Here is a 144,179-nt window from a genome sequence, read left to right as displayed (position 1 = left end):
CATCAGCATTAAAGTAGCTTATATAAATGAGTTATATCTTTTAAGTCTTGCCAACTATGTGTATCAAATCTATTGTCTATAAACTTCCTCCTATAGATTGAAAGTTCTCCTTCAAAACTGTGTGCAGAAGAACTCCAGAATAATGAGGACTCAAATATAATGATTAAGGACAGATTGGCCCAGGCAATGCGCCACAGTGCCAAACACTTCGTTGACCCAATACGAAAATTTAATGGGCAGCCAATACCTTTTCAGCAACCAAGGCTCTTCACTGGAGGGATAATGAGGTGGTACCAAGTTGAAGGCATGGAATGGCTTAGGGTATGAATTTACACTTTACCCTACATAGAATCATAGAAGAGTAAAAGATAATGGTGTACGTGTTTCCAGTTGGTTGGCCATTGGTGCCATTGCCTATTGTTAGCAAGTACACATGACATTGATCTCAAACAGGACTACTTGAGCATATGGTGCAATATGGAAGAGTTTAGAAATCAGGAAGCTTAGCTAGGGTTTGGTGTGATGCCTGAATTGACAAACCATAGTTACAGTGCTTCCATTTCCAGTGGCCATTGCATCTAGAGATTTGAATATTGAGTAAATGGAAAATGAAAGCCGATAAACAGCTCTAATCCATGGTTTGCCTGTACATTTGGAAGCTCAAACCATTAATATTAATTAATTACTAGTATTAATATTAATCTAGTAATCTTGAAAATAACATAACTCTGTATTCACATAAACACTGTAGAACTGTTACGTGAAGAGTTGTATTATACCTATAAAAGCATTCAAATTTCAATGGGTATCCATTAAGTATGCATACACAAAGCATATTTTTCCTCTATGCAGATGCTGTGGGAGAATGGCATTAATGGCATTTTAGCTGATGAAATGGGTTTAGGAAAGACAATTCAATGTATTGCAACAATAGCCTTGATGGTGGAGAGAGGAGTTGCTGGGCCATTCCTGGTATGTGGGCCCCTGTCTACACTTCCTAACTGGGTGGCAGAATTCAAAAGATTTACTCCTGAGGTAAGATACCTTTTAAAAAAACACCAGACTCTTTTCAATGGGAGGATGATATTTTGTCACGATGGGTGATGCCTATCTTCTGTAACTTCTGTAAATCCCCAGGGAGCTTTGGTGATGGGGCACTACAGAAATGTAAATAATAATAATATTTGCCTTAGGAAGTACAGAAATTCCAGAGGCTTCTGGAACCGCTGCTGGGAGAACAATCCCTCTCAGCGTTTGTCCCTCCAGCTCCCACTACTGTCTTGAGATACAAGTATTTTCAGACAACCCCGCCCCCCTGCCCTGGAGTAACATAGTTAAATAACGGAAGGTGTTTTGCTTTAGAAACAAAATAGAGTTTATAATGCCAAGCTTTTAAGTGAGGCGAGAGAGAAAAGGTGTGTTTGTTTTAAGCAGCAGTAGCATGCAGCCATATTTCAAAGGCAATGCCTCATAGCCATTTCTTTTCAGGTTCTGGTGCCTAGGGATGCATAGTTCTCCTAAGCAGAAGCAATATCATTTGGCTGACTCAGGAGGGAAGACAGGCAATACATAGGGCAATGGAGTTCAGGTCACCTCAAGAAGTGCATCGTCTGCCAATTTTATATGGGGCCATGGAGGGAGCAGATCACACCCTACTCCCCTATCCAGCGTATGGGTCGAAGACTCCCTGTGGAAGTAAAACACATCTGTGTGATAAAGAGCTCTGAACAGCCAGCGCAAAGTGGAGGGCTGGGAAGACAGAGCTTTCCCAGCACTGCTGCAACCATATATGCAGCTTGAGTGGTGAGGGAGACATGTGGTGACCCCAATTATGCTGGTCTTAGCTCCTGTCAGAGCACTGCCGCTCCCATAAAAGTCAGGCTTAAGGTCAGTTGGAAGTAGAAAGTGGTAGGAGTGCCTCCCTGGAGCTCATTCCAAAACCATCTCACCAGCTGCCCCAACTCCTCATCCTGCAGTGCTGGCCTTCGCCACCACACAAACTGCTTAGACAATGCTGTCCATACTGGGTCATGTAAGGTGTGCATGGGGGCAATAGGGAAGCAAGAGGTGTGGGAGCATACTATGGGGGGTGGGGAAAAAATAAAAAAGTGCTCCTGATTAATTGGGCAACATGTTTCATAAAAAATACTTATTTTTAATATAGATACTTAAACTATAGGTGGCAGGTGGCATCTTAGAACAGGCATTGCCTCTAAGATAGCACTTACTGTGGTATATCCAAGCATCTGTAAACAAAGTAGGTTTTTTTCCTTCAAAAGATGTATACAAACTTCTGAAATTCATACAATCACTTGGGTGGCAGCTCTATTGCCTAGGAAGGAATTTTGGAGTTACTCCCTAAGTGCTGCTATGCTCACTGAGGTGAAAAAGCAGTAGAGCTTCCCGCTGGATTGCACCCAGCATTTTCTATTTTCATTTGTTACTGTTGCTAGTGCAAATGTAATGGCTAATCACAACAACTAATTGTTTGTCACCTTAACCCTGTCTAAGAACCCAAACATATAGTGAAAGCATGATTTAGCCTGCCTAGCTAAAATCTGCACCTGGAGGGAATATACGGGGAGGCACCCTAAGACTTGCTTGTCACATCGCAGGTTGGGGTGTGGGAACTGGCTTCAGTATGATTTGCTTGGTACAGATGCAAACCATGGTTAATGCAAATCTACCTTAAACCATGATTTCCCATCTTGATTTGGCCAGTTCTTAACCGTGGCTAAACATTAATGGTTAGTTAATGTTTAACAATTAATGGGATAATTAATTATATTTAATGCTTGATCATAGGTCTGTTTTAGATATGGACGTGATTTGTCTTACATTTTAAAATTTTTACAAATTATTTTAGGTTCCTATAATGTTGTACCATGGGACCCAGCAAGAACGGCGTGCATTGATTCATAAAATTCGAAGGAGAGAAGGTTCTCTGAATGTCCATCCTGTGGTCATTACATCTTTTGAAATAGCCATGAGAGATAGAAATTCCCTTCAGGTGTGTAAGGAAATGCTGTTCCATCAGTATGGCCACTCACAGTCGGTGATAAAATCCTAAGTGATGCTTTGTTCAAAATCATAGTGTGAATTCAGGGATGAAAAGTGCTGATGTTAAATGTATCAGTTGAACATAGACAGAATAAAATTGTGTCAAAAAGCCAGTCTGTATCAAAATTTGAAACGGGAAAGAAACCTTAGACTCACAATTGTGATGTTATACTCAGCAGAATCTGATTATTCTGAAAGTAGTGAGTTGTATTCTGCCTATGATAATCATGCAGTACTGCTTACATATGCACACACATTCTGCTGAGGACACATCATTTTTACTTTACCACTGTAAACAGTCACTGTAATTGTCAGCATTTTTTTACTTGCCCTAAAATGATTCCCAGAAATCTCCCATTCCTTGTCTGGAAGCAGTGCACTTCCAGAAAATAAAGTAAAAAAAACCCTTGAGTGCTATGGCAAAAAAACAATAGGTTCTACTTGATCAACACAACTAACTAATCCATATATTATGTCCCATACTTGGAAGGTTTGCCTTGGACCGGTTGGCACAAATGAAAGGTATTTTAACATTTGTTTTTTCTGGTTTGTTTATTTATTTTTTATATATATATGAATGAGATTTCAAACTACCCTTTCAATAGATGTAATGCTTCTCTAGCACAGAGGTGTACATCTTGTGGCTCCCTAAGGCCTAGGAAGCAGCCCCTGCCCCTGCCAAATCCACCCATCTCTCCCAACTCCCCATCACCACTGATGTTGCTCCTGAGATCACTCCACTAGCAGCGGCAGAGAAAATGGTAGCTGGGGGATGAGAGAGGCTCTCACCATCACGACCTGCCAGACATCTTGAAATCTCAACAGGCAGGGAGGGGAGAGAGTGCATATACAAGAGAGAGTATGTACATGCAGCCCTTGAGGCCACAAAGGTTGTGCAGCCCATCTCTAGCACAATGCACAGTTTAAGACATTCAGTTTTTGAATGTGGTATATTGTAAATTATGTTTACTGTTTCTATTGGCTTTGGAAGGACTGTGGGTTGTGAAAAAATTTTGTAACCAAGTACAGATGACAGAGCTGCATAAACACATATTTCTTGGAAATATTTTGTAGCCTATATCAGGGGTGGGCAACTTTTCCCCCCTGTTGGCTGCATTATCTCGCAGTTATTCTGTAGTGGGCTGCAGGTAATTGTCAGTGGGCAGGGCCAGAGCCAAAAGTGAGTAGGTCACCTCTTTCTGCCACCTTTTTTTCTTTCTTTCTCTCCCTCTTCCTTTTCTGCTTAGCAGGCTGCCAGGGAAGGGACAGATTGCCCTTGCCATGGGTCTAAACTGGCTGCACGCAGAGGACTTTGGAAGTAGGCTGAAGGCCATATAAAATTAGGTGCAAGGCCATAGGTTTCCCATCTCAGGTCTATAATAGCCTTAACTTTTTGAAGGTAGAGGTCTTCTGGATTTTCTGAACTACAAAATGCATAGAGCCACATCTGTTCTGACCTTTTCTGTTGCATTTTGAAAATGCAGGTAAAGAAAAGGCGCAGAGATGGTGCATATGATGTAAATGCAAACAGGCATGTCTAAACCTTACCAAAACACATGCCTGCAGCCATTTTCCACTGTTGTCCCAATGTGTGTATCTAGAATATTGGTGAAAAGAAAAAGTAGGAAAGGACCTCAAATGGAAAATATTGCAAGAGAGCATTATGGACTCTGTCTACAGATTCAGCAGGTCAAGGGGTTGTGCAGGTTTAAAAGAATATAGTGCCTTTTCCTACTGAAACATATAAAGAAAAACCTGCACTTAAGGGGAGCAATCTTATGGCTCCTAGACAGCGTCTGAGGGGCCATAGGATATTTTGGATTTCCTGATCTGAGGTCAGGGACAGCACCCTGACAGCCAGTGTGGGAAGAACTGTGCCAGCTGCTCTCTGAGCTTGGGAACTTGTCCTTGGGGAAGAAGAAGGGGGTGTTTCAGTGAGCGGAGCGGGGAGGAGGCTAGAGAGCCAAGATATGAGTTATCCTGAGGTCTCCCCAGCCTCCTTCCATCCCCCTCTGAAGCGCTCCAGCTAGATGGGCAGAAAAGCCTGTCTAGCGACTAACGTAGGGCAGGAGGACTAGGAGGCAAAGATCACCACCACTCCTCCCACCCTGCATTGTAAGCCTCTGAGTTTGGGGGCTTACAGTCATCAAGGGCACAACCCATAGGATTGCGCCCAAACTAAGGTTTTGTTTGTGCCGTCCAATGTTATTGGGGGGAAATGCCATTGCATGTATTCATTCTCCTGTTCGCACGCTTGGTGGAAATTTGGCCATTCTTCCCATGAATCTATATGGAAAATACGAATAGCATGTATCTTAATGTTTTTTCATTGTCCCACTTAAATGTAGCTTGCCTCGAAGTAAACATTATAGAGCTATCTTCTCCTATAGAAGCAGAGGCGCATTCTTAGTCCTTCAGATTTACCCCTCCCATGTGGATCAAGCTTACTGATTGAATTCTCCAGTGAGGAGAGGCTCCTGCCAGGGTAGCAGGGTCCAGGTTGAGCTCCTTTAAGCTCACCATTACTGCTTGCTTCTCTCCCCCTCCCACCCACCTGCTCCACCTTCTATCTGTGAATCCACTCTTTCCTCCTGACAGGCTGTATCCTAGACAGGAACAGGACTTCCACAGGCAAAGGAAGGAGAGTATAGCTAATGGGAAGTTATTTCATTGAGCAGTCCACCACGCCCTAACTTGTTTTCCCCATTTCCCAGCTGCACTTTTTCTCCTGGGCTGGGCCAGTCCAGTGGAGGGGGTAGTTGGCATTAACACATTTGCAGTGGCAGCAGTCCCAGTCACAAAAAGACACCAGGACCGCTCCTGCCCATGATCACACTCCCTGGAAGCCACATTTCACCTCTACCTTACTTGTGCCTCTTTGCATGTGTGTGGCCCGTGGGAGGGGAGGGTTGGGGGAGGGGAGTCAGGGGGCAAAAGGGGCTGAAGTTGCCCACCCCTGATCTACAGGGGAGACAGGAAGTCTAAGACACAAGAGTCATTTCTGACTTCAGGCCAGTGGAATTCAATATTTGTGAAATAGCTGCACTCCAAACCATCAGAATGAGGATTTGCACAAAACTCTCTGGTACTTCCTTATAAGCAAAGGAGGGAAAGAAGTAGTGTTCCAGCTATGCTAGACAGCCTCAAAACCTAGAAATTTCCTATACTTCATACGAACATATCACCATAGATATCTGGGTGGGGAGATGGTGTCATTAAGGTATTAAGCTCTAGAGATCTTTAGTGGCTCGAGCAGGTTTGTGTCGCACTAAGACCCAGAAAGATAAATGCCATCTCACTCTTAATGCCATTCAGCCTGGTAAACATAGTCACTGTCAAGCAGTTCAGTGAGGCCAGAGGCACTCTGGTGTTTTGTCAGTTTTTCTTCATTTACGGACAGAAGAAAAAAGGGATGTAAGGGTGGTCTTAGACCTCAAGCTGGACAACAGCAGGAGTCTAGTGAAGTGAGTCAATGCTCACCAGGATCATGATAAATATAGATGCTAGTCTGATGGGCTGGGAGGTGCACATGCTGGCCCAGGGAACTTGGCCTTGTTTAGAAAATCAAGAGGAATATCAGGTGACTGGAACTCTTAAGTCATTAGGCTGGCCCTTCTGGCCTTCCAAGACATGATTAAAGTGGAAAGTGGAACACTTGGCAAGCAATCCAACACCAAAAGTGGTGGACAGGCTGAGAATGGTCATTCAGAAATCAGAATGGGTCCTTCATTTCAAGATTATCCAGATGGTTACTCATCAACTTGGACTCTCATGGACCTGTTTGCAATGCTGATGAGCATGTTCAAAGATGTATGTTGAGATTCCAGTGCATAGTCACCAAAAGAATCATCTACTGCCAGGGAATTTCCACCCCACAGCATTCTAAAAGTTTTTCACAGGGTAAAGGAACAGAGGGTTGGAGAAATTTTGATATTACCACACTGGCCAAAGAGAGTTTGGTTTCCAGATTTGATCTCTCTGTCAATCAGGCTACATTAGTCCTTGCCACTGAGGAAGGACCTTCTGACTCATGGACTGATTCTGTATCCTGGTTTCCTGGAGGCTGAGCAGGAATGGCTGAACGAGTTTGAATAGATCCTCACCACTGTTCTGGCTTCTGCGTACTATTCTACCCATAAGGTGTATGGCAACACTTGGCTTGGTACAGGTGACTGAGGCAGAAGGCTATTAAGTCCATTTTGGAAATTCTGCAATAGGGGCTGTTCAAGAGTCTTGGCGGCGGCAGCCCTTAGTTATGTTTTGGAATGTACAACAAAGGGTTCCATGTCTTCTCACTCTCACTCCCCAGTCCATGCTTTTATTTGATAGACATCTCCCTAGTGATTATTTAAAATGCAAGAAGCTGCTTGAAAGGTGATATGGCCTACACTGGTCATTCTCAATCTAGTCCCCTCTAAGTGTTTTGGACTACATCTCCCATCCTCACCAGCCAACATGACCAATAGCCAGGGGTGATGGGGGTTGTAGTCTGAACTATTTGGACAGCACCAGGTTGAGAAAGGCTGGCCTTGCCAATGTGTAAAAACAATAATCAGTGATACAGCCTACACTGCATACAAGGAACCGTCTCTTCTTACAAATTCCAAGTACAATATGTTCACTTTTTCAGTCAGCTGAATAGAGACACTTGATAGAACTGAAGACCATATGTATTAATGGGTTTTTGTTTTTTGAAATAACTGGAGATTTCTCTTCTCTAGAACTTCTACTGGAAATACTTGATTGTGGATGAAGGACACAGGATTAAGAATATGAATTGTCGTCTTATTCGGGAGTTAAAACGGTTTAGCACTGACAATAAACTTCTATTAACTGGAACTCCGTTGCAAAACAACTTATCTGAGCTTTGGTCTCTGCTTAATTTCCTGCTTCCTGATGTGTTTGATGACTTGAAAAGGTAAGCCGTGATCAACTGTTGTTTTGTACCAGGCTCTGTCCTAAAATATGCTACAGACCAACATTCACATCCAAGTGTCAATCCCAAACTTTGAACATTTGAAAATAAAATATATAGCCTTCTTCAGCAGAGGGGGGTTATACTTACACGGGTTGTTTCTCCCCTTCCAGCAGGCAGGCTATGCCTCTTTTCCTGTGTGGGAAGTCCCGCCCAATTCTGCTCCTGCCCAGTTCCAAAGCATAGGGTTTTAATGGAGCTTTGTCACACAGGGCTAAGTAGCCTGACCTTTCCTTCCCACCCTTCTGTGGATTAGTTAATTTGGAGCGGAAGGAGAGTCAAAATATTTTTTTGCACAGTAGCCCCTGACAGATAATCACAAAGAGATGCTCAGCTGTTTATAGCCATGCTTCCTTCTCAACCATGAAGTTACAGCACACTTGATTCATGGGCTGTGGTGGCTATAGAGTTGGTTCATGGCCAGACCTAGCCCAAAGATGACAGCATCCCTTGGATGCCCCATACACAGGAAGCAAAATCTCCTGCTGTGGAGATGCCCTCCCTCAAATGGCCAGTGACCAGGCCATTCGGTGAAAAGACCCTGCCACACCATCCTGGGACTGTGCTTTACCAGCACCAAGCAGTGGCATGGAGCAAATGAGCCACCAGATGTGGGGATAGGTGCAAAAAGGACCCAGTCACACTCTTTCTCTCCTCACCATTGTAAAAGGAGGCTGCCTCCACCCAGAATTCTAACAACAGATCTGCAGGATTTCAATGAGAATTTAATCAGAAATAGGGACCTTCCTAACAACAGGATAGATCACCCGAGATGGAATCATCAGTCTTCTCTGACCCTCAAGTTATTTTGACCATACCTAGATCCAAGAGAGGGTGCCCCCAGATGTGGGGAGGCAAATTCCTTCTTACCAATTAAGAAAAAGGGCCCAATGTTCCTTTCACTGTTCCAGCCATTAGTCTTCAGATCAGGGACGGGGAGCATGTAGCTCTCCCAGATATTGTTGGACTACAGCTTGCATTATTCCCTGACCATTGGCCATGCTGGCTGGGGCTAATGGGAGCTTGAGTCAAAAAGCCTCTGGAGTGCCACACCTGCTTTAGATATACAGCCTCTGGCAATCAGTCTCTCTTAACAGCATCAGCTCCGCCAATTCTCACAGGTGTTCTCCCTCCCAAGGGCTGCTTATTGGGGACCCAGGCAGGGCCATGGGGCCCATCCCTGTACATACACTTAACCCAGAGCTTTTATTGCTCCCCTGATGCTGCAGGGGATATATATTCCTTTGTATACATCTGTGCATCCACCTCCTAGGGGCCCACCTGGCCATGTGGCAGTGTCTCATTTCCTGTTTCAGGAAAGGAGGGAGAATATAACCAAGCCCATCGGAGCAGTGATTTCTATGTAACAGACATCATGCACTTAAATCACCTGTCATCTGCAAGGGGCAGTGACAGCGTGCATCAACTCTGTCCCTTGGACCAGACTGCACTCCTACCCTCTCCAATCACTCCTACTTCCTTCTATTCACATAACTTTCCAGAGTCATGTCCGAGTCACACCCGAGCTCCAGTGATCACTCAGGTGGAGGCTGTTGAACTCTCTGTTAAGGAGCATGTCAATTCCAGAGCCTTTATCCAAATCATGTTAGATGTCAGCCTGACAGGATGGGAGTACACTGTAAAGAGTTTGTCGCAATGGCAGCCTATCAACTGCTGAAACCTGGAGCAATGCATCTTCTGTTCCAGGATCAAGGGATAGTACATAGCCATATGTATAGAGAACACAACTACAAAAGCTAGGTGGATTAGGGTCTGTGTACTCGTGTCTCGTGAGCTCTCAGGGTTCCTAAAGGCATCATGACTCCACCATATGCAGCAGCCCTCCATATCATGGCACCACTACTTGACACATGTACAACAGCCGCATGGGTGTTTGTCCACCACTGTGTTTGTCCAGACATCTGTGTTCGTCCACCGCTACAGTTTTATTACTATGCCTCTGTGGAGTCTGTTTCTGGGAGGCAGGTGCTCCAACAGATTGTCCATGGCTGAGTCAAGAACAGCAAGATGGCCCACCCTGGGATGAGCACTTCTAGTCTACATCCCATCCAAAGATACCCTGCTCTACCAAAGTAGAAAAGAATGTTGGACTTGCTGTGATAAGTTCATTTTTCTGTAGGGGAGGAGGACATCTTTAGATGGGTTGCCCCAGTTACTGTGATTGGCAGGAATATACAAATTAACTAATGTGCTCTCTCAGAGGAGGAGCACCCTCCAGCCAATTTCTTTCCTTTCTAGCTCCAGAACAGGAAGGAAACTTCCTGGAGGTTTGGCCTCCTGCCCAGGCCAAAAATGTTTATGGGCTGCCAGATCCCATAACGAAAAAATTGAAAGTGCCTTTAGTAGATGCCCCTGTTGTGGCTTTTCCCATGGGGTTATTGATTCCTAAAGATTGGGAAAAGGCCTGGCATACCCCTGAGGAGAGGAAAAAATGAGGTGGCTCTGAGGGAGATCTATGAAGCTTCCTCCTTGCCCATAAGAACCACCTCAGCAATCTCCATCACGGCCAGGGCTGCTTTTAGGTGGGACAAAAAATTGGCAAAAGATACACTCCCAAGGCAATCATAATCTAAAATGAGGGTTAAATAAATGGGGGAAAACAGCTGCATTTTTAGCAGATGCAGATTTAAACGTTCTCCAGTACTCTGCAAGAGCACAGGCAGCAGCAGTATCTACAGACAGTTGTGGATGAAAGCCTGGAATGCAGATTCATGTTCTAAAACAAGTCTGGCTACAGCATCCTTCTCTGGAGGACAGCATTTTGGGGAGCCCCCAGACGAGGTTCTTGTAGAAACTAGAGATTAAAAGAAGGCACTTCCCTCCACTTCAAGGAGGAATGAGGGGAAAAGATGCCGCCAAGATGGCACTTCCTTTTATTCCTTTTGCAATCAAAGAAGGGGGAAAGATAATAGGTCCCGAAGGATCTACTGGCCTGGGCAGGGATTCCCCCAAGGCATCAGCAGCCCCAGAACTTCAATAAAGACAACTATTCTGCAGCACAAACAGCAGCAGGCATGACACCAGCCGCCAAGGGGGGGGGGGGGCGAGGTCAGAGGTTTTTTCAACAATGGAAACAGATGATGATGTATCAGTGGGTGGGTGTTACACACCTTTAAAGAAGGTCATCTAATAGACTTCATTCAGACTCCTCACATTTTTTTCATTCTATCCCTAGGGTCTTAGCAGTAAGAGAAATGTCTGGGAGGGAAATTATGGCTAATACAGGAGGGAAATTATGACTTGATAGGTGTAACTGAGACTTGGTGGGATGACTCCCATGACTGGAATACAGCAATTGAAGGATATAACTTGTTCAAAAAGAACAGGAGGAACAGAAAGGGAGGTGGGGTTGCACTGTATGTGAAAAATACATATCTCTGCCCAGAAATACAGGAGGATGAGCTTGGTAGCCCCATCGAGAGCATCTGGGTTAAAATAAATGGAGCAAAGAATAAAAGAAACATGCTGGTCACAGTCTACTACCAGCCACCCAATCAAGGAGAAGACGAGGATGAAACTTTTGAAAAGCAAATAGCTGTCAAGGGCTCCTTGGAGGTCTCTCTCTGTCTAAACCAGTAGCCAAGTCCAGACACAGACAAAGGAATTCCTTTCAAAGCTTTATTCTTCTTTTACAACTTAACAACTATACCGATTGCAACTAGATCTGAGCAGCACAGTACCTATGCCCTAAGTTGGAACAGTTGGTCCCCGTTTGAAAGGGAATTACTGGCAGACTCCTGAACTTAAGGACTAGGGAGAGTCCCTCCCCTTTTCCCTTGGATCCTCTGGGCGCAGCCGTTGTTTGCGCGCCAACCTGGCACTTCGCCTCCTTTCCGCGCCCTCCATCTGGCGCCGCTCTCTGCGTCAGCGTCGTGCATCCACCAAGTCTGCTATCTGTGCTTGGTCACTCCCTGGACTGCTAACTAAACTAGGAATGCTGGTGGGAGGAATCTCCCTCAGCTCTTGGTCCTGGGAAAGAGGAGTGCGCTCCTCTCCCAGGAGCGACTGCTCTTCCTCAGATTCAGAACTACTCTGGAATTCTATGGGCTCAGTGTCCACCCTGACAATAGCCAGTGTTGCAAGGAAACATGATGTAGTAGTAATGGGGGACTTCAATTTCCCCGATGTTTGTGTTGCTGATAACTTCCTCCTACAGAAAGCAGAGGAAGGAACTAGAGGATTGGCTATCCTTGACTTGATCCTAAACAACAGATATGACTCAGTGGATAGAGTAGCAGTTACAGAAGCGACCATGTTACACTTGAGTTCTTGGTTCTAAATGAAGCAAAAGCTGAGTGTAGCCAAACCCATATCCTGGATTTTAGGAAAGCTGATTTTAATAAACTCAGAACGATGATCAATAAGGTCCCATGGCAAGCGAGTCTAACAAGAAAAGGAGTCCAAGATGGGTGGGAGTTTTTTAAAAAAGAAATCGTAAAGGCACAATTACAAACAATTCCAACAAGAAAAGAAGATGGAAGACAACAGAAGAAATCAATGTGGCTTGGAGACAACATGAAAACAAAAAAGCACACATATAGGAAGTGGAAGGAAGGACAAGCGACAAGGGAAGAGTACAGGCAGGTAGCACAGGATTTCAGGGATGGTTTCAGGAAGGCTGAAGTTGAGAACGAGCTGAGGTTAGCAAGGGATGCTAAAAGCAACAAAAAGACTTTCTTCAGATACGTGCATAGTAAACGACAGGAAAGCAGTGGTGGTTCAACTATTAAATAAGGATGGCAAAACTCGGCAAAGTGCAATTGAAAGCAATGAGTTACTTCTGGGTTGACATTCAGCCCTTTGCTTTCCCCACACCCTTAACCTCTCCCCACACAACTTTCCTTTCAACCAATCAGCACCACTTCCACCAGCCTGCGCCGAAGCCAGCTGAGGTCACACAGACCTCAGAAATGGTGATTCAGCTATTAAATAAGGATGGAAAAACGATAACAGATGACAAAGAAAAGGCAGAGGTGCTCAATTCCTACTTTGGCTCAGTCTTCTCCCAAAAGAGGGTCTATGACTGCCCTGGCAAAGGCGAAGTACAGGCTGAAGGGGCAGGATTGCAGCTTGAGATCGACAGGCATATGGTCATGGAACACCTAATTGCTTTGAATGAGTTCAAATCTCCAGGGCCAGATGAACTGCACCCTCGAGTAATAAAGGAACTGGCAGAAGAACTCTCAGAACCGCTGTCTGTTCTCTTTGAGAAATCATGGAGGACGGGTGAAGTGCCAGATGACTGGAGGGGGGCTAATGTTGTCCCTATCTTCAAAAAGGGTAAAAAGGAGGAACCTGGGAACTACAGACCAGTCAGTCTGACATCCATCCCTGGGAAAATTCTGGAGCAGATGATAAAGCAATCCATCTGTAAGCCCCTTGAAAACAATGCAGTGATTACTTGAAGCCAACATGGATTTGTCAAGAACAAATCCTGCCAGACAAATCTGATCTCATTTTTTGATCAAGTCACCTCCCTTGTGGACCGTGGGAATGCTGTGGACATCATATACCTCGACTTCAGCAAAGCTTTCGACAAAGTGCCCCATGATCTCCTGATGAGCAAACTAGCTCAAAGTGGGCTAGATGAGACAATGATCTGGTGGATCCACAGTTGGCTACAGAATCGGACTCAAAGAGTGCTTATCAATGGGATCTTCTCCAACTGGGGAGAGGTAACGCGTGGGGTACTGCAGGGCTCAGTCCTGGGCCCAGTGCTCTTCAGCATTTTGATTAATGACTTGGAGGAGGAGGTGCAGGGAATGCTTATGAAATTTGTAGATGACACCAAATTGGGTGGGATAGCTAATACTTTGGAAGACAGAAACAAAATTCAAAGTGATCTTGACAGACTGGAGTACTGGGCAGAAAACAACAGAATGAAATTTAATAGGGATAAATGCCAAGTTCTGCACCTAGGAAAAAGAAACCAAATGCACAGTCACAAGATGGAGGATACATGGCTCAACAACACTACAAGTGAGAAGGATCTTGGAATTGTTGTAGATCACTAGCTGAATATGAGCCAACAATGTGATGTGGCTGCAAAAAAGGCCAATGCTCTTTTGGGCTGCATTAATAGAAGCATAGCTTCCAAATCCCGGGAAGTACTAGTTCCCCTCTACTCAGCATTGGTTAGGCCTCATCTGGAGTACTGTGTCCTGTTCTGGGCACCACACTTTAAGATGGATGCAGACAAACTGTAAAAGGTTCAGAGGAGAGCAAAAGGTGATCAGAGGACTAGAAACAAAGCCCTATGAGGACAGACTGAAAGAACTGGGCATGTTTAGCCTTGAGAAGAGAAGACTGAGGGGAGACAGGATAGCACTCTTCAAGAACTTGAAAGGTTGTCACAGAGAGGAAGGCCAAGATCTCTTCTCGATCATCCCAGAGTGCAGGACACAGAATAATGGGCTCAAGTTACAGGAAGCCTGATTCTGGCTGAACATCAGGAAAAACATCCTGACTGTTAGAGCGATATGACAATGAAATCTATTGCCTGGGGAGGTGGTGGGCTCTCCCACATTGGAGGCATTCAAGACGAGGCTGGGCAGCCAACTGCCTCTTTAGGGCAAGGTGTGATTCTGTCTTGCTTAAAAGAGATGGTTTTAAGACTTTTGTAAAAAAAACCCAACAAAAAACCCTTCCTTGAACCCCACTGTATTCAATGATTGCCAGCCAGTCCCCAATATTCCATTCTTGGGCAAAGTTCTAGAGTGTGTGGTAGCTTCTCTGCTCCATCGGTTTCTGGATGAGGTGGATTATCTAGATCCATTTCACTCTGGCTTCGGGCCTGGTTATGAAACAAAAATTGCTTTCTTCACTTTGGACGATTTACGGCAGGAACTGGATGCGGCGTGTGTGCCCATGTTGGCTCTGCGGTGGTATCTCAGCGGTGATATCATTGACCATGGTATCCTTCTGACTGGAAGACATTGTTCTATGGTGGCTCCTGTCTGTCATGGAAGGGTGATTTCAGAAGGTGATGCTGGAGGATTCCTGTTCAATGCCAGGTTCCAACTTATCCCCTGTGCTATTTAACATATACCAGAAACTGCTGGGAGAGATTGTCTGAAGACCTAGGTTTTGGTGCTACCAGTATGCTGATGACACCCAGCTCTGTCTCTCCATCTAAATCTAAGGAAGTTCTAGTTCTTAATCAGTTTCTGATGGCAGTAATGGACTGGATGAAGGGGAACAAATTGAAGCTTAAACCAGACAAGACAGAGGTGCTCCTGGCTAGTCAAAAGGCATCTCAGGGAATAGGGTCTCAACCTGTGCTGGATGGAGTTGCACTCCAGCTATAGCCTCAGGCTCACAGTTTAGGTATACTCCTGGACTCAGCCCTGAACCTAGATGACTGGGTTTTGGCAGTGGCCAGGAGTGCATTTGTGCAGCTGAGGCTAATGCACCAACTTCACAACTTTCTAGAGATATCTGATATGGCCATGGTCATACATGCCTTAGTTACATCCCGTTTGGGCTACTGTAATGCACTCTACATGAAGTTTCCTTTGAAAACTGTTCAGAAACTTCAGCTGATCCAGAATGTTCCTGCCAGACTGTTGACCAAGGCCAGTTACAGGGAACACATGCCCTTTGTTAGAACAGCTTCACAGGCTACTGGTCTGTTTCTGGGCAGAATTCAAAGTGGTAAACCTATGGCTTGGGATCAGGCTACCTGAAAGACCACCTTCTCCCATATGAGCCTGCCTGGGTCTTAAGACCTTTGGGAGATATCCTTCTCTCAGTACCACTGCCTCCAGAGGCATGTTTGGTGGTGATACAAGAGAGGGCCTTCTCAGTGGCTGCTCCCAGGTATGGAACTCTCTGCGTGGGAGGCTAGGGTGGCTCCTTCTCTGCTGTGCTTCTACTGGCAAGAAAAGACATTTTTTATTCAAGCAGGCCTTTGTAGTGTGTAAACAGGTCTATTGGGTTGGGTTCTGTTTTATTGTTGTTTTTAGTTGTGTTTTGGGGTATTGTTTTAATAAAGTTTTATTTTTCTATGATTGTAAGCTGCCTTGAGTTCCATTTTCTAGGGAGAAAGGCAGGGGTATAAATCAAATAAATAAACAAATGCTGCTTTCTTCAGCAGAGAACTGAACTTGCATCTCATGAATTCTTAAGTTTCTTATCCTGTTCTGATTTTCCCCCCAGCTTTGAGTCCTGGTTTGACATTACTAGTATTTCTGAAATTGCTGAAGATATTGTTGCTCAGGAAAGAGAGCAGAACATCTTGCACATGCTGCACCAGGTCTCAGTTTTCTTTGTTTAAAATGTATTAGTAATTGTTGTCCTCTGCAGGTTCTACTTCTCATTAAAAGTATTTTAGTACATTGCATTATTAATGAGCCCATGTATATGCACTTGGACAGATGTGCACATGTACTCTGTTGATGCACAGATGCACGTCCCCTTCTTGACCCTGCATATCTACCTGCATATCCCTTGATGAGTAGCGTATTTGCTCAAAATGTGGGGTGGTACTATTTTGTTATTATTTAATCTGTTTTGCACCTAGTACATGAACATTTGTTGTTGTTTAGGTTAGGAATCAATCCTGTTTGCCTTGGGGTAGGGGTAAAAGCATCTTCCACAGCACAGGTAGTGCTGTTTGGATCCAAAAACAGAGAATAGCTCTTAGAGGGGTAGCTGAATTAGTTGGTTGCAGCAAAAACAACATAGAGTCTTGTGGCACCTCAGAGTAACAAATTTATTATGGCATAAGCTTTCATGGACACACTACTGAGTTGAAATGGGAAGGTCTTGTCTTGCACATGCACACATAGTTTTTAGCTGCGTCTGCATTGGGTGGTGCTGTAGCAGTGGGCTGTTGTGTCATGACAGTGAATACACAGTTTTTGGATTTAGTTTGACTTAGTGAATGATTAAACTTATATTCTGATCTATTTTCGCAAAACTTTTTCAGAACTGGAAATACTTGCCTTTTGAGGAAGATTTTTGAGTAGGGTGGGCTGTATCCAGTGTTAGTCCTACTTAGAGTAGACAAGTCCCATTCATTTCAATGGGTCTACTCTAAATAAGACTAACATTGGCTATAACCCATAGTGTCGTATATAAGGGATCTGCTGAAGGCCATCCTTGCTATCAAAATGTATCTACTACAGATAACTGGACACCCAGGGGAAAAATTATATGCAGAACCCCATGCAATAATCTTGGTATGCTAACATAGTTCCTTTGAGCTGAGCAGTATTCTCTCATTTGAGCTTGAGTTGTTAGAAATATATGATTTTTTAAAAAAAATTATTTTAACTCTAGATTTTGACTCCCTTCTTACTGAGAAGACTGAAATCAGATGTAGCTCTAGAGGTTCCTCCCAAGCGTGAAGTTGTGGTCTACGCACCTCTTGTAAAGAAACAAGAAACCTTCTACAGTGCCATTGTAAACAAGACAATTCAGAAGCTGCTGGGAAATAACCAGGTATTTGCTGTGGTGTTCTGACCCAGGGGATCTTTTAATCCTAAACTGTCTTCATTTTGGCTTTGAATTAGTGCATTGTTGTCTATACAGCTGTGAATTGGACACCTTTTTGTTTCTGTCTGTATCTATAAAAAATAGCATGTGTGTGTATGTGTGAAAATCATAGAGTTGGAAAGGGGCCATTTAGGCCATTGCATCCAACCCCATGCTCAGTGCAGGAATCCAGTTTAAAGCATCCTTGACAAATGGGTATCCAATCTTAGCTTGAATACTTCCAGCAACAGAGAGTCCACTATTTCCATAGGCAGTTGATTCCATTGTCTGACTGTCCTGACTGTTAGGAAGTTCAGAAGTTCAACAGAAATCTGCCTTCCTGAAACATAAGCCTGTTATTTCATGTCCTGCAGTCTTGGATGATGGAGAACAGGTTGCAGCCGTCTTCTGAGTGACAGTGCTTCTGAGTGCTATCATATCCCCCTTAGTTTTTTCTTCTCAAGGCTAAACATACCCACTTCTTTCAGTCTTTCCTCATAGGACTTCGTTCCCTGATCATCCAGTTTATCTGAATCCTTCTTAGAATGTGGCATCTGAAAAAGAACACAGTATTCAAGTGAGGTCTGACTACTGCAGAGTAGAGTGGAACTATTACTTCCTATGATTTTGAAACTTGATGCAACCTAAAATTGCATTTGCCTTTTTTGCACCCATATCACACTGCTTACTCATATTTAGCTTGTGATAGACTACAACTCCAGGATCTTTTTCACATGCACTGTTGCCAAGCCAGGTGCATTTGATTTCTTTTTCCTAAATGAAGAACTTCGTACTTGTTTCTTTTAAATTTTATTCTGTTATTTGCTGCCCGTTTTTTTAAACTGTCATTTTGAATTTTCTTTTTGTCTTCTAAGATATTAAGTGCCCCACCCAATTTCATGTCATTTGCAAATTTGATAAGCATTCCCCCCACCTCTTCCTCAAAGTCATTAATCAAAAATGTTAGAAGAGTACAGGGCCCAGGACCAAGCCCTGCAGCACCCCACTCGGTGCCTCCCTCCAATTTGATGAGAAACGATTGAGTACAGTTCTCCAGCCAGCTGTGGATCCACCTACTAGTAGTGCCATCCAGCCCACACTTAACTAGCTCGCTAATCAGAATATCATGGGGCACTTTGTCAAATGCCTTGCTGAAGTCAAGATAATATTATGTCCACAGCATTTCCATGATCCACTAAAGAAGCTACCTGATCAAAAAATGACATAAGATTAGGCTGGCAGTACTTGTTCTGGACAAATCCATGCTGACTTCCAGTGATCACTGCATTCATGTCAAGGTGTCTACAGGTCGAGCACTTAATAATCTGCTGTAGAATCTTCCTAGGTATTGATGTCAGACTTGACTGGTCTGTAATTTCCCAGATTTTCCTTTTTGCCCTTTATATGATAGGCACAGCATTTGCCCTCCTCCAGTCCTCAGATACTTCACCTGTTCTCTAGAATTTCTCAATGATAATAGATAGTGGTTCTGAGAGTCCATCCGCTAGCTCCTTCAGCGCCCTAGGATGCACTTCACCTGGACCTGGGGACTTGAACTCATTTAAGGTGCTTAGATATTCCCCGACCATCTCTCTGTCAACCTCAAGCTGAACTCCCAGCCCTTCAGCTTGTTTGACACATATGCCAGATAGGACACATCTTCTTTTGGGAGAAGATTGAGCCAAAATAGGAGTTGAGCAGCTGTCAACATTTGATATTGGTAATTGTTTTTGTCTGTCTCTGTTGAGCGTGGTTAAGGATAGAACCATTATTGGTGATTGTTGTACCTGTTAGCATTATGCCATCTTTGCTGAGCAGCTGGTCTCCCATAACTTTTGTCCTTCTTTTACTGTAAACATATTTGAAGAAGCCCTTTTTATTATTGTTAACATCTCTTGCCAACCTCAACTTATTCTGAGCTTTAGCTTTCCTGACACCATCTGTGCAATTCTGGGCTTTCTGCCTGTACACTTCCTTAGTGACCTGTCCCTCCTTCCACCACCTGTACCTGCCCTTTTTGATTTTCAGATAATTGCTAAGCTTTTTGTATAACCACATTGGCTTCTTCTGTATTATTCCATTTTTTTGTCATTGGGATTGTTTCTGATTGAGCCTTTAGTATCTCCATTTTTAGGAACTTCCATCTCTCTTGAACTCCTCTTCCTGTTAAGTTTTTCTGCCATGGGGCTGTATCCTATTGTACCTGTGTGCCAGCAAAAGCGACCACCTGCAATTCTACAAGCAACCCAAACTGAGCGGGAACACTCATTTCTAGAATGGGGCAGGTCAGCACAGCTCGCAGAAGGGAGCTCTTTTCCAGGGTTATTTTTTTAGAACTGCAAAAGCCCTGTTATACACCCACGGTAGCACCCGCGGGTGCAAAAGAAACAGCGGGAACGCTTAGGATACTGCCCATGGAATCCTACTTATCATTGCTCTATTTAAATCAGATTTCCTGAAGTCCAAGATACATGTTTGACTACACTCAGCTTTAATGTCCCTTAAAATCAAGAATTTGAACATTGCATGTTCACTTTCCCTGAAAGTTCCTGCTACTTTCACCTCATCTACTTGTTCTTCCCTATTGGTCAGAATCAAGTCAAGGTGGCTAATCCCCTCGTTCCTTCCTCTACCTTCTGAAGGAGAAAATTGTCAGCAAGGCAAGTCAGGAATTTCCTGGAGAGACTGCTTGGCAGAGTTTGTTTCCCAACAGATTTCAGGGTAATTAAAGTCCCCCATTACTATTACTTCATGTTTCCTTGAAATATCTGCAGTTTGCTTTTGGAGAAAGCATCATCCACATCTTCTCTTTGGTTATATTCTTCAGCTGCTATACTCCACTTGTGGGAGCCATCCCACAAAGTCTCAGTTATACCTAAAGTCAAATGTACCTTCTCGAAGCAGGAGTTCAAACTCATCGTGTTTATTTCCCATACTCTGAGCATTAGTATGAAGGCATTGAAAGCGATTAATTTTATGCTCTAATGACCTCCCTGCATTTATATTAAGAGGCTGAATAGGCCCCATTACAGCTGTTGTCCCAGTTCCTGCTACAGTGCATGAGCCCTTATGTGAGGTCCTTACCTCTGGGCTTTTGTCTCCATGCCCCACAGGATTCAGTTTAACGTCTTCCTGATGAAACTTGCCATTCTTCAGGCAAACACATTCTTCCCAGTCTTCATGAGGTGCAGTCCTTCAACCAAAAAGTGCAAACCATGGTCCCAGAAAGCAAATACCTTCCAGCGACCCTGTCTTCATATCCAGTTGCTCACCTGCAGAATTCTTCTTTCCTTTCATGGATTGGAAGGATGGATGAGAACACCACTTGAGCCCCAAAGGTTTTGAGCTTCCTTTCTAGTGCTTCATAGTCTGACACAACGTGGTTATAGCTGAGCTTGACAGTATCGATCATTCCCACGTGGATGAGCAGGAGGGGATAACTATCGGTGGATGTGATGAGCTTTGGAAGCCATTCCATCACATCTCCAATCCGTGCTCCTGGGAGACGACATACTTCTCAAGTTAGTGGGTCTGTCTGGCACACATTTCCTTCTATTCTGCGCAGTGGAGAGTCACCAACCATGATCCCCCTTCCTCTTGCTGCAAGGAGCAGCTCCATCCCCTCTGTTCTGTAGGGCTCCAGCATCTTGCTTCCTGTCCAGCAAGGTCTGCTGTAGATCTTCTCCTGAAGGCCACTCACTTCCACAAGAGCCTCAAAGCAGTTTCTTAGTTGCAGTGCCTTCTGAATCTCTTCCTCTGGAATGTCACTGTTGTCCATGCAGGTTGCTCCTCCTTTCATTCACTCTGCTCCTCTGAGTGGCCCGCCACAGTTGTTGCAGTGCCTCCTGTGTTCTGTCCCAAGAACTGTGCATCTTCTCCTATACATTGTAGCGGCCACTCACTGTTCCAGACTTCTTACCTTTTTTCTTTTAGTAATGCAACTAGCTTGCACTCACTGCAAATGTACACCATGTTTTCTTCAGGCAGGAAAACAAACATACCACATACTTTGCAGGTCACCACTGCTGAATTGCATCTGTCCATTTTATAATGTGATACTTCAGTAAGTAAAATGCTATAACTATGGTTCTCCGAAGTATAATAGAATCATAGAATAGTAGGGTTGGAAGGGGCCTATAAGACCATCACGTCCAACCCGCTGCTCAATGCAGGAATCCAAGTCAGAGAATCTTCCCTGTGGTGGAATCATTTTTATACAGGAGGTGTAAAGGTCGTCTGGTCCCCTTCCTTAGCTCGTTTTGTGCACATTTTTATTAAAGAAAAGTCAAAGTGATGCTGTCAAGAATGATGGCCTGTTTTCCACCATAAGATTAGGTCAGGCCGTCACATTGGATGTAACCACCTGGGATTGTGTGTTATCTAGAGGCTCCTTGGCCCCTTTGCTCAAGGCTGGGCGCAGCCCTTGCTAACTGGGAAGTGATAGCAGATGGAGTTGGTGGGGAGTTCCAGTCTCTTGGAGGCAAGGGCGGTCCACCCAGGGACTGAACCAGTGATTGGCTGAAGGAAAATCTTCCCTGGGTTGCCAGGGCTGGGCTTTAAAAGAGGGCTGAGGTCGAGGCATGGGGTTTCCCTTCATCCTGGTGTCTTGGACCTGCAGATGGCTGGTTGCTATCCGGGGAGATCCATACTTAGGTATGCAAGGATAGGCCAGGTAGATTTATTATTTTGTTTGGGTGTGTGTTCATGAAGCTCTCTGTTTATAGTTAAGTGATTTGGCTAGGTACCCTCTTGTGTAACTTGTTACTTCTATCCTTCCCTTCCCCTCTACCCTTTTATTTTGATCTTAATAAACCTTTATCCAACCTTTAGTTGGTGTGATCTCTCTGCATAATCTCAGTGCTAATTTCAGTGCCTCTTGGCTTAAGAGGGTGGCTACTGGGTATTTTGGAGGACTGAAAAGCCGGGTTTGGCCAGTCCTGTTTTTGGGAAGGGGATCCCGGGATTGGGTCCTGAGCGGTCCTCCCTCACAGGGAGGTTGGGGCTGATCCCGGTGGCTGGGATCCTCTTTCCCTTCCCTTCCCTTCCCTCCCCAGATGCATGCTCCATTTATTGTGTGGATTGTATGAGAGTTCCAGCATGCTTTTTGGTAACTGAACAGAGCAAGAAACAGGGCTGTTGGTTTCACTAGACTACCTGTAGTAAACATACACTCTTTTCATGATAGTTTTGCTTTTGTCGGGTCATGAGAAAGGCCTGCAGTCACAGCTATTATTCTGTTCTATAGGAAGAAGTTGCTGAGCTGAGTTCTGCAGGCCGACCAAAGCGACGCAGTCGGAAGGTGGTTAGCTATCGTGAACTCGACGAAGGCGACTTCCCTGATGAACTGGAAGAACTGATCAATAAAATGCAAGAGGAAGTTGAAAAAGAAAGGTAGTTATTTAAAGATTGCTTGTGTCTTTTGTGATGTGTCTTTCCAGATGTATCTGGAAATGGCTTCCTAGCAGAGGCTTTCAGGATAAATTATTTCTATAAAATCTTATCTTGTACAAATAAGTCACTCACAATATATGAACAATGCCTGTACTAAAACAGTAATTTTGGGAAGTGTGTCTTGAGATGTAACATTCAATTACATTATCTGGATCCTATCTGTACTAGAATTGTTGTTTGTTCTGTCACACTTACAAACCTACCTGTCATTTGCAAGGCCAGTGATAGAAATGAATGTGCCTTTGGATTCAGAAGTCAACCTGAAGTTGCAGAACATTATGATGTTACTAAGGAAGTGTTGCAATCACCCATATCTTATTGAATATCCACTGGACTCAACCACACAACAGTTTAAGGTAATTGCTTTAGGTTGCAACCCTATACACACTTATGTTGAAGTAAGCCCTATTGAACTCAATGAGACATCAGTGTAAACGTAGGATTGTGCTGTTAATCACTTAGAAGGTTTTTGTTAACTTCAGTGTTACTTGAAGGGCTGATTTTATTTGATCGCTCCAGGCAATCAAATAAAATCTGCAGAGAGCTTTGAAACCTATAGCACAGTTGAGGAGCAATTGAAGACATTTGCTCAGGATTTTAAGAGAAGCATGAAGAATGTACACCAAATCCTCTGAATGTTGAAGTTGCTTTTAGACTTTGGAAGAAATGTTAATATGTTATAGCTACCAAGCAAATTTTATGTTACAAACCAGAAATGTTTTGGTTTGTAATTTTATGTAAATCAACTAGGAAACTGTTAGTTGAAAGCTGTTCTAAAAATATAGTAAGCTTCTACAGCTGGCATTTAACGAATGTATTTCCTGATAATATTGTATAGTTCTTCCCTATTAGTAGAATGATGGGTATATTATACCTTCGGTAAAGGTATGTACCCATATGCCAAAATTATAGCTTCTTTCTAGAAAGATGTTTAATATAGTCAGTTATGTGGGGTGGAAACTTTTTACTGCTATATTTTTCTGTGGAAAAAAATCCATTTTTAGATGTGCATTGTTTCATAAAATCAGTAATATAATGAATGGATACAATACTAGTAAAATGGGGTAATTGGAATACTGTTCAGATGTTAAATTAAAGGTATAATTAACTTTTCCGAGATGACTATTACTAGGATGATGGGTATATACTGTATGTGTTCAATGCCCCCCCCCAAATCTAAACAATGTAAGAAAAATATGTGTTCCTGAGTTGCCATGTCTTAAATACTTGAAGGTATTCCAACAAAAAATAGTCTACACAGTAATCAAATTAAGCACTTAATTACCTTTTGGCAATTGGAAAAATGTAATTAATAATAATAGATAATAATAAATATAATATACTGCCAGTTATAGGTAGCTGGGTTTATAGCAAACAGTAATATCTAATAACCAGCCAGAATACACAAAAAGTGGCTCTGAGCACAGGTGCTTCTCTCTTTCCACTAACCAAGTGCAGCCTACCCTCTCCCGCCCCAGTGAAAGAAGGGCTGAGAAGACAAGTGGTATGGCTTCTCTACAGGCCTGAGTCCCTGCACTTCCCTTTTTTCGGCTCCTACAAGCAGCGATTGAGTCCGTTGCCTTCAGATACTGCCCCAGCTGGGATAGCATGCAGCATGCGAAGGAGGCATCTGACTCTTCCAAATGCCAGCTGAGTTTCTTTCTCTGTGCAGAGAGAGGCATGGAAGTCCCTGCTTCTGTCTGAAGAGACAGAGGAAAAATGGGTGGGGAGGGCTAGACGATGTCAAGGGAGGGGTTTGGAGGTGAGCCCCCCACCCCGTTGATATCTGGCCCACCAGACTGGTCCTGGGGGTGGGGGAGATCCAGCCCCGGGACCTAAAAAGGCGATGTGTGAAGGGAAGGGACTTGGCTGCAGCTTGGAGGAGCCAATCCTCCAAGCAGCAGCCAAGTCAAGCATCTCTTTTGTGCACTGTACTCTGTTGTGATTGGGGTGCCAGTCAAGTGCACAGTCGGCTTTGCTCCTGCTTCCCTTGCCCCATGTGGGGAACGAGAAACAGGAGTGAAGTGCACTCAGCTGATGCTTGCAAGAGCACCTACAAGCCCTAGCCAAGTATGCAGCACTTAGAGCACTGCTCCCTCTCCCAGTTGGGAGGGGGAGTGGCGTGCTAAGTAAGAGGAGTTCCCTTCTTATCTCTGATCACAGATGTGATAGCAAGGGGATTGCTCTACCCAGCTCCTCCTCAAGCCCCTGGTAACCTCTAGGCCAGGGGGTAGGCCTTTGGCAGGGAAGGAGGTAGGACCCGCAGAGGGAGCCCAGGCCGAATTAGGTCTTTCGGCCAGAGGTTCCCTATCCCTGGCTTAAGGGTTCTAAAATTAAATATGTGCGATTAACATTTCTAATAGGTAAGAGAGTCTTTCCCAGCTAAGTAAGCTCTCAGTAGCTTTACCTTCAGATCAGATTTCCTTAAATTCCACCCTAACCAATTCCTCACGAACAGGAACAGATGCTATACACCATTCTTTCTCTTCCTCCGGCTATTCCGGCTTCTTTTGGCTTTTAGAGTGATTCAGATGCTTCACTGACTACTTGCTGAAGTTTTCTCTGGTCCGACATAAAATAGGGAACCTAAAATGTATTATGTATAACTTGGTTTGCTCATAAAATTATCATGTTTGATATATTAAATTTAAAAGTATAGTTTATTCAGACAATAATTACAAATTTACTGAGTTTACTTTTGAATGTTTTTAATTTTAATGATAATATTCTAAGCAAACCAAGTTAATACAGACTACATTTTTTGTCTCTAAAGTTACAAAATAACTTTAGATATGTAAGGGAGCAATCCTAGGGCTGTTAGACGGCCATAGGATATCCTGTTTTCCGGGAACTGACCTCCCCGCACATCCGCGCTGCCTCTGAGGCAGCGTGGAACAGCCCCATTCTCCACACTCTCAAGAGGAGCACGAAGCGACCAAAAAGGGGCATGTCTGGGGGTGTTCCAGGGCAGGGAGGGTGGAAATGCCTGTATGACACATCCAATGTGTCGTACAGCAGCGTCCTCCCTTGCTCAGCCCTCCTGTTGCTAATTTTGTCTAGCCAAAAATGCAGGGCAGGAGAAGCGCAGAGGGAACAACCCCCTCTGTGCTTCTCCTGCCCTGATTTTGATAGGCTGTCACCTCCAAGTTTGGAGGCAGCTGCCTAAAAACCCCCAACTATTGGATATTTTTTAATTTCCCCCAAATTCCCAGTTTTTTCCCTCCCATCACCAGTTTTTTCCCATGGTTTCAAAATTTTTAGAAATCTTACATCTCAAGATCTGGGAGCAGATAATAATGGTAGTTTTACTGAAAAAGCTGCCTCAGTGTTAGAACCCTGGATGGACACAATCTAAACTGACTTCTAACAATCAAGAGTGCCTTTTAATCTAGTTTGTCCCTTAAGTAACATCTCTGTGTTCTTTTAAAGATAACGCAACTATATTTTCAAAAGTGGAGTTGTTTCATTATGTAGGTATTCTTGAATGTTTGATTATCCCAAAGAGTACTCTATGAAGTCTTTCACTCCCTAAAAGTATATTTTCCCTAAAGCTTATTCTGATGGAGCCAAACAATGACATTAACAATCAGACAATCACCTAAGCACTGAAATGCACACTTCGAAGTCGGACCCCTTTAAATATTCACCATTACTTTTCCCTGAAGTAATACCAGTGTATGGGTGGGAAATATGAATCATAACCTAAGTATAGGAAGACAGGCAGACCTAGGATTTGTCAAAGAAATTGAAACGTGAGACTGCTATTCTTCAGTGGTTCTGGGTTGAGGTAGTCTTTAGTTCAAGGAACTACCTTCTCTTAGTTGACAGGCAGGATCTTCCAACAAGAATGACACAAAATGGAGGAGTTTCCCCTCAGCTCCCATCTCAGCCCTGCCCTTCCTGGTTAGCAGGCAGCATGGTTCTGGGCACTGCTCATATTTGAATTTTACTTCAGCAACGTATTTGTTTTCCAGGAGAGAAGCATCACTTAGGGAGGGTCCTGGGTCCTGGTTTTGTTGCACCCATGGGTTTGTTGCATCTTCTGAGGTGATGGCCTTTCTTCCCCTGGCTTGGTTTTCCCCCCTCCCTCACTTGGGGTGGGAAGGCAGGTAGTGATATGAAGGCTAGTGAGCGCGCTTGCTCCATATCTTCCCTCACCACCCCACCTTCAGGCTGTGAGAGTAGCAAAAGGGCTGTTCAACCACAGTGACTCATCCTCCATATCACTCAGCCAGAACCCGTTTCACAGTGCCTCACAAGAAGTGGCCACCATATTCAGTGTCATAGAGGAGGCAAGCAACAGCAATTGCTCTTCTCAACCACAATTTGGGGGCCAGCACTTCACCACCAGTTCATTAGCTTCTGTGTCTCTTCAGCAGCCATAGAATGGCATCCAGCAGCAACAAAAGAGATTTGCCAAGAGATCTGTGAAGGTGTTGTAAGTAATACCTTAAAGGGTTCCGTGACTTCTTCCCTGCTTTCTGGGTTGTTGTTTTTTGCCTCATTCTCATCAATGGGAGAAGACCTGTGCACAGCAAAGCTACTTCCTGGTGGATGCACCAGTTGGATCATCCTCTCAGTGTGCCCGCTGGGGACCAAATGACATAAGGGAGCGTGGGCCAGCCTCACTGATGTCATTCAACCCCCAATTCTGGTTGCCTATCCCCATGCTAATGGCTTCCTGCTGGCAGAGACGCCCATGGTTTGCGCCCCAGTCACAATTAGGCTTCAGATCCTTCCATTTTTGCAACTGGCAGCCTGCCCAGACTTGCTCTGCCAGGGTCCCTTTCTCTACCCCAAACTGATCTTCTCCAGCTCTACACATGGAGGCTGGAACGATAAAGCTAGTGGGCTTGGAATATTCTAGTAGAATACTTGACACACTTTTCTCAGCTGAAAGGGACTCAACCAACAGGGTGTACCAAACTACATAGGCATGTTTCAGTCTGTGGTGTCAGAGCAGGAACCTTCAGCCTCTATTTGCATCAATCTCTATAGTCCTGGAACTCCTCTAGGATGGCCTTTAACTAGGTCTAAAACTCAGCACCCTATGTAGATAGCAGCCTTAGAGTCTGTATTGGCCATTATATATGGAGTCCCACCCACATATCAAAATCTTCCTAAAAGTGACTGTAAACCTTCCACTCGCCCCTCTGTGGTGCACATGTTCCTCTCTTAGCATCTTAGCGGGTTTTTTCAGGCATTGATCAAATCTGCATTTGAACCCCTTAGAACTATTTCCATGTTTTTCCTGGTTATTAAGACAGTCTTTTTAGTGTCCATCTTGGCATACAGGGTGTCTGAACTTGCTGCACTTTCTGCCCTCATAATCTTGTGCATTCTCCACAAGGATAGGGACTCCCTTCACCCCGGTCCCTCTTTTGATTTTGGGATGAAGAAGGGTGTTCAGCAGCAAACTATTTTGAGTCTGCCTACACCAAGGGGATATCATTCTTGTGAGAACTGTGCCTATGGTAAATGTACATGCAAGATGGAGTTTATTATTCATCAGCAGAATGGAAAAAGTTCACATTGACTTTTAATAGGAATGATGGTATTCCTTATAATAGAATATGTATGTGTGAATGTATTTAAATGGGCATTCAGTCAATTTTTGTGTTGTATATTGTGTGGTTAGTGAAATGTAGGTTTTTAAACTTGAATATGTTATGTTTCAGGTAGCACCTGAGGTTCTCTGAAATATTGGGCTTGTACAGAAATAAACAGGCATTTTTGTTTTTTTCACCTTTTTCATTTTGTTACTTTTTTTTTTGCATTTGTTGTATCTCCCTGCTATTGTTTTTGGTTGTCCTCAGCACGCAGATGAACAGGGTGTTACTGTCGACATCAGACCATAGTGTGTGGTGTAGTATCCTGCCTACAGCCAAAGAACAAGGCGTGATTTCAACAACTGGCCAGGCTGTTGGGGATGATGGTCTCTTGCGTCAACTTCATCCCACAGACCTGGACTTCCAGCTGAGATAATAAGCAACCTCAATTCAGTCATGCTTATCCCTTCTTGGGTATAGAGCTCACTATAGTGGTGGAACACACAGGCCCACCCTGCATCAGAGTGTCAGCAGACACCAGCTTTAGTGGTTGGGGAATGCTTTGCGAGGAAGTCTGGGAACCGGGCACATGGTCTGCAGAGGAATCTCAAAAAAGTATCAGCTTTCTGGAACTTTGAGGTCATCCACTTCCCCTTCCTCCACTTTCCCCCCTAGCTTCAGAATCAGCACATTCTAATTCAAATGGGCAACATGGCAGCCAAATATATATCAAGGGATAGGGGGGCATGAGACACCCCTCTAAAAGGAAGTCATCAGTCTGTTCTCCTGGGGAGAAAAACATCTACAATCCATAAAGACTGAAGGCTTCCGTCAAGTGATCCATGTCCAGGTGGACTGGCTCAGCCACCAGGATCTGGAGGAGTGGTCACATCACAGGGAGGCATTCCTCAACACACAGCTGGGAGGGATAGCTAACATCATAGAAAACTCAAAAGGATCTTGACAGTCTGGAATGCTGGGCAAGAACTAATGAGATTAAATTCAACAGAGATAAATACAAAGTTCTGCATTTAGGTGCACAAAAATCAAATGCATGAGTATAAGATGGTGGGAAATCTGGCTTGGGAGCAGTAAATGTGAACAGAATCTAGGTATCTTAGTGGATCACAAACTGAATATGAGACAGCAGTGTGATGCAGCTGCTTAAAATACTAATACAATCTCAGGCTGCATTAACAAGCATAGTATCCATCACAGGAAGTAATAGTTCCATTGTATTCTGTGCTGGTTAGGTACTGCATTTGAGTATTGTGTCCAGTTCTGGCACCACATTTTAAGAAGGACATTAACAAACTGGAGCATGTCCAGAGAAGAGTGACCAGGATGGTGATAAGGGGTCTGGAAATGAAGTCCTGTCAGGAACGGTTGAAAGAGCTGGCTATGTTTAGCCTGGAGAAGAGAAAGTTAAGAGAAGACATAGAAGTCTTCAAACATCTGAAAGGCTGTCATGCAGAAGATGAAGCAGAGCTATTTGCTGTTCTTCTAGAGGGCAAGACAAGAACCAGGCTGCCTTGGGAGGTGATGGGTTCTCCTTCACTGGAGGTTTTTAAGCAGAGGCTGGACAGCCATCTGTCAAGGAAGCTGTACCTGCATTCTGCATTGCAGATCATGCATTGAGCAGGGTTGGTGTATATGAGCATTAGGCAACCTGGTGCTCTCCAGATGTTTTGACTAAACTACCATCCACCCTAGCCAGCATAGCCAGTGGTCAGGAATGATGAGGTTCAAAACATCTGGAAGTTGCCCACCCCTGGACTAGATGATTTCCAAGGTCCCTTCTAACTCTAATTCTATGATTCTATAACCTGCCACTTCGGAACCCCGATCATGGACCTCTTTGCAGCTCCAACAAACAGTCATTTTCCAAGGGCCACTGCAAGATTTCAAAGAAGGAATGCCAAGATTGTAAATGCTCTACTCTTGGAGTGGCCAAGAGGTCTTCTGTATATGTTTCCCCCACTCTCCCTCATCCCAATAGTTATCAGAAGGATCAGAGACCAGTGAGCAGATGTTCTTTTGGTGGCACCAAAGTGGCCAAGAAGGCTGTGGTATGCAGCTCTCTTAAATGTATCATTAGAATAGCCATTGCCATTCATCTCAAGGTAGGATCTCCTACCTCAGGAACCTATTGCACCAGAATCCAGGGCTCCTAATGCTGCCTGCCTGGAGGTTGAGCAGGACATCTTAGATCACCAGGGCTACTCAGACAAGGTTATCTCCACTGTACTGTGCTCCAGGAAATCCTCAAACAACAGAACCTATCGGTGCCTGTGGAAGCCCTTTCTTTCCTGATGTCAGCGCTCCTGTAGGGGTCTAATGTCAGCAGGAATGACAGAGTGTAGAGTTCCCCCAAGAGGCCTGTCGGCTGGCTTAAGATGAAGCACATTAAGGAGGCAGGCCTCGGAGCTGTCAAGCATCATGAGTGAACTTGGAGCCCCTCACCCTCAGGGTCACAACAACACATCAAGAGATTCCTCATTCACCCTCCAACAGTCTGCAGGGTCACCACTTGAAGGCTGAATGTAATTCTAAAAGCTTTAACGAGGGGGGGCCCTTTGAATCTCTGGGAGCAGTTTCCCTTAAATGCTGACCTTAAAGTCTATCCTCCTAGTAGTAGTCACTTCAACCAGGGGAGTTTCTGCGCTGGGGACACCCTTCTAGGAGAGGGAGTGTATATTTTTCACCAGGACAAGATGATACTCAGGCCGGATCAGACTTTTATCCCCAAAGTCAACCCAAATTTCCATAGGGCTCAGGATCTGTTTCTTCTCTCCCACATCCAACCAGCCACCCCTCTAGGCATTCCCTAAATGTTTGCACAGCCATCAAACTACATTGATATAGCCACTGCTTCACTAGCACACTGGCTAGGGGAGTGCATCGCACTAGCATACTCCAGCAACCTTCCCGTTTCAGAGGGAATTGTAGTCTACTCAGTCAGAGTGGCACCAACCTTTTAGGAGAGGGACCCCTTGGAAGTGATCTGCTGGGTGGTCACTTGGTCCTTGGTTCATGCTTTCAGCATACATTACAAAATTGATACCTTTGCATCCTCTGAGGAAACCTTCAGCAGACAGGTCCTCCAGAGGGCTCTGTAGCAGAGTATACTGCTTTTTAACATCCCCACCCAACATGGCCTCCTTCACACAAGGAGAGAAATGGAAATTCTATACACACCACTGAATGTCTGCTTTTCTAGAATGAAGGAGGCCAGCTGGTCCCATTCTTCAGGCTGGCTCTTCCTCGGAAATGATATTTTGCTTGGCCTATATGTTCCGTAGGTTGTCTGTAGTTTCTCTCCTCCGCATTTTTCTTCAACAAAGCTCTCTCTCTTACTAAGATTAGGTTTTTAGGAAATCCAGATTTTAGGTTTGCATCTGTTAGACAATCTTCTTTGGGTTCCAGAGTTTCTATGGTGACCACTTTACTTGATATTGCATTCATCTAGTTCGTCAGGCCTGAGGTTGTTTCCCACCAGAAGGCATTACAGTTAAGTTCTTGAGAGTTCTGCTACAACTGCAATTTCTAGAGCTTTCCCTTTTGAGTCGGTGTGAGAAGGGCGGCAGTCTGGAAAACTGTCCACATGTTCACTTCACACTGTCACATTGATATATTTGTCTCCTCAGAGAAAAGTCTTTGGTTTACGTGTTCTCCAAAATGTTATTTCTAGCAAATAAGAGAATATAATCTCACCCTCAAGATCAACTAATTTCTTTTATGCCAGAAGGGAAAACGCCTCCCTGGAACCACTGGAGAAAGGAAAAGTCAAATTTCCCATAAGTTTCCATTCTTGGGAGTTTGTGTCGTAGTCTTTCCACGTGTTTTTAAAAATAGAAAACCTGAAAATCAATGGCAGAAGTAAGAGCCAGTAGATTTTGGTTTATTGTTTTTGGATGTCTGAATTTCTCAGCAGTGGTTTAAGCCTGGTGGGTTGTCCATCCGATTCTCTTCCTTCAATATTTCTTATAGTTATGTGCCTTTTAGTGCACTTATATAATTTAAAAAACATTCGTGTGTGGCTATATATAGTTTTCATTTGTAATCGCTAAGGAAGTTACTTCCTGGCTCCAAGCTTGGTCTGAGAGCTGAGAAGATGCCCCTCCCCCTTGGTGTCATTCTTGCTGGAATACCCTGCCTGTCAAGCGAAAAGAGATACTTATCATTATTAAATGTATCTTTATTAAATCCAAGGAGCCCAAGGCAGCATACATGATCTTCCTCCTCTCCCATTTTATCCTCCCAACAACCCTATGAGGTATGTTAGGCTGAGAGTCAACGATTTGTCCAAAGTCACCCAGTGAGCTTCACGACGGAGTAGGGACTAAAACCCCGGTCTCCCCAGCCTTAGTCCAACACTCACCAAACTGGGTCTAGTTTTACTTCCCAAATCTAAATACCCTGTAACACTTGAAAAAATGGTTTAATAAAATGATTTGGAAGAAATGAAGACATCTTTACAAACACGATTACCAGAAGGGCAGGAAAAACTAGCGTGTAAAACCAGACATTTCTAATGCAAATTTGATATAATCCGAGTGTCCTAAATTGTGTGTTTTCTCACATCAAGGTTGATGAGGAACTAGTGAAGAGTTCAGGCAAATTTCTACTCTTGGATCGCATGCTACCAGAACTAAAAAAGCGAGGACACAAGGTATTGTTTGTGGTGTCAAAAAAAACTACTTGAACACTTGGGTTAAGGTTACTGAGGAGTCTTTGCTCTATATAGGTGCTGCTGTTCTCACAAATGACACGAATGTTGGATATTTTGATGGACTACTGCTATCTGAGGAATTACCAGTTCAGTCGCCTGGATGGAACCATGTCCTATGCAGAAAGAGAAGAAAATGTAGGTGACACTTTCCTTAAAGGCATAAGCTTAGCTTTCTTGGTTCTTCTGAAGTTCTTTATAAACCACAGCAAACAATTTAGTCAATAATGTAGGAAAAGGGACAGAAGCTTAGCTGGAGATAGGTGAGTGCTTCTGTAGCATAGTGCCTTGGACCGAACTATTAATCAGGAAGTCCCTGTCTTCAGTGCTTCCTTTGTCGTGGACTCATTAGGAGGCAGCCTCAGCATCTTCCCCCTCCCATGGGGATCATATTGGTCAAATTTACAGATCTGGTGTAAGGACTGCAAGATAACATATTTAAAGCATTATATAAATGCTGCATATTATTATGTCTTAATAGTTTGTGTCGTGAGGTGTGTTGATAATAAGTTTAGGCAGAGTTTCTCCTGATTAATTGAGGATGAGAGGAGAGCTGTGGTTGCACCTAGTTTAAAAATGATGGACATCTTGAACTCCATATACTTTTGACTTCATCTGATGGATTTTCATTTGGGCAGGGTTCCATAGTCTATCGTATAGGTGTTTTTTGTTTTGTTTTCAGCTTGCTATTCACTAGGAAGAGAGGACACTTGCGCTGTTTCCAAGATTCCAGTGTTCTGAACCTTCTCAGCCCCACACTTTGGCTAAAGGTGCTCCTTCAGTATGGCACTCCCAACAAACACATAAAGGGGTGATCTGTGGAGAAAGATGTGCTGAGGAACAGTAGCAGAGTTCTTGGAGAAATATTCAAATAACAAATTGCCAGTGCTGGTAGAATATTCATACTTTCCTCTAATTGTAGTTAAAAACAGAGTCTAGGCTCTGTAATGTTAAACATAATAGCATACCAGAGCACAATTGACACATGACACTCAACCCCACTCCCCATAGTTTTATGTGGTTAAAGCAGGAAGGTGCCTCACTTTGGAGTGTTGTATGTTGATAGACGAACCAGCTAGCTTTCCTATTTTGTGTTTCTTACAGTTTGCTTAGGGAAAGCATCCCCTTATTCTACATCATATTTCTGTCTTTTACAGATGAATAACTTTAACGCAGATCCAGAAGTGTTTATCTTTCTGGTGAGCACGCGCGCTGGAGGTCTTGGCATTAATTTGACTGCAGCAGATACAGTAATCATTTATGATAGTGACTGGGTATGTTTTGCATATTGATACATTTAAATTGACATAGGTCCTGATCCCAAATGGCTATGTGCTGAGTACCACTCACAGAGAAGGAGTTCAGAGTCCTGTTGTAGTGGAAGCCATCAGCAGTGCCCCAACAAGTTATTCCTGAAATCTGGTGCAATTTTAGAAACATTTCTTCAATGCAACATGATGAGTGATTGCCTGAGGGGGGAAATTATAGTCATATTCTCCCCTCCCCCCCCCTTAAATTCAGGCTGAGGTCTGCCATGAAAAGCCTGTCTGGTTTTGCTTAAGCATGCCAGCTTCTCAGGCTAAATTGACTTTTTGGGCAATCCAGAAATCGGCAAGCAAGTGTTTTTGTGGCGGACTTTTATTTATTACATTTATATCCCGCCTTTTTTCCTCTTGCAAGGAACCCAAGGCAGCTTACATTATCCTTCTCTCCATTTTATCCTCACAACAGCAACCCTGTGAGGTAGGTTGGGCTGAGAGTCTGTGACTGGCCCAAAGTCACCCAGTGAGCTTCCATGGCCGAGTGGGGACTAGAACAAGTCCAATACTCTCCCCACTACACCACACTGGCTCTCGACATGGGCAGATAAGGTGACTTCTAGTTTGGAACAACTTGTAGGTGCCGATGATGAGTTGCTGTTGTTTTCTGTGTTTTATGCCAAATATATATGATGTGCCAACTATGGCTGAATGGCAATACTTGCAATTGCAGGATTGGTTAATATCTAGGTTTCTCCCAGCCACTTTTAGAGCATCAGAGCTTCTGTCATTATTGGAAGCACTTTGTCTGGTCAGGCAAAGTGAGTGACCCACAATCCATGTCTATAAATACTTGTTATTGGTGAATAAATATGATGTACAGGAATAGAATATGGTTCCTGGTTTTAAGCAGGAATAGAATATGGAATTGGATTGTCTCAATCTGCCTAATCAGTGGATTGCCGCTTTGGCATCTATACCCGTTGCGTCTACGAATCTTAGGCTGTGTCTTATTCAGAAAACTTTTGTTTCGTGTCTTTTGACACTGCAGTGTCTCTTTAATAAGGGATTGTCTAATTCAGCTAATTGCTGTCAGTACAATGCAGCTAATGCTTCTTTTAAACATGTGTTTTGGCAATGTCCAGTAGTTGCTTCTTTGGGGGAGGAGTTATTATATGGATACATTTTGTACTGAAACAATCTTTAATGTTCGCTGATGTACATGCTCTTTTAAATCATTTACCCCCTTCATGGAAATCAACGAATGGTCAGCGTAAATGGATTCTCCACGTCCTCTTGACAGCTAAAAGACTTATATTACAACATTGAAAGGATAAACCCTCACCTCTTTTAATAGTATACCTTATAATGCTTTCAAGATTTGAACAGGTGGCATATAGAAGCCACCTTCAAATGGATCCTTATTTGGATATCTGGTCCGCCTTTGTTGAAGCCTGTGTATAATTGCTAGAAGGTTGTATTTTCATATATATGCATTTCATAAGTATTCATTGCTATAGATATATACAGATTCATGTACTTTAAAAAAAAAAAAAACCTAAAAAAAATTAGGGAAAGCATGCCAGCTTCTATGGCTCACAGAAATACTGTGAAGCTTACAAGATTTTGTTTCAGAAATTCAAAGTTCATTTAAAGTATTTTATATTTCTTATCCCTATCCTAACTAAAAGCCTTAGATCAAGTTACAACGTTTAAAAAATCAGATGAAAATAACTTTGAAAAATACAATTTAATAAAAGCCTAGCTAAGCCAGATAGGATGGGAGAGCTTAGTGGCAGAGCACATACTTTGCATGTAGTAGGTCTCAAGTTCATTCCTCTGCACAGCAGGTAATCGCTACAAAGCATTAAGGAGAAGGTTCACTATTTCTCTTCCCACCCCCTGCCCCAGCCATTCAGTGCTGGGGCAGGTCTAGGGGAATGTAGAATGTCCCAGATTCAGTCCCTAGTATCTCCAGTTTTTAAGTATCTCAGAGCAGGGAAAGACCTCTGCCTTAGATGGCTACTGCTAATTAGAGTAGACAGAAATGGGCTAGATGGACCAGTGGTCCAAGAAGGCACCTTCGTATAATCATAGGATGCTTTTCCAAAACATCAGGCACTAAATAACCAGTACAGGGAAGAGAAATATTGAGCCTTCTCCATAATAATAGCTACAAGAGATCACCAACTTTGTTATTTTTCTGAATAGCTGGGTTTCTTTGTATCCCCCCACCCCACTTTACTTCTAAAACAAGTCTTTGAGAAGAGGCCAGAATGCTTTACTTGGGGGAAACTTGTATTGCCTGAAAAAAAAATGAAAACATTAGTCTGATACTACGTTAGTTATAGAATAGTACAACTTTGGTTATTGAATTCCTTTTCACATCTTTTCTTTCCTTAGAACCCTCAGTCTGACCTTCAGGCCCAAGACCGTTGTCATAGAATTGGCCAAACAAAGCCAGTGGTTGTATATCGCTTTGTAACTGCAAACACCATTGACCAGAAGATTGTAGAGAGAGCTGCAGCCAAAAGGAAATTAGAGAAGCTGGTTATCCATAAAAGTTAGTAATAATTCAATTTTCCTTATAAATCCATATTGAGTTTTTCTTTGTTGGACTAGTAACTGTGATAGTCACTTTTCTAAAATATATATGTTTTGCTGGTGAATTTGTAATACTCTCCCTGTTAATAGATTTCCATAGGACAGTCATTACTGATGGCAATTTCCACCTGGATGACATAGAAGACATGGTTTGGAATGAAAAAATAATAATTGGGTACACATCATGAACAGGTTGGCATCAGTTTGTGGAAGCAGTTATCCAGATCCATCAGTCTGTTAATCCGGATCCATTAATTGGCTCCCCACCTCTGCAGAGGCTCCAAGTCTTTACGGCAAAGTGTGATTCTGTCTTGCCTAAAGGTGGCAGTGATAAGACCTCTGTTAAAGAAGAAGAAACCTCCCTGAACCACATCATATTGGATAATTTCCAACCAATCTCCAATATTACATTCTTGGGCAAGGTGTTGGAGCATGTGATGGTTTCTCAGTTCCACAGGTTTCTGGATGAGACTGATTATTTAGATCCATTTCAGTCTGGCTTCAGGCCTGGTTGAAAGAGATTGCTTTGGTCATCTTGGTGAATGATCTATGTTGGGGGGAGTATGTACAGGGGGAGTGTGTTCATGTTGGTTCTGCTGGACCTCTTGGTGGTTTTTGATACCATCAACCATGGTATCCATCTGAGGCATCTGTCTGAGATGGGACTGGAAGGCACTGTTCTATGGTGGCTCCAGTTTCTTGGAAGGGTCATTTCAGAAGGTGATGTTGGGGATTCCTGTTCAACGCCAGGGCTATTGGCCTATGGTGTCCCTCAGGGTTCCATCTTATCCCCCATGCTATTTAACATATACATGAAACCACTCAGAAAAATTGTCTGGAGATTTAGGGTTTAGTGCCACCAGTATGCTGATGACACTCAACTTTATCTCTCCTTTCCATCTAATCCAAGGAAGCTGTTCTAGTTCTAACTTGGTGTTTGATGTTGGTAATGGATAGGATGAGGGAGAACTGAATCTAGGCAAGTCAGAGATGCTCTTGGTTAGTTGAAAGGCAGACCAGGGAATAGGGACTCAACCTGTGCTGGATGAGGTTACACTCCAGCTGAAGACTCAGGCTTGCAATTTGGGTGTACTGGCTTCAGCTCTGAACCTGGACGCCCAGGTTTTGGCGGTGTTCAGGAGTGCATTTGTGCAGCCGAGGCTAGTGTGCCAACTGTGCCTGTTCTAGAGATGTGTGATCTGGCCACTGTCGTGCATGCCTTAGTTACATCCCATTTGGACTATTGTAACATGCTCTATATGGGGCTGCCTTTGAAAACTGTTTGGAAATCTCAGCTTATGCAGAATGCTGCAGCCAGATGGTTGACCAGGGCCAACTACAGGGAGCATGTGACTGTTAGAACAGCTGCACTTTGTTATAACAGCTGTTTCCAGGCACAATTTAAAGTTTATATGACCTATAAAGCCCCATATGGCTTGGAGCCTAGCTACCTGAAAGTCGGCTTTCTCCGATACCAGTTTTAAGATATTCGGGGGATGCCCTTGTCTTGTGCCATCAGAGGCATATTTATTGAGGGACACAAAAGATGGCCTTCTCTGTGGAGGCTCCGGAACTCTCTGTTGTCCTTCAGCTGGCAGGTAAAAATATTTTATTTAGGAAGGCCTTTGGCATTTAGGCTGATTTGCAGCTGAAGGGGTTTTTAATTGTTTGGTGCTGTTTATTTCTTTCACTGGGTTGTGTGTCTGTGTGTGTGTGTACTTTGCTTTCCATGATGTAACCATCTAGGTGTCTCCACCTGAATCATGCACTGCCACTGTTCAAGGCAGGTCCTGTAGGTTGGTATCAGAATCATCATGCCAGAGCATCAGACCATTTGTCATGTGGCAATTTACCACCAAAGTTCAAGGCAGAGAATAATTTGCTTTCTCTCAAACATACAGAAAAGGCACACAGTCATAGTGAGTTTATGTTGAGTCTAGTGAAGGCAGGCTTCAACTCAAAGGATGATGACATCCTTTTACCCTTGTGGGCTGGATGTTGGGCAGTAATTTCATATGCCAGTGTACCAGTAATGCCTGTTGGATTCTTACCATATATTCCTCACTCTGTCACACAACCAGCCACAATGTTTACTATTATGCATAACGTCCTTCGTATTTTGTCATACTTCAGACAGTCTGCACTTCCCTTCTTCTGTGCTAATGCACAGAAGAACATAGTTGCCCATGTTGTTTTAAGTCGTCCAAATGAGTTTGATTGTCTGATTCCTGGGGTCATCCCATGAAGCTGAATGGAATGAGATTCAAGACAGATAAAAGGAAGTAGTTTTCACACAGTGAATAGTTAAACTATGGAATCTGCTACCACAAGATATAGTGGTGGCTCCCAACTTGAATGGCTTTAAAAGGACAAATTAATGGAGGATAAGGCTCTCGCTGGCTACTAGTAATGATGGCTGTAATTGAAGGCAGTATGCCTCTGCATACCAGTTGCCGAGAACATGAGCGGGAAGGTGCTGTTGCACTCCTGTCCTACTTGTGGGTTTCCTACAGGCAGCTGGTTGGCCACGGTGTGAACAGAATGCTGGACTAGATAGGCCTTTGGTCTGATTCAGCACAGCTCTTAGGTTCTTATGTACCTGTCCTGGATGGGGCTGCACTCCCATTACAGGGACGGGGCATAGCCTGGGGGTGCTCTTGGATTGCCCCTGGGGGGCCAAGTACCCTTGGTGGCAAAGAGCACCTATTACTAGCTTCAGCTAATATGGCAGCTACAGCCATTCCTGGACAGGGATAGCCTGGCCACAGTACTCCATGCATTGGTCACCTCAACACTGACTGTTGTAATGCGCTTTATATGGGGCTGCCCTTGACACTGGTTCTGAAGCTGCAGCTAGTGCAGAATGCAGTGGCTAGATTGCTCAGTGGAGCTTCCTGTCTCGCACATAGGACTTCTGTGCTGAAAGCTCTGCACTCGCTGCCAATGAGCTACCAAGCCATGTTCAAGGTGCTATTGCTGTTTATAAGACCCTAAACAACTCAGAAGCAGTTTATCTGCAGACTGCCTTCTCCTGTATAGGTCTCCTTGATCTTTATGTTCTTGGGGGGAGGCCTTGTTTACTATATCACAGCCTGCTCATGTGTCACTTGGCTGTGGTGCAGAGGAGGGCCTTCTCCATTGGGGCACCTGCAGTGTAGAATGATCTGCCCATTAAGATTAGGCGGGCTCCTTGTATGGTTTGTTTCCACTGACAGCTTAAGAGACATCTATTTGTCTGGGCATTTTCTTGGCCACTAGCACTGCTAGCTACCCTTGATTATTTTAATGAGATATGTTATTGTTTTATTACTGTTTCATTGATTGTTTTTATTTTATTTTATTTTATCATTTTATTTTGTGAACTGCGTTGGGATTTTTAAAAAAATGAAAAGTAGTATAAAAATTTCTGAAATACATAAAATGAATGAATAAAATAGCCCTGCAAGTTACATTGAATTCAGAAATGACATGCTGTTCAACAAAACAAGAAAACTGCTCAGTGACCCAGCCAAGAAAGAGAACATATTTGTTCTCTTGAGGACACATCCACATTCATGTCATATATTCCACCACTCGATGAGCCTCTTACAAAAATGTCAAGCAAAATGGATATGAAGGCCACCTCAATTGCTCAGAAAATAATTGATATCAGAACAGTGAGAGGAAGAATTATTGGAAGATGTTTTGAAGTCTGATCTATTGCCAATCAACAGTTCATTTGACTGTGATGGCTTCACAACAAAACCAGCTAAACATGTTCTATTATTGGAACTGGAGAAAACATTAGGCAGGGAACAGGTGGACGCCACATCAAGTTTGAAGACACATTTGAAAGTGTGTGGCAGTATCATTTTCACATTTCTGATTGCAGCCGATTAATTTTTTCTTCGATAGCTACATCAAGGAGTGTGAAAGGCTCTGCATCTAATCCCCTAGAATTGGTGGCCATTGACTGTAATGTAGCCATCGCTATCCAGCTTCAGGGACTTTTAGAAAGATGCTGCCTTGCGACAACTGTCTCAGTTTTAGCAATGCTAGAAGATTGTTCTGTGCTATATGCCCCTGAGGAAGGTTGATCTCAGTCAAAATGCTTTGGGCTGTTTGGTAGTTTGAAGAACATTAAATAATTTGTTTATAAAATATATTTTTACAGGTTTCGTCTCTTCCTTTGCTGCTTCTGTTTTTTGGTACCGCCCCCTTATTTTCCCCCCTTGCAATGAAGTCTAAGCCAGAAATACTACTTCAGCATTTTGCAGAAGATGCCAGTACTTAAGATGTACAAGTATTGCAATATAATACACAGACTTTTGATGAACTCAGTTCTTTTGGTACACAAGCAGAAAGGCGTAGCACTTTTTACAAAGGCAGAGGACTGCCTGTTTGTGTTATGACTGTATACGAACCTGCTGGATGAAACCTTTCAGCTATCTGACTCATGCATTTCTGGATGGTATGAATCTGATGGCATGCTACTACCCACAAAAAACCACTATATCTTCCCACTCAACAGCTTGCAGTTTGCAGCTGTCCACACAAAAAGATGTTGACGTCCATTGCACTATATTTTGCAAATGCGTCATTTGCAGACATCATGCATTGTGATACATGTATTTACAGTGATATATTCATCATTTATCATGCGTGTTTAGCTACTGGCAATGTAGTATTCTGTCAGCACACTGGGTTTTTGTTATTAAACAATTTCCAATTATAATGTTTTACAACTTGGAATTATTTAATTTTTTTCATAAATTTCTGTATATTTTCAGAAGGTTTTCTGACACAGCTTTAAGGGTGTTGCCACTGTCTTTCTTACACCAAAAAATCCCTATAGTTTTGACATAAATTTTATGGATGTACGTGCCATGGTTCATGAGAGACATGCTGCAGGAGGATGGCTGGCAGCCATTTTGGAAAATGTCTTCCACAAAGATATGCCAATCTGCTTATGATGTCTACACATTGTTTAAATTCAAAAGTATGTCTTCTATGTTACTGAAATGGAAATTGCCATCAGTAATGGCTTTTCTCCAGAAGTCTATAACAGGAACAGGACTACATAATATAATGCACAAATCTTAATTGTCTAAGACAGAGTTGTATATATGAGCCCTTTTCTGCACACTTAAAAGTTTTTGCCAACTAGTTTGCCAGAAGGTGTTTACATTCCCTTGGGTAGAAACAGAAGAAAAAGGAAGTTCAATTTTGGTAGGAGGAGATAAGGCACTGAACTGAATAGGTTCACAAAAATACATAAATGGATGGAAATATATAGATTAAAATGCATGCTGTTTCCAGTTTGTTAATTTGGTCCTGTTTCACTTCAGAACGTATACCAGTTGTTTTTGAGATACCCCATTGGATAACCAAGCCAAGTCCAAACAGGCAAACATTACTGCAGACTCAAAAGTAAACTGAAATGCAATAAACACTTTAATGTAAGAATCTAATAATTAGTGTGCTGGTTACATGAGCATAATTTGAAGCTTCTTTGTAATCACAATATCAGCACTGAAAGAGAAATTTGAGGTTAACTATAAAAGAATTGCAGTTGACAAAACTGGCACTGCAGATGTAATGAGTAAGACAGCTAATTGTGCTTTTAGCATTGCAGTGTGGATAATATGACTCCTCCGCAACACCCTCCTGGACTTAACTTGCATTTCAAAGCTAAACTAAAACATGCTACGTTTTCTAACTTCCCCTCAACTTCCTCCTGCATGAATGTCAAAAGCTAAGCTAAAGTATTAGTAAGTTCCTTTAGGCCTGTAAAGGGTTATATATAGGCACTAAAGCACCCCCCCAAAATTCCTAGTCTAAAATTGAAAATTAAGTGGTCTAATTAAAAAGATTTTGGAACTTAAGGGATTAACCCTAGAAGTGTTAGAACTGCTGCATCAATTCTCAGATCTTAAATCTAAACTGTAAATTCAGTTCTATAACCTAAATGTAATGGCACCTAAATGATTAGCCAAATCGGGGATTAAAAGGGTTAACCAAGTTTGGTTCTAAGACAGCTTTAAGTTTGGAAATGATTCCAAGTGAGACGCCTGGAGTTCAGAAAACATTCTAAGACCTATCTTCAGAAAGTAAAGGATTCAGTTATTTGCATGTTAAAGTATAAAATCTAAATGTCAAAGTGATACATAGTTACCCAGATCCTTTGGTTTGGTGAAGATCAGAAGCATTACCTTGATGACATGCTCCCCCCGGTGCATCCTCCTTGAACTCACTGTCACCTTCGGTCATCTACACCCCTTCCCAGCCATTGTTCATTCCATAATTATGGCTTACCAATCCAACAGGCACTGAGTAAGGACATCCTCGGTACCCCGTATCATCACAGATGCCCAACACGAGCTAGTCAGCAAAGGCTTTCACTCTTTGACTAGTGTCTGAGCGTGCGTCAGCGCTCAGCTCGTCTCTGCTGTTATGTCAGCAGCTGCAAAGCCTTAACCAAAGTACAGCTTGCTGTGACCTTGCCGTAGCTCTGCAGCAAGCAAGTTCATAGCATAGCAAAGCCTGCTGCACTTTTCCAGTGCAAATTTCAGTCAGTGGTGTTATAATAACATTAATTGTTACGAAGTCAAAAGTCCAGAGTTTCTTGTAGATGGGTCAGAGGTCCAGAACATAAGTCTGGGAGCTTCTTAAATAAGAGCCTCGCGTCCTTTAGAGGGCATTCTTGTAGGTTTTCCCAAACCCCTTAATCAGACTATCCAATCATTTCAGGACCAAATTAGCCATCTGTAGTTGAAACAGCCTCTTCAATCTTCTGCTAGCAATATTATTTAACAATTTCAGTGCTGGATTACCAGGTGATACATTTGCAAGATCTAATGCAACAGAAATCCATCATCTAAACCTGGGATGCACAACAATGTTGGTCTCAAGGGCCATAGTGGGAGTCTGTTGGTATACAGGGTCTGCACGCTCATACACACACACACACACACTTGTGGTAAAGTAGCGATGTTGGCTGCTTCAGGGTTGCCCTGAGACCCCAGCCTGATTGCAGCTTTACTGCTGCTGTTAGCAGTAAAGCAGTGATCCTGCCAGCACACTGCAGGGTGGGCTGCCAGACAGGGCTTTTTGCACCCCTGATCTAAATCTAGAATTCTTGTTTCTACATTAATAGCATGGACCATAGATTTGTGGGAGGAGTTCTTTTTTCCAGTAGTTGCCCCTGAAGAAGACATATGCTGAGTGTTTAAAATTCTAGTGGAATTAGTCAGGTTTGATTCATAAAGTGGGTAGGAGAAAGAGTTACTAAGACCAGGCAGGATGACTTACCACATGTCTTCTTGTAACAGTAATGTTGCTTACTTTGTTCCAAGTTGGGTAACAGTGTAAGTGGGATGCCCTTCAGGCTCAACCAGCTCAGTTTTGTTTTTGTTTTTTGCTTTAGTTCTACAGTAGCCAAAAATAACGGTGTTTTCATTATGTAAATGTGAATTCGTGTAATTTAAGTTTTCTTGTAGTAGATGTAGCACTGAAAGCCTGTTTGGACAAAAACATTCAGAAAACTCTCTCATCTTTAATTGTGTGTCTTCTGCATTGAGATGTCTGTAGGGCAGTGTGTTGATGAATGAGTACTGTTGAACTGGTGATGCGACCGCTGTACTTGCATTAAGAGAATCATTGACAAAGTGGTGATGCTGTAACTAAGGTGTCTTTTTCTCATTGGTCTTCAAGATCAGTTTAAAGGTGGAAAGTTTGGAGTAAACCAGTCAAAAAGCTGCTTGGACCCCAAGGAGTTAATGGAGTTGCTGCAATCCAGGGACTATGACAGGTGTGTTCTACTCATAAGGGTGAGCAAGTAGTTAATATAAGAAGAACATAATGATTAAATAAGCATGAGGCAGCTTTGCACAGAAAAATAAAACCTTGGATGGTGGAAATGTTTTGATGACTAAAGCTACAATCTGAAACACATTTACAATGGAATAAGGTCCACTGAACATGGTTGCACTTTCTGAGTTACCATACATAGTATTGAACTGTAATTTGCTTGTCTTTTTGAAAATAATCTTTCTTTCCTCTTATAGAGAGATTAAAGGATCAAGAGAAAAAGTAATAACTGACAAAGATTTAGAGTTACTGCTGGACAGAAGTGACCTTATCAGTAAGTACAGATGGTATTGATGTGTGTTATTTATTTGGTTGAGTCACATTCTCCAGCAGCTAATTTAAAATGTCAGCTCTCTGACATTGTAACGCATGTACAGTTATTAGAGGAAAAGTGAGCTCCTCCCTCATTGGGTTTTTATGTGTCTTGATTGGTCAAGGAGGCACAAACTAAGGCCTAATTAAAGACTAATATAGTAAAGATAAACAATTGTCCAGTTTGTGGCTATTGAATTAGGATGCAGGTAAAGGCTAAATCACTGAATGTTATATTAAAACTCTTAACACATACTAAAATACTCTGAAGAAAAAGATGTAAGCTTAAGAGGCTTAAAACAATATTTTACATACAATATAGAACAATAGCGATTGCACTACATGTAACCTAGATAGCAGGAAAAAATTAAAATGCTTAGTGTACATCAGGAAGCTATTCTGCTCAAATGGGAATCCATGTTAGACATCTTTCACAGTTTTGGGTGCATGCCAGTCCAGGGTGGCCTCTTGGGATCCATCAATCCCCTGTGCGGTGATCAGATGAAGAAACTCAGCTTCTGTTAAATCAAAAGCACATTTTTCCAATTTGGCATAGAGATGATACACTCACAGGCATTAGAACACATATGTGGACATCATGTTGGCTTATCATCCAGATAGATGATCACAAAACAGTTGAGCTTCATTCATAAGTACAGGAAGACAGATGGGACATTGGAAAGCCCGAACATAGTTATTTTGTTTAAGGCCTGGTAGTCATTGTATAATCGGAGCTCCCCACATTTCTTTTTAGTGAATAGAACTGGGGGCCCAGCTGGGGAGGTTGATGGGTGAATAAAGCCTAGTTTTAGGTTTTTCTAAATGAAGTCCCGTAGGGCAGCCAATTCAGGCTTAGTGGGGAGGGGAGCGGCATGCAATAAAATGCCTGCTGTAGAAGGACACCATGTGTAAGCTAAGTGCTGAAACATCCCCAGCTTCGCCCACGCTGCGCCTTCCCCATTGGGGAAGACGTGGCTTGGATGAAACCATTTCATGGCCAAAATGAAGCTGGGGATGGATCATGGGCATGGGAAGCCTCGGATGGTGATGGGGGCATGGCTATGCCCCTGATCTTATCCAGTCCCCCACTCCAAAAGTATTCCCCACCCCTGCTTTATATCCTCTGTTCTGTCAGCAGCATCTGCGAGGATTTGTGGTCTGCCTTGAGGGGGAAGGCTGTGCAGGGAGGAGTAGAGCACAGACTCCTGTTGCCAGGCAGATGGGCTAGTTTGATGAAAGTGCCAGTGAGAGTGACGCAGACTTTGGAGCGATTGCATTTACTGGCCATTCTTACCTGTTGCCTCTGTTTGCTAGAAGACAGATTGGGAAGATCACTGAAACAAACCAGGGATAAGCCATGGTTCTGGGTTCTGGTAATCACAACCCAGAGTTAGAACAAGCCAGTGTTTGTAACCCAACAAGAAACCTTGACTCCTAATTGTGGTTTGTTGCTGGAAAACAAATCACAGGTTGTTTTGCAAATGTGGGTTCGGACGTAATGACAAGCTGTAGTTGAACAAACTACAAGCATTATGTGTGAACACAGCCACTGGCTATTAAAAACATAGCTATTTATTTTCAGAGGGGTAACCATATCTCTTGGAGCAAAAACAACAAAGTCTTGTGGCACCTTAGAGGAATAAATGTATTATTGCATAATCTTTTCTGGACTATAGTCCACTTCATCAGATGCACAAAGTGTCATCCAGCGTTTCAGGCTATTTAGTCCTTTGAATTGTGTGATTTCCTTTTTTCTTCTAGAGCAAATGAAAATCTCTGAGGGACTTAAAGAAAAAAAAGGAATGCTCAAGATAGTAGAGAACACTGAAGATGCCAGCACAGAAAGTATGCTTTGAAATATGGCCAGCTTGTCCTCGTAACCTGAACATGAACACCCTTAGAGCAGTTACTAGATTGTTGATCTCAATTCTCAGAGTTCAAAAACTTGTTTCAAACTGTATTATTCTCAAGAAAGAAGGGTCTAAATGTAACATTGCTATACTTTTGGACTCTCTTTTTGATACCTGGTGGATTTTAGATAATTTTTCCAACTTTATATAGCAGCTAGCCTATCTGATTTGTACAGTTTTCTTTAGACATCTTGCTAAATTACTTTTTAAAACGATATTTTGACTTCTTGCCTTCATTGTGGTTTTACTTGGTTTTATTTGGACAGAGAGAAAGGCTTGGTGTACTTGTTTACAAACCTAAATTGTATTACATTAGTTACTGGTAAATTACTAAATAAATTCTGTATTAGGTTGAAAATGCGGGTTTTTGTTTAGCATCTACATCTGACAGGTATTGCCTGTTAGCCTAATGCAATCCTACAGGTTCAGCTGTTTCCTAGAACCACTACAGAGGATTGCATCACCCAGCTTGAAAGTGTGAACTAGGAGTTTTGAGTATCTCCTTGCCATGAACCTTGTTACTGTCAACATTTGGCATATGCCATTCTTTTGCCTACCACACCTCTACACCTTTTGAGTTCTTTACAAAAAAAAAGTATTTGTTTTGGGTTTTGTCAGCAATACTTTGGCCTGCAAGTATATCTGACAGGTGGTTACTAGTTTCTGCTCCATACATGTTTACTCTGAATCTGTTGAAAGAGCCAAGGAAATTCATTTAAAGGTGCAGTCCAATGCATTTTAGACAGAAAGGGTCATACGTGCCAGGTGGGGGATGCTGGCAGTTATAGGACTTTTTTCTGTCTAAACATGCATCAGATTGTGTTCTAAGGCAGGTAGAGAATTTAGGGTACTTCTTGAAGCTTTGCTTATTTTAATTTTGCAAATGAGAAGTCTGGATAAACCTGAGTAGCAGAGTTAGCCCCCTTGCTCCTCTAAATGAAGCCAATTACATTTTGGTTTGGTTATTATCAGACCACACAGAAACATCTGTTCTCAAAGCCATTAGGTATTATATTCCACTTGCTTGAAAAAGAAGGAATTGGTTGTGTACTAATGAGGTATCTCCAGTAAGAAGTCTGATTGGTTTTTTCCTTGTCAACTATCCCAAGAAAATTGTTGCATTTCTTGTATACCCTTATAAAAATGAATGTTACATCAAAAGAAGTTGTTGTTCAGTCGTTCAGTCATGTCCGACTCTTTGTGACCCCATGGACATGGCCTTCCTGTCCTGCGCTCTCTCCCGGAGCGTGCTCAAGTTCATATTCATTGCATCAGTGATGCTATCTAGCCATCTCATCCTCTGCCGTCCCCTTCTCCTTTTGCCTTCAGTCTTTCCCAGCATCAGGGTCTTTTCCAGGGAGTTTTCTCTTCGCATTAGGTGGCCAAAATATTGGAGCTTCAGCTTCAGTATCTGTCCTTCCAATGAGCAGTCAGGGTTGATTTCCTTTAGGATGGACTGATTTGACCTCCTTGCAGTCCAGGGGACTCGTAAGAGTCTTCTCCAGCACCACAGTTCGAAAGCATCAATTCTTCGGCGCTCAGCCTTCCTTATAGTCCAGCTCTCACAGCCATACATTACTACTGGGAAAACCATAGCTTTGATTAGACGGACCTTTGTCGGCAAGGTGATGTCTCTGCTTCTTACTATGCTGTCTAAGTACAAGTACTTTATTCTCAATTTTTCAACCTGTGTTGCAGAAATGACTAAACATTTTCCATCTCAAGAGATAACTGTTGGAGCAACAAAACTGAGAACAAGCTTTTGAGTTTTACTGAACTCTAAGAAGGCATTAAAGCAACAGTGAAGAAAAGGAAGTATATTAATCACTCAGATGGGTAAAAGGACTGTTATCTGGTAGAATAAGGAGAGCATTCAAAGATCTTTCGGGCTGCCTCTACCCTCTGCAGGAGGCAGGGCCTGCTTGCACCTTCTGACTCCTCTGCTGGCAGAGGAGCTCCCAACTTCCCAGACTGGCTCTGCCTTGTGATTGGGAAGCAGGGTCTGTGTGGGCTCTCTTCACCCATCACTCACTGGTTGTGGCATTTTTATTTTTTATTTTCTATTGTTATTTAGTCTACTTGTCCCCGCCACCGCCACCTTCAGCTTCACAATGCTCACACAATGGGATTGCTCATATCACCTCAAGGCAGCAACATGGATGATGTACTTAGTCATGAACTTGTCCCAGCGCTTACTGCTCTCTTCAAGTGAAGATGGTGGACACCTAAGAGTTTGCTCAAAGGAAAACTTTCATTCTCAGTTCAGTACTTTGCCTTTTGGTCTCAGCACAGCACCCAGGGTTTTCACCAAAGTGTTAGTAGCACTGGTGGCATCTGAGGTTGAAAGGAGTATTCCCTTATCCTTATTTGGATGATAGCCTCATTCGGTCCTGAATGACATCCAAACCACATTTCTCTGTCTACGTCAGCATGGGTTCATGGTGAACAAGGAAAAGAGGTCTCTGATCCCATCCCAACAGTTGGTACACCTGGGAGTCCAGGGGTGGACGAAAGTCACTTACCTGTTGTCGAAGGCCGTTTGCGGTGGGGGGGAGGCGCTTCGCTGGTCCCCCCGCGAAGTTCAGGCTGGGGGGGGAGGCTTCCCGCCTCGCCCGGCCGAAATTCAGGCCGGGGGGGAGGCTTCCCGCCTCGCCTGGCCGAAATTCAGGCCGGGGAGGAGGCGCCTCGCCTCGCCCACCCGCGAACGCGAAAGGGGAAAAAAAAAAAAACGCCCCCTGATAGGCTACGTGACGATTCACGTAGCCTATCACGGCTAGATCTGCAAAGTCAGCCGTGATAGGCTACGTGAATCGTCACGTAGCCTATCACGGGTGACTTTAAAAAAAAAAAACGCGTACGCGAATGGCGGCCCCCATAGGGAGCCGCCATTCGCGTTCCTTATTTAGTCGCTGTAGTCTACGTAAATGTTTACGTAGACTACGGCGAAAAGGGCAACGCAAATAGCGTTGCCCTTATTTTCGGCGTAGTCTACGTAAACATTTACGTAGACTACAGCGACCAAATAAGGAACGGGAATGGCGGCTCCCTATGGGGGCCGCCATTATCCGTTCACTCTTTTTTTTTTTTTAAAGTCACCCGTGATAGGCTACGTGACGATTCACGTAGCCTATCACGGCTGACTTTGCAAATCTAGCCGTGATAGGCTACGTGAATCGTCACGTAGCCTATCAGGGGAAGTTGGTTTTTTTTTTTCCTTTCATTGCAATGGCTGCGGCGGCAGACGGTCGAAAGACCGGCTGCCGCTCCCGCCTCGCTCGAACACCCGCCGAACCGCCGGCCGGACCAGCCACCGGGAGGGACATTTGGCGAAGGTAAGTCCCGTCCCGGGGGGGTGCGGAGGATTTCTCCCCGAAACTTGTTCGGGGGGCCGAACACGTTGGCGCTCGGCCCCCCGAAGTTTCGGGGAGAAATTCTCCGCCATCCCTACCAGCTAGTCAGTCTCCTTTTCAATGTTCCTGTCCGAAGAAAGAGTTCAAAAAGATTATGTAGTGCCTTTCCCCCCTGCTACTGTTATACCTTCAATATAACAGTTGTTTATTCGTTCAGTCACTTCCGACTCTTCGTGACTTCATGGACCAGACCACGCCAGAGCTTCCTGTCAGCTGTCGCCACCCCCAGCTCCCCCAAGGTCAAGTCTGTCACCTCCAGTATATCATCCATCCATCTTGCCCTTGGTCGGCCCTCTTCCTTTTGCCTTCCACTTTCCCTAGCATCAGCATCTTCTCCAGGGTATCCTGTCTTGTCGTTATGTGGCCAAAGTACTTCAGTTTTGCCTTTAATATCATTCCCTCAAGTGAGCAGTCTGGCTTTATTTCCTGCACTATGGACTGGTTGGATCTTCTTGCAGTCCAAGGCACTCTCAGAATTTTCCTCCAGCACCACAGTTCAAAAGCATCTATCTTCCTTCGCTCAGCCTTCCTTATGGTCCAGTGCTCGCAGCCATAGGTTAGTATGGGGACCTTTGTTGTCAGTGTGATGTCTCTGCTCTTCACTATTTTATCAAGATTTGTCATTGCTGTCCTCCCAAGAAGTAAAGGTCTTCTGATTTCCTGGCTGCAGTCAGCATCTGCAGTAATCTTTGCGCCTAGAAAGACAAAGTCTGTCACTGCCTCCACATTTTCTCCCTCTATTTGCCAGTTATCAATCAAGCTAGTTGCCATAATCTTGGGTTTTTTGAGGTTTAACTGCAACCCAGCTTTTGCACTTTCTTCTTTCACCTTCGTCATGAGGTTCCTCAGCTCCTCCTCGCTTTCAGCCATCAAAGTGGTATTATCTGCATATCGGAGATTGTTAATGTTTCTTCCAGCGATTTTAACTCCAGCCTTGGCTTCATCAAACCCAGCACGTCGCCTGATGTGTTCTGCGTACAGGTTGAATAGGTAGGGTGAGAGTATACAACCCTGCTGTACTCCTTTCCCAATCTTAAACCAGTCCGTTGTTCCATGGTCTGTTCTTACCGTTGCTACTTGGTCGTTATACAGATTCCTCAGGAGGCAGACAAGATGACTTGGTATCCCCATACCACCAAGAACTTGCCACAATTTGTTATGATCCATACAGTCAAAGGCTTTAGAATAGTCAATAAAACAAGGCACTTCTGCATTTGTAAGTTATTTCAAGCTGCTGCACAGTCCTTATGCACAGCACACATGTGGGTAATGGGCTCAGATCCAGTCGGCAATAGCTGCACAGATATGTCTGCCTTCCCGCCATGCCACTGTTTCAGAGGCTGAACTCAATGAAAGTGGTGGGGGATCATTTGACCGCCCATCAATGGCAGTGATGTTATTCTCAGCTCCTGGTCCTAAAAGCTTGGGGTTTTCCTGAAGTACTACATCTCCCCTTGACTTGCAGATGTGCAGGATGCACCAAGTGTCAATCACATCCGGTACAAGGTCTTCCACATCCAGAAGTGTGTCCAGTGAGTACCAGCATGCCCTTAAGTGGCCAAATACGTGCTCTATGGGGAGTCTAGCACAGTAGTGATAGTAGCTGAAGTTTTTCTGCTTGGCTGCCCTGAAGGAGCCCATTTAACATGCCAGGGTGGTGGTAGTGGTGGTGAAGAATCTGCCCATGGCTAGCTTATCTGCCAATGGCAAGTTCCAGAAGATAGTAATATCATGGCTTCTCCCTGAAATCCTGGCATAAACATCCATAAATCTCCACTTAGAGTCTACAAGTGCCTGGAGCACCATGCGGTAAAAACATTTACGGTTGTAGAACTCTTCACCCTTTCCTGGTGGAGCTAAAATGCAGACGTGTGGAATCTAGTGCCTCTGCTGCATGGGGGAATCCCAGTTCATCCCCCACCTTTATGATGTCAGACAGGTTCAGTGTGTTCAGCACCCACATCGTCTCTCTGAAGATTTTGTACGCAGATTTCCCTATTCCAAAAGTGGTGCTCAAAAGGAGATACCCAGGGTTGAAAAGGTTTGTACAGGGTCAGCCCCAACCTTTCTTTTAATGAAATGGATTTTTGCATTACCATGTCTGACTGCTGCACTACGTGACCAATTTCTGATGCTATGGTTTCAAAAATTGCCTTGGTCATGTGGAAAGTGGTGCAAAATCTGGCATCATCCAAGGATCTACATCCAGTATCAATGTCCAAATGGCTTCAGTGCACAGAAGTGTCTAGTAACAGACAACACATCTGTATGCGGTAAGCTGCTCTGCCAGAGTGGCAGCAATCATGGCGTTATGGTCTGTGTCCACCAAGGCAAATATTTGAAGCCACTTCCTGGATCAGGCTGGCACAGGTTTCCTCCGTAGCCCTATGCCTTTCCCTCACCTCCACTTGCAGTGTACAGCTGGAACAGAGCCAATAGAGAATTAGGTCCAAAGTTTGTGCTGGCCATTGCAGGGATCAGTAAGGGCTTTTAGAACAGTTTCCATCTCAGTAACTACCGCTTCTGCCGTAACTCACTTCAAAAGCCATCTGAAAGTACAGGGGAGGGGTGCTAGCCAGGAATTGTGATTTAGCTGTGGAGAAAGGCAGAGCTGAAGAAGAGTGGGATTGAGGCAGAAGTGTGGGAAGCCAACAATTTGGATTGAGTTAGTGCAGTCAGTAAAAGGAAGGGGTGGAGTAGCGAGGCTGCTGGGGGTGTGGCTGAATGGGTTATGGAGACCGTAGGTGGTGCAAAAGGGATGGTCATAGCAGCACCATTAGTATTGAAAGTTAGGTGGCTGGGAATGGGACGGGGGGCTACTGAGACCTGAAAACAGCACTCTCCAGCCGGTGCAGCCTATGGGCTGCGGCAACCAGGTCTTGGTTCATGGACTAAATTCGATGTTCATTTTGCTGGTTAACTGCAGAGCAGGCGGTACAGCTTCTCAAAAAATTGAATGGGGGGGGGGCGGGGGGTTAATAAATTGGATGAGGATCAGGGAAACAGCAACGAGAGTGATAAAGACCGAGGTTGAAGGATCAGAAATAAATGTATTAGACTGCGTGCTTGGCAATCACAATTCAACCCCCCCACACACACACACAACACAAATATCCTGCTGATATCACCGCAGGTGCTACCACACCTTTGCGTCTGAGTTAACAGATTCATTGGCGCTGGCGGGTAAGCCTAAGTCTTGAGCAAGCCATTACACTTCCCCTGGTATTACAGGCACCCATGGTTTCAGAAATGAAAGAGAACCATCCCAACCCCCTGCTCTTCAGTCCCCTCACACCAATGAAATGCTCAGTGCAGCTTCTCCCAGGTTCAGATGACATGACAACCCACCTTGGGGCTGAACAACCCTACAAGATGCCATGGGTCCTCAGCATGGCTTGTTCACAAAAAATAAGCCACCCCATGGGAAACAGACTGGATTCAGGTGACACAACAACCCACCATGGCTGGCTGCCCATAGTGGGTTGGCATGTTGTGCGAACCCAGCCAAGCTTGCATTTTTAATTGTGCCTCTCCCAGCATGGAGAAAGGCAAAATGGGTGGAGGGGGCGGGGCATTGATGTCAGCCATCTGTCCTGAGGTGGGGGGGAGTGAGGGGCAATTTGTCCACCCCCAAAAGAATGTTCTGAACATTCTAGGAGTGTTTAGCTCTAGGAGCTAAAGCTCTCCCTATTTTTTATCCTCACAAGCCTGTGGGGTGGGTTAGGCTAAGAGGCAGTGACTGGCCCAGCTCATCCAGTGAGGAATGAGCGGGCATTTGCTGGTCGGCCCAGCTCATCCAGTGAGGAATGAGCGGGCATTTGCTGGTCGGTGAGTTCAGTGCTGACGGCACAGTAGGGGGCCCACTACAGCCTCCTAGCCCCAGGGACCATCATCACCTTATCCAGCCCTGGTGGCTAAGATAAGCTGGTCTTGCTTCTTCCACCTGGAAGTTGAATTGAACTTCCAGCAGATACCAGGGTAGGTGAAGCCTCCTGGTACCACGGTCTCTCCCCCTCTTTTGACAATCTGGTCATCTGATCTAGGAAGGCAAAACGCAAGTCTTCTGCTGGGCAGCTTGGTGTGCGGCGCACTCCCACATTATTGCTTTAATTCCCTGTATTTTATTGCTACCCAGATGCTCTAACCGGATTTTCCCTGCTCAGATTCATGGCGTTCCTCGCATGTGTATACATTCTCCACTCCCCATTTCAATAAGCTCTAGCCCACTTTCTCTGCATTGTGCAAAGAACTGCAACGATTCTGAGCCAAACGTGATTACAGTTCTACTGCAGTCTTTACAAGCTCTCTAAAGTAACCATATAAGCATCTGGGGCTCCCCACTTAAGACTATATTGAACTTGTGTGGCACACAGTGATATTGAAGGGGAACGTGGCTGTGCAAAAATTTATGTTGCATGTGGAGGTGTCTTAAAAAATGCAGTGCTTTCGCTGGATAACATGGCCATGCACTCTCGCCTTTCTTTGGAATTCAATCTAGCCTCGAGACAGGAGTACCTCATGCACCGAATGAGATAATTTAAACACAAATAGGAAAACCTTCAGATAGCGATTTAAGTCAACCACTTTATTGAATAGGAACAGAAGAAAGGTATTGTGATTTGGCTTTGGTGTCTGATTTTCGCTGAGAATTCATTTTGAAGGGGGAAGCAGAGAGAAGAGGTGTATCAGCAAGAAGAGGGGCATTCCCTCAGATCTATAAAAATTGCAGTTGTTTCACTATTACTAATATTTAGTGGCAGCCAACAAAAAGGTCCACCGCAAAAGCCTTCTGAACCTTCATCACTGCAAGGAGAATTCAGAAGTGGAAGACAATGGCTCTTTGTAGAACATCAGCACTGAAACATTCATTCACTCTGGAAACACGGCGACCACTTCGTATCCTTCGGGTGGGGTGACGCGTTCCCGGGCATGCTGCTCACAGTAGATGCAATTCTCCACAAAGAAATGCCCTTTTTGTTTGAGGTTTGTTCCACAGTCACTGCACACATAGCACTCTGGGTGGAGATGCTTGTCTCGGAGCCTCACAAATGCACCTCTGGGGAGAAAACAGTACCAGGGTCAAAGTTCTGGAAGGCCTTGGCTACATATGCTAAAGACTTATAACAATTTAACAGATGCAGCTCTTCTGATCACTTAAGCACATTAAGAGAAAATGCAACTGCTGAATGTTTTGCTTCCATGCAGATCTTAAAGGCCCTGAACAAGGATTGGCAATTCTAGTTTAGAAGTGCATATCCAAAAACCATGCGAGTGTTTTTAAGATTAAAGCTGCCATCGCAAGCCTGCCGATTATGAAAAAGCTACATCATTTCAGACAATAATACAAGACAAAAAAGAGGGATGTAACGACTGCCACAAAATTAAATGGATGTCAGTACTTTGGGACCCAAAAATCCCATATGTCCATCCTAGAGTCAGTTCCCACAGGAGACAGCAACTGCCAGTACAGGTGTGTTTCCCCTCAGGGCTCCCACAAACCTACTTATCCCATAGATGCCTTTTGGTGTGAACTGGGCCTACACATGGTCACTGTATGTGCAAATGCAGCAATCTTTGCACTTTTCCCTATTAGCATTTTGTTTGGGGTTTTCCAAATACAGCTCAATGAAAATGTTGACCCAGTGTGCAGCTGCTGTGAAAAAAGCAAATTCCATGTCATGGCATAATCAGGGAAGGAACTGAAAATAAAACTGCCAATATCATACTGCCCTTATACATAGCTATACTGTGAGCACACCTGGAATACTGTGTACAGTTCTGATCACTGCACCTAAAAAGAGATGTTCTAGAGTTGGAAAAAGTGCAGAAAAGGGCAACTAAAATGATCAAGGGGCTGGAGCAGCTCCCCTAGGAGGAAAGATTACAACGTCTGGGACTGTTGTAATCTTTAGAAAAGCTTAGAAAAAAGGCAAGTAAGAGCAGACATGATAGAGTTCTACAAAATTATGCATGGTGTGGAGAAAGTGGGTAGGGAGACATTTTTCTCCCTCTCTCATAATATTAGAACCCGGGCAGGATCATCCCATGAAGCTGATCGGTGGGAGATTCCAGACAGATGAAAAGAAGTACTTCTTCACACAGTGCAGAGTTTATGGAATTTGCTACCACAGGATGTAGTGATGGCCACCACTTTGGATGGCTTTAGAAGCGGGTTGGACAGATTCATGCAGGATAAGGCTATTAGTGGCTACTAGTCATAGAGGCTCTTATGCTACCTCTAGTATCAGAGGCAGTATGCCTATATACACCAGTTGCTGGGGAAAATTATGGAGAGGGTTCCAATCCACTCATGTCCTACTCGTTGGTTTCCCACAGGCAGTTGGTTGACTATTGTTTGAACAGAATCCTAGACTGGATGGACCTTGATCCAGCATGGCTCTTACGTACAGTGAAAAAAACATGATTATGTCTTCATAATGAATACATGGGGTCCTGGAATAATTTCCAACAAGTGCCCTTATCATGACCTTACTTCAAAGGGATCACAGGGTTAGGCTGCATTCGTGCAGTCACCAGACACTTTGAGAACAAAAGGACTGCCAGCACATGTGAACCGGCCCTTGGAGTGGTTGGGGTCCTTTAGAACCTGCTGCATCTGAACATATTTGGGTGCTGTTTAGTTCGAACAGTGTGTGAATGCGTGATCACAGATTATATTATACTTCAATCACAGCCCCCTCTTAGCCATGTCTTTAATAATCACAGACAGCCTCTCCCCAACACGGACAATTTCAATACCACCAACCACGTTTTAATTAATGGACATACTAGTACTTACACAATGCCAGATCCACACTTCTCACAAATGGGCAGCTTCTGGGAATTTCCAATTGATCGTGCTACTTTGGTTGTTGGAGCTTTTACACTTCTAAATCCAGAAGGCTTATTGGGATCTCCTGTAAATATTTAAAAACCCAGTACTATGGATTAGAAGAGATGCCTGCAGTATAAAATCAAGACAACAACTAAAGTCATGGTTTTGCTGCATGAAAAAATGCAGTATCATCTGAGATCAGTGATATGTTGTCAGTGCTGCTGTGATGTCCCAAGTCCAAAATGCGTATGCCAAACGTTAAATTTGAGAGGTATGAGTGGAATACACCCCTTTAAAATGTTCTGAAGGAAAAGCCCTGTTATTTTTAAAGTCTTTCAAAACAGACACACATTGTGTTTTACAGTTCGTATGCATACTTCCAATTTGACAAGAGTCCAGTGTGTTTTATAATCGGGTATCCACACCCCTGCACAAAATGCATATTGAGAACCAGCCCTAAAAATATGTTTTAGTCTGGAATGGTACAGCAATCCCTTCCAAGTGTTTTTTTATTTGAGATAGAAAGTGGATATTCTAGTCAAAGAGTGTTCTCAGTTGATGCACAGAACAAGTTTAACCACTGCTTGTGATAATGGCATAAGGCTACACCCCATCTACCTTTGAAGGCATTTTGAGGGCTTTTCTATTTCACTGCTTTAAAAAACCTATCCCTTAGGGTGGAGAAGTGTTTGGTAGATCTGATTCCATGATTCAAAATAATCAGACCCCAAAGAGAGCCTTAGATAGGGCTTCCAGTGATCAAGGATTTGGCTGCCCATGACCAGTAAATGTTTCTCCAGATGGTTCCCCCGCCCCCCTATGTTCTAGTTCTTCTCCTGCTGCCTTCTCTACCTTCAATACATTCCAACCCTTACATAAAACTCTTTATAAATCAGTTAGAAGGCTTATGCAAATATGTAACCTATGTAACCTATGTAAGCAATGAGCCTGCCGGCAACCCAACGTACCAGAGCCCGCCTTCCAGGGAAGGAGGAGGGAGAGGAGAGATCCGAGTCAGTTGAGCGGAGGAGTGGAAAAAGCGAAAAGTGTGGGTAAGCTGACTGGGGATTAACATCGTATATATTTGTTCATTGTTTTTCTTTCCCTCCAATAATTATTTGTATGTTTTTATAAACACCTGACTCTGTTTCTTCTGTGCCTTGAGTATAAATTAATAACTGCTGGGCTCTTGAAGCTAAGGAAGAAAAAGAACCCAGGCAGCTGACCCCCATCGATAAAGGAGAATTGGTCAGGGTTCCTGGGCAGTATTAACCCTTACATTATGGAGGCAGTGCTAGGATACCAAGTTGCCTCACCTCATTTGTAGACACCTTGGAGAGAGAGCAAGTGCTAGAATGGAGTGAGGGGAAGGAAGTGGATCCAAGACAAACTGATTCTGGGAGGCTGTGATAAAAGTACTTCCTGGACCCAGATTATCCAGGCTCTAAACACTGGATATTTTAGGGCATTTTACTTACCAGGGCCAAACATATCAAGAGACTGACCAGAAATGGCATGCTTTAGGTTCTGGGTCCTTGAAGTTGGTTACAATGCCATATAAGATGACTGTGGCTTGACACTGCAAGCCGTTGCTGTTATTTCTGCTGAAACCCCTACTCCGAGGGCTGAGGGAATGCATTTACAGTGAGGTTCTACCCGCTGCTACACAGAACTGGAAGAAGGGAAGAAGACTGGAAGGCTTTGGAGATTATCTTACCTCTGTCATCCTCTGACAGAAGAGGCTTTTCTAAGGGCTATTACCCAGGTCATAGGATGAATGGCAGGTGATGCAGTGGAGGCTGGCGGCTCAGCTTCAGTGGGGCTGTGCATCCATTCTGGGTTTCAGTCAGAACCATCCAGAACTCTAAAGGAGCTATCCAAAGTTCTGAAGCCTGTCCCCCAAATGCATTCAGCACCTTGGATACCTCCTAACAGTCCTGGCTGGTTCTGCTGAAACCCAGAATGGATGCACAGCTGCACCGAAATCAGAGACCCCAGCCTCCACTGAGGTGATGGACACAGCAGTTATCAAAGACATAATTTTGGGGGGGTCAAAACCTACTCCAGCACATGGAGACAAATGTGGAGGCTGGTTATCTCATGCTAGTCAGATGGAGCAAGAGCAGACTTGTGCTGAATGAAAGAAAAGAGGTGATAAGGTCACATCGAGCAAGTAACCTGATGCCACTGCAGCTGACTATCTTGATGCCCTACAGCAGGGATAGGCAATCAGATGCCCTCCGGATGCAATGGACTGAAACTCCCATAATCCCTGACGGTTGGCCATGCTGGCTGGGTCTGAAGGGAGTTGTCCAAAACCTATCCCTGCCTTAGAGAGTGCATTTGAGAGCACCAAAGAGGTTCTGGTGAGGTTCCAGATTACCTCTTGGGAACCAGGAATGAAACTCTCAGAGCCCATATAGAAACACTTCTGCAAGGGCTTACCACAGCAAGAAATTTAGATCAGCTGAGAACACGACAAGTGCTTAAGGTTGCCAGGCATACTGGACAAATGCTGCAACTGTTGAAGGATATGAGAGATGGGGCTGGGGTATTAGGGAATCAAATAACCTTTCAGAAGTGACTGTATGCTCCTTAGAAGATACAGAAGATGAAATATTCAAATACTAGTGGGGAAACATTTCAGTTTCCCAAGACAGTCTGTCATTTGCCTTAAGGACGAACTGCTTACCTGTAACTGTAGTTCTTTCAGTGGGCATCTGTGTGCTCACACATATGGCTTCTGTGCTTGCGTAGAGCAACCTTTAGAGCATTCTAGAGCTGAGCAGGCTTTTGACAGGAACCCACCCTCCTCCCAATACACATGCCTGGAGTTTGGCTCCCACCTTCCCACTCTGTTCCTAGCCCACCACAGCAGTAGGTGCAACGCAGCGGGACGTAACTGGGGAGGAGGGTGGGTTGTCTGAGTGCACAGATGACCACTCAAAGAACCACAGTTATAGGTAAGAAGCCTGTCTTTCTTCATGATCTCTATGACTCACAAATATGGGTGATTAGCAAGCTAACTTACCAGCATGGTGGGGATATATCACACCAGAAGAGATGGGGTAAGAAAGGCATTTGTTGTGACAGTCCAGATGGGTGGAGCTGGCGGAGAGGCATTAGAGAGGCCTCTAAGGACCACCATAGGAGAGATCGCCAAACCAGAGCCAGCAGCTGTAGGCAGAGGGATGCATTGTCCATTTCTGCAAAAATGCTCACAGGAACCATGTCTAGAGCAGACGCATCTGTAGGTGAGCAAAGGGGGTAACCACTGTAGTAGCTGCCATAAGCCCCAAGAGTTTTTGGAGGATCCTGGCTCAAACACCAGATTGATGCTGAACTGGGGAGACACTTTCCAACAGCATACATACCCTGTCCATGGGAAGATAGGCTTTGACTGAGTTGAGACAAACCTTGATGAACTGCAGCTGTCAGGATGGGAAAAGGGTTATTGCAGCAAAGCGAGAGCACACTGCGCTCCAGGATAGGATGAGATGGGATGATGAGTAGTCAGTGGTCTATGTATGGAAAGAGGGTGACACCTTCTTGGCACTAAACATTAACCACTACTGCCATACATTTTGTAAAGACCTTGAGGAAGTGGATAGCCTGAAGGGAAGGTCGCTGGCCTAGTTCAAAGCGGAGGAACCGGCAGTAAGTCAGACAAATAGAAATACGGAAGTACGCTTTGGGTAGACTGACGGTGGCAAACAAGTCTCAATGATGAAGCAGAGGAAGGATGGAGGAGGGAGTGGTCATGTGGAACTTCCCTGGACAAATAAACTCATTCATTCCTTGAACATCAAGGACAAGTCTTAAGCCTCTGTCCTTCTTTGGGATTTCTTCAGGAGAAGAAATTCATATACTTCTGGCAGAGGGGCACCCTCTCTATAGCTTCCCTTGTCCAGCAGGGTAGCGATTTCTTCTCAAAAAGGCATGGTAGGATGGATGGTCCAAAAGATTTCAATGGGTGGTAGAGAGTGGAACTCTATTGCACAGCTCCTGCTCACCATGGATGGAACCTAGGCTTCCATTGTGATGTGCTGCCAGATAGGGACGGCTAGTGGGCAGAGGCTAGTAGGGCACTGAACTGCTGCTTGCTGCTTCCCTTCCACTCCTCCCTGGTTAACAGGCAGTGCTTGCTTGGAGTTCGTGCTGGCTGCTACGGTGCTGGACATGTGGGCTAGGAACAGAAGGGGCTCCTGGTTCATCTACAGTATAATTTTTTTGCTATCGTGCATGTGCCTATAAACAACATGGCTTCCTTCCTGGAGGGCTAGCTCCTCTGAAACTGGCACTGTTTGTTAAAACAGGTACATGTTTTGTGCCAATCAGATTTGACCCAAAATGAAGAGTGCTGGCAGCAGGCACCCAGCTGCCACAGTTCAATATGGCTGGGCTGGACTGCTTCAGTTAGCCCGGCCACCAGGCAGTGGCCAATCGGAACTCTCGAGGGCAGTCGCTGTATAGCAGCTCGTTGCAGCAGAGGCTCACCAGGCAGCATGCCAGACTGGCTAGAGGCCAGCAGCTACTGCGCCATTCCCAGCCATGTTTCATATGTGTGGGTCTGTGGTGACTGGACTGGAAAGACAGACTATTTTCATGATGTATTACACTACTATGATCACAGCCTTCTTGCTTTTAAAACATTCTTGCTGCGACTGTGTGCTGATCATCTTGTTTAACTGGAGCAGGGGAGGACCCACTCTTTGCGGGTGGGTGTCATTTTCCCCACCACAAGTTATTTTCTACAAAAAAATCATTTGCGTGTGTGTGTGAGGAGTAATTTCCCTCTTGTGGATGGGCTTAACCATTTAAATTAATTCTAAATGTTCATTTTTACGTTGGGGGGGGGATTTTTTAAAAATCCTTTTCCACCTCTGTGTGGTCCCCAGTCAATTCATTTACAAAACCCGTCATTCTTCTTCATGGTCTCTGAGACTCAAACATATAGGTTCTGCGCCTGTGTACAACAGTCATTCGGAACATCCTAGGGCTAAACAGAGCCGGAGGCAGGAGTCCTGCCCACCTCCTCTGCGCACAGCCAGGCATGGCTTCTGCCTCCCTCTCAACTCATTTTCGTCCGCCACGGTGACCAGCAATACTGGGAACATTCTCTTGTCTCACGGTAAAAGTCTCTAAAAATCCTACTGTTCCCTCCTGAGCCGGTGAACAGAGTTCTTCCCTCTTTCTTTTTTCTCTTCCTTTCCTATCTTCTCTGAGTTTTCCTCCTCTTTTCTTCATTGCCCCTTTGGGGCACATGACCTCCAAGGCCTTCGTCAAAAACTACACCCACTGTGTCAGGAAGATACCATTGACTGACAGACACTCCAGCTGCCTTCTCTGCCTTGGAGAGGAACACAGGGTGGACTCCTGTACTTACTACTAGGCCTTTACGAAGCAGGAGAAACTTCTCTGGGCTCTGTTGTGGGAGCAAGCCCTTAAGCCTGCAGACACGGAACTGGCCTCTGGATACTGCCTCGGCATTCATTTGCAAGAAGCCAGCTCCAGCTCTTTCTCAGCTTCTTCCAGCACACCCTATCATGGAAAGAGCTTCAGGCCAACTGTCCCTGGTATTGGGAGTACCAGCCCTTGCCATACTGACTGCTTTGGCTGTTCCCTTGGACCAACAACTTGAAAACGGCCCTTTGGTACCGATGGTTGAGACCAAGCAGGTCAAACAGACCATGTCCCAAAATAAACACCCCACTCATCCCTGGGCTCTGGGACCAAAAAACCAAAACAAAAAGATAGCTTGTAGGACAGATTTTGACATCGAGTCCGAACCAATGCTGGTTCCAAATCAGCTGCCCTTGGCCTCAAACTCTTATGAGATCACCAACACCAACTCTAGAGAAATTACAGCTCCATGGGACCTAACTCCACAGATGATAACCAGTGTCTGGGCTTGGGCTTGGTATAGAGGGTGAATCCAAGGAACTTTTCACTGGAACCGTACTATCACCTCCCTCAAGACCGTTCTCCATGGAAGTAGAAATCCCCTAGATACTGACAGACCTCACCAGATTCCCTCAGGTTTTCTTTGCCAGCATTACAATGTACCATGGAAAGCCATAGATGCCCCTGGCTTCTGTAGGTCTCCTCCCTATTATTACGAGGGCTGCTCACTGCTACAGTGGCACCACTATGAGTACAGAGATAGATACTCCTCATCACCAAAGTTTCCATCATCAAAGTTCTCATTCTCCCCACTTTCTAGAATGACCTAAGGCAACTTCTAGCTGTGCAGCACCATCTCACATGGTACCTAAACTACCTGATGCTCAGTTACTGGAAGCTACCATGGCACCAAGCTTTACAAGTTTAGCACTTGATATCTACCCTCCTCTTCCAGCTAACTTTTTTTCAGGATATGTTTCTGAAAAAACTCCTGGGCTCTCCCCAACAATCCCACTCAAACTTTTCGACATGTGGGGCACCCTGACTATAGGCTTATTTGCTACAATGCTAAACAAAAACTGCCAGTCCTTCTGCAGCAGAGGTGGCCACGACCCAGACTCTCTGGGAGACGCTTTCCTTTTTGACTGGGGATGGAAGTGAAACCTGAGATGAAGTCTAGGCAAGCACCAGGTGACCTGGAGGATCTGTGACCAGAGGTTGACATAGGCCCAGTGGACAAATGAAAGGGAAGGTTGATGCTTGAGCATCAATGCCCATCTTGTGGGTGGTTGTCCTAACCTTTTGTATTTGGTCTAATATGTCACCAGTGGCCAAACTAAAAAGGCCCTCCCCATTGAAGGGGATTTCCTCAATCCTAGACAGGGCCTCCTGGGTCAGTCTGGCTGAGCTGAACATGATGATGTACTGCCACCGCTCGTAACACAGCTTTAGACCACGGTCAGCCATGTGGTGTGCCGTGTTAATCTGTTGTCCAGCCAGCTGATGAACCTCCATCTGAAAAATCATGGCCATTATCCTTGGGCAAGTGGTCAAAAAAGGAAGTTGCTTTCTTCCAGGGGAATTGCTGGTAAGCCACCATACAGGCCTGGTAGTTTTAAACACGCAGTGCCAGGGCAGCCATAGAATAGATCTTCCTTCCCATAGCTTCCAACTTTCATCCCTCATGGTCAACACAAGCTGTATGAGGCTTCTGTCTAGCCATATCTTGAGAGATGTCTGTGATGTGTGAGTTGGAGGAAGAGGGATGGAAAAGAAATCCTCAATCTTCTTCCTAGACTCTGTATAGGTTCTCAGTTTTATGAGACGTAACAGGCACAGAGAAGGGCTTATGCCAGGATTGCTTGATGATGTAAACAGAGCTGGCAACATCGGGATGGGTTATGAGAGTGAGCAAGTCCGCCTGGGTCATGAACTGGTGCTCATGATGAACAAGTTCTGTTGCCTGTCTCCTGGCTGAGCAGAGCAGAGGAAGCTGCTCCAGCTGGTCTAGGGGCTATACAAGGAAGCAAGCTCCGAGAGAGGAAGCGATCCCAGCGGGCAAACAGGGATTGCAAACAGGAGTTGGCCACGGGAGTTCGGCAGGGAAGGTCAAGGGGGAGGCCCCTAACATCTTTTTCATTTTTTTCATTAAAAAAAAATATTTTTCTTGTAAAACACACTTCCATACCAGTGGGATTCTGTTGTTAACCTCCAGTGAATAGAGGACAAAGCACAGGCTATCCCAGTACAATCAGAAAGCTAGAAACATAAAGGGAATAGAGGCTATGGCAGGAAAAGACTCTCCAGTGGTGGTGACCTGCAAGGTCTATGCAACCAAGATCTTTGGTTTCTTGCCTGAGATCAACATGGCCTACACGTGCAACAAGTGGAAGTTGATCACGCTGCTGGAAGAAAAAGTAGGAGGACTGGAGCGGCGAGTGGCGACCCCCCAGGGAATAAGAGAACACGAAGTGTTCTTGGGCAGAACGGTGGAACTACAGCAGCAAAGTGAAGACCAGAACTTAGAAAAGCAACAGCAAGCTGAGGCAGAAGAGGAAAATGCCGAGATATGGAAAAATGAGGTGGAGGATACTCGTTAGAAAAGGGTGACAGCCAGGAGCAGAAGAACTAGAAGCCACTCTACACCAGTGGATGCACTGGAATGATGGAACCGTTTCAGGTACTTGAAGATGAGACTGGAGGACAGCCTGCAGAGGGAGAATTACAGGGGAACCTGCATGACAGAGAGCAAGAGGCTGAAGGTCAGTCAAGCAGAGACGATGAAACCAAGGCCTACAACAACAAGAAGAGAAGAGTAGTAGTTGTGGGAGACCCCTTGCTGTGTGGGATTGAAACCCAAGTATGTCACAAAGACCCATGGACTCGCCAGGTATGCTGTCTCCCGGGAGGATGGATTAGAGATGTGACTGAAGGGTTGCCTGCACTCATAAAGCCCACTGACAGGTATCCCTTTCTTCTCATCCATGTGGGAACAAATTATACCGCCAAGCGGAGCTACGAAGAAATTATGTCAGACTTTGAAGCTTTGGGAAGGAAACTCAAGAACTTTGGGGCCCAGATAGTTTTCTCATCATCCATCCTTCCAGTAGTTAGAACAGGGATAGCAAGGGAAAGAAAAATACTCTGCGTGAATGACCGGCTACGAAGGTGGTGCCGATGAGAGAGATTTGGATTCTGGGACCAGGGGCCATACTTCCTGGAAGATGGACTGCTGGCAAGGGATGGGCTGCTCCTCACAAAGGCTGGGAAGAATGTGTTTGGCCACAACATGAAGAACTTCATCAGGAGGGCTTTAAACTGAATCCTACGGGGGAGGGCGACGTACAGTTGAGGGTAGCAATGGACAAAGGGTTATGCACCACAATAGAGAGAAGAGCTCAAATAGCGCCCAATAATAGTCTTCAAAAACATGTAGGAAGAAAGCCAGACTATGAAGCACATGGTCTTCGATGTCTATATACTAATGACCAGAGTATGAGAAACAAAGAAACTAACTTGAGCTCTTAATTATGGGAAATTATGACTTGATAGGTGTAACCGAAACTTGGTGGGATGACTACCATGACTGGAATACAGCAACTGAAGGATATAACTTGTTCAAAAAGAACAGAAGGAATAGAAAAGGAGGTGGAGCTGCACTATATACTAAAAAATACATATCTCTGCACAGAAGTACAGGAGGATGAGTTTGGTAGCCCCCATCAAGAGCATCTGGGTTAAAATAAATGGAGCAAAGAATAAAAGGAACATGGTGGTCGGAGTCTACTACCGGCCACCCAATCAAGGAGAAGATGAGGATGAAACTTTGAAAAGCAAATAGCCAATGTTTCAAGGAAGCATGATGTAGTAGTAATGGGGGACTTCAATTTCCCCAATATCTGTTGGGAGACAAAATTCTGCAAAATATGGCCCCTCCCAGAAATTCCTGACTTATGTTGCTGATAATGTCCTCCTACAGAAAGTGGAGGAGGTATCTAGAAGATCGGTTATCCTTAACTTGATCCTAACTTGTAGCAGCCATATCGGGGGTCAGACTAAGTAGCCTCATGCAGTCTCATGCTTCATGTTCTTGCTGACCTCTTTCTCCCTTGAATATATTGTTGTAAGCTGACGAGACACAAGAATTCCTTATCTTGTCAAAGGTCATACAATTGTATTTCTTGTTCTCTGCTGTTCTCTTCTGTTCTCTCCTTATCATGGCTACCCTATAACCCAGTTCTTGTATTATAAACAATAGTGCTAAGAGAAGAAATGTTGAGGATTGCAACCCCATGCGGGAGGGGGAGGAGGAGCCGTTTCATATGTGTCACAATGTCTAGAAAACCAATGTGCTAATGTAAATCGGGGCTTCTGGCTCTTTGGAAATGATTCCAGCCTTAAGCCCGCGCGTTAAATAAAGAATCTCTTTTTCCTTCACTCCGTGGTCTCTCTGACTCTGGGTTCTGCAACATAAATGGTGCCGTGACTCGGATGTGGCAGGCTCTGAGCCAGACAGGTGGCAGTTGCCTGCTCTTGATCGCCGCACCGGGAAGACGAGCTCGGCGCATGCCTCCCTTTCTTGGCGCCACCGACCTTTTTGTCGAGTGAATGGGAGAAAGCCTGCACCGGGATCGCCCAAACGGCAGCGAGCAGCAAGAGAACCTTGGGAAGCCGAGGAAGGAACTTGAGCCCTGCCTATATCGCAGCTGCAATTGAGTTGAAACCCACATTGGAAGCCTTCAGGAGAAAGGCAAGTATATGGGAAAAAGAGGGCCCCGCCTTTAGGGAGAAAGGCCACTGGGCAGAAAAAAAGAGGGCCCCGCATTATGAAGGTCAGTGTTGGTGGTATACGTATACAAAAGAACCTACTCCTTGCGGGTAGAAGGGGGGCCTGATCACACCCCCGAGTGGGCACCAGTACCCAGCACGCCAGTACTCAGTAGGAAGCTGAGGAAGCTGGGGAAGCCGTTTTCCGCTCTGGTAAAAAGTGGGAAAAGTGGGTGGCAGGGACATATGGATGCAGTGGAGAGAATGATTGTGTGAGTGGCTACTGCGGTTTCTGAAGCATACCGTTAACCGTCCGGGTGCCCAGGCCAGTAGCAAAGTGCGTGGTGTGAAAAATCCTCTTGTGTCGGCCAGTGAGACCCCTTACTCACTGACCAATTCCCATTCCCTAATTGTGTCTGTCTTCAGTTTAGGAGGGAGGCTATGGGTGGTGGGGGAAGCAAACCTTGCACCCCCTTGTGATGTATGTCAAACAAAGAAGGAAAAAGGTTTTTTTTAAAAAGATTCAGAATAGAAAGAGAAAACAGCAAAAAGCTCAAGGTCGAGCTGAGAGGAAAAAAAGGACAAGATCTGAGGCTGTTAATTAGAAAAATGTTGCAGGACAGTCTGGCTTTTAACAAAGCGTGGGAGCGTGACAGTGTAAGGCCGAAGAAGCAGCTGTTAGCCTAGCGCGCCGAGAGAAGGAGGGCAGGAAAATTGCCCACAACGTTCTGAGTTGTGCAACATCATCACCTTGCCTAATTGAGATGAAATCCCTAAGAAATGGAAACTGAAAATGAAGACCCAGAAGATGAAGGCAAAATAGAAAATAAAGGTGAAGAATCAGCCCCCAGAGCACAGGCTAGACCCCTCTTCGAGTGAAAAGTGTGCCATAAGACTGTCCCAAAGCAGAATGAAGTGGAAAGACTATATTGAAGATCTCTGTCAAGGTAACCGTGTTTAGCTTTGAACTGTGTTAGAATTGCATAGAGCCTGTAGCTACTGACCATCAGCTATATGATTTCTGAAGAGCGTAACCATTAAGCTTTTGCCGTGGGATTCCCTGCAATGAAGAAATCTCACTGATTCGAGTGTCCAGTGTTACACTGCCTAAGTGTGTGTGCTAAAGAGACCGAGAAACCAGACAGCATGTTCCTGGCCAAGCCAAAATCACGCTACTGCCATGCTCCTGGAAGCTGCAATAAACTGTGTAAGCTGGCAGACCCAACCTGATTGAGAAGAAAAGAAGATATTGGAGTAACTGTCTTAAAAAACAATGAGATCTGTGTAGTTGGCTGGCTGACGCTGTCAGTGATGTTACAACTTTAAATTAAGACTGTTTTCCTGTTTGAGACCCCAGCGAAGAAAGCTGACCCGAGTTATTTGTTGCCCGTGCCAAAGCAAGAATTTGGCTGCCCTGTACCTCATCGTGTCCTGTTTTAAGCTTGGGATTTACAAATACAAACAAACTGAGAAGCTTGCCTTTAAAGTCCTGCAAATCACCCCACCGCCTCCCCGAAGATTAATGGCTGCCTGAAAAATGCAAGTATAAGGCAATGCCCATCACCCCCCAGCGTCCTGAGTTTCAGCACTCAGTGTTTCACTGCTTTCGTGTACCAGGTTAGAAGAAAAAAAAAAAAAAAAGTTTTTAAAATGTCTGTGAGAGAACCTGACAGAAGTAAAATAAAATTTACAGAGGAGTTGCCCAAGTTAAAGTGTCACGGCTAGAGAGCTGAGCTGTGCCGCTCTGTTTAGACAGAGGCCTTGCTAAAATGTTAAAGGCCCTTGTCTGTCAGAAGGGGTGTAGGGCCACACTTCCCCTTTTTAAACTAATGCAAAAGTAGAGAGCCTTTGCTGGAAACATCGCATCTTCATTGCCCAGAGCCGTCTCTGTTTGCTTCCATCAGTGTCTGGGCTTTTTAGAGACACTCTGCACATGGACTAAAATTTTAAATTGTCAAAGACTTGCCATGGACAGTGCTATGACGCTTTGGATAAACTTGAACTCTCATCGCTGTGGACCGTGTGTCTGTGTTTGTAGTCAGCTCAGTGTACAGCAGGCTGAGTTTGATCTGTGACTTTTAGATTTCCTTCTGCTAAAACTCATGCAGCATAGAGTTGCCGATGCAAAAATGGTGACCTAGAACTCTTTGTGTGTGTGGGTATGCCCGTCCCTTGATTTTAATGGGCCCTGAGCTTTCAGCCAGAAGAGCAGTATGATTGCTGGATCTGCTCCATCATGCCTTACCATGCAAAAAGTGTTTTCCATTCATTGTGTTAAATTGCAGAAAAAGTTTGTTGTGTATATTTTATGATTTCTTAGATATCATAAAATATATGTGATATTTGCAGATTAGTGTTAGTTGCAACTCCAAATAATACTAAGTGTGGTTCCCAATGGATGACAAGAAAAAAAAGACAAAGGCAAGTAGAAAAAAAAGGAATAGAGAAAGTAGCAGACAGATAGAGAAGAGAGAAAAAAAAAAGAAGAAAGAAAAGGCAAGAGGCAAAAAAAAAAAAATTATAAAAAAGAAGGGTGGCCATAGTTGCCCCCAGGGTAAATTAAAAGCAGCTGATTGTGCCTGGAGCATATTACCTGGGGTAAAGTAGCCACAATAATGTAATAGTTCTTTAAGATAAAGAAAATGTAACTAGAAAGAAAAAAAGACCCTATCCCAAATGTGTGTCATTGGGACTAGGGTAAGGCAGAAAGGTTTAAGTAAGTGAGTTTAACTTGAAAAAGATAAATAAAGAGACAAGGCTGGTGCATGGAGCAGAAAGTTTTAGGTAAAAAGTTTGAAACATGATCTGCAATACAGGCAGATCAGCAAAGAAAAAGAAAGCAAAAGAAAGAGAAAAAATTTGTCTTCCCATACTAATAAATAAAAGTGTTATCAAGCACTTTGGGAAGCGAAGTTGTTTACAGGAAGCTGTGCCTGAGAACCAAACACTTCTAGCCTATGCTGAAAATGCTTGCTAGGGTTGTGCTGCCTCATGGGTAACATGTATGGTATAAAAACCCATTTAGCCCAATAGCTCGTGGTTCAGAGAAGCTGTCCAGCCATTAAGTACGCCTGTGTGCTGTAAGTTACCCAATAAAGTCTCCTTGTAAGTAAATCCCCCCCTCGCTGGAATCCCAAAACACAAGTGGGGCTAGAGCGCCTCACCCAGTATCAAACCCTGCTGTTAGAAGCCATGAAAGCAGGTATGAAAAAGTCAGTTAATATGACCAAAGTGTCTAAAGTGCTGCAAGGTGCCACCGAGGCCCCAGAGCGCACTTGGAGCGTCTTTCAGATGCCTATCGCCAGTATACCTCCCTCAACCCAGAGGCCCAAGAAGACATGGATGAAAGAAGAAAAGAAGAAGACCCGGCAGAGGCAGAAGATTCTTAAAAAAGAACTAGTGTGCCCAGTGTAGACAAGATGGACATTAGTGGCATGAATGCCCAAATAAAATAAATCAAATACACAAAGGAAAAAACCAAAGGGGCCAGAATGGGCGAAAAAGGAGACAGCTTGAGAAGGGCCGTGACATTGACTGTGAGGGGCCGTGACATTGACTTCATAATTGACACTGGAGCAGCATCAGAAGCAAGCAAACGTTAGCCTTAAACAAGAAGTTCAAACACTGAGCAAAGTTCTTCAAGCCCAGCGTCGCTTTGTCTTAAAAAAATAAGCCATTCCCATCACAGAAGCTCATCCTTTCCAACCAAGAGTTAAAGTATGAGTTAAAGAGAGAAAAATAACCCTTTGACTCCCAGATAGAGAGGACTGAAAACTGTCATACTTTCCACCCCCGCAGCTATGAAAGCAGCTGGAGTTAAACCCTGGATACATTGGACACGAGTCAAGAGAGCGAGAGGGGAAAAGTAGACTATAAACAGAAATCCTGAAAATCCTTTAAAAATCATTCTGAAAAAGCAGTAAGAAGACTCAGGCTAGACCTTACTGTGGACACACCAGGAGACTGTCCCCCTGCGTATGGTCAGACCTGCAACTGGAGAATTAAAGAAGGGGACTAGACCCTACTGCAGCTTGCCAGGTGAATAGCTGCCCAGCGTACGGTCAGATCCCAAAGAAGATCAAACATGCGTGTTGTAGTGTTAGTAGTGTTGCATTGTGTCTCCTTAATAAGGTGCAAAAAGGGGGGCAGCCCCTGAAAAGAAAAGTTTGTCCCAGTGATTTGCTGATAATTACTGGCTTCACCTGGCTAACATCATGAGAGTAAAACATTTTTGTTTGCAAAGAGGTATACCTGCAAACAGGCTTATTAGCTCTTGCCTAATACCTGTCTGTAGATATCCTGGGAAAATTCAAAAAGATACCATGTTAAGAGTTTATGGTGTAAGTTTAACTTATTCCCAAAATGCTAATTGGGGCGTGGTTGCAAAGATCCTACCCCCTACAGAGTTCACTCTACGCACCCCCATCGTTGCTGAAACAAATGCTACGTGTGCACGAATGCTTAATTGTCAAAAATTTTCCAGAAAATATAAAGCTATCCCTGGCCCCCTTCCACTGTAATAAAATTCAAAACATATCTTTTAATGATGCCCACATACTTTGCCTCATGGATGGTTTTAGACATGTAGTTCCCGCACTTTGTCATTCATTCCTGCCAACTTGTCTAATAACCACCCATGTTGCCTCAGCCGCCAATTAAATTGGTGCCAATTCTTCCCCTGTAGCCCGAGAAAATCCGTCAACGGCAGCCTCGAGCACTCCAACTAACTAAAAATTATAATAGTCATGTGCAGTTATATTCTGACTCAGAAAAATTGGCCTTAACAATGTCACTAGTTGGGGTTCCAGGTTTAGCCTTGGCTAATAGTCAAGAGATCAACCGGTTAGCTTGCAGCTTAGCCAAAAGCATAAATGCCACCTCACGAGCACTGTCATTGTTAAATAAAGAGTTGCGTGATCTAAGAGGTGCAGTTCTAGAAAATAGAGCTGGTATAGATTACCTCTTCCTTCTTCATCATTTAAGTTGTGAGACACACCAAAAGCTCTGTTGTTTTAACTTAACTGATAATGGCAATGCTGTAGATGAACAGATCAACAAGCTGCACAATATAGTAGCTAACAAAACAATAAAACAAAACAATTAGCTCAATTAGTTGACCCTTTTGCTTCCAGATCTTAGCTGGCTTAAAGCATTGTTCATCCTAATTCTACCAGTGTTGTTCATAAAAGTAGTTATGTCTCTGCGTTCCTTGTCTTATGCGCTGTTTAACCAATCTGTTTTATGTCTCAGCTAATAAAACTGCTGCCCTCTACGCTCTAATAGCCCAACAAGAGGCTAAGTAATATGTATGTCACAAAAAGCTTTGTATGGTTATCAAAAATGCTATAATTGTAATGAAATTATGCATTTAAGGGGGGAATGTAGCAGCCATATCGGGGGTCAGACTAAGTAGCCTCATGCAGTCTCATGCTTCATGTTCTTGCTGAGCTCTTTCTCCCTTGAATATATTGTTGTAAGCTGACGAGACACAAGAATTCCTTATCTTGTCAAAGGTCATACAATTGTATATCTTGTTCTCTGCTGTTCTCTTCTGTTCTCTCCTTATCATGGCTACCCTATAACCCAGTTCTTGTATTATAAACAATGGTGCTAAGAGAAGAAATGTTGAGGATTGCAACCCCATGCGGGAGGGGGAGGAGGAGCCGTTTCATATGTGTCACAATGTCTATAAAACCAATGTGCTGATGTATTTCGGGGCTTCTGGCTCTTTGGAAATGATTCCAGCCTTAAGCCCGCGCGTTAAATAAAGAATCTCTTTTTCCTTCACTCCGTGGTCTCTCTGACTCTGGGTTCTGCAACAACTAACAGAGATGACTTAGTGGATAAAGTAGCAGTTACGGTACCCCTGGGGGAAAGTGACCATGTTATACTTGTGTTCTTGGTCCTAAAGGAAGCAAAAGCAAAGTGTAGTGAAATGTGTACCCTGGATATTCGGAAAGCCAATTTTATTAAACTCAGAACAATGATCAGTAAGATCCCATGGCAAGTGACTCTAATGAGAAAAGGAGTCCAAGGTGGGTGGGAGTTTTTAAAAAAGGAAATTCTAAAAATTACAAACAATTCCAACAAGAACAAAAGGGGGAAGAAAACAGAAGAAGCCAATGTGGCTTCACAAAAACTTTAGAGGTGACTTGAAAACAAAAAAGGACACATATAGGAAGTGGAAAGAAGGCCAAGCTGCAAAGGAAGAGTACGGACAGATAGCACAGAATTGCAGGGATGGCGTCAGGAAGGCTAAAGCTGAGAATGAGCTGAGGTTAGCGAGGGATGCTAAAAACAACAAAAAGACTTTCTTCAGCTATGTGCATAGTAAAAGGCAGAGGAAAGAAATGGTGGTTCAGCTATTAAATAAGGATGGCAAAACGATAACAGATGACAAAGAAAAGGCAGAGGTGCTCAATTCCTACTTTGGCTCAGTCTTCTCCCAAAAGAGTGTCTATGTCCCCCCTAGCGAAGTACGGGCTGAAGGGGCAGGACTGCAGCTTGAGATCGATAGGCATATGGTCAAGGAACACCTAATTACTTTGAATGAGTTCAAATCTCCAGGCCCAGATGAACTGCATCCTAGAGGAATAAAGGAACTGGCAGAAGAACTCTCAGAACCACTGTCTATTCTCTTTGAGAAATCATGGAGGACGGGGGAAGTGCCAGATGACTGGAGGAGGGCTAATGTTGTCCCTATCTTCAAAAAGGGTAAAAAGGAAGAACCTAGGAACTACAAGCCAGTCAGTCTGACATCAATCTCTGGGAAAATTCCGGAGCAGATGATAAAGCAATCCATCTATAAGCCCCTTGAAAACAATGCAGTGATGACTCGAAGCCAACATGGATTTGTCAAGAACAAGTCCTGCCAGACAAATCTGATCTCATTTTTTGATCAGGTCATCTCCCTTGTGGACTGTGGGAATGCTGTGGACATAATATACCTCGACTTCAGCAAAGCTTTCGACAAAGTGCCCCATGATATCCTGATAAGCAAACTAGCTGAAAGTGGGCTAGATGAAACAATGATCAGGAGGATCCACAGATCGCTACAGAATCGGACTCAAAGAGTGCTTATCAATGGGATCTTCTCAAACTGGGGAGAGGTAACGAGTGGGGTGCCGCAGGGCCCAGTGCTCTTCAACATTTTTTTTAATGACTTGGAGAAGGAGGTGCAGGGAACGTTTCTCGAATTTGCAGGTGACACAAAATTGGTTGGGATAGCTAATACCCTGGAAGACAGAAACAAAATTCAAAGTGATCTTGAGAGGCTGGAGTGCTGGGCAGAAAACAACAGAATGACATTGAATAGGGATAAATGCCAAGTTCTACACCTAGGAAAAAGAAAACAAATACACAGTTACAAGATGGGGGATACTAAGAGAGAAGGATCTTGGAATTGTTGTAAATCACAAGCTGAATATGAGCCAACAATGTGATGCTGCTGCAAAAAAGGCAAATTTGTGGGGGGCTGCATTAATAGAAGTATAGCTTCCAAATCATGTGAAGTACTAGTTCCCCTCTACTCAGCACTGGTTAGGCCTCATCTGGAGTACTGTGTCCAGTTCTGGGCACCACACTTGAAGAAGGATGCAGACAAACTGGAGAGGGTTCAGAGGAGGGCAACAAAGATGATCAGGGGACTGGAAACAAAGCCTTATGAGGAGAGACTGAAGGAACTGGGCATGTTTAGCCTTGAGAATAGAAAACTAAAGGGAGATATGATCGCATTCTTCAAGAACCTGAACAGTTGTCATAGAGAGGAAGGCCAGGATCTCTTCTCAATCATCCCAGAATTCAGGACACGGAATAATGGGCTGAAGTTAGAGGAAGCCAGATTCCGGCTGAACATCCGGAGTAACTTCCTGACTGTTAGAGCAATACGACAATGGAGGTGGTGGGCTCTCCCACACTGGAGGCATTCAAGACGAGTCTGGACAGCCATCTGTCAGGGTGCTTTGACTTGGATTCCTGCATTGAGCAAGGACTTGATGGTTTTATAGGCCCCTTCCAACCCCACTATTCTATGATTTCATTATGCCCCACTATTTCCTGTTTGCAGTGCCACTTGGGAACTTCCCTTTTCCATTAGTTTTCAGTGACAATTGCTGACCCTCAGAGGTACTGTGGGTGGGAAAGCCAAGCAATCTGGATGGAGTTGTTCAACCAGTTTGGGATGTAGCATTCTCCCTGAAAGATCAAGTTGCCACTTGGGGGTCCTTCCTGGATTCAATTCTATCTGTAGAAGCACAGGTGGTGGTGGTGCTGGTGGTGACTACAAGTGCCTTAAATCAAGTTACAGTGATAATGTGAGACAGCAGTTTAGGAGGGTGGATACATTTAGCATCTCATATCATTTGGCCCATAGAGGACCCACTCCAGGTCCTGTTGTAGCAGCCATATCGGGGGTCAGACTAAGTAGCCTCATGCAGTCTCATGCTTCATGTTCTTATTGAGCTCTTGCTCTCTGAAATACATGTTTGTAAGCTGACGAGACACAGGAATTTCTTATCTTGTCAACAAAGGCTAAGGTCATAGTGATATGTATATCATGTTCTCTTCTGTTCTCTGCTTATCATGGCTACCCTATAACCCATTTCTTGTATTATAAACAATGGTGCTAGGAGAAGAAATGTTGAGGACTGCAACCCCACACGGGAGGGAGAGGAGGAGCCGTTTCATATGTGTCATAATGTCTATAAAAGCAATGTGTTAATGTGCCTCGGGGCTTTTGGCTCTTTGGAAGTGATTCCAGCCATAAAGCCCGCGCGTTAAATAAAGAAAAACTCTTTTTCCTTCACTCCGTGGTCTCTCTGACTCTGAGTTCTGCAACACTGTCACTTTATGCTTCTAGTTAAGTGTATATTGTTAACTAACCTCATTTCCTAAACACACAAACAAAACACACACACACCTCTTACCTTTTTCTTCTGATTCTAGAATTTCTTGTAGCACCAAGAATGAGGTCGATTGCCTGGGTGGCTCATTTGAATCTTGGTTCTCCAGTAGCATCTTATAAACCTCAGAGACCTTGTCAATTGCCAGGTTACTGGAGGGCAGGTTAAGAGGGTCCAAGCTGAAGAAATTTAAATCAAACACCTTCAGTCAATGTACTGTCAAGCTGTGCTACATTTTTTAAATAAGAAAAAGTACACACAGCTGAAACAACTTGAGATGCAGTGTATTAGCACAATCAAGCTGCAGTGAGATTAAATCTACCCTCCAATGCAGCAAAAATAAGCAATTGCCTCCTAACAGGATTTTCTTGGTATTTTCTGTTCTCAGCTACTTCCAGTATATATTGACACTAACTTTCAGTTACAGCTGAGAGCATTAATTTTTTAATCAGTGCTTCCAGAATGTAGCCCATCAGGACACACACTCTGCCTACCACTCAGGCTGTAATATAAGTTTGGGTCCAGACTGACTGATCCATCAGGGACTGGGTGGTCAATGGTAAAGTTATTCTGAATTAATATACCTCCAGAAACTTGTAAATACTTTTCCATCCTTTTCTTTTAGGTTAATTCACAAAAGGATAATTCACTGATAAACTGAGATTCTACACCTTGCATGAGACTGCTGAAGCTTGCTAAGTGTTCTGTGGCAGCAACTGCTATTCACCCCAAGAGAGCAGGCAAATAACAAAATTGCACATGAATATAATATGACACACCATGAATAAGTTTGTATTGCCTCCCCAGATACATACCAAATCCATGAGACTTGCCATTTATGTCTATGAGAGCAGCATTCAAATGAAACAATAAAGACTGGTTCACACATTCATACAGATCATTTGATATCTCATCCCTTGATAACTCATGGCTGAAGGTGTGAACTGACTCCATGTAAAAGCATCTGTGTTTCGAGGCAATATGAAAGTTCTAGCTGTGATGTTTGACCTATAATGACACACGATTGATGAATATGCGTGTGTGAACCAAGTCTAATGTTCTGTTTTGCTATGTATGTCTTTTCTGTCTTCTTTTGGAAGACACATGAAAGAATGAATTATGGTGCATCTGAATGTTGGATATCATGTTTTAATGAGGGCCTGCCTATACATGTGAGCACAGTCCATACAATCCCCTACCTCTCAAAACTGGGGCAAAATGGGGCCTCTGTTTGAATGTGACACATGACACATTACATGGATATCAAGAAGGCCCAAGATAGGAATCCTAGGGGGTGCTGCCAGGCAGTATGATTCCAATCTTTCACTGGTCATTGATGCAAAGTAGTCTTCAGAGCATTGTGCCAAGCTTCTCACCCATGCAAAGCTTCAAGAGAAAAGAAGTGCTGGTCCAGACTTCTCCCCTGACATGTTAGCTTTGAAAAGGTAAGTTTGACTTGGAGGAGCCTTTACATTTTTATATTTAAAACATTTATATACTGATTTTTATCAATAATTTTAAGTCAGTTTACAAAAAAATAAAAATAATTTTGATTTGGACAGAACAGAACACAGGAAGTGCTTCTGGAAGGATACCAGGAAGGGGCAATTTATATGAAACATGAAGAAAACCAAACACCGGAACTGGACACATGGAAGACTGTGTCATGTCTAGCCCAGCCCCGAGTCAGGATGACCCCATCTCAGATGAGGCTCTAGATGGTGCAGAGTCTGAAGATGTACTCAGCATCTTATGAGAGGCTGCACTGGATTCGTCTGCAGAGGAGGATCTGGAAGGACCCATGGAAGGGCTCCCCAACTCACCTGTGGCAGATGGGGAGACTGAACCGCCTTCCAGCCCCAGAGAACATCACCTGCAGAAGGTGCACGTGGCTACCTGGTGATAGTGCGGATGCCTCAAGACCCAAAGGAACCAGGTTCCTTGGGAGCAAGGGGATCCTCATGAGTAGGGATGACTGGAAGGTTGGGCTAACTAGGTGCAGACCATATCAGGTTATACCAGTTGCAGGCTGTATCAGCTGTCAGTTGAAGGCTGCTGGCTGCAGGAACAACACAGGTCCTCAGTTCAGCCCTGTGCAACTCAGCTTCTGAACCTTGTTTCTGGGAGTATGCCTGCCTTGAATCACTCCACTGTGTTTAATCCCAGCTTCACCTGAAGTCCCTACTTTTCTTGATTCCTGACTGGTATTATTAACTTAGAATCATAGAATCATAGAATAGTAGGGTTGGAAGGGGCCTACAAGGCCATCGAGTCCAACCCCCTGCTCAATGCAGGAATCCAAGTCAGAGCATCCCTGACAAATGGCTGTCCAGCCTCGTCTTAAAGGCCTCCAGTGTGGGAGAGCCCACCACCTCCCCAGGTAATTGGTTCCATTGCCGTATTGCTCTGACACTCAGGAAGTTTTTCCTGATGTTCAGCCGGAATCTGGCTTCCTGTAACTTGAGCCCATTATTCCGTGTCCTGCACTCTGGGATGATCAAGAAGAGATCCTGGCCTTCTTCTCTGTGACAACCTTTCAAGTACTTGAAGAGTGCTATCATATCTCCCCTCAGTCTTCTCTTCTCAAGGCTAAACATGCCCAGTTCTTTCAGTCTCTCTTCATAGGGCTTTGTTTCCAGTCCCCTGATCATCTTTGTTGCCCTCCTTTGAACCCTCTCCAGCTTGTCTGCATCCTTCTTAAAGTGTGGTGCCCAGAACTGGACACAGTACTCCAGATGAGGCCTAACCAGTGCTGAGTAGAGGGGAACTAGTACTTCCCGGGATTTGGAAGCGATGCTTCTATTAATGCAGCCCAAAATAGCATTTGCCTTTTTTGCAGCCACATCACATTGTTGGCTCATATTCAGCTTGTGATCGACGACAATTCCAAGATCCTTCTCGCTCGTAGTGTGGTTGAGCCACGTATCCCCCATCTTGTAACTGTGCATTTGGTTTCTTTTTCCTAGGTGCAGAACTTGGCATTTGTCCCTATTAAATGCCATTCTGTTGTTTTCTGCCCAGCACTCCAGTCTATCCAGATCACTTTGAATTTTGTTTCTGTCTTCCAAAGTATTAGCTATCCCTCCCAATTTTGTGTCATCTGCAAATTTGATCAGCATTCCCTGCACCTCCTCCTCCAAGTCATTAATAAAAATGTTGAAGAGCACTGGGCCCAGGACTGAGCCCTGCGGTACCCCGCTCGTTACCTCTCCCCAGCTTGAGAAGGTCCCATTGATAAGCACTCTTTGAGTCCGATTCTGTAGCCAACTGTGGATCCACATGATCGTTGTTTCATCTAGCCCACTTCGAGCAAGTTTGCTCATCAGGATATCATGGGGCACTTTGTCGAAAGCTTTGCTGAAGTCGAGGTATATGATGTCTACAGCATTCCCACGGTCTACAAGGGAGGTGACTTGATCAAAAAATGAGATCAGATTTGTCTGGCAGGACTTGTTTTTGACAAATCCATGTTGGCTTCGAGTAATCACGGCATTGTTGTCAAGGTGCTTCCAGATGGATTGCTTTATGATCTGCTCCAGAATTTTCCCAGGGATTGATGTCAGACTGACTGGTCTGTAGTTCCCAGGTTCCTCCTTTTTACCCTTTTTGAAGATAGGGACAACGTTAGCCCTCCTCCAGTCATCTGGCACTTCCCCGGTCCTCCATGATTTCTCAAAGAGAATAGACAGCGGTTCTGAGAGTTCTTCTGCCAGTTCCTTTATTACTCTAGGATGCAGTTCATCTGGCCCTGGAGATTTGAACTCATTCAAAGTAATGAGGTGTTCCTTGACCATATGCCTGTCGATCTCAAGCTGCAATCCTGCCCCTTCAGCCTGTACTTCGCCTTTGCCAGGGGGGTCATAGACCCTCTTTTGGGAGAAGACTGAGCCAAAGTAGGAATTGAGCACCTCTGCCTTTTCTTTGTCATCTGTTATCATTTTGCCATCCTTATTTAATAGCTGAACAACCTTTTCTTTCCTCTGCCTTTTACTATGCACGTAGCTGAAGAAAGCCTTTTTGTTGTTTTTAGCATCCCTCGCTAACCTCACCTCGTTCTCCGCTTTAGCCTTCCTGACGCCATCCCTGCAATTCTGTGCTACCTGCCTGTACTCTTCCTTTGTTACTTGGCCTTCTTTCCACTTCTTTTATGTGTCCTTTTTTGTTTTCAGGTCATCCCTAAGCTTTTTGTGAAGCCACATTGGCTTCTTCTGTTGTCTTCCACCTTTTCTTCTTGTTGGAATTGTTTGTGATTGTGCCTTGAGAATTTCCTTTTTTAAAAGTTCCCACCCATCTTGGACTCCTTTTCTCGCTAGCATTGTTTGCCATGGGACCTTACTGATCATTGTTCTGAGTTTATTAAAATCAGCTTTCCTAAAATCCAGGGTACGCGTTTGAGTACACTCGGCTTTTGCTTCCCTTAGAACCAAGAACTCAAGTACAACATGGTCGCTTTCCCCCAGAGTTCCTGTAACTGCTACTTTATCCACTAAGTCATCTCTGTTGGTTAGGATCAAGTCAAGGATAGCCGATCCTCTAGTTCCTTCCTCTACTTTCTGTAGGAGGAAGTTATCCGCCACACAAGTCAGGAATTTCCTGGAGGGGCCATGTTTTGCAGAATTTGTCTCCCAACAAATATCGGGGAAACTGAAGTCCCCCATTACTACTACATCATGCTTCCTTAAAACATTGGCTATTTGCTTTTCAAAAGTTTCATCCTTGGCTTCTCCTTGATTGGGTGGCCGGTAGTAGACTCCGACCACCAGGTTCCTTTTATTCTTTGCTCCATTTATTTCAACCCAGATGCTCTCGATGGGGCTACCAAGCTCCTCCTCCTGTATTTCTGTGCAGAGATATGTATTTTTCACATACAGTGCAACCCCGCCTCCCTTTCTGTTCCTCCTGTTCTTTTTGAACAAGTTATATCCTTCAACTGCTGTATTCCAGTCATGAGAGTCATCCCACCAAGTCTCAGTTATACCTATCAAGTCATAATTTCCCTCCTGTATTAAGAGTTCAAGTTCATTCTGTTTGTTTCCCATACTCTGGGCATTAGTATATAGACATCGAAGACCATGTGCTTCATAGTCTGGCTTTCTTCCTACATGTGTCTGAAGACTATTATTGGGCGCTATCAGCGCTGTTCTCTCCATTGCAGTGCATGCGCCTACGTCCATTGTTACCCCCAACATTACATCTCCCTTCCCCGTAGGATTCAGTTTAAAGCCCTCCTGATGAAGTTCTTCATGCTGTGTCCAAACACATTCTTCCCAGCCTTTGTGAGGTGCAACCCATCCCTAGCCAACAGCCCATCTTCCAGGAAGTATAGCCCGTGGTCCCAGAATCCAAATCTCTCTTGTCGGCACCACCTTCGTAGCCAGTCATTCACCCGGAGTATTTTTCGTTCCCTTTCTATCCCTCTTCTAACTACTGGAAGGATGGATGAGAAAACTATCTGGGCCCCAAAGTTCTTGAGTTTCCTTCCCAAAGCTTCAAAGTCTGACGTGATCTCTTCGTAGCTCCGCTTGGCGGTATCATTTGTTCCCACATGGATGAGAAGAAAGGGATACCTGTCAGTGGGCTTTATGAGTGCAGGCAACCTTTCAGTCACGTCTCTAATCTGTCCTCCCGGGAGACAACATACCTGGCGAGTCCACGGGTCTTCGCGACATACTTGGGTCTCGATCCCACGCAGCAAGGAGTCTCCCACTACTACCACTCTTCTCTTCTTCTTCTTGTAGGCCTGGGTTTCATCGCCTCTGTTTGACTGACCTTTAGCCTCTTGCTCACTCTCATGCAGGTTCCCCTGTGATTCTTCCTCTGCAGGCTGTCCTCCAGTCTCATCTGCAAGTACCTGGAATCGGTTCCACAGCTCCACCGCTTCCACTGGTGCAGAGTGGCGTCTAGTTCTTCTTCTCCTAACTGTCACCGTTTTCCAAGGAGTATCCTCTACTCCATTTTTCTTCTCCTCAGCATTTCCCACTTCTGCCTCATCTTGCTGTTGCTCTTCAAGCTTCTGGTCTGCCCTTTGCTGCTGTAGTTCCCCCATTCTGTCCAAGAACTCTTCGTGTTCTCTTATTCCCCGGAGGGTTGACAGTCGCCGCTCCAGTCCACTTACTTTTTCCTCCAGCAGCGTGATCAACTTGCACTTGTTGCAGGTGTAGGCCATGTTGTTCTCAGGCAAGAAAACAAACATTGCACACACCTTGCAGGTCACCACCACTGGAGAGTCTTGTCCTTCCATAGCCCCTTTTCCCTTTTTGTGTCTAGCTTTGTGATTGTTCTAGACTAGCCTGTGCCTGCTCCTCTACTCAGTAGAGGTTAAAAGCAGAGTCCCACTGGTGTGGAAGTGTGTGTTACAAGACAAATAAATGGGAAAAAGTTAGTTAAAAAAAAAAATAAAAAAATAATAAAAAAAAAACTTCCTCACCTTGACCACGGTAGAGGGGATGCATAGCTTCACCTTGACTTCAGGCCAAGGGCCAAGATGAGACTTAGCCCAAGCAGGACAGAGCATTATACCAAGAGCAAGATAATCAGAAAGCATTCTGTGTCATTGGAGCTGTGCAACTGATTCTACGGCCTCCCCATAAACAACGATCTGCACCACTAGAAAAAGAACAATGCTCCAGGCTCCACAGAGGATGAAAGAGGCCTGTGTGGATGGAAGGAATCTTACAGCTACCCCAAGGAGAAGATGTGTGGTAGTAGTTGGTGACTTCCTACTGAGAGGGACAGAGGCAGCAGTGTGCCATCCTGACAATTTGTCACAGGGGGTGTGTTGTCTCCCTGCTGTGCATACCCGGAATGTGACAGAAAGCTTGCCAAGACTCATCATTATCCCTTCCTACCAATCCACAAATGATACTTATTGCCAGAGACAGCTTTGAATGTATTGACAGTGACTATGAGGCTCTTGGTAGGAAAGTGAAGGACTTTGGGGGCACAGGTGATGGTCTCATCACTCCTTCCTTTTTGAAGGTTGCGGCCTACAAAACGAGGGAAGAGTACCGGCAGGGGATAACTAGCTATGCAGATGGTGTCACTGGGGCAAGTTTGGATTCTTCGGTCATGGTTCATGCTTCCATGAGCAAGGACTTCTGGCAGGAGTTGGGTTGCACCCCATGATGACTGGGAAGAACATGTTTGGAAGGAGTCAAATGTGATCTGGAGGATGTTAAATGAAATCTTGCAAGAGAGGGTGATGGAATTCATGATACTGAAGAGAGGCAAAGCTAAGCATAGTCAAGTGTGCACCCTTGGCCTCAGGAAAGCTGCGTTCAGTAAGTTAAGGACACAGTTGGTGCAATCCCATGCTCTCTGAGAAGGGAGTTCAAGATGGGTGGGAATTTCTTAAAAGCAAGGCAGAACTGCACACCATTCCTGTCAGCAAGAAAAATGGGGTGTGTGTAAAGAAGCCAGTATGGCTGTATAAAGAATTTTCTGATGACTCAGTTTTAAAAGGGGCAAACCACCACGGACGAATGCCAACAAGTAGCCAGAGCTTGTGGGGAGAGTGTCCGGAGGTCCAAATGAGCTTAGGTTTGCGAGGGATGTTAAAAATAACAAAAAGGGGCTTTATGGCTTTATATGGAGCAAGAGGAAGAACAAAGAATTGATAAGTCCGCTGTGAGAAGATAGAAGAAATGGTAGCAGGTAACAGAGAGCAAGTGAGCAGAGCTGCTCAACTGCAACTTTGCCTCAGTCTTCTCCTACAAGGGAAACTGTGCTTGACAAGACAAAAATAGATCAAGGGCTTCTTCACAGGGAGCTTTTATCCTGCTACTGAGATTGGTTACTCATGGATGTTCGCGGGTCCTTCAGATAACATCATCAACCTCCAGGGTGCCTCCCAGACTAAATGACCTTTATTCCATTTTTTAAAAGATCGGAGATAATGAGCTATCAAATTACCATGCTTGAGTTCTGCTTGAGTTCCTCCAGTGCAAAATGAAAACCTGCAATAAGAGGAGCTACACCACAGTGCCATCTAGTGGCTGTATAATGAAACATATGAAAGGCTCAGATAAGGGGGGAAAGGAGGGGGAATGGGGGGGGGAGTATGTGCAAAGGGAGTCCGTTGTGATCCTGCATTTAAAACAGAAGCAGAAAGCCCCATTTTAAATACAGGATTTTAGGCTGGTGTAGAGAGGCTCCAAATGATGAAGGGAAGGTGTTGTACAGGAGCACAGGTGGTACAGGAGCACCTAGCCACTCTAAATGAATCCAAGTCTTCAGGGCCAAATGAATAACATAAGGAACTTGCAAAGTCCCACAAGCCTGGAAACAAGAAAATGTTATATTTATTTTCAAAAGGTGTGCGGGGGGGGGGGGAGCTGGTCTGTTTGATGCTGATACCTGGAAAAGTTCAAGAACAAATCATTAAACTGACAGTCTGTAAGCTTTTAAAACAACAGCGTTGTGAGCAGAAAGAACCAGCAGAGGTTTCTCAAGAGCAAGTCATGCCAGACTAACCTTATATCCTTTTTCAATAGAGTTACTAGTCTGACAGGTAAGGGAACTGCTGGAGTATATTTTGATTTCAACAGTGATATTCTTGTTGGCAGGCTGGTGTTGTCGGGTTCTGTCCTGGACTCAGTGTTGTATAACATCTTTATAAATAACTTGGACAAAGGACTAAAAGGGATGCTCATCAAATTCGCAGGTGACACCAAACTGAGTGGGGTAGATAATACCTTATAAAACAGAAACAGGATTCAAGATAATCTTGGTAAGATGGAGAACTGGGCCAAAATGAGCAATGAATTTCAACAGAAATAAATGCAAAGTTGTGCATTTAGGAAAAAATCAGTTGCACAGAGACAGTATGAGTGACACTTGGCTTGACACCCATACATGTGAACAAGATCCAGGGAATTTAGTAGACCACAAGCTAAACATGAGTCAGCAAGTCAATGCTGTAGCTAAAAATGCTAATACAATTATATGTTGTAGCTACAGACGTACAGTGGGCAGATTTTGAGAAGTAATGGTACCACTGTATTCTGCACTGGTCATATATCAACAAACTGGAACATGTGCAGAGAAGGGCAACAAAGATAGTAAGAAGGCCTGGAGACCAAGTCCTACAAGGGAAGGTTGAAAGAGTTGGATACGTTTAGCCTGGAGAAAAGATGATTACAAAGTGATATTATAGCCATCTTCAAATAACTGAAGGGCTGTCACATAGATGATGGAGCAAATTTGTTTTCTGTGGCTCCAAAGGTTAGGATCCAAATGAATGGGTTCAAATTACAAGAAAAGGGATTTAAACTAAACATTAGGAAGAACTTCCTGATGGTATGAGCCACTTGACTCTAGTGGAATACTAGTGGAATAGATTGCCTCAGAAGGTGAACTCTCCTTCACTTGAGGTTTTTGAGCAGAAGCTGGATGGCTACCTATCAAGGTTGCTGTGGAAGTGGATTTCCTTCATCAGCAGGGGGTCAGACCAGATGACCTTTAAGGTCACTTCCAACTCTATGATTCTAAGTAAAACAATAATAATCAATACAAACAAAATAAACAGCAGATAAATGTGCAATTAACAGTCAGAGAATTTTTAAAAATTAAAAATCTATGTAAAATGTCAGGATGAATTAAAAAAACTTTAAGTATGAGAAAGCATTGATCAAAACCCCTGATAATGCTGTTTTCCTTACCAACTTTCCTGCTAAAACACACAGACAAGTATTATGACATAATTGCTTTTCTTATGCAACCCTTGAGATTGTGTAAACTGGCACTGTGTAACATACTAGAGGAATGAGTTGGGAGTGCTGTCTGTATGTACCAGTCTGGTCTATATTAAGTGAGAAAGCGTTTTCCAAGCACAGCGTTTTTGCGGAACTATGGGGTGAGGCATGCCATGTATGTCACAACAATGGCACAGGAAATTATATGTGGAAAATGAAAAAGGAGAAAGTACATAGTTGGGCAGATTTCCAAAGTGGGAGTGCACAATGAATCTTCACCCTTCCGGCTGTGCTGCATAATCCAAGGCCAGTAGAAAGGCGGCAGCTGGTCTTTCCATAGACCATGTTCATACTAAATCTGTTCCAATGTACTATAAGGACATAGTGCACTGTCTGCACAACCACATCTCCCCAACTGCCCCAAAACAAACGCTGGATGGAGAGTGACACTTTAATAGTAATTGGTGCAATGAGCATCCCTGGTTAGAATATTCAGTTTTCTGTGACAAGGTTTTCTGCTACCCTTGCAGGAAGACAGGGAAGAACCAATTTTTCTTTCAGTGGCTTTAACAACTGAAATCTGCTCCAGAGAGCTCTAGAGACCAAAAAAAGAATTTCCAGACACAGTATAATTAGGGAGCATGTGTTGGGAGGCTGTCTCTGTACCACACTCTGTAATCTGTACATTAAGTGAAAAAGCCTTTTGCAGGCACTGAGTGAATTCACACATATGGTTCTATGCTTGCACAGGACAATGTTCAGAACATTCTAGCACTGAAGAACTTGAAAGCAGGTAGCCCCACCCCACCCTCTTTAGGCATGTCTACAGTTTGGTTCCTACCTTCCCATTCAGTACCAGAGACTGGGGCAGCAGCCAATAGGAAAAACTAAGCTAGAGATCATACCTGTGTGGAGATGGAAGGTGGGTTGTGTGAATGTTTGGGAGGCGATAACTTCACTAGCTTATAGGAGAGAAATATGATCTAAGAAAACACACTTAGCAAGGTAAGGCGAGACAAGAAGACCTCAATGAAGACCCTGGTGGCAGACAAAGAGGTATTGGGCCATACAATAGGAAGAACAGTGGTCCACATAGAAGGCCAGCGCATGTCAAACACTCAGGTAATAAAGTGCCACCTTGAGCGGCAAGGACAGGAATTGGCAGAAGACGGGCAAGACAATGTCTTGGCCTAGATTAAAAATGGACACCACTTTGGGAAGAAAATTTGTGTCCATGTAGAGTATCGCCTTATCTTTATGAAAAATACAGTACGGAGTGATAGAATCATAGCATCACAGAATAGTAGGGTTGGAAGGGGCCTACAAGACCATCGAGTCCAACCCTCTGCTCAATGCAGGAATCCAACTCAGAGCATCCCTGACAGGTGGCTGTCCAGCCTCATCTTGAGTGCCTCCAGTGTGGGAGAGCCCACTACCTCCCTAGGTAATTCAGCCAGATTCAGGCTGAACATCAGGAGAAACTTCCTGACTGTAAGAGCAATAGGACAATGGAACCAATTACCTGGGGAGGTGGTGGGCTCTCCCACACTGGAGGCATTCAAGAGGAGGCTGGATAGCCATCTGTCAGGGATGCTCTGACTTGGATTCCTGCATTGAGCAGATGGCCTTATAGGCCCCTTCCAACCCTACTATTCTATGATTCTATGTAATTGGTTCCATTGTCGTATTGCTTTAACAGTCAGGACGTTTCTCTTGATGTTCAGCCGGAATTTGGCTTCCTGTAACTTGAGCCCATGATTCCGTGTCCTGCATTCTGGGATGATTGAGAAGAGATCCTGGCCTTCCTCTCTGTGACAACCTTTCAAGTAGTTGAAGAGCGCTATCCTATCTCCCCTCAGTCTTCTCTTCTCAAGGCTAAACATGCCCAGTTCTTTTGTATTCTCATACAAAAGCTGCAATCACGAACCCGCTGGGAGTAAGCCCCATTGAACTCAATGGGCAGGTTCGCATGATCACCGCAGCCCAGTGTAACTTATTTAAGCCATGTGGATTGCATTGTGTTCTGGCAGCCATTTTGAATATTCAATCCCAGCGAAGGGTTGAATTGGTTTGCCATGTCTTCCGAACCTGGGCAGTATGGCTTGTTGGAGGGGGAAATAACCCTCCAATAACCCTACAACAGGCCACGGGTTATTGGAAGGTTGTTTCCCCCTCCAACAAACCATGCCACACAGGTTCAGGTCAGGACTTGAATAGGCAATATGGTGCCAGCAGGCACCGCAGCTTGTTGTGGCCATGCTGGGCTGCGCTGATTGTGTGAACCAGGTTACTGGAACTTATTTACGTGGAGTCATGTATAGGATTGTGCTGTTAACCTCAAACTGTCATGGATGCTGGTCATAATAAAGACCCTATTTGAGAATATTTCAATGGGTATTTTCAATGGGTAAAAGGCAAAATATATCCAGTGAGACAAAGAGATGAAAGGCTTGCTTGTAAGAATGAAACAATGTACATAATATTCTATTTAGTTGTAAATTGAGATGGCTTAGTGTTCAGATTTGAGCATTGTTCAGGAAATATATGAAAAAGTTTCAATGAAAAACTTGATTTAAATCAGTCATTTAAATCAACGTTTTTTCTTGCTGATGATGATTTAAATCAATCGATAGCCAAAGCTATCTAGGTGGTTCACAAAACTTAAAACCATAACATTCAACAATAGAATATACAACAATATTAGGGAGGAAAGGGCAGGTCCAGAGGTTTTCAGGTGCAACATAAACCGTAAAACACATTGAATTGAATAGTGAACAGGGTCAGGGCAACTGGGCAACAAAAAATGGCCAAGTGGGATCACTTGGCTGAGTATGACTTGTGTGTGGAAGATTTCCTAGCTGTCTGCAACATGTGTAATAAGTTGAGGGGAAAGTTTAATGAGGATATATCCTCCATGCCCTTAGGTTCAGTCTGCGAAAGTCTGGATGTTGAATGTTCCCTTTGGCAAGAGACTGGAGACTGGAGACTGGGTGACTGAGGCAGTTTCCAGTAAAGGCAGCAGGACAGGAGGAGGAGGACTGTGAACCAAGGTGGCGGGACAGGAGGAGGGGGACTCTTCATGATCATCCCAGAGTGCAGGACACGGAATAATGGGCTCAAGTTACAGGAAGCCAGATTCCAGCCAAACATCAGGAAAAATGTCCTGGCTGTTAGAGCAATACGACAATGGAACCAATTACCTAGGGAGGCGGTGGGCTCCCCCACACTGGAGGCATTCAAGATGCGGCTGGACAGCCATCTGTTGGGGATGCTCTGACTTGGATTCCTGCATTGAGCAGGGGGTTGGACTCGATGGTCTTATAGGCCCCTTCCAACCCTATTATTCTATGATTCTATGTCTTGGCCACCCCAATGTGACAAAAATGATGTTGGCATTGTCCTATCTGATTTTCGCGATGACCCTAGTCAGAACAAGTGTGCCCTCAACACTGCAATCACACATGTACCAGCAAATGCCCCACTCACTCCTCACTGGATGATCTGGGCCAGTCACTACCTCTCAGCCTAGCCTACCCCACAGGGCTGAAGTAAGGATAAAAACGGGGAGACCTTTAGCTCCTATAGCAGGGGTTCAGAACATTCTTTTGGGCGTGAGCAAATTGCCCGTCACCAGGCCCCCCACCAGGCCCGATTACTAGCATCATCGCCTTCCTCCCACACCCATTTTCCCTTTCTCTGTGCCTCACCAGCATGGAGAAAGGGACTTGGCCTGTGGCTCCTTCTCCTGGCCAGCCAAGCAGCCACTGGTCAAGTCCCTTCTTCCAGCCAAGTCCATTTGCACTGTGTGCACTGCCCACAGCCAAGGACTTGGCCAGCACTGAGAGGAGCGGCTCCTCTTCCCAGCACCCTCTGAAAGGCTTTCTGTCACTAAAACATTTAAAAGGTACTAGGAAAAGCAGCTCCCAGTGCTGGCTGAGGTCTCTGCTGCCTGCATCCCTGTTGTTATCTCCAGTCTGAGATCAGATTGACCCCACCCCTTGGGGCCAGAACTCACAGAGATCAGAAGGCCCACCCCCTACAGGAACCTAAGGAAGAGCCATGGGCCAGATTTGGAACCTCAGAGGACTGGAGGTTCTGCATCCCTGTCCTAGAGGAAAGGCAGAATATAAAGGTAGTAAAATAAAGGTTATATATATTTACACTTGAAAAACATAATTGTCTGTATTATGTTTTATTAACAGTTTATTAACACTGTATTATTAACAGTTCAAAGTAAGTCTCCTTAACATGTAAAATCCCCTTCATGGATCGCTGCCTTGTTGTGGCGAAGGGGCTTGCGTAACTCAGTGAAGCCATAAGCTATGCCGTGCAGGGCCACCCAAGTCGGACAGGTCATGGCAGAGAGTTCTGACAAAATGTGGTCCACTGGAGAAGGAAATGGCAACTCACTCCAGTATTCTTGCCAAGAAAACCCCATGGAACGTATCACAAGGCTAAAAGAGATGACGCCGGAAGATGAGCCCCTCAGGTCGGAAGGTGTCCAATATACTACTGGGGAAGAGCAGAGGGTATTTCCAAGTAGCGCCAGAAAGAGTGAAGCGGCTGGGCCAAAGCCGAAAGGACACTCAGCTGTGGATGTGTCTGGTGGTGAAAAGAAAATCCAATGCTGTAAAGAACAATATTGTTTAGGAACCTGGAATGTCAGATCAATGAATCAAGGTAAGCTAGAGGTGGTCAAACATGAGATGGCAAGATCGACATCTTGGGAATCAGCGAACTAAAATGGACAGGCATGGGCGAATTTAATTCAGGTGACCATCATATCTACTACTGTGGGCAAGAATCCCTTAGAAGAATTGGAGTAGCACTCATAGTCAACAAAAGGGTGGGAAAAGCCGTACTGGGGTACAATCTTAAAAACGACAGAATGATCTCAGTACGAATCCAAGGCAAACCATTCAACATCACAGTAATTCAAGTCTATGCCCCAAACACTGATGCCGAAGAAGCTGAGGTTGATCGGTTCTATGAAGACCTACAACACCTTCTAGAACTAACACCAAAAAAAGATGTCCTCTTCATCATAGGGGATTGGAATGCTAAAGTAGGAAGTCAAGAAATCACCGGGATAACAGGCAGGCATGGCCTTGGTGTACAAAATGAAGCAGGACAAAAGCTAATAGAGTTTTGCCAAGAGAACATGCTGATCATAGCAAACACTCTTTTCCAACAGCACAAGAGGCGACTCTACACATGGACATCACCAGATGGTCAATATCGAAATCAGATTGATTATGTCCTTTGCAGCCAAAGATGGAGAAGCTCTATACAGTAGGTAAAAACAAGACCTGGAGCTGACTGTGGCTCAGATCATGAGCTGCTTCTTGCAAAATTTCAGCTTAAATTGAAGAACGTAGGGAAAACCACTAAACCATTCAGGTATGACCTAAATCATATCCCTGATGAATATACAGTGGAGGTGAGGAATAGATTTCAGGGATTAGACCTGATAGACAGAGTGCCTGAGGAACTATGGACCAAGGTCCGTAACATTGTTCAGGAGGCAGCAACTCAATCCATCCCAAAGAAAAAGAATTGCAAGAAAGCAAAGGGACTGTCTGATGAGGCTTTACAAGTAGCTGAGGGAAGAAGGGAAGTGAAAAGCAAGGGAGAAAGGGGAAGATCTATCCAACTGAATGCAGAGTTCCAGAGAATAGCAAGGAGAGACAGGAAGGCCTTCTTAAATGAACAATGCAAAGAAATCGAGGAAAACAACAGACTGGGAAAGACTAGAGATCTCTTCAAGAAAATTGGAGATCTCAAGGGAACGTTTTGTGCAAAGACGGGCATGATAAAGGACAAAGAAGGCAGGCACCTAACAGAAGCAGATGAAATTAAGAAGAGGTGGAAAGAATACACAGAAGAACTATACAGGAAAGATCTGAATGTCCCTGATAGCCAGGAGAGTGCGGTCACTGAACTTGAGCCGGACATCCTCGAGAGTGAAGTCAAGTGGGCCTTAGGAAGCATTAGTAACAACAAAGCTAGCGGAGATGACAGTATTCCAGCTGAGCTATTTAAAATCCTAAAAGATGATGCTGTTAAAGTGCTGCATTCAATATGCCAACAAATTTGGAACATTCAGCAATGGCCGCAAGACTGGAAAAGGTCAGTTTACATTCCAATTCCAAAGAAGGGCAATGCCAAAGAATGTTCAAACTACCGTACAATTGCGCTCATTTCACATGCCAGCAAGGTGATGCTCAAAATCCTACAAGCTAGGCTTCAGCAGTATGCGAACCGAGAACTACCGAAAGTACAAGCTGGGTTTAGAAGAGGCAGAGGAACTAGAGATCAAATCGCCAACGTTTGCTGGATCATGGAGAAAGCAAGAGAATTCCAGAAAAATGTCTATTTCTGCTTCATTGACTACGCTAAAGCCTTTGATTGTGTGGATCACAACAAACTCTGGCAAATTCTTAACGTGATGGGAGTACCAGACCACCTTACCTGTCTCCTGAGAAACCTGTACGAGGGTCAAGAAGCAACAGTAAGAACCAGACATGGAACAACCGAGTGGTTCAAAATTGGGAAAGGAGTACGACAAGGCTGCATATTGTCACCCTGCTTATTTAACTTATATACAGAGTACATCATGAGAAACGCCGGGTTGGATGAATCACAGGTCGGAATTAAGATTGCCGGGAGAATTATCAACAACCTCCGATATGCAGACAATACCATCCTAATGGCAGAAAGCGAAGAGGATCTAAAGAGCCTCTTGTTGAGGGTGAAAGAGGAGAGTGCAAAAGCTGGTTTGAAACTCAACATTAAAAAAACGAAGATCATGGCATCTGGCCCCATCACTTCCTGGCATATAGAAGGGGAAGAAATGGAAGCAGTGACAGATTTTACTTTCTTGGGCTCCAAGATCACCGCAGACGGTGACTGTAGCCATGAAATTAAAAGACGCTTGCTCCTTGGGAGGAAAGCTATGGCAAACCTAGACAGCATAGTAAGAAGCAGAGACATCACCTTGCCAACAAAGGTCCGTCTAATCAAAGCTATGGTTTTCCCAGTAGTAATGTATGGCTGTGAGAGCTGGACTGTAAGGAAGGCTGAGCGCCGAAGAATTGATGCTTTCGAACTGTGGTGCTGGAGAAGACTCTTACGAGTCCCCTGGACTACAAGGAGGTCAAATCAGTCAATCCTAAAGGAAATCAACCCTGACTGCTCATTGGAAGGACAGATACTGAAGCTGAAGCTCAAATATTTTGGCCACCTAATGCAAAGAGAAAACTCTCTGGAAAAGACCCTGATGCTGGGAAAGACTGAAAGCAAAAGGAGAAGGGGACGACAGAGGATGAGATGGCTAGATAGAATCACCGATGCAATGAATATGAACTTGAGCACACTCCGGGAGAAAGCGCAGGACAGGAAGGCCTGGCGTGCTATGGTCCGTGGGGTCACGAAGAGTCGGACACGACTGAACGACTGAACAATAACAACATGTAAAATGGCTCGCTGTGCACTGCATGGTATCTTATGGTGTACAGATATTTACATGCATGTGCACTAGAGACAAGATGCAACCAGTACTCCACTTGGAAATTTATCTTACAGAGACCCTGGGGAAGGAGCTAAGACTGAGCCTAACTCTAACAATGCATACTAAAAAAAATTTGTAGAAGACAAACTCTCGCTTCTCATTTCCCCTACACATGTGCCTCCATCTTCTGCATGATTAAAGCAACTTTATAAACAGAGCAATCCTATACAAGTCACTTCGAAGTAAGTACCACTGAGTTCAATAGCATTACTCCTAGGCAAGTGTGGATAGCAACACCAGACCACACTGCACAGGATGTGATAAACTACCCTCTCTCTCCTTCCTAGCAATATGGGCAGAAAGAAAGAAAGAAGCTGGGGGAGGGGGAGGGGGGAGAAAGAAAAAGGAACCAGAAAGAAAGAGGAACTGGGAGCTGGGGGACCGGAGAGAAAGACAGACAGACAGAAGCCTGGGGGTGTAGGGGAGAAAGAGGAACGAAATTTTGGGGGGAGAGAGAGAGAGAGAGAAGTCAGAGAGCAGGAGGGAGGGAGGGGAGACAGAAGGAAGGAAGAAAGGAAGGAAGGAAGGAAGGAAGGAAGGAAGGAAGGAAGGAGTCAGACAGAGAGAGAGAGAAGGAAGGAAGGAAGGAAGGAAGGAAGGAAGGAAGGAAGGAAGGCAGGCAGGCAGGCAGGCAGGCAGGCAGGGAGGCAGGCTACAGAGAGAGAGAGAGAGAGGGAGAGAGAGAGAGAGAGAGAGAGAGAGAGAGACCCTCCCTCATGCAGCAGCCAAATTGTGGTGGTGTCCAGGGCACTTCTTCAAAATGCCAAATGGGCCCATAGGCCCAAAAAGGTTGGGGACTGCAGCTCCAACTTTTCCTTAGACTTCTTCTTTTTCAGACCGTCAGTCATGGGTAGTGATTCCGCACAACACGTAGCCTTTAGAGTCTCAAAGAGTCTGGGTGCGACTGGACCTGCTTGGTCCTGAGATACTGCAGAGGGGGCAGCCAGTAGAGAGGCCACTGAGGAGGGCAGGGCTAAAGCTGAGGCAGACAATATTGAGACAGGGGCTGAACTGGGTGGGTATCCCCAGGTTGCAGGAGGTGGTGGGTGGGAGAAGAGGGACAAGGCCAGACGGGACAGAGAACAGTCCTGAGCTGTGCCATCAGCCAATCTAAGAGCCTGGACCCAAAGTGAGCTGAATATTGAGAGGATCTGTTCCTTTGTGCTTGGCATGTAAAGACCTGGCAATGTTTACACAAAGCCACTAGGGGTCTTTTGCACAGACAGAAGAGGCACAAGAAGTGTCCATCGGATGGTGGGGGATTACTCCCACATCTGCCACATGTCCTGAACATGTCCCATAAGCCCTTGGGAGGGCTGAGTGGTGGCGGCCCCATGAGACAGCCTACTGTGATGACTTTCTAGAGAGGATGAGGAAAATAAAGAGAATAAATCATAGAAAGTAAAAGAAAAGAAAAAGAAAAACCGAGAATCACAGAGAACAGTCCTAAATGATGTGTCCACTGCAGCAGTCGAAAAGGAACTGAGTGGGAAGGCAGGAGCCACACCCTAGACATGCACACTGAGGCTGGGGTGGGGCTTCCAAGATTCAAGCTCTTCCTGGGTTCAAGCCCTATAATGTTCGGAATGATGTCCTGTGCAAGTGCAGAACCCATATGTGTAATGCACAAGGGCCATGAGGAAGGACTAGGGGGAATGAGGTGGGTGCTGTTTTATCAAGTCCACATTTATTAAAAGTCTTATCCAGGCATTGTATAACAAGGGGAATGTGTTGGGCATTGTACATTCCCGGTGGAAGGCCTTAGGGGAGTAATCAGACTCAGCACTGATCACTTAGGCTTCGCCCACATTAGGTGTCCAGGAACACTGTCCAAAAACAACCTGCCACAGCAAAATTTCTTGGGTCCCACCAAGAGAAAGTTTCTGGATACACCCAAGTAAGGGAAGTTTTGAAATTCTTATTGTGTTTGTTTCTACAGCATTTGGAATCTTTGCAGTGTTTTCTATTTCCCCTCTACTCCTTCTTCAAGAGAAGCCCAGCTGTCCTTAAAAATGCGACTTGTCCAACACTAAGTGGAACAACTAGCCAGTTTGTGGCTGATGGGCAGACATGACAAATGACAAGAGCATTCAGAATGGAAACAAGTTCAATGTTCAAAATAACAATGTTCAAAGTTCAACACAGTGGAACTGATCCTTCATGTTTGTGTGAATAAAGCAGTGACTGACCATCTTGAACAATTGAGAGCCACAACATGCATGACAGAAAGAGAAAAGTAACAACTGAGAAAGGCTATTATAACCGGCCTCATGGGGCAATTCCAATGTAACGTTTTCTCCTGAAGTTGCCCCTGCTCACACATACCTTTCACAGGTAAATTTGACCATTCAAATCACTGGTGCAGCTAGGGCTGGACCTTGGGCCTGAAGTCCAAGGCCCTGCAGCCCATGGCCCCCGAAACAAACACCCAGAGAATGACATGAGGGCAGTGGCAAACTGGCCTAACATCAACACCTGGGTTGACCAGGGCTGATGCAACAAGCTGCAGCATCCTTTCTTATTTATTTAAAATTTATTATGGTCAGGGAGTAGCTCGCTGGGCATGCACATGGTTACAAAAGCTCATTTTATTATTTTTGCTTTAAAAATATATTACGCTTTTCTACAACAATATGGCGCTTATTCCCAAGTAAATGTGTTGAGCATCAGACCAGCAGAAGCAAGCTCCATTTTATTCCTGTAGTCATGATAGTGCTATGATTTAAATGAGTTTAATATACAAAACTGCAGATGTTCAGAGTATTTCTTCTTTTAATCAGGGATGGCAAACAGTTCTCCCCTGCCACACACACTTTTTTTGTTTTACATATCAGAAATGTAGAAGCAGTTGTAAAGCAAGGAATACCCATGGGAGGGGGAGATAAATGTTAGCTGTGTGCTTCACAACAACACATGGCCATCTAAAAGAGTGAGGGGCTGTAGGACTGTGAAGTCCAGGGTCTAAAATTACCTATCTGTACCACTGATTCAAATACTCATCTTTGTTCCTCCCTGTAAGCCCTAAATGAATATATAGGGCATGACTACTTCTTCATTTTTAACTGAAATGCTTCAAGTTCCACCACCAGAAAGCGTATCTGCAAGTTTGAAGCATGATGTAGTAGCAATGGGGGACTTCAATTTTCCCAATATTTGTTGGGAGACAAATTCTGCAAAACATGGCCCCTCCAGGAATTCCTGACTTGTGTGGCGGATAACTTCCTCCTACAGAAAGTAGAGGAAGGAACTAGAGGATTGGCTCTCCTTGACTTGATCCTAACCAACAGAGAGGACTTGGTGAGTAAAGTAGCAGTTATAGGAACTCTGGGGGAAAGCAACCATGTTATACTTGAGTTCATGGTTCTAAAGGAAGCAAAAGCCAAGTGTAGCCAAACCCGTACCATGGATTTTAGGAAAGCTGATTTTAATAAACTGAGAACAGTGATAAGTCAGGTCCCATGGCAAGCGACTCTAACGAGAAAAAGAGTCAAGATAGGTGGGAGTTTTTTAAAAAGGAAATTGTAAAGTCACAATTACAAACAATTCCAACAAGAAAAAAAGGTGGAAGACAACAGAAGAAGCCAATGTGGCTTCTCGAAAAGCTTAGAGATGACCTGAAAACAAAAAAGTACACATATAGGAACTGCAAGGAAGGCCAAGCCACAAAGGAAGAATACAGGCAAGTAGCACAGAATTGCAGGGATGGCGTCAGGAACGCTAAAGCTCAGAACGAGCTGAGGTTAGCGAGGGAGGCTAAAAGCAACAAAAAGGCTTTCTTCAGATACATGTATAGTAAAAGACAGAGGAAAGGTTCAACTATTAAATGAGGATGGCAAAATGATAACACATGACAAAGAAGAGGCAGAAGTGCTCAATTCCTACTTCGGCTCAGTCTTCTGGCAAAGGCAAAGTACAGGCTGAAGGGGCAGGATTGATAGGCATTTGACATTGATAGGCATATGGTCAAGGAACACCTAATTACTTTGAATGAGTTCAAATCTCCAGGCCCAGATGAACTGCATCCTAGAGGAAAAAAGGAACTGGCAGAAGAACTCTCAGAACCGCTGTCTATTCTCTTTGAGAAATCATGGAGGACGGGGGAAGTGCCAGATGACTGGAGGAGGGCTAATGTTGTCCCTATCTTCAGAAAGGGTAAAAAGGAGGAACCAGGGAACTACAGACCAGTCAGTCTGACATCCATCCCTGGGAACATTCTGGAGCAGATGATAAAGCAATCCATCTGGAAGCAACTTGACAACAACACAGTGATTACTCGAAGCCAACATGGATTTGTCAAGAACAAATCCTGCCAGACGAATCTGATCTCATTTTTTGATCAGGTCACCTCCCTTGTGGACTGTGGGAATTATGTGGACATAATATACCTCGACTTCAGCAAAGCTTTCAACAAAGTGCCCCATAATATCCTGATGAGCAAACTACTTCAAAGTGGGCTAGATGAAACAACAATCAGGTGGATCTACAGTTGGCTACAGAACTGGATTCAAAGAGTGCTTATCAATGGGATCTTCTCAAACTGAGGAGAGGTAACGAGCGGGGTCCCGCAGGGCTCAGTCCTAGGCCCAGTGCTATTCAACATTTTAATAATGACTTGGAGGAGGAGATGCAGGGAATGCTGATCAAATTGGCAGATGACACAAAATTGGGTGGGATAGCTAATACCTTGGAAGACAGAAACAAAATTCAAAGTGATCTGGATAGACTGGAGTGCCTGGCTGAAAACAACAGAATGAAATTGAATAGGGATAAATGCCAAGTTCTACACCTAGGAAAAAGAAACCAAATGCACAGTTACAAGATGGGGGATACGTGGCTCAACAACAGCAAGAAGGATCTTGGAATTGTTGTCGATCACAAGCTGAATATGAGCCAACAATGTGATGTGGCTGCAAAAAAGGCAAATGCTCTTTTGGGCTGCATTAATAGAAGTATAGCTTCCAAATCCCCGGAAGTACTAGTTCCCCTCTACTCAGCACTGGTTAGGCCTCATCTGGAGTACTGAGTCCAGTGCTGGGCACCACACTTTAAGAAGGATGCAGACAAACTGGAGAGGGTTCAGAGGAGGGTAATGAAGATGATCAGGGGACTGGAAACAAAGCCCTATGAAGAGAGACTGAAAGAACTGGGCATGTTTAGCCTTGAGAAGACTGAGGGGAGATAGGATAGCGCTCTTCAACTACTTGAAAGGTTGTCACAGAGAGGAAGGCCAGGATCTCTTCTCAATCATCCCAGAATGCAGGACATGGAATCATGGGCTCAAGTTACAGGAAGCCAGATTCCGGCTGAACATCAAGAGAAACGTCCTGACTGTTAAAACAATATGACAATGGAACCCATTACCTAGGGAGGTAGTGGGCTCTCCCACACTGGACGCATTCAAAATGAGGCTGGACAGTCATCTGTAAGGGATGCTCTGACTTGGATTCCTGTATTGAGCTGGACTCAATGGACTTATAGGCCCCTTCCAACTCTACTATTCTATGATTCTATGATTACTGAACACAGAATTAAGATTATTACATGGTGCTTGTGGGTCACCATAAGAGACAGGAAGCACTGTGGACTCCACTCACCCCATCCCTCAGAACAGGGATGGGGAATCTGCAGTCTGTGGGCTCCTCACTTAACTGACTGAGATCTATGCCACCTCCATGAAGCCCTCCCTCTCCCAGGAGAGGCTCAGAGTGTCCCTTACCTTTCCCATCAGGGGCATGCAAGGCTGGCTTCCATGGTAGCTGCCACTTCAAGGTACCAGGAGGACCTTGTAGGGTCAGTTCTTAAAGGAGCATCTCCATTTTTTTTGCCACTGCAGCAGGGTGTATGTGGGTATAAATACCTGTGTAAAAATGGGCTGTGTGTGACTGGGGTATGTGTGAATAATATGTAAGTGAGTGGAATTTCTGTATATGTGTGTGAGTGAATAGAGTGTGTGTTTGTTGGATGAATGGGCTGAGTTAATGTGGTCCGTGTGTGTCTATGTAAAAGAGTAAATGAGGTGTGTGTGTGTGTGTGTGTATGCGTGAGTGAGTGACTGGGGACTGAATGGGCATGACTGAATGGGGCATGTATGTGTAATTGAGTTTATGGGTGCACGTGTGTGTGAATGGTAGTACATGTGTGAATGGGGAGTGAGAGAGAGGGGGCGAGTGAATGTGGTGTGTGTGTGTGTGTGTGTGTGTGAGAGAGAGAGAGAGACATGAATGGGGGTGACTGAATACCATGTATGTGTGTAAATGGGGTGTGTGTGAGTGAATGGGGCGTGTGAGTAAAAGAGTGTGTGTGTGTGTGTGAGAGAGAGGGGGTTGGAATGGGTGTGTGTGTGAATGGGGCATGTCTGTGTATCTATGTGTGAGTGAGTGGTGTGTGTGTGGGGGGAGGGAGGGAGGGAGAGAAAGCGAGAGCGCAAGCAGGGTGTAGTGACCTGCTTTAGGTGGCACATGATTGATGGATAGATGAAGACAGGAACTGGTGTCTGAATGATGCAGCCAGTCTTTTTTTTAAGTGTGGGCACTAGCCAGGGTGGGTGAGTGGTGTCTTGCACTGTCATTTGTACTCTGCTTCAGATAGCAACATGTCTTGGGCTGGCACTGGTAAAATATACAGGAAACACTATCAGCTGAAGTCTCTCCCATGGAAGTGTAATTTTTGGCACAAAAAGCCTTGCATCGACAATTCAGATACTAAGATTCTATCCTATCAGGGATGGAAAAGTGTTTTATATATATCCTTGAAATTTCCAGTTTTAAAGTCTAATAAAAGTTTCTGAACCATCCCTCCCCCAAAAAAGCATTACTTCCAGGCCTCCAAAGCTTTCAGTGATAAATGGGACAATGTTGTGTTCTCTGCAAAGCAGAACCATTTTCACTGGAAGGAGAATGAAAGTAATAAAGACACAACGTTTTCATAATAAAATCAGCTGGGACCTAAATGAGTGGGAAGACAATTTTAAAGGCTGAACGCACAATTAAATTGCACAGGCAGCTAGAGAACAAAGAAATAATCATTAGTTTTACTTTGTCATCTTGAGAAATGCCTGTTTGCAGGCATACACTAGTTGAGTAACCTATTGGAAAGTAAAAGAGAGTTTGAGATGCATTATAACATACTCACCACGTGCATATTTAGAGCAAGACTTGTCCTGCAGTGTTGTTAAGCAAAACCACTTACTTCTTACTGGGCTCCTCGTCACAAACACATGACTTGGACTCCACTGCATTGTTGAAGTTCTGTATGTTTTCTGAGGAGTACAGACTTGCTGGGCTGTTGTATTGAGGAGTGATGACTTTAGGTGAAGTGCTGGCAGCAAATGGCATAGCACTCCGGTTGTGTGCACTTCCTATGTGCCTTGTATCCTGCATGCAAGGGAGCAGAGACAAAAAATCAGAAGCAGTTGATATGCAGGTGGTAATTGGCAAGCAACTTTTCCAGGAATATGTGAAGAACAAGATTGGTTTGCTTAATCTGAAGGGGAAAAGGACAGCAGGCAAAGGAAATAAATCTATTGCAAAGACATTAGCGGTAGTCTTAGGCCAAATCAAGACCACCACAGGTCCTGAAGCAGTCAGATTTTTGTTCTGAGCACCACCAGCACAATGACACACATGTATCTTCTGAACTGTAGTGCAATCCAATTGTCAATCTCAATTTAAAGTGTGATCTTAGGCCACTCCCTTATTTTCTTTCCCTTCTGTGCATCTGTGAAGCAACACTGTATTTTTTGTGATTTGTAATGTTTATATTCTGCAAATAACCTGAGTGAGCTTTGTTACTGCGTATTGGGCATAAGACAGTTGTGGCTGTCTTAGGGTGCAATGCCGTGCAGGTTTAGACAGAAAAAGAAGCCCTACAACTCCCAGCATTCCCCAGCCAGCACTGCTTTCTGGGGAATGCCGGGAGTTGTAAGACTTCTTTCTCTATATACCTGCATAGGATTGTGCCCTTAGCCACGGTTGCTATGGGAGAGAAACTTCAAGCTGACAGTTTGAAAATGGTTAGGGGGAGAAGTTGCTTTTCTTTATATAGGTATTAGGCCGATAGTAAAATACAATTTGGATTGGTCAAGGGGCCAACAATTTTGATTGGTGGTTACAAAGAACCACTGACATTCCATAAATAACCTCTGGTCGCTAAATGAAGACCAGTAGGTGATGGCCCTGATAGAGGATAAGAACATGATTGGTCAGATGTTCTAGCCAGGAAATGTTTTTAAAAGGTCAGTTAGAGGTTAGTTAGTGGTTGACTGTTGGTTGGAAGAGGATCTGAAGAGCAGAGCTGGTGGGTGAAGGGACCAGCGCTGAGAAAGGAGCAAACCTTCCAGTCTACAAGAACCTGACTGGGAGAAGACCTAAAGACTGGAGCTGGTGGCAGGAAGTTGTGCTTGAGAGGTTGTGTGACTTTTCAAGCAGGCAGCAGAGCCTACTTCCAGAAGGCTTTAAGCAGAGATCTGACCTGAAATAGTCTTTGAAATATCTGAATTATCCTAGAATATCCTGGAGGCAGAGAAAGACTGCTGTACAGCATCTGTTCCTTGCTGTGAGTGATTGGCTGGGGTGAAGGCTAGGAAACTCTGGTCTGAGGGGAAAGCTATTGAGAGCTTATTTAGCAGGGGAAAACCTAATACATAAGTAAGCATATTTAGCTGAAAGAACTATACATTTAAGCAATCTCATTCCACCGTTTGAAAAACAATATTTTGTTCCCTTAATAAATGTCTTAATTTTGTACATCTTATAAATGGTATCCATGCCATGCATAAGACATAGGAACCAAGCTACTGAGTTTCTATATGGTACAGAGAGTTTATTTTGACAATGTTTATAGGCTTTACAGTTAATGCACCTTTCCCCAACTGCGAGGTCTATCTACCCCAATCTGGATTCAGGCCTTGTTTTGGGATGGAAACAGCTTTGGCCAGTCTAGTAGGTTACATGCCAGGGAATGGTCAGGAGGACGATGACCCTGTTGGTTCTCCTGGTTCTCTCAGTGACTTTCAATACTGTCAGCCATGGTATCTTTCTGGATCGTTTATCTGAGTTGGACATAGGAGGCACAATGTTATGGTGCTTCCAGTCCTTCCTGGATGAATGGTCTCAGAGGGTGGTGCTGGGGGGCTTCTACTCCAACCCATGACCATTGCCTATGAGGTGCCACAAGGTTTGATCTTGTCGCTATGATTTTCAACATGAAACTGCTGGGGGTGAAACGCCATTAATACATGGATGACACTCAGCTCTACCTCTTGTTTCCATCTAATTAATCCTAGGGAGGCTACTGAATGCTTGAACCGTTATCTGGAGCCAGTTTGGGGATGACTGAGGGTAAACAAGCTGAGACTTAATTTAGACAAGATAGAAGTACTGTGGGTTGGGAAACCTACCAATCCAGATAGAGCAATGCATGTGGCGTTAAATGGGGTTGTACTCCCTATGAAAGATCACATGTGCAGCTTGGGAATGCTCCTAGACTTGGCACTAACTGGGGAAACACAGGTGGCGATGGTAGCCAGGAATACTTTTGACCAGCTTAGGCTGGTACACCAAGTGTGACTCTATCTGGAGAGGGAGGTTAGTTGTTTGTTTAGACAAGTCAGAGGAGCAGCAACTAAGCAGCAGCAGATAGCCAACCTCTGATGGTAGGGAGGTTAAGAGGGTCAGATTGGATCATAACGTGCCATTTTCAAAATGTTGTATCTCATAAAATATGTAAGGTGGTGCTAGTATTTTCATATTCGTCCCCATTCTCATATTTGAACATTTGGATGTGGTTACTAACTCAGCATTATGTATGCAGGGGTGTGGTACCTCCAGCCTGTGGGACAAATGTGAACCTCCAGGCCTCTGGGCTCTCTCCAGGCCATACCCCATTTCTCCAAACCATGCACCCTCATCCTAACTCACTGTGGGCCATTGATATTATTTATTCCATCCTGCTCTGTCCCTCAACTAGAAAGCAGATAGAAATCTTTGTGCAAGTTGGGGAAGAAGAATGCCTGGATGTATTCCCCTCCCCACGAGCGGGTACTAAAAAGTAAGAACCACATCCATAACTCTCCCTAGTTTTGGCTCTGGCTATCCACACTTCTGGTATTCAGACCCCATCAGGGTTTGACTGAGGGATGGAAAGCTTTTCAGCAGGTACAGTGGATACAATAAATCCTGGCAGTTTATTAAATGTAATCAAGCTACTCCAATTGGAAGACTGAAAACTTGCTCTTGTGCTGGTAAGAATTTTTTTATGGTTAGTTATGTCCCCCCCCCCCTTTGTTAGATTAGGCCTTCCACATACACTGCTTGCCTCCCATTCGGCCATGGTATTGATCCATAGTGTGTGTGTGGGGCAGGGCAGGATGTATGAATAAACAATTCTGTAAAACTGTTACACAAACCAAAACTTCCCCATATTACTGGAGGACAGAGCTCTTCCTTAACTTATCTAATTAAGTTAAATGCCTCCTTTTAGATCTATATATTATGTTGTTCCCCTGAGAGTACTACAAACATTACTTCATGAAGCGTTTAATATTGTCAAAATCTTATCCTAACTTTACTCTGGAAAACTGCTTTATGACGGAATTCCAAATGTTTTCATAAGTAACTAATCTATGCACTTTGATCAGAGCTGGTATAGCACAGTGAATAACAAAATGGGCTATGAATCAGACTTTGAAATCTTGCTTTTACCATGAACTAAGTGGCCTTCGGCAAGGCACGCTCTTTCAGCCTCAGCCCCCACACCTCTGCAATATGGGGATAATACTCTCCTACCTTCTAGTGTTGTTGTCAGGATTACAAGATAACGTAAGTGAAGGGCTTTGAACAACTAAAAGGGCTACACAAATGCTAAGTGTTACTTATTAGCATCTCATCAGTATGTGCCAAGTGCCAGATGACTGGTGACTGCTCTTCCAACCGACAAGCCAGGTTTTCCTGACAGTTGTGGTGACCACTCAGGCCTCCTAATAGTCTCACATATTCAGAATCATGAATTACTCCTTAAAACCAACAAAGGAAGTGTAGAAATCATGAGATCATTAAGTAATAATTCTTCCAATTACATCTAGGCAAAAAAAGTTTTAAAATACTTTGAAATCTGAGTGAAAACAGGAAAGGTTACCCTTTACCCTTTTCCTGGGCGGGGTATAAAACAGTATGAATAGCTTCCCACATCTTCCCTCTCTGTGTTTATTAAGCATTTTGTATCTATGCAAAAAATCAGAAACAATGTGAAGTTCACCAGGCATCTCAGAATGGAGGCTGTTACACTGTTTAGTTCTTTCCTCAGAGGTCTTGCCAACTGCTTACTGCCTTATCAAATGTCAAACTACACACCCAGTTTCTATAACCTTCCACTCTCATGTTTCCATGGGAATAAATACACAGAACAGCAACAATGACCTCATCCCTAGAGGATGTGACACTGCAAGCTTTAAAGGAAAGCCTCAGGAAAGTCAATTCATGCAGTGGCCTGTTTTAAAGAAATCATGACATCCGTTTGGCAAAGAAATTTATGGTTGGAAGGAAGGCAGAAGGCCTTCATGTACTTGCCCTGGGCGAGCATGAGAGTGGCTAAGTAAATTCCTGAATTATATCTTCTGGATTTGCTGCCAGGAAGATCCAGGCCAGACCAGTGCCCCACCCCCCGCCTCCGAACAACCAAGTTAGGCCACATCAGCACCTATGGCTGTAAGTGCTGTTGCGGGATGGGCTTGGGGCCGCCCCTAGGATAAATAGCGCCCTGGGCAAAGGGTGCCTTTTGTCGTCATCCCCCCTCCATGGTCAGCTCTGCACGGCCACCAAGATGTGTACAAAGCTGGGGGCCACATGCAATAATTATTGTGCACATGGACTACATCTGAGAATTCCCACCTGCAGCTCCTCCTTGTCCTGGGATCAAGCAAAATGATAGATGTGCTTAGGGATGGTGCAGAAGTCCAAAAAGGGGGTGGAGTCTAACAGACTCCCCCTGTCCAGCCTCCCAGACCCCACTCGCTGAGCCACTGACAGACCTAGCTACCGAAAGCTCCGGAGCTTGGCGAGCATCTGGGAGCATCACAGCACCCCAGGGTGAAAGTGCTGGGGGCTGGCCACACCGGGACCTGTCCTGCCTCTGCCAGCTATCAACTGCTTCCTTAACATCTGGCATGAGGAGGAAGGGCCTCGGTGGCAACCCAGTGCTCTCAGAGCGCTGGGGGCTTGCTGCGCCAAGGACTTGGCAGTCAAGACCTCATGCACATATAGCACAAGGGCTTGACTGCCAAAGTCCTTGGCGTAGAGAGGAGGGGCAGCTCACACGGCTCAGCGGGTGGGCAGGGTGAGCAGGGAGGCTCGCTGAGTGGATCTGGGCCACGTGAGCTGGGGGGGCAGCTCATCGAGCTCCCCCCACCCCGGACAGAGATGGATCCGTCCATCCCTAGATGAGCTTCAATTTTTCTTACATGGGGATGAGGGAATAGGGATCGGGCTGTGCGTCTCCTGAGTACCTCTCCAAATTCCAAACCCCTTCTGGCAGAGCTTCCTGCTTCCTGGGGCTCAGTCTACCTACTTTAACAGGGGTAGGTAGGTTCATTACACCATTTCAGCATGCTTCCTCCAAGGCATAGGCCAGAGACAGAACGCCCATCATTGTATTCCTTTTGGCTCTCTGGATTCAGCCACAAACTCCACGGGCAAAACTAGAAGCAGAAGGGCAATCTGCGAACACCTCCAGGTAAAACAAAGGTTTTTCCAGCTAGTGCTGGTTCTGCGAGCCAAAAACAATGATTAACAAGGGAGCAGATCTAACAAAGTAGAGGAACATTTAGCAACCCATATAATGACTTCTGATCCAGAGACCCACTACCTTGTCAGACTTATGCCAACTCCACATTCTAACTAAAACCTGTATTCTTTATAGCATGCAGGGCTTGCAACTGGGCCTATTCCCAATCCTCTGAGAATATTTCCTAAGATAGTAGTGCATCCTTTTCTATTTTAAACTAGAGGTAATATCATAAATCCCCTTCATGGATCACTGCCTTGTTGTGGCGAAGGGGCTTGTGTAACTCAGTGAAGCCATAAGCTATGCCGTGCAGGGCCACCCAAGTCGGACAGCTCACGGCAGAGAGTTCTGACAAAATGTGGTCCACTGGAGAAGGAAATGGCAACCCACTCCAGTATTCTTGCCAAGAAAACCCCATGGAACATATCACAAGGCTAAAAGATATGACGCTGGATGATTGGCCCCTCAGGTCGGAAGGTGTCCAATATACTACTGGGGAATTGCAGAGGGTATTTCCAAGTTATGTGAGAAAAGAAAGGGTATTTCCAAGTTATGTGAGAAAAGACAGTTATGGCTGTCTTTGTTTAGTTATGTGAGAAAAATTTATGGTGCCTCAGCACAGTAAATCCAAACCCACACACGTTGCTGAAAAGGAGCAGGGCATCATTCATGGCACTTACCTGTGGCTGGGAAGCCAGATTCATCTTGTATGGATTGGTTTTCCCTTCCTCAGTAATCAGTGGTGACCAGATTTTTGATTCAGTTCTGCAAAGAAGAAGATCTTGTGGTTAACTCTAGTATTCTCCACATTTGCTATAATATTTAATGTTGCTTCTGACAATTCTAGAAATTCTCCCAGAATCCAGGTTTTTGTTTATGAAATTTGTCAGTTGTACTCAGAACATACTGTACTTGTGCCCAGTCACAGCAGACCTTCTGCCACTGGGAAATGTTATATTGAAATGAGTCCCCAGAAATGTTTCCTATTTCAGTATTCTGGCCCATTACCTTCAGGGCTACTCATTTTAAAGGTGTGGGGAAAAATAACCTTAGCATAAACAAGTATTTACAACTGTTAGTATGGTTCTTGCTGTACCTATATAGCAGGGGTCCTTAATCTTTTTGGATACGTGGGCACATTTGCGAATTTGAAAAACTGCTGTGGTGTGAAGTCCAGTATTTTCCACTCCACCTCACATGCTCTATGCTGGTCCGGGTGTGTAAGTATATATTTGCTTCTGTCTGAATAGCTTTCTAAAGATGGTCACTAAATGCTATCCACCATAACAGCAGAGTTGCCTTCTGAAGGAAACATCTACCATGAAAGTGTTGCTCTTCCTCTCCATTTTAGCTTAAAATCCAGGATGACACAAAACAGCTCAGGTAATACCAGTCCCTATTGAGGAGAATGCACAAATAAGAGCAATACATGCCCTTATTCAGGAAGTGGTGCTGTTCTGGACTTGTCAGAAACTCACTTTTAAAAGAGGAGCTGCCTATCACCACAATGAGCTCTGCATCCTTATATCAGTAATTAGAAAAGCTATTTTGATCACCTACAAAATAAAGTGTGTGCCACCTAAAAGCAAAGGGACTGATCATACAGCAGGTCTTCCTCAGAGCAGGGTGGGCAGAAGGTAGATTTGGGTCTACTGGTAGCTCTCTGGGTAACTTTCAGTAGGTTGGTAAGGAATTCTGACTCCCAACTCTTTAACAACAGCAGCTACAAAATTACTCCCCTTCCCTAAATTATGCTACTGAAATGAGGGGTGCAGAACCCCCAGCCTGCAGAGGCTCTGCTTCCATCCCATGGAAGCTCTGCAAGCCTCCACAAACCCTACCCCCTTGGTTCCACAAGCCCCTCTCCAAGACCCACCCCTGGAAGCTGGAGGGGGGGGGGCTTGAGGAGGAGGTGGGGAGATGAATCCCCACTGTTATCTCCAGTCTGTGATGAGAGATAACAACAGGGTTTCCCCTGTGCACTGCTCCCACTCCAAGTTGGGAGCAGCATGCAGGGGATTCCCCAGCCAAGGTACCAGGTGGAGGAGTGATCCTGTTCTGGCGCCTAGGCAAGGGAGGCTTTGCTCTGCCCAGGCTTTCCCTACTTAAGGAAAGCCTGGGTGGAGCAAAGCTGAGCCAGCCCAGTCCCCTTTGCTCCACTGATGAAGGAGGGAATGGGACTGGGCCAGCTCTCCAATGGGGAAAGACATAAGGTGGGAGAAGTGCAGGCAGCCAAGGGGCCAGCTGGGTTGTCCACCCAGCATCTTGGCCATGACAGCTTCACTGCCAGTGGGGATTCCCTGACCCAGAAGCTGCAAAGCCTGGTCCCTAGCCAAAGCACCAGGTGGAAGATCCAGCTCATGTATCGACCAGGAAGCAAATGACATCAGGTGAGCATGAGCATGGCCATGCCCACCTGAGGTCCTATAACCCTTGGAGGGCTGGTCATCTGCCCCCCCAAACAGTTCTGCACCCCTGGCTGAAATCAAGAAAGCTTTAGGGTAATGAGGAGTGGATTTTTGTGGAAGGACTGTGGGCTCCATTCAGTTCTGGTGCTCAAAACAAATTCATAGGCTCAGAAATAATTCATTCTAAATCTGACTTTAGCACCAGGTGGATTTGGGGGTTCTAATAAAAGAATTAAGTAGATCCTGCAAGCCTGAAATCTGCCCACCCCTGCCTTAGAGCAGAGGTCCCCAACTTTTTTGGACCTGTGGGCACATTTGGGAATTTGATAAACTGCTGCGGGCACCACCACAAAATGCCTAATCAGTGGATCGACACCTTGGTATCTACAAATCTTAGGCTATGTCTCATTTAGCAAAAACTTTTGTTTTGTATCTGTTGGACACCACAATGTCTCTTTAGTAAGGGATTGTCTCTAGCTTGTGTTGGGCATTCAGGACAGGTTGGAGTTGCTGCTGGTATACTACCCACTTTGCAGTTCAATAGCCTCCCTGCCTGGATGGAGATGGTCTCTGGTTTGGTACAGAGGACTCCCAGAATGATTGTCCTCGAGGACAACATCTCATGACACTAGGGATGTCAGAGAATTCCGCCACAGATCTCAGGCCGAATGCCAGTGCATTCGGCCCCCCGAAATCTGTGGTGGAACGAAGCCCCCCCACCCTGAGAAATGGGCCCGGAACAGAGCACCTACCTGCTTCCTGTTTGTCTTGCGAATGCAAGGTATTCGCTGACTTGCAAATACCATTTGTGAATGCAGGGTATTATAAATGCAGGGAATTCGCTGACTTGCGAATGCCATTTGCGTCCCTGTATTTGCAGACACGGCTGCCATTCGCTTCTTCCATGTAGCCGTGATAGGCTACGTAAATACTTATGTAGCCTATCACGGCTTAACTAAGGGAAGAATTTGCATACCCTTTTTTTTGCCGTTTTAGCCTACATAAATATTTACGTAGGCTATTACAGCCAAAACAAAAAAAGGGTATGCAAATGGTGGCTGCTGTAGCTATGTTGTTGGTTTTTTTGCCATGATAGGCTACGTAAATATTTACGTAACCTATCACGGCAAAATACAGGGACACAAATGGCGGCGGCTACAGCAGCTGCCATTTGCGTCCCTGCAGGCTGCCCAGCGGCCGGATGTCCAGCTGTGGGCGGCCCCAGCCGGCGGCTCCACGGAATTTCTGCGGAACGGAGCTGGCTGGAGAGAATTTCAGGGGGAGGGATGGAGCGCCTCCCCCTCACCACAAATGTCACCCTTCGAAAATGTGACTTTTGTACATCCCTACATGACACTAATGTTGCAACACTATCAGTCAGCATCCGAACCTCCAGCACCATGGCAATACAATGATGCATACCAATCATGGTGTGATGCATTGAAAATGTCCCCACAACAGTCACATATGGAGGGAGATAATCCATGCATGGCAACACAGAAATGCCTCCATAACCTGGCTAGGGATGTCAGAGAATTCCGCCACGAATCTCGGTGAGGCCGAATGCCACTGCATTCGCCCCCCCCCAAAATCCATGGTGGAACGAAGCCCCCCCACCCCGTGAAAGGCGCGCGAAACGGAACACCTACCTGCTGCCGTTCATGCCGCTTTGCGAATGGTGGCCGCGTCTGCGGCTGCCATTCGCTTCTTCACTATAGCTGTGATAAGCTATGTAAATACTTATGTAGCCTATCACGGCTAACGCAGGGATACCATTTGCGTCCCTGCGGAAGCCGTGATAGGCTGCGTAAGTATTTACGTAGCCTATCACGGCAAAAAAAAGGGAACGCAAATGGCGGCCACTATGCCAGTTGCACCCCTCTCTTTTGCCGTAATAGCCTACGTGAATATTTACGTAGCCTATCACGGGCCCCCAAAAAAGGGAACGTAAATGGCGGCTGCCGTAGCCGCTGCCATTTGCGTTCGCTGTTTTGGGTTTTTTTTTTGCCATGATAGGCTACATAAATATCTACGTAGCCTATCACGGCAAAATACAGGGATGCAAATGGCGGTGGCTATGGCTGCCACCATTTGCATCCCTGCAGGCTGCCCAGCGGCCGGATATCCGGCTGCGGGCAGCTCCGGCTGGCGGCTCTGCGGAATTGCTGTGGAATGAAGCCGGCCGGAGAGAATTTTTTGGGGGGGGAACGGAGCGCCTCCCCCCCACCGCGAATGTCACCCTTCGAAAAGGTAAGTGACTTTCGTACATCCCTAAACATGATCCCAACCAGCACACTCATCATTTGACAGCTCTACAAATACAAAGACATCACAACACCTGTGCTTCAACATATAGGAATTCAGTCTCCTTCTCTAGGCTACCTGTTCATTCGAGTGTGGATCTTGAGTGTCTGTACCTTGTGTTGGGTACCCGGGACAGATTAGGGATTCTGCTGGTGTACCACCCACCCCGCTGCCCATCAGACTCCCTGCCTGAGCTGATGGAGGTGGTCTCAGATTTGGTGTTGAGAACCCCTGGGACGATGGTCCTGGGGGATTTCAACTTCCATGCCAAGGCTGCTGTATCAGGAGTGGCTCAGGGCTTCACAGCCACTATGACAACCATGGGACTGTCCCAACATGTCATCGGCCCAACACATGTAAAAGGACACTGCTTGCTCTGGTTTTCTTGACTAGGCAGGAGGATGGTGATCCAAAAATGGGGGAATTAATGTCTGACCCCTTGCCATGGTTGGATCACTTCCTACTGAGATTTAGACTCTTGGCAGCTTTTCCCCTCTGCAAGGGTGACGAACCTATTAAAATGGTCCATCCCTAGAGGCTAATGAATTCTGATGGATTCTAGAGGGCTCTAGGGGATTTTCCTGCTGGTATAGCTTGTTCTCCTGTTGAAGCCTAGGTTGCTCTGTGGAATGCAGAGATGACTCAGGAGGTTGACGTGATCACGCCCAAGCGCCCTCTCCTTCTAAGCAGAGCCCAGCCAGCTCCTTGGTATACACCCAAGCTGAGGGCAATGAAGCAAGAGGGGAGACAGCTAAAACGCAGGTGGAGGAAAACTCATGCTGAGTCTGACCAAACACAGGTTAGAGCTCATTATCGAGCCTACTCTGTGTCAGTGATGGTAGCAAAAAAGGAGTTCTTTTCCATCACCATGGGATCTTCTCAGTATCATCCACTGCAGCTTTTCTGAGTGGTTCACAGTCGGCTGCAATCGCCAAGGAGAGACATAGCAGAACCCTTGGTAGCACGCTCTGATCAGTTTGCACAATGCTTCAAAGATAAATTCGCTCACATCCATCACAACTTGGACACCAGTTAATGCAGTCCCATCAGCAGAGATACCCACTGATATCTCAGCGTTGTCCAGCAGAGCTTTTCTGAGTAGTTCGTGGCCTCTTACATTCTGGGTCAGGAAGCGAGATTGTAGAACCCTCGGTAGCATGCTGTGATGAATTTGCACGGCACTTTGAAGATAAAGTTGCTCAGATTCATCATGAATTGGACACCATGATTAATGCAGTTCCATTAGTAGAGGCATTCAGAGCACCATCTGGCCCAGTTTTATTGGATGCGTTTCAGTTACTGAGGCCCGAAGATGTGGACAAGGTGCTTGGCCAAGTCCGGTCAACCACCTGTGTGCTCGACCCTTGTCCCTTATGGCTTATTACATCAAACAATGAAGGGATGTCTGGCTGGGTCCAGAAAGTAGTAAATTCCTCTTTGAGAGAGGGAGTAGTGCTGGCCTCTTTAAAAGGGGGGTAATTAGGCCACTCCGGAAAAAGCCTAACCTGGACCCGGAAGTTGTTAACAACTATAGGCCAATGACCAACATTCCCTTCCTGGACACCGTGCTTGATTGCAGGACAATTCCAGACACTCTTGAATGAAATGGATTATCTAGATCCATTTCAATCAGGCTTCAGGCCTGGTTTTGGAACGGAAACTGCCTTGGTCACCCTGTGGGATGACCTCTGCCAGGAGAGAGACAGGGGGAGTGCGACCCTGTTGATGCTCCTGGACCTCTCAGCGGCTTTTGATACCATTGACCATGGTATCCTTCTGGATAGGTTGTCTGGGTTGGGAGTTGGAGGCACTGTACTGCAGTGATTCTGCTCCTATTTGGATGGCCGATTCCAGAAGGTGGTGCTGGGGGATTATTGCTCTGTGCCATGGCAATTATGCCACGGGGCTTCACAGGGCTCTATTTTATCCCTTATGCTGCTCAACATCTACATGAAACTGCTGGGGGAGGTTATCCGGAGGTGTGGGCTGAGGTGCCATCAATATGTGGATGACATCCAGCTCAACCTCTCTCTTTCATCAAACTCAGGTGTTCTGAATCAGTGCCTGCGCGCGGTAATGGACTGGATGAAGGCCAATAAACTGAAACTCAATCCAGACAAGATGGGGGTACTGTTAGTGGGTGGTTCGTCTGCCTGGCTAGGTGATGTTCAACCTGTTCTGGAGGGGATTGCACTCCCCCTACAGGATCAGGTTCATAGTTTGGGGGTGCTCTTGGACCCAGAATTGTCACTTGAGGCACAGGTGAACTCAGTGGCACAGAGCATTTTTTATCAGCTTAGGCTGGTATACCAACTACGCCCCTATCTGGACAGAGATAGCCTAGCTACAGTTATCCATGCGCTGATAACCTCTTGTCTGGATTACTGCAATGCATTATACATGAGGCTGCCTTTGAAAATGGTCCAGAAACTTCAGCTAGCTCAAAATAGAGCGCCAAGATTGCTAACAGGGACTAGCCAATGAGATCACATTACACCAGTAATTTTCCATCTGCACTGGCTGCCAGTCCATTTCTGGGCCAAATTCAAAGCGCTGGTATTAACATTCAAAGCCTTTAATGGCTTGGGGACAGGTTAACGGAAGGATCACCTCCTCCCATATGTGTCTGCCTGGGCCCTACGATCATCCACAGCAGTCCTTCCTCGTGAGCCCCTGCCAAACGAAGTGAGGTGGGTGGCTACCAGGAAGAGTGCCTTTTCTGCTGTGCCCCCAGCTTTGGAATAAGCTCCCTAGAGAGGTTCACCTGGCACCTACGTTGTACTCCTTTCAGTGCCAGGTGAAGACATTTTTATTTTCCCAGTATTTTAGCATTTTAGCTTCCCAGTCTTTTAGCTTTGGTGATTTAAATCTGTATTTTAGATCTCTGCATTGCTGCTAGGTTTTATTCTGGTTGTAATGTTATATTGTGGTTTTAAACTTTCATATTTTATATTGTTTTACACTGCGCTTTGTAGCTTTAATTTTTGTGACCCGCCCAGAGATCTTCGTTTATTGGGCAGTATAGAGATAAAATAAATTAAATATTAAAAGTTGAGGCAAAAAAGGAAGTTTTAGGAAGTAGAAGAAGGATGAAATGTAGGGGAAGGAAAAAGGAATCAGAAAGAGAAAGAAAATCAAACAATAAAGCTTGTATTGTTTCAACCAATACAACACGCATACAAAAAACATAGATGAGTAAAATCAGATAAAACATACGTTACACTTTTTCATCATTTTGCAAAGTTAGAAAATTTATAGCTTTGAGCTGCAAAGGCAAAATTGGCCAGTGCCAGGAGAATTGTCTTATTATGTAACATATAAACAAAAAAAATATTCTGTCTCAGTCGGACCAAATAGACTTCTAAAAAATGTATCTAAATGTTCTGAATGGATTTGGGAAAAGACAAACGATAGAACAGGAGGATATACCTTGTTCAAAAAGAACAGGAGGAACAGAAAGGGAGGTGGGGTTGCATTATATGTGAAAAATACATATCTCTGCACAGAAGTACAGGAGGATGAGCTTGGTAGCCCCATTGAGAGCATCTGGGTTAAAAGAAATGGAGCAAATAATAAAAGGAACATGGTGGTCAGAGTCTACTACTGGCCACACAATTAAGGAGAAGACGAGGATGAAGCTTTTGAAAAGCAAATAGCCAATGTTTCAAGGAAGCAAGATGTAGTAGTAATGGGGGACTTTAATTTCCCCGATATTGGCTGGGAGACAAATTCTGCAAAACATGGCCCCTCCAAGAAACTCCTGACTTGTGTTGCGGATAACTTGGTTCTAAAGGAAGCAAAAGCCGAGTGTAGCCAAATGCATACCCTGGATTTTAGGAAAGCTGATTTTAATGAACTCAGAACAATGATCAGTAAGGTCTCATGGCAAGCGATGCTAACGAGAAAAGGAATCCAAGATGGGTGGGAGCTTTTAACAAAGGAAAGTCTAAAGGCACAATTACAAACAATTCCAACAAGAATAAAGGGTGGAAGACAACAGAAGAAGCCAATGTGGTATCACAAAAAGCTTAGAGATGACCTGAAAACAAAAAAGCACACATATAGGAAGTGGAAGGAAGGCCAAGCAACAAAGGAAGAATACAGGCAGGTAGCACAGAATTGCAAGGATGGTGTCAGGAAGGCTAAAGCTCAGAGTGAGCTGGGATTAGCAAGGGATACTAAAAGCAACAAAAAGACTTTCTTCAGATACATACATAGTAAAAGACAGAAGAAAGCAATGGTGGTTCAACTATTCAATAAGGATGGCAAAATGATAACAGATGACTAAGAAAAGGCAGAAGTGTTCAATTCCTACTTCAGCTCAGTCTTCTCCCAAAAGAGGGTCTATGACTCTCCTGGCAAAGGTGAAGTACAGGCTGAAGTTGCAGGATTGCAGCTTGAGATTGATAGGCATATGGTCAAGGAACACCTAATTACTTTGAATGAGTTCAAATCTCCAGGGCCAGATGAACTGCATCCTAGAGTAATAAAGGAACTGGCACAAGAACTCTCAGAACCACTGGCTATTCTCTTTGAGAAATCATGGAGGATGGGTAAAGTGCCAGATGACTGGAGGAGGGCTAATGTGGTCCCGATCTTCAAAATGCGTAAAAAGGACAAACTGGGAACTACAGACCAGTCAGTCTGACATCAATCCTAGGGAAAATTCTGGAACAGATGATAAAGCAATCCATCCGTAATCACCTTGAAAACAATGCAGTGTACTCGAAGCCAACATGGATTTGTTAAGAACAAATCCGGCCAAATGAATCAGATCTCATTTTTTGATCAGGTCACCTCCCTTGTGGACTGTGGGAATGCTGTAGACATAATATACCTCGACTTCAGCAAAGCTTTCGACAAAGTGCCCCATGATCTCCTGATGAGCAAACTAGCTCAAAGTGGGCTCAATGAAACAAAGATCAGGTGGATCCACAGTTGGCTACAGAATCAGATTCCAAGAGTGCTGAGGAGAGGTAACGAGCGGGGTACCGCAGGGCTCAGTCCTGGGCCCAGTGCTCTTCAACATTTGTATTAATGACTTGGAGGAGGAGGTGCAGGGAATGCTGATCAGATTTGCAGATGACACAAAATTGGACAGGATAGCTAATAGCTAATTATTAGTATTGTATTTGTACAATACAATACTAATGTATTACAATACAAAGTATTAGTCTTCCTAATACTTTGGAAGACAGAAACAAAATTCAAAGTGATCTAGATAGGCTGGAGTGCTGGGCAGAAAACAACAGAATGATATTTAATAGGGATAAATGCCAAGTTCTACACCTAGGAAAAAGAAACCAAAAGCACAGTTACAAGATGGGAGATACTTGGCTCAACAACACTACAAGTGAGAAGGATCTTGGAATTGTTGTCGATCACAAGCTGAATAGGAGCCAACAATGTGATGTGCCTGCAAAAAAAGGCAAGTGCTATTTTGGGCTGCATTAATAGAAGCATAGCTTCCAAATTCCGTAAAGTACTAGTTCTCCTCTACTCAGCACTGGTTAGGCCTCATCTGGAGTACTGTGTCCAATTCTGGGCACCACACTTTAAGAAGGATGCAGACAAACTGGAGAGGGTTCAGAAGAAGGCAACAAAGATGATCGGGGATTGGAAACAAAGCACTATGAGAGACTGAAAGAACTGGGCATGTTTAGCCTTGAGAAGAGAAGACTGAGGGGAGATAGGATAGCGCTCTTCAAGTACTTGAAAGGCTGTCACAGAGAGGAAGGTCAGGATCTCTTTTCAATCGTCCCAGAGTACAGGACACGGAAGAATGGGCTCAAGTTACAGGAAGCCAGATTCCGGCTGAACATCAGGAAAAACGTCCTGACTGTTAGAGCAATACGACAATGGAACCAATTACCTAGGGAAGTGGGGGGCTCTCCCACACTGGAGGCATTCAAGATGAGGCTGGACAGCCATCTGTCAGGGATGCTTTGACTTAGATTCCTGCATTGAGCAGGGGGCTGGACTCAATGGTCTTATAGGCCCCTTCCAACCCTACTATTCTATGATCACAACAAGCCACCCTGAATAACTCAACCAGGAGCAATGGGTCCTCAGGGTGGCTAGTGCTTGGTTAAAGCTGAGGAAACCGCACCTGGCTAAGACGTCACAACAAGCCACCCTGAAACAAACAAGGTTGCGAAACTTTCATATCATATGAACCAGGTCAGTGGCTTATTCCACCAAACCACCCCACACATGCTGGTCATGTGCTGGGGGGATTTGCATAATTACCCTCGGCAGCACTGCTTTTCATATCATGTGAAGCCAGCCACAGTGGCTTGTTGCTATGTGAAACAAGCCACCTAGAGCCCATGGGCTGTTGTAGGATTCTGGGTGGCTCGTTACCCATGGCAACATGCCACCCTAGCCAGGTTTGCACAATACAATAAGCTGTGCTGCCAAGGTCAATTATGCAACCTTCCCCTGAATGTGTTTGCATGACACACTAACCCACCATGAGTTGTTTGCTTGAACAACCCATCGTGGGTTAGCGTGTTGTGTGAACTCAGATTGCGTTTATCAGAGTGGGTTGTTTTTCAGTAACAATCTACCCTGATAACCCATGGTCAATTCTAGGGTTTGTATTACCCTATTTAGTGTGTCGGCCAAACCCAGACATGCCAACCCATTGTGGGTAAAGGGCATGAGGAAGCGAGCTGCTTGGCAAAAAGCATCAGAACCCCCTGCCACTTTCACAATCGCAGCTAAGCTGCTGCCAGTGCCCCTTTCCCCTTGCCAGTGGCAGCCCCTCCAAAGTGCCCAAACTTCAGAGGGGCTGCCACTGTCCCCCAACTCCTGCCAAGCCCACCATCCCTGCTCCAACCTCGATCCTGATCGCAGTCAGAGCCCTTTAAAATATTTTTTTTTCTTGTTCAAGAACAGGGCTGGGAATATTTTTTGCATTTTCCCAGCCCCGTTTTATGTGCACAAAGGCGCTTTATTTATTTATTGATTGATTGATTGCTTTTTCCGGCTATATGCAGTTGCGCGCTCATAGATCTTTTCCAATCAGATCCTTTGACAGATGTCAAACTCCAGCTTGGCTAATAGAAAAGCAGTGAAAAAGGGTGGAATGGGATGCTGCCGACTCAGGGTTGGGTGGAGTAGAAGGGGGGCACCCCTACTGGTCAGGGCAAGACTTTAAATCCTGGCGGGCACTCAGCTAACTGGATGACCTTGAGCACTTTTCCCATCTGTCAACGTTTTCAAGATCACTCAGTTAGCGAAGTGAACCCAGGGATTTAAAGTGCCACCCCAACCCATAAGGTTCCCCTCCTTCTAGTGTACCCCCCCTGAGTCTCCAGCACCCCATTTTCATAAAAAAGTGCACACCATCCCTTCTTTCTCCCCCAAAGGTACTAACTGCTTCTAGTCTGACAGCTGTCAAAATAGAAGTGGTTACAGTGATCTGTAGAGAAAAAGGGGGTGGCGTCTTTGTGTGGGCTGGTCACCCACAATGGGTTGGTGTTTCGTATGAACACACTCTGTGTGTGGAAATAAGCCACCGGGGCTTATTTCCCTTCCATGATCATGTGAACCAAGCCACTACGAGCTGCTTTTCTCTGAATGAGAAAGCCTGCAGTATTTGAATGACATTAAACTTAATATTAAAGCAACAACATAGCACATGCAGAGTTTTATTTCAAAGGCTGACTTATCCATGCTGATTTATTTCTGGATAAAAGTGGAAAGGGAAGGGGCACTCTTGGGTCCACTTTCCATCCATGCTAGAAGCTTTTTGAACAAGGAGGCAAAACATCCAGAGTTTTTATTCCTGTGGCCTGTAAGGGTAAGATTTCCTTTTCTCTTGCCAGCCAGTTGTAACTTATTTGTTAATTTTTCTGTTAAGGCAATCTTCCAAACCTGGGCCCAGCAAGCATCCAGTGAGACTCCTCTTAAGTCCTTCCAAAACTGAGCAATAACCAGTCTAGCTGCCACCCACAAAATCTAGCCAACGGCTTAAAGGAGCCATTTCTATTATTTCCCAAAAAACAATCGTAAAAGTGCCAACTCTGGTGTTCTCTCCAACTGCTGTCCAAATATCTTATCAATTTCCCCAAAGACTGCAGTCCAAAACTTTGCCACTTTTACACAGGACCACCACATATGCTGTGTTGATCCTGGTTCCTTGCATCCCCTTCAGCACAATCTTGACAGTTCCTGATTAATATAAGCTGAAGGAACTGGAGTCATATACCATTTTTGAAGAACCTTCAAAGTTTGTTCTCTCATATTAATAAATACTGATTTAAATGGGAATTTTTCCAACACTAAATTCCATATAACATTCTCTACTTCTATTTCCCAGTCCACCACATTCATTTTAAACTGTTAGCTGAACCCATATCTAAATCAATTAGCACTCTGGAAATATGTGACACCAGACCTTTCTCCCCATCGTCTAAGGGTTTATGTATGGATTCAAATGGTGTTAAATTTCTCACGGCCTGTTGTTTGATGTCCTCTCTTCTAATGACTTGATACCATAATCACCAAGTTATTACAACCTCCTTCAAATGAGTCCTCCAGAACTCCCTGGGGAGGGGCAGGACATTAAAATAAACTTCTTTCAACCTATAAAACCCCTTCTGTTCAAATGCCAGTATATCCATTGGTCGATCCTCAGAGTGGAAGGCCAGATGACAATGTAAGAGAGTCATAAGGGATATCCCTGGTAATAATTTTTCTTTCCTCCCTCGCCATACCTGTAAAATTGCTCTCAATGTAGAGGTTTCACTCACACATATTCTCTTAAGTTCATTTTTAATATATACAAATGAATCCACTATCTGTGATGGTAACATCATTCTCTCCACCTGTACCCAATGATTATTAATACCTGTTGATAACCAAGAGAGGAGGTGACATAACTGATACGATTCATAATATAATATTAGATTAGGGATACCCCATCTTCCTGCTACACATTGCCTGTATCTAAGAAATTTGGCTATGCGTGGTTTCCAACTTTTAAATATAAATTGCTCTATTCTACTCTGCCAAATTCTCAATGTCTTATATTGAAGTTCTAAGGGTAATACATAAAACAAATATGTTAACTTAGGAAGGACCATCATCTTAATAGTTGCTATTCGACTGAAAAGTGGAAGATTACATTTCTCCCATTTACTTATATCTGTCAAAATATTTTACCATAGCCACCCATAATTTATTTTAAAGAGTTTTCATATATTCCTAGGTAGATAAATCCCTAAATAGTGAATGCAATTATTTACTAATAGGATCCCTAGTCTTTGTGAGACTCTTAATTGCCCACCTGGAGGAAAATTTAAATTAAAAAGGTCCAATTTCTTGAAATTAACCCTCAGGCCCGCTGTTTCCTTAAATTGATCTAATTCTACTTGTAGAGCCTGAATTCCATATGATGGATTACTCAGTGTCAATAACACTGAGTTATTGAGTTGTTTGTCGACATACAAACTAATCATATGTTCCGTATTACCCACTGTAATTCCACTTACCCGTGGATGAGCTCAAAATCGATTTGCAAAAATTCGATTACTACGGTAAACAAAATAGGTGACAGCAGGCAGCCTTGTTGGGTACCACTATACAAATTTATATTACAGGAGTCTAAATTATTAACAAGAATCTGTGCCAAAGTTGGACAGTAAATAGCTTGGATTGCATTCAAAAATTTAGGGCCAAATTGATGTCACAGGGCATCTTTCAGAAAACTCCAATTTGCGCAATCAAAGGCCTTAAACAAATCCAAGGCCAAAATTGCCATTGGAGATTTATGTCCCTTACAAATACATATCAAACTGCATAACCTCTGAACAGGATCTGCTATAAATCTTTGTGGAATATTTCCATACTGGTCTGCATGAACAGGTTTCCCCACATGCCCTTTCAGTTGGTTTGTTAATACCAAAGTAAAAAGTTTGTAGTTGTTATTTAATAGTGAAATTGGTCTATAAGAGACCATCTGCAGTGAGTTCTTTCCTGGTTTTAATAATACCACAATTTTGGAGCGTGTCCAAGTCTCAGGAAGTTGGGCACCCTCCAAAATTCCATTGAAAACAGACTGAAGATGCGGAAGTAATATTTCTTTAAGGTGTTTATAAAGTTCCCCAGTAAACCCATTTAGGCCTGGGGATTTATTTGACTTAAGACAAGAGAGCTCCTCCCCTATCTCTTCCGATGTAATGGGTCTTTCAAGCCATAAGAACATAAGAAAAGCCATGCTGGATCAGACCAAGGGTACATCTAGCCCAGCATTCTGGTCACACAGTGGCCAACCAACAGTTGACCAAGAACCCACAAGCAGGGCATGAGTGCAATAGTGTCCTCCCACCCATGTTCCCCAGCAACTGCTATACATAGGCTCACTGCCTCTGGTACTGGAGGGAGCACATGGCCATCAAGACTAGTAGCCATTGATAGCCTTTTCCTCCAGGAATTTGTCCAACCCCCTTTTAAAGCCATCCAAATTGGTGACCATCACTACGTCCTGTGGTAGTGAATTCCATAGTTTAACTATGCGTTGTGTGAAGAAGTACTTCCTTTGTCTGTCCTGAATCTCCCACCAATCAGCTTCACAGGGTGACCCCAGGTTCTAGCATTTTGAGAGAGGGAGAAAAATGTCTGCCTATCCACATTCTCCACACCAGGCATAATTTTGTACACCTCTATCATGTCTCCCCTTACCCTCCTTTTTTCCAAGCTAGACAATCTCAACTGTTGTCACTTTCTCTCATAGGGGAGATGTGCCAGCCCCTTGATAATTTTAGTTGCCCTTTTCTGTACTTTTTCCAGTTCTACAATATCTTTTTTTAGGTGTGGTGACCACAACTGTACACAGTATTCCAAGTGTGGTTACACCATAGATTTGTATAGGGGCAGTATGATATTGGCAGTTTTATTCTCAATTCCTTTTCTAATTATGCCTAACATGGAGTTTGCCTTTTTTACAGCAGCCACACACTGGGTTGACATCTTCACTGAACTGTCCACCACAACCCCAAGATCTCTTTCCTGGTCAGTCACCACTAGCTCAGATCCCATCAGGCTATACTTGAAGTTGGGATTTTTTGCCCCAACATCCTCAATTCATCCACGAAAGAGTCACCTTTGCTGTAACCTGATATTCCTTTATTAATTCCAGATCACTGTCTGCATTGCATAAATTTGTTCAAAATATTCAACGAATAGATTAACAATTTTCTCAGGATCCAAATACTTAACCCCATGATTATTTTCAGTTGCAATGATTTTGTTTCTTTCCCTATGCTGCTCCAATCTGTTAGCTAATAACTGTGACCCGTGTGTGCTTGTTTTTAAGGGTTCAATCCAGTGCTCAACGTACACCAGCTGGATTTGGTGTAAGCTTCCTAAACTAGTGTAGATTCCCCTGCACTAGTTTTATCTCCAGGGTTACACTGGTGTATTTATGGTGCAACAGCTTCAAATAGGCAGTATCCCTCCTCTGTGGGACTGGGGGGATCGCTCCGCCTCCATCTCTGAAGCAGAGCTCCCCTCTTCCTGTGGGGATGGATCCATGGTCTTCTCCTGATGGCCCAAGCTCCCCCAGGTCTCTTGATATGGGTGTTCCATGGCATCATCTGTCTTTGGAAGCCCTAGCTCCTCAGAGGAGGAGAATTCCTCCTGCAGGGCATGACAGATTAAACTCTGGGTTGCTTAACCCTATCACCCGGGTTCGGACGTCACATCAAACAACCCACAAACAGGGCATTCCTGGGTTGTTGATTAAAACTGATTGAAAGTGGAAATGACAAGTGCATGGGAGGTAGCATGCTTGGGGGCTTGCAGCCCCACCAATTCATGGATTTAAAAAAACATGAACTGGTGTTACATGTAAACCAAGTAAATATGTAGTTTCACTATATTTCAATTAGCTGAGCAATAGAAAATGGTGCTTTTTCTCTTCTTGCGGCAAGCAATCTTGGTAGGACTGTTCATGTTGATCTATGGGGGACTGGTTTTTAAGAGGGGATTGGACACGCAGCTTTAAAATTCTATGACAGAGATTGTTGCTTTGATGTCTCCAGGCACTCTTCAAAACAGTTTTGAAGTTGAACCAGTTTGAAAGAATTCTGGGAACTTGCTGAGCAGGTAGTGAACATTCCTAGCCCACTGTTACAGAACTGCAGTTCCCAGAATCCTTTCAAGCTGGTTCCATTTCAAAATGGTTTTGATGAGTGTAGTGTGACTAGACCAGAGCCTTAGTTGAAACAGTTATACCACCCTACTGTGGTATACCGTACTCCACCCTACTGTGCAAATGATCTAAATAATTCACCTTAAACCCATGTACTATCAAAATAGGTTGTGTGAGCCAATTAGAAGCAATGTCAGCTGGCTGGCCCAGGGCCTTTCTATAGAACAGAAAGTGTGAGCAGTTAATTCTAGCACCTGTAGTTCAGAGAGACATATAGTCCCTATGTGACATGCTATCAAACACTTGCTTTGCAAAGCAATGTTAATTAATTTAATTTTACAGTGAAACTTCTTAAGTGCTTTCCTGGCATGGCAAAGAGCAGTGCCAGAGCAGTTCTTTGGTTTTGAAAAGCAGTTGCCTCAAGAGAATTCACAGCTGTGAGGCGGTTGGGGCTTGGTAGAAGTTAACACAGCCAGAATGTGCACTGCTCACAAACTCCACTTTACAAAGTCTCTACCTGTGCAAAGGAAGATAAATACACATGTTGCACTTGCCCTGGTGGCAACAGAATGCAAGACTAGATGGACTGGTCCAGTAGGCTGTTTGTATTTTCTGAAAAATAGTAAAATAGGGTTAATGGGATAAGATATAAACTACATCTTGGTTCTGCATATACTGTGGTTGCTCAGTGTGTGGATCTCTCTCCTTATCAGAGGGTGTCAGTTTTGCAGTTCATGTTACCAATAAAATGGCCAGAGGAGATGTAAAGCACCTTTCACACCGAACTATTTCATATATGGAAAATATTGTATTGTAAATTGATTTGATTTCTTATAAACTTCACAAGACATAGCTCCTAATTAAAATGCATACATTGATGTTCATTTTCGCCATCATTACCTATCAAAACGTTTTTCCAGAAACTTCCTTTAAGGTGAGCTATCCCTCAACCCTCTTGCTTCCCCTGCTTATATCTGAACCCCCAATGAAAAATGTCTCACTACAGCCCTGCTTGGAACTGAGACAGTGTGCCATGTGACTCCTCAGAAGTTAGTGTTTCCTCATGTATTGTAGTAATAAAGAAACCGGTTGTGAAGGTAGCTGTGTCTATTGTGTGTTGCCTGGAGAGCAGAGCCTAGGAGTGGACTGCAAGCTGAGCAAGTTATCCCCACCCCACATTATTAATCATGCCTTTCACACCTGTAATGTCCTTTGGCCAAGGGCTATTACAGGGCTGAAGGGAGCCAGGGAAAGAACTGAGTGTTTCAGCTACAGGTGGAAAGATATTGTCCAGACATCCAGTCTACCCACTGAGCAACAACAGAGCAGTAGACCAGGTATGCAAATTTCTCAGAAGCCCAGTCTACCTGTCTTGGTAAACCTGGTAAAGACTTGTTGCTGCTCAGTCACCAGATCTACCAGAATCGGTAGACTTGTTCTCTGATGCTATCAGGACTCTTTTTTAAATAACACAAACACACACAAAAATTTCTAGGAAAAAAATATGCAATTCCAAAAAATATTTCTCGCAGTTCAAAATTCAAGGAAGGCAAAACTTTCATTATGTTAGCTAATCTAAAAAGTGACTGATAACAATGTGAAAAGTAAAGTGAGTAGTCCAGGCTCTTCTACCATCTTAAAACCTGATTAAGCATAGCCATTTCTCCTCCTTCTGCCAAAGACGCACCTCCACAGACCCCACTGCTACTCTACAAAGTGTTGACCAATGTTTCAAGATAAAGGAAATCATTCTAGTGAAGTTATCAAAGGACAGTGGTGCCATAAATACCCAATATGACATTCTTAAGAGTGATATACTATGTCTGTGCATCTGGTTTATTTTTCTCTTGTTCTTAGTTCTTTATATAACCCTCACTCCAAATAAAGTTTTGTTGGCGTTCATGATGCCTCTTGTGTGGAGCTTGCCTATAACACTCTTCTGCATTACCGCGGTCAAATTTCCAGAATTTTCTTCTACTCTGTGTAGGCTTCTAAAGATCAAAGTGTTTCTTTGAAAAAACCAAGAAACTATGGGCAGGTTCACATGTCACGCTAAGCCACCCTGAGAATAAGCCACCATGGGTTGGTTGTTCATTCACTAACCTGACAGACAATCAGGGACTCTGTGACTTGCCGTGGCTTGTTTCCCCCCTCAGCCTTCCTCAGTCCTCCTGCCAGCTGCCGGCATGTATCCCAGGTGCCTTTGCAGCAGAACTCCTTGTTTCCTCGGTCCCTACATCAGCATGCTTTCTACAATTGGTCCACTGAGTTGCCAGCTCCCAAAGAAAACTCCCCCACACCCCCTGCATCAGATTGCCAGATGGAATTAATTTTTTGAGCCTTTATGAATGCAGTAAACCTACAAAAAGGAATTTCTTCAAGAAGAGGCCTAGAAAAATCAGCCAAACACATACTGTTGCTATCAAATTCAAACTATAATGGAACATAGAAGAGTCCTATCTTCATTCCTTCTATCAAAGAGGCAACTTTACCTGCTTACTGTTAGAGTTATCTCATCTATGCAGCCCTTGATTTTGTTCTGTGCTTCTAGGTGATTCATGCTTTCTGTGTTCTCCCCATCAATTGCCATGATAACATCTCCAATGCATAAATTGGCAATTGCAGCTTTGCTGCCAGGGGTTACCTGGGAGAAGAGAGAGAGATAAGCAGAAATAGTCACAAAAGTGAATCTGAATTACCTTTCTAAGGTAGCTCTTTACATGATGGTTCTGACTTGTTTCACTGGAGAGAGGGAAATCAAACACAAAAATAACCAGGATTTGGCTACAAGGAGGCTAGCAAGAATGGCTTTGAAGTTATACCAATAACTTCAAACATAGGAAGTACAAGTGCACTTCCTTATCTGTACTACAGGCCTGCCTTACAAAATAATTCTAAGGACTGGTGAGATTATAGCTGTGGTTGTATAGGATGTAATGTTAAGCCAGGTTTTATGTTAACCATGGTTTGTTGATATAGCCATCAATTGCCTTGCAGATGACCAAAGGAGCTGCAATTTCTTTTACCCATTTCTGGTTTATTTTACCCGCACCTCTTCTGACTGCTTCTTCTCAATATCTCGAATGCCTTCACAGCACTGTAGGACTAGCACAGCTTCACCACATCAACTGCTCATTTACCACTGGTCTATTGCAGAAACAGGGTGGGGAAATGTCCAGTCACAGTTGGAATGTCTACGAAACCAAACAAGCTGCCCCTCTTCCCCATTCTAGGGCACACCTCATGAAGTCTTGACTCCAGATTTATTAATCCTTTCCTACCATTAGAAGCCAAAGGGAAAGATAAAGTTTCCCCATCTGAAAGACTGTCACCTGAACCCAAACTGTATTCTTTCCTTAAATCTATGGTGGGCTGATATGTGTGCCTTAGCAGATGAGAAGGGTAGTTGTGTTGTGCTACCAGGTCACTGCCCCCAGAGAATTTCTCCATGCATCACACATACCTCTGTTAGTGAGCATTATATATAAGCCTCCAGCAAAACACAGCAGAGGGATTTTAAAAGTAATCAACGATTACCTGATTTCTCATCAACACAGCTCTAAAATATTTTATTTCCCTTGTTGTACTGCGCTTTTCAAATGTGTACCTCTAACTTCCCCTAGCAGATGGAAGGGAAACCTGGGTCCATGCCAGTGGGATTAGCACTTAAGTTTCCACCAGGCCACCAAACCCCAAAATGCACCTTGCATTAACTCTTACTCACCACCCAGAACCAATATCTAATAAACACACCTGGTATTATCAAAGAAGAAATGTACTGGTTTTTAATTAACACAGTAAATGAAAGCAGTAACATTAACTAGGATTTGTTCTAAAAGGGTGAGGGAAAGAGGGCATGTGTGAGCAACAGCATGCCATATGTACTATTGTTCATTCTATGTGTGCCTTCAAACAAAGATGAACTGCAACAGAAATGAACGGATTGCCCTTGCTTTCAGATATCTGGAAACATGAGATGAAGGGTAGATTGGCCATGGCATGGGATCTTCCACAGAAACAGCATTGTCCTAAAGCAGGGGAAGCAGAAGGTAGATCTCCAGATATTTTAGACATCAACTCCCAGCATTCCTGATCACTGGTAATGTGGGAGAGACTTTTGGGAGTTGAGGTCCAAAGCATCTAGATATACCTTCTGCCCACCTCCATCCTAAAGCACCCAGCCCTAAAGCTATGGGTGCTCCACAAGATGTCTTGCAGATGTGGAGGAAGCAACAGGCTATGATTACATCAGCAACATGGTTTCTTCAACATCAAGCCAAGTGTAAAACGACCTCCACTTCATCTTAAGATACCCAAAGGCATTGTCCACCAGTAGCCTCGCCCTGTTGTGACAGTAATTATAGCTTCATAGGGCCATCCTGGGTGGCCTGTAAGGCACGATTAGCTAGGTTTGCAGAACAAAGGCTTGGTCACCCAGGATAAGCGTATGCACTGGAACTTGGGTTACTAGAACTGATGGCCCATTGAAGAAGGTTCCAGCTGAGAGTTTCTCTGCCAGGGGAGAGGTCCAGAACACAAGTGGTGTCATGGCTTCTCCTGGATATGAACCAGTCCTCGGCATTAACCAGAGACTGAAGTACCATGCTGTGGAAGCACTTACAGTTGTAGTACTGTAAGTACTACAGTACACGGTTTTCAGAGCAGAGATATGGATGTGTAATTAATCCAAGACACCTTCAGCCATAGGGAAACCCAGCTCTTGGAATTCTTGGATGACCTTTCTCATCTTTGACTTTTATGACATCTGAAAGTTACAGTTCATTCAGCACACACACCATTTCACGGAAGACTTTGCAAGCCATGGATTTACCAATGCCAAAGGTGATGCTGAGCAGATGGTAACCCACACTGAAGGCCAGTTTGCATAAGGTCAATGTGAGTCTTTTCTCCATGGGTACAGCATGGTACATCATGGTGTCCTGTCTCTGGGCCACAGGGGCAGTCTCATTGGCAATTTGACTAAAGGTTGGTCAAGACATCTGGAAAGTACCCCTGAAACATGGATTGCCCCAATCCTCTACCTCCAGTTGCCTTTTTCACAGCAGCCACAAAGATTCTGCAGAGTACAAAAAGCCTGGTTTAGTAAGCCAAGAAAAGTTCACATTCCCTCCTCAGGGATGAGGATGTGGTGTCCAAATGGACAAGGCAGCAGCGCTCCATGGATTGCATGAACACAGTTCAAGGAATGCAACCTGAGCGCCATTTCTTTCTTGAGGGCATCGCTGCAGGACTGCACACAAGACAACTGTACATTCCATGGCTTTGCTTTGTGGTGAACTCCCCAGTAAAAGAGTGCTTTGTAAACCTGGGTGGGGGAAGGAAACGTTGGGCTGGGTCTCATGCTGCAGGTGGGTTAGGTTGTGTTGTTGTGGGTATACACTTGCAACCTGATCCTAACCCTTCTCTGTTGTGGTTCTAAGCCCAGATCCAAAAACCTAGCCTTACTTTTGAGCCTTGACAAAGGGGGAAGATATCACTGGGGTTCTTTTTCCTCCCTGTTTTTTTACAATTTTCTTCTGCTCTTCAGCGGTTTGTGTTTATTTGTTTTACATACCTTTTCCTGACTACTGCTGCTTGGCTAACTTCTATTTGAAAAGGGAGTATACCTTTTTTCCAGGCTATGCATATCTTTTAGCTTTGGAGTTGGAAGGGTTCTTCCTTCTCTCTATATCTATATATATGAGACAGAAGACATGCTTTCATTTGGAGGGAAGAGTTCGGTTGCACTAAGTGGTTCTTTGGGGGGGGCAGGATGGGGAACCTTTTTGGCCTGAGGGCCAGCTAGCCACCTGGGAAACCTCCCTGAGGCTGTATGGCAGCAGAGTATGTGGCTAGAGGTCAGAGTGGGAGTTGACACCTCTCTCCGTCTCACACACACACACACACACAGCCAGACCATCTCCCTTTTTGCCACTGCTGCAGCCAAGAGCGAGCTGCTTCTTCAGGACTGGCCCTTCAAGGTACTCCCAACCCTAAGCCTAACCTTGAAGCAGCCCCAAGGAAGCCAGCTCTATGTGCCCCTTGCCTTCCCCTTGGGAAAGGCAAGGGGCGAGTGGAGACTCCAGAAGCTGGAATTTCAAGGAGCCTGGAGCACCTTGAAACAGCAGCTCCCAAGGGAGCCATAAACCCCTTGTCTTTCCTGATAGGGAAAGGTGAGGAATGCACAGAGCCTCTTCTGGGAGGGATGGGGCTTCAGAAAGAGGTGGGGCCTCCATGGGCTGGGTGATGAAGCCTTGCAGGCCTAATTCGGCCTGTGAGCTGGGGGTTCCCCACCCCTGTTCCAAACCTTCATTCTGTCTTCAGGGATATCCCCACTGCACCACCCAATCCTTCTTCGTCTATTCCCTTACTGTCAGTCCCACCCCTCCTGTGATCACTGGGCCTTTTAACCCTTGAAACCTTTCGCTCCAACAGAAAAAGGATTTCTTCTATCTCCTTCCTGCACCTAGTAAACATTAAAAGGGGAGACTTAAGTAGTACACTTACTGTTTTGTGGAGACGGTGAGTAGTGGGGTTTATCTCTCTAGCGGGGTTTGTATTTCTTTGACATATGGCATTTTCATACAAATTACAAACAAACATGGGGTAGGGGGGAAGGGAAGGGAATAATTTATCCCCCAAATCTAAACACTCGCCTTCCACAATAAACACTGCACCTATCTTCCTGAAAATCTTCACGTTTCTTAACTACAGCCACCTCTATGCTGCATTTTATTTTCATAACAGATGCCCACAAAACCCATGGGAGGATAAGTGCATAATTTTTTTTTGTAATCTCCTAAACTGTAAATGCTGCTCTTGCATAAAAAAGCCCTGAATCTTGTCGTCTGAAACTTGTGAGGCTTGATCCCCTCAGAAAAGGCAACTATCCCTGCAAATTTCATCCAATTCAGCCAAGAAATAAAAAAGTTTTTGGTACTTCCCTTTTAAAAAATATATCACTGTTTAAGAGAGCAATCCTATGGCCTCTAGACAGTGTCTTGGGGGCCATAGGATAGTTCGGATTTCGCTATCTGAGGTCAGAGTCAGTGCTCCAACCTCAGACTCAGGAGTCTGAGCTCCTGACCCCCTTCCCCTTTCCCTCACAGTGAGAACCACACCAGAGAGAACTGCACCAGCTGCCTCTACGAGCTCACAAACACAAGCTCACAGAGGAGGAAAATGGGTGGTTCTGTGGGTGAGGAGGGGAGGAGAATGGGGCAGACGGCTTTTGAACAACCCTCCATCTGCCTCAGCATCCTTCCCTCCCGCTCTCCAAAGACAGTCTGGCTAAAAAGCAGACCAGGGGAGCATGGAGGCGATCTTCCTATTATGCATAGGATGACCATCAGCCTCCAAATTCAGAGGTTGATGGGCATCTGGATAGGATTGCACTCTAAATGCATGTAGCACAAAACTCCCTGCACCTATTTGTCTCAAATGTGGTAGATGTAATTCCATTGTATGGGATTACAAAACTCCCTGCACCTATTTGTCTCAAATTTGGTAGATGTAATTCCATTGTATGGGATTACTAATTTTATCCACATCTGACAAACAGAAAAAATGCTGTAGTCATTTGTTGATTCCCAGTTATAGTCAATGGGAGGCATGATGATTTGGATTTCCAAACTGAGATTTAGATTTGGATCCAAGTAGAAGCCAGTGGTTTCCAATTGGTCTCAGGTGAATCAGGTTGTTTTTCAGTGGGCTGATCAGAAGTCCTTCCTCCAGTGGAGGCTCACCCACTTCTATGATCTGCCTGATAAAGGTGGAGTTCAAGTCAAGCAGAACATGCTGCAACAACTCCAGTTCCTCTGCCAGATATTTCTCTTTCCTTTGCCTGCTCCAGGAATGCCATTTCGGTCAGTGCTGATGCACTGGTTTCACTGAGCAGGTCTACAACGAGAACCTCTTCTAGTCACAGCTGTCTCAGTAGTGCGACAGAGACACAGCTAATGCTTGACCACTCTTCCACAGGCAGTGCCTTGGTGTGTGGACTGAGCAGTGGTACCTTGCCCTCTCAAAGTCACTCTGAGATGCCTCTGGACACTTTGCACAGGCATGGGGCTACTGGTGCATTGCAGAGGCTCATATGGAGTGCTAGTTGTGCCCCGCACACTCATACAGGATACCTTCTCCTGTGGCAGATGGGAAACTTACACTGTAAACTACATACCTGAGTTCAATGGGGCTTATTCCCTGGTAAGACAGTATAGGACTGCAGGCTTAATTTCATTATATGACATTATGGAATAGTTGGTTCCTGAATTTGCGTCATTTCCTCTTTCCTCCGTCACTTTTCCCTTTTGCATCAAAACTATTATATTGTAAACCACTTTTTGCGCTTGGTAATATATCACATTACTACAATCTTGTAATAAATTACAAACAAACTAGAGAATTTTTAGTCTGGCACTGCTTAGAGGGGAACAAAGCAGCTGTTAGGACCACTCTAGATGTGATATGGGAGCTCCAGGAAGAGGATCTCCTGTTTTCTGGTGTGTGTGTTTTTAAGATATGAATGTAGTTAGGGGCTCTGAATTAGGGGGGCTCTAACCCTTTCCCCAGTGCCCACTGTCCTGGTTGAAATAGCCCATCCCCCAAAAGCTGCTACTTGCCCCAAGGGACAGAACATATAAGTACAATACAACACAGGGGTGGGGGTGGGGAATCTAAGTGTTTTGCCTCTTATCTACCACCCCCACGGCTGCTTTGATGTTTAACAAACAGCCAGCACAGGAGATCCTGTTCACTGAACTCCCACACCACTCAGGTTTGGTCCTGAGCCTCATGTTGCTCTATAGTTATAATTACAGAGGTTTTGTAACAGCACACTCTCACCTCAGCCCAACTTTGCTGCTTCCCCAGTGCATCACCAGGCCAAGTAATAATGTTCACTTCCATTTTGTATAAGCTATGCCAGAAATTTCCATCTGCTTTGCACAATGCCAAACCTCTGCGCAAGCCAGGCTTGCATTCAAATGGAGGCATAGCCTACCTAGTTGAAATGGTGCCACACGCACACTCCAAGGACCACAGGCTACACTAAAGGCAATTTACTCAGGCCCTGGAAGACTTCCGAGGGTTAAAGTTATCCCATTCCTGGGTTAAAGTTAGACAAATCCTCCCACGCACAACCCACACTCAGGGCTCCCAACTGCACTAATTCATCAGTCACCATCTCCCCGAGCCCTGCATTATTCCACAAGCCACACCCATGGTTTCCTTTGGCATACAGCAAGGCATTCCATTAACTCTCCATGTGAAAAAGCTTTCCTGTATCAAAACCTCTTTTTAAATTTGGCAGCAGGTGTGACTGCAAATCTGTTTTTTTCTGTGGGACAAAAAAAAAGTATTGTCCTATATTCTGGTATCATCCTAACACACATCGGTGGTACACCCTGTGCAAGAGTGTCTATTTTCACATTATCTAGTGTACTCAGACCTGGTTCACATATAATGCTCAATTCCTGTGTTAACCAAGGAGCTAAAGCGGTGCGCAGGAGGGAGCAAGCGAGTGCAGCCCTCCCCACTTCCATTTTGAATCAACAACCCAGGAGTGCTATGTTTATGAGTTGTTTATGGGTTAAACAATCCAGAGTTAACCCAACAACAAATCATGGGCAATTTTTGGGTTAACTCTGGGTTGTTTAACTCTTAAACAACCCAGTGTTCCTGGATTTGAATGTCATGGAACAATGTTATGGAACAACCCAAGAATGGAGGATTCCTGGGTTGTTGATTGAAAACAAAAGCAGAGAGTGGCACACACACTTGCTCCTGCGCACCCCTGCCAATTCCTGGGTTAAATGCCCAGGAATTGAGCATTATGTACGAACTGGGCCTTTAGCTGCTGTTTACATGCTCCAGCTGCACTTATCATCTTGTAGGGTGGGCCACTTCTCCCAGAGCAGAAAATGGCCATTGGCAATTTGCATTTATTCATTAATGTTTATAGAAATGTCCCATTTCTCATGGTCTAACATTAACTTAGATGAAACAATAAATATGATACACTCAATTGATTAAAAAAATCAGGATGCCTCAAAACCATCCATAGTCACCCTAACTGTGTCTCTATTATTTAACTGCTTGCTGGAGAGCAATCGGGCAGTTAATTTCAGGCTGAGTAGGTACAAGTGCAATTACTCAGCATCTCTGTTGAAACCAGAAGCTAGCTCTTGCTTCCACTACTTTTCCTCAGACCACATTCTTATTTATTCCTGAGGAAAATATATCAAATGTGCATTCCTTTAAAAAGTTATTTTCTTTGTTCTGTTAGTGTCAATTCATCAGAGACATGGGATAGGTAAGATGACAGACCTGCTAGTATGGATGTGTGAGCCTAATTGTAGGTTAACTTTGGGTTGTTAAACCCACAATTAGCCCATACTGTCCAGGTTTGGATGTTATGGAGCAACTTCTGATAGGGCGGATTGGGGGTTGCATATTTAAAAAGACAGTGGCATGCACCCAACATGTACCATAGCAAATCGTGGGTTAATTAATTAACCCATGATCTGTTGCCCTTACATGCGAACCAGATCTCTCTCTCAACCTCAGTCCCTCCCTTTTGCAATATGGTGGATAATAATACTAGCACAATACAGGATTGTTGTATGGATTATAACTGCATAATACATGTGAAGTACTTTTAACACTTGAAAGCACTATACAAATTGTTATGATATTTGTGGTAAAATCCTAGTTCAAATCACAACTCAGTCATGAAACTCCCTGTATGACTGGGCATACAGGACAATGCATCTGAGGAATGTACTGTGGGGTAAGTAGATGGTCCTCCTGTTGCCATGGGAAAGTGGTAGCAAAAACTGTTTAAAAGAAGAGGGGGGCAGGAGCTGAAAGAGAATGAGACGCCTCTGACTGTGCTACTGTCTCTGATTGCTAAAAATACAAGTCCCCGCCCTGCCTGAGAAACTCATCAGGAATTTCTTCAGACCACCTCTGAATGTGCAGAAAGTGCCTCCCCACTCCACAGACTGAGAAAGGGGGTGAGAAGGGGAAGCACTTCCTGACCAGCCAGTGCAAATTAGGAATTAAGACATCACACATTTGGTTACAGAAGCATCATAAAAGAGGAAAAAATACACTGTAATTACTTATAAGAACAGAACTTATAAGAGGTCATAACAGTGTTAATACAAATATGTCATTTTACATGTTATCAATACTATAATAACTAGAATTACCCAAAAGGAGCAGGGGAAGCTTTGAAGAGCTAAGAGAGAGCACAGGAGAGAATGGGCTCATCTCTGAGAATAATAGGTGGCACAGGACTTGCCTTAGAATTAGCTTTGAATTTCGGTATTCAGCAAGAAGTTAAATAAAATGGAAGGCATATTTAAGTTCAACAAACCAATTAATACAAGGTGACACACAAAAATTTTACATAAAGTGACAATCTCCATGTCTATTCCTTGGAGTATGCCAGAAGGCTGCAAACTATCCTCTTAAAATTGTAGTGGAATTTTATTTATAATAACCAATCTTTAAGTATTTTGAAAATTCCGGAGAGGTACCCATCTGTTGCATTAAAAGCAATAAAGTTTTTTGTGGCAACTTAAACACTAACAGACTTACTGTGGCATAAACATTCGCAAGCAAGTCCAAATAGCTTGTGCCACAATACAATACTGCCTCAGATACTGGAGGGAGGACATTGCTATCAGAACTAGTAACCAGTGATAGCCTTATTGTCCATGAATTTGTCTAATCCCCTTTTAAAACCATCCAAACTGGTGGCCATCACTATACCTTGGGGTAGTATCACTAGGTAGAATATTGGCATTTATGCCTCGGGCCAGACCAGATACCTAGATGGCTTTAATAGGGGATTAGACAAAATCCCAGGCGACTTCCAAGAACATTCCTTGCAATTTTATCAGTGGTTATTAGCCTCTGTGCCATAATGGAATCTCCAAATTCAGAGACACAATGCCTCAATGCCAGCTGCTGAGAAATAAAAACCAGGGAAAAGCTTCAAAAAACACAACAAAGGAAGCCTTGCTGGCTGTTGCTTCATGTCCTGCTTGTTGACTCCCCAGAGGCATCTAGCTGGCAGCCACCGCTGGAAACTGGATTCTGAATTAGATGAGCCTGGTCCAGAATGGCCCTCTTCTTGTGTCAAAGGTCCCACTGCTTAATATTTTAAAAAAGATGAGCTGGGGCTCAAGTCCCTCTGGGAACTGGACGTCCTCTGGCCCTCAGTTCCCCTTCCCCTCTCAGTGCTTTATTCCTAAAAAGAGAAAGGCGCCAAGCGTCAAGCTGCCGATTTTTTTAAATTAATGTGGGAGCCCAGCTTCCTTATCTAGATGGATAAACGGGGCAGGGGAGCTGCAGTTACTCAGCGATGAATTGGAACGCGTTTTGCACATGTCCAGATGTGCTCTCCGCTCTCCCTGGCAGGTTTCTAGCAGAGCGAAGAGGTTTCAAGGATATGCCGCGGCTTCCATCAAGTCCTCACGGCGGGCTCCCTTACCCTGGAGATGGTGAGCGGCTGGTCAAAGTCCTTGCCACCGACCAGGCGGAAGCCCCACGGTCCCGGTCCCTGAATGGCGATGCGGTGGCTCCTGCTCATGCTGCTCGCTGCGGACTCAAGTCGGCTGGGCTGGGCTGGGCTGGGCGCGGCTGACCTACCCCGCGGACGAACCCAAACACCTCCCAGCTGCCTACGAGGCGGTCCCCTGAGGCGATCCGCCCCGAGAGACCGCGCCGCAGTCACAGGAGCAATTTCCTGCTCGGCGTGACTCCTCCCCTGACGCGCAGCAGGCGCGGAGGCACCAAGCTGCCCCCCCCCCCGCCGCGCGCGCCGCACTCTCCCGCAGAGGCGTCCCAGCGGCCGGCAGAGTCCTTCCTTGCGCCTCCCATAAAGCTCCCCCGGTGGGGGAGCCGCGGTGCAGCCCCATTCTGCTCATGTTTCATAGGCGGCACTAGGAGCGGGATGGGGTGAAGTAGCCCCTCAGAAGCAGCTTGTTCCCCGTCCCCCTCGTTGCAGGACCACTATCGTAACTTTTTAAAAATGCGCTTTTCACATTATAAATAAAAGCGCGCGAAGTTTATACATTTTTAAAATGAATGACTAAATCAGTATTGAAATATTGAAATAAACGTTGTGTGCTACGAGGAATTTTTGCCCTAATAACCTGTCGGGAAATGACTGAGGCATGTTCTTGTTGCTAAATGTATGTCTTCTACAGAATGAGCAATAGGACGTACTAAAACAAAGGGCAAGAATGTCTGTTGGAAACCATGGCAGCTATCCGAAGGTCCACAGGAAATAAGGGGAACTGAACATTTCTATTGACGGGACTGAGATCTATTGAAATCAGTGCAAGCTACAAATAAAGCAAGGAATGGATCCCAAAAGGAAATGGAATGGGCCACAGGGACAGCAGGGGCATGACTCGGTTATAATGAGCTTTCTGTTCTATTAAGTGTTGATTTTGATATTTGTTTTAATATGTTTTTAAAAAATATTCTGGCCACAAGGATAGAGATGGTTTATCTTACTTTTTGTGTTTTGATATTGTGAATGTTAATTTTAATGTTAAAAGCGGCTTCAAAGTCTCTCAAATTAAAAAAAAAAAACCCACATTCAACACATTGACAAGGAGAGAAGATGGCGAATGTCAATGATGAGGGACTGGAATGACCATCCCTGGCACTGGAATTATGGTCACTGAGGGCCCTTTGGACTGAGCTGACATGACTGAGCTGGTCCACAGGACTGAAATGATGCCCCCCCAGGAGTAGATTGACAGGCCCAGGGCTGGAATGACTGAAATGGGAGATAGGTAAAGCTTTAGCATCAGTAGTATCGAGACTCTCTCCAAGAGGAAAGTTCAATGCAGCAGCTTGTACAATACATGCTATTTCCTTTGGATACAGTGGGTGCAAGGCCTGATCAAGGTCATGATGGGCCCTGAGGCTAGAAGGCCGTGGTGGGCCCTCTACTCAATCCAATAGCTGGATTAACCAGCCCAGAATGCCAACTTCTAAGTGACCCAAACCAAGAAATTCTTCAGTCATACATAACTGTATGCGATGTTGTTGTTGTTGTTGTTCAGTCGTTCAGTCGTGTCCGACTCTTCGTGACTCCATGGACCATAGCACGCCAGGCCTTCCTGTCCTGCGCTCTCTCCCGGAGCGTGCTCAAGTTCATATTCATTGCATCTGTGATGCTATCTAGCCATCTCATCCTCTGCCGTCCCCTTCTCCTTTTGCCTTCAGTCTTTCCCAGCATCAGGGTCTTTTCCAGGGAGTTTTCTCTTCGCATTAGGTGGCCAAAATATTGGAGCTTCAGCTTCATTATCTGTCCTTCCAATGAGCACAAACATCCACAGAAACCATGCTCTGGTTCCTGTTCCAATCAGTAAATGGTATCCAGGGGAAATGGCCTGGAACACCAACAGGTAGTGATCCAAATCAATCAAATTCACCAGGCACACATGACTGGAGGAGAGTAATGCAATCAGCTACAAAGCATCCACATAAACCACATTCTGGTATCTGTTTTGGCAATAAACAGTATTCTGGGAAAATGGTCTGGAATGCCAATTTCCCAGATGGCGAAACCAACCAGATTATACAATAGATTAGACTGAAAATTATCTATAATTTTTAATAAAGTTGTTCTGGGCAACAGGCAGTTTAGAAGGCCATAATGCCTGTTTCCTATTCATACTTGTTATGAAAACTGACATGTTGCATTGAATCAAATGGGAATAAACAGCCTGAAATGTTCAAGTTTAAAGCGCCCAAACAAACTTACCACTATCCCACTTACGTACATAGGGAAAGATTAGGGCTACATGCTGCTTTTTTTTTTCAGTGGTAAATTAAACAAATATAACTTCAGTTAGTTTAATAATTGACAAATTTCATCTGATGATGTCAAATGTAGGGCTGAGTTAAAGGCACATTTCTGCAACTTTTTAGACTGTTTCGATTCGGTTATATTATTGTAATAAACATTCAAGATGTCTGTTCTTTCTAACAATGAGTAGTAGTGTTTGTTTATGGCATACTGCATCACTTTCATATAGTTATGTGTGACTGGTGAATTTGGTTGGTTGGACACAATCAGAAGTAGGCGTTTCAGGCTGTTTTCTGGAACACAGACTATTGGGTACTGGAACACGGTTTCTGTGTACTGGAATGTGGTTTCTGTGATATTTTGTGACTGATTGAATCCCGCCCATACAGCTACGGGTGACTGGTGAATTTGTTTGGTTTGTCTCACTCAGAAGTTGGTGTTCCAATATGGACTATTGCCCAGAACAGATACTGGAACATGGTTTCTGTGGATGTTTTGTGGTTGATTGCATCACTCCCATATAGTTGGTGTTCTGGGCCGTTTTCCCTATATGCTGTTTATTGCCAGGAATGGCTACCAAACGTGGTTTCTGTGGAAGTTCTGTAGTTGATTGCATCACTCCCATCTAGTCCCCATACAGTTGTGTGTGAATTTGGTTGGTTTTGACTCACTAGGAAGCTGACAATCTTCTATTGTTTTGTTTAAATCATGGAACGTTATTCTACACCCTCACTTTACTACAGTACAGAAACCACTTTGACATGCTAAGAGATAATCTAAAACAAACCTATGTTGTGCCACTTGCTGGTTGAGGTCTTCAATTTCAGATTGCATGGCCCTCACTATTTTAGCTGTGGCATTGACTGTTTTCTCTAAACGGCAAGTGAGGCCTAGGATGCTTTTTCTGTTCTAGCTACCAGAATGCTGACAACAAAAACACATTCTCTTGGTGTAAATCTGGAATTTGAACTTTCAAAACTCAGTTTTGTTTAATTCATCAGGAACCCTTGAAAAGAGAGTGCCCTCTTTTTGTAGAGCTCTAACTATTACCTGTGGTTCTCTAATCAAGGCAGGCAACAAAGTGAAGTCTCTGACAGTTGATGGGTGTTTGTAATAGAGAATAGAATTATCTCTATTCTGCTTAAACATAAACTCAGCATGCCTCTTAAACTAATTTCTTTTTACTCGAGTGGGGAGTGTTAAGACAGCTAAACTTCAGAAGGAAAGAATAATGCACATGAGTAAGTGTTAAGAGAAAGCTATGTCTTGAACAAATACTTGAGTCCCTCTAGTGGTTCGCTACTCCAACGGTGGCCTTCAGATGGGTCAGCTTTCGGAGTGACCCTCTCTGGTGCAGGTGATGCCTTTACTTGAGTAGGATGAATCTACTTCTTTCCTCTAGCGACTTTTACAGCAACGTGAGTGATGAGTAGGATCTGAAATGGATCCTTCTGCTTCTTGGTAAGTGGTTCGTCTTTCTAGGACCGGATCAGCACCCAATCACCAGGACTGAAATTATGCACTGGAGCGTCCAAAGGCAAGGATTGGTGTGGTGCCACGAACCTGTAAAGACAAAACAAAACAGACTGCAAGGCAGTAACATATTCTTGGATCTCTAAAGCTTTTTAATTTTAAATTCAAATTTAAGCTATCAGCCATAGGTAATATCTGAGGTGGGCGCCCATATAACATTTCAAAAGTGTCAATGTAATACTTCCCCTGCGGGTGCACCGTACTCAAGTCAAGGCGATTGGCAAGGCCTGTGGCCATTTCAACTTAGTCTCTGAACAAATTTTTAGTAAGCGTTGACTTTAGGGTGTGGTTCATCCTCTCAACTTGACCTGAGGATTGAGGTCCCCAAGGGGAGTGTAGCTTTCTGTTAATTTGTAGTTCCGCTGTAACAAAAAAATAGCTAACAACCTGTTGAACCGAAATATGAGTCTGAAAAGTCCGAATCAAACTGAATGTAGGGCAGAAAGAATCTCTATGGGCGGAATGATGGTAGAAATAACAGTAAGACTCACCCTCCTGGCTCCCACACGCTGAATGGGGCTTAGCGACCACCTCTTGAATTCCCCACCACTGCAGACAAGCAAGGGGGTGGTGTCTGATCGTCGCTAGCTCAAGAAGCCTGGCCCTGACTGGACAAAGTAAATGGAACTTCCTCTTTCGTCACACTAGTAGTTTTACTGCAAGCATTGATTAGCATAGAGCTGTATGATAAACGCGTTCAGTTTTTTACAAAAAATTAAAAATAGGACAAAATTGACATTTATATTAAAACGACAGGATGGTTGGGAAATATGAAAAAAATGGTACTGTCCTGTTTATAACAGTACGTATGATCGCCCTATTCATAATATACTTCTTCACCTCTTATCTATGCTGCTTCTTTTGCAGCCTTATCTGCCAAAGCATTGCCTTTTCTTTTTTCAGGAATGGCACTCTTTCTGTGTGTTCTCACGTGCATCACAGCTACTTCTTTTGGCTTCATCAGGACATCTAAAAATTTAATGATCTGGGGTCTGGCAAGGCTAAAGCAGGTTGTAATATCAAGGCTTGCTTCAATTTAAGAAAAGCCTTTTTATTTCAATTGTCCACTTCTAGTGGGTAATATTTTTGTCAAAGCTTCATACAGGGGCTTTTTATAATCAGGTTAATCAAAGGTTTCAGTCTCTTTTTATCTTTTAATGACAATCTGTGCTTAAGGCCAGCCTGTATGGGCTTAACAAACTTTGCCCTGGCAGGTGCCTTTTTGTTTACACTCTCTTAGGGGCTTTGCTCGCCACAACAACACTCTGGTATTGTTCTTTTGCAAATTTGGCAACTTGACAACCATCTCACTATTTCTTTTCTTTTTACTCTTATTGTAACTAAAGGGTTCTTCAGAGCCAAGCAGCCCTTCAGGTGGAGGTTTCAGACCCTGGTCTTCGTCAGTCTGGTTCTTTTCTTTTTATGAGAAGAAAAAGAGCCCCCCCTTTTTTTCATGGCCCCCCTCTTCTCCCCTTTTAGCTCCGGGCAGTCCTTTCGCCAATATCTTTTTCTCTACAAATGTTCTTTCTCTGAGTTCTATAATCCTTCTTCAAGCCTAATCAGGGGCTCGCCCTGTGACTGCCACTGCAATCAAAGCTGCATTCTGCCCATCCTTTTATCTGCTTCCTTCTTCTGCCTTGTCTGCTACTTACTCTATCTCTCTTCATACCTTTTGGGGTGGGGTGGGGGTGGCACTAACATAGTTGCAACTAACAACAAATATCACATACACACAACACACTTTCATTGAAACCTAACACCATGACTGGAAAACATTTTTGCATGGTAAGGCATGGGGGAGCAGATCTAGCAGTCATACTGCTCCTCCGGCTGCATGGTCAGGGCCATCAAGATCAAGGGAAGGGCATTCTCATACATGCAAAGAGTTCTAAGCCACCATTTTTACATCAGCAACTCTACGCTGCATGAGTTCTGGCAGAGTGTCAGGCTTGCCTCTGAGCATATAAAGTGTCAGAACAGTTCAAATTTTGAGAAAGAGCTGGAACATGTGGGGCAGGAACAGCTGGACAGAGAGCCCCCCCCCCCCTTTATGCAGCTCTGTGAGTGATGGCAGACAGGGGGAGGTGAGGGAAGACAACCTGGACTCTTTAGATGCGAGGCGCAGACACAGGCACAAGCGAGGGGTTGAGCTTCCACACTCTGCCGGATTGGCTCAGCATTAACAGCTGCACTTAGAGGTGTCACAGGAGAGGGGGGAGATCTTCCCCTCACACCTCTTAAGTTAAGAGAATTTGCTGCCCCATTTTTTCTCTAGACAGAAACCAACTTTCGTAGTTTCTCTTTGAACTTTTTGAAGGCTGTTTCCTTTGTAGTCTGTGAATCTCTAGCAATTTGCATCTGTATGCTTCATTAGAGTAAATGGAATCAAAGCCTTGGAAATGCAGCCTCTTATCTCAGCGTTGAAGACACAAATCAAACTCAGCCTGCTGTACACTGAGCTGACCACAAACACAAACACACAATCTACAGCACCGGGAGTTTAAGTCTATGACAAGCCTCACAGTACTGTTCACGGCAAGTCTCTAACAGTCTAAAGTTCCAGTCCATGTGCAGAGTGCCTCTCAAAAGTCTAAACAATGATGGATCCAAACAAAGAAGGCGTTGGGCAATAAAAATGGGATGTTTCTAGCAAAAGCTCTCTGTCTCTTCATCATTTCAAAAGGGGAAGGTGTAACCTTACACCTCTTCTAAATTCCTTGACAGATAAGAACAGAGCAGCAGGGCTCAGCTTTCCAGCTGTGATGCTTTCTTTTGCAAATCTCACTCTGTTTCTGTCAGGTTCTCACAGACATCTTCCAGTCTCTCTGCTTGCCAAGGCTAAACCAGCGGCGGAAGGGGGTTAGGTAACCCCCGCCTTAGCTCTGCTCTGAGCAGACTGACAGAGATAAGCTCACGTAGACCCTGACATTTTAAAAACTTGCTCTGTCTTTGTTTCTTGATTTTGCCACAGTCTTAAGGCTTCAAATAAATCTCTTTCCTCAGAGTTTACAATTTTCTCAGCTGTTTTTGCTTCCTCTAACCTGAATATGTGGAGGATTTTTCAACATAGAGGGAGCGAGACGTGGGGATGTAACAGATGGGTTCTCCGTGGGGGGGGGGCGCTCTCTCCCCCAGCAACCTCTCCTCCCAACCTAACAGGCCGAATAGGGTGGGGGAAACCCAAGGTGCCTTGGGCAGGATCTCCTAATCCCCAGCTTCTTCCCTGGGGCTTGAGTCGGGGAGAACAGGGGGTTTGGGCTTCACCTAGGAGCATGCCATCATGACTTTACAGTACTGACCTTTACATTTTCTTATCCAATTAGGATTTTTTTCAACATCTAAGCATCAATACAAAGAAATTGGTCTCAGTGACTGTCAGTAATTACTTTAACATAAACCCTGGCAATAAAAATATTTTTCCACTTCCCCTAGTCGGCCAGCCAACACTAAAAATTACCGATTTTTTTGTTACAGAATTTTATGAGCTCTTCTTTTGTCATTTTAACACCATAATCCAGCTTGAACAACTTAAAATTCCTAAGCATGTATCCCAGTGTGTCTTGGCCCTTCTCTTCCATGGATGGTCCTGATCCCATCCCTGCCAGTCCTACATATATCCAACTGCTGCTTAAGCAAGGCTCAGCTGAACAGGAAAATGGGAGGTTTTCACTCCCCAAACTGCCCGGACAAGGACAGATTTAACTCACCTCATGGTTTTAGCCTTCAAACGACCCCTCAGACAGCGTCCTGTCTTCCAAAAGACCTCTACTCACCTCATCTCTTCAGGAGTCCTTTGCTAGCAGGGTTGTCAGGCAACAGCCGCCTCAGACCACACGGTGAACCAAACAAAGTCTAGGGCGCCCTCTGCTTGGGTTGATCCGGCGTTTGCCCAACTCCCAGGTAACACAGGGAGCCCTGTCTGAGGTGCCAGAAATTGTTACAAAAATTGTGTTCTATCCCTGGTAGACTCATCCAATTTGTTTACCATGAACAAGAGGAGGCAGAAACTGTTGCAGAACCCAGAGTCAGAGAGACCACGGAGTGAAGGAAAAAGAGATTCTTTATTTAACGCGCGGGCTTAAGGCTGGAATCATTTCCAAAGAGCCAGAAGCCCCGAAATACATCAGCACATTGTTTTTATAGACACTGTGACACATATGAAACGGCTCCTCCTCCCCCTCCCGTGTGGGGTTGCAGTCCTCAACATTTCTTCTCCTAGCACCATTGTTTATAATACAAGAACTGGGTTATAGGGTAGCCATGATAAGGAGAGAACAGAAGAGAACAGCAGAGAACAAGATATACAATTGTATGACCTTTGACAAGATAAGAATTCCTGTGTCTCGTCAGCTTACAACAATGTATTCAAGGGAGAAAGAGCTCAGC

General features: G+C 44.4%; 2 protein-coding genes across 4 annotated transcripts in view; one reads left to right on the top strand and one right to left on the bottom strand.

The window, feature by feature from the left end:
* HELLS (helicase, lymphoid specific) overlaps positions 1 to 48,352 on the top strand; it is a 66,176-nt gene extending 17,824 nt beyond the window's left edge. Inside the window, exons 8-22 of one of the 3 annotated variants that reach the window (XM_084845148.1) lie at positions 97 to 321; positions 853 to 1,035; positions 2,867 to 3,010; positions 7,782 to 7,978; positions 16,214 to 16,310; positions 17,339 to 17,500; positions 22,779 to 22,924; positions 23,202 to 23,340; positions 33,122 to 33,205; positions 33,281 to 33,400; positions 34,420 to 34,461; positions 36,925 to 37,084; positions 44,818 to 44,914; positions 45,171 to 45,247; positions 47,047 to 48,352. In XM_084845148.1, the coding sequence (XP_084701274.1) occupies positions 97 to 321; positions 853 to 1,035; positions 2,867 to 3,010; positions 7,782 to 7,978; positions 16,214 to 16,310; positions 17,339 to 17,500; positions 22,779 to 22,924; positions 23,202 to 23,340; positions 33,122 to 33,205; positions 33,281 to 33,400; positions 34,420 to 34,461; positions 36,925 to 37,084; positions 44,818 to 44,914; positions 45,171 to 45,247; positions 47,047 to 47,141 (1,968 nt within the window). In that variant the 3' untranslated portion in view covers positions 47,142 to 48,352. Of the gene's footprint in view, positions 1 to 96; positions 322 to 852; positions 1,036 to 2,866; positions 3,011 to 7,781; positions 7,979 to 16,213; positions 16,311 to 17,338; positions 17,501 to 22,778; positions 22,925 to 23,201; positions 23,341 to 33,121; positions 33,206 to 33,280; positions 33,401 to 34,419; positions 34,537 to 36,924; positions 37,085 to 44,817; positions 44,915 to 45,170; positions 45,248 to 47,046 lie in introns of all 3 variants that reach the window. The other 2 variants (XM_084845147.1, XM_084845149.1) reach the window with 2 other exon arrangements.
* Positions 48,353 to 55,165: 6,813 nt separating this feature from the next.
* PDLIM1 (PDZ and LIM domain 1) lies at positions 55,166 to 136,040 on the bottom strand. Its single transcript, XM_084845146.1, has 7 exons — positions 135,924 to 136,040; positions 125,914 to 126,065; positions 107,230 to 107,314; positions 100,961 to 101,145; positions 76,535 to 76,689; positions 57,405 to 57,522; positions 55,166 to 55,661 (listed from the first exon to the last, which is right to left on the bottom strand). Exons 1-7 carry the CDS (start codon positions 136,020 to 136,022, stop codon positions 55,475 to 55,477), a joined length of 981 nt encoding a protein of 326 aa, XP_084701272.1. The 5' UTR covers positions 136,023 to 136,040; the 3' UTR covers positions 55,166 to 55,474.
* Positions 136,041 to 144,179: the final 8,139 nt, after the last annotated feature.

The sequence above is a fragment of the Heloderma suspectum genome, chromosome 3 (genome assembly GCF_057233095.1).
Source record: "Heloderma suspectum isolate Gila_16-S chromosome 3, 16-S_ref, whole genome shotgun sequence".
NCBI classification, from domain to species: Eukaryota; Metazoa; Chordata; class Lepidosauria; order Squamata; family Helodermatidae; genus Heloderma; species Heloderma suspectum.
The sequence above is the reverse complement of the archived record's forward strand: the minus strand, read 5'-3'. Positions and strand labels throughout refer to the sequence as shown.

What these genes read in the sequence shown, in the direction of transcription:
- PDLIM1 (XM_084845146.1), bottom strand. Translation starts at nt 136,022, where the DNA reads ATGAGCAGGAGCCACCGCATCGCCATTCAGGGACCGGGACCGTGGGGC. An exon ending in GACGAGGAGCCCAGTAAGAA is followed by an intron (nt 76,690 to 100,960) that starts GTAAGTGGTTTT and finishes AAATTTCTTCAG; the next exon opens with CTTGGACCCTCTTAACCTGC. An exon ending in AAGTGTGGATCTGGCATTGT is followed by an intron (nt 55,662 to 57,404) that starts GTAAGTACTAGT and finishes TTTTCTCCCCAG; the next exon opens with AGGTGCATTTGTGAGGCTCC.